We start from the raw sequence: 144,179 nt of genomic DNA, 5'->3' as shown, positions 1-144,179 counted from the left end.
AGTGGCCCCCGCTTGCCACAACTGGGAGAAAGCCCTCGCATTCTTAGAAAGGTATAACCTTCCAAGACTGAACCAGGAAGAAACAGAAAATATGGACAGACCAATCACAAGTAATGAAATTGAAACTGTGATTAAAAATCTTCCAACAAACAAAAGTCCAGGACCAGATGGCTTCACAGGTGAATTCTGTCAAACATTTAGAGAAGAGCTAACACCTATCCTTCTCAAACTCTTCCAAAAAATTGCAGAGGAAGGAACACTCCCAAACTCATTCTATGAGCCCACCATCACCCTGATACCAAAACCAGACAAAGACACTACAAAAAAAGGAAATTACAGACCAATATCACTGATGAATATAGATGCAAAAATTCTCAACAAAATACTAGCAAACAGAATCCAACAACACATTAAAAGGATCATACACCACGATCAAGTGGGATTTATCCCAGGGATGCAAGGATTCTTCAATGTATGCAAATCAATCAATGTGATACACCATATTAACAAATTGAAGAAGAAAAACCATATGATCATCTCAATAGATGCAGAAAAAGCTTTTGACAAAATTCAACAACCATTTTTGACAAAAACTCTCCAGAAAGTGGGCATAGAGGGAAACTACCTCAACATAATAAAGGCCATATATGACAAACCCACAGCAAACATCATTCTCAATGGTGAAAAACTGAAAGCATTTCCTCTAAGATCAGGAACGAGACAAGGATGTCCACTGTCAGCACTATTATTCAACATAGTTCTGGAAGTCCTAGCCACGGCAATCAGAGAAGAAAAAGAAATAAAAGGAATACAAATTGGAAAAGAAGAAGTAAAACTGTCACTGCTTGCGGATGACATGATATTATACATAGAGAATCCTAAAGATGCCACCAGAAAACTGCTAGAGCTAATTAATGAATATGGTAAAGTTGCAGGATACAAAATTAATGCACAGAAATCTCTTGCATTCCTATACACTAATGATGAAAAATCTGAAAGAGAAATTATGGAAACACTCCCATTTACCATTGCAACAAAAAGAATAAAAATACCTAGGAATAAACCTACCTAGGGAGACAAAAGACCTGTATGCAGAAAACTATAAGACACTTAATGAAAGAAATTAAAGATGATACCAACAGATGGAGAGATATACCATGTTCTTGGATTGGAAGAATCAACATTGTGAAAATGACTCTACTACCCAAAGCAATCTACTGATTCAATGCAATCCCTATCAAATTACCAATGGCATTTTTTACGGAACTAGAACAAATCATCTTAAAATTTGTATGGAGACACAAAAGACCCCGAATAGCCAAATCAGTCTTGAGGGAAAAAAACGGAGCTGGAGGAATCAGACTCCCTGACTTCAGACTATACTACAAAGCTACAGTAATCAAGACAATATGGTACTGGCACAAAAACAGAAACATAGATCAATGGAACAAGATAGAAAGCCCAGAGATAAACCCACGCACCTATGGTCAACTAATCTATGACAAAGGAGGCAAAGATATACAATGGAGAAAAGACAGTCTCTTCAATAAGTGGTGCTGGGAAAACTGGACAGCTACATGTAAAAGAATGAAATTAGAACACTCCCTAACACCATACACAAAAATAAACTCAAAATGGATGAAAGACCTAAATGTAAGACCGGACACTATAAAACTCTTAGAGGAAAATATAGGAAGAACACTCTTTGACATAAATCACAGCAAGCTCTTTTTTGATCCACCTCCTAGAGTAATGGAAGTAAAAACAAAAATAAACAAATGGGACCTAATGAAACTTCAAAGCTTTTGCACAGCAAAGGAAACCATAAACAAGATGAAAAGACAACCCTCAGAATGGGAGAAAATATTTGCAAACGAATCAACGGACAAAGGATTAATCTCCAAAATATATAAACAGCTCATTCAGCTCAATATTAAAGAAACAAACAACCCAATCCAAAAATGGGCAGAAGACCTAAATAGACATTTCTCCAAAGAAGACATACAGGCGGCCACGAAGCACATGAAAAGATGCTCAACATCACTAATTATTAGAGAAATGCAAATCAAAACTACAATGAGGTATCACCTCACACCAGTTAGAATGGGCATCATCAGAAAATCTACAAACAACAAATGCTGGAGAGGGTGTGGAGAAAAGGGAACCCTCTTGCACTGTTGGTGGGAATGTAAATTGATACAGCCACTATGGAGAACAATATGGAGGTTCCTTAAAAAACTAAAAATAGAATTACCATATGACCCAGCAATCCCACTGCTGGGCATATACCCAGAGAAAACCATAATTCAAAAAGACACATGCACCCGAATGTTCATTGCAGCACTATTTACAATAGCCAGGTCATGGAAGCAACCTAAAGGCCCATCAACAGACGAATGGATAAAGAAGAAGTGGTACATATATACAATGGAATATTACCCAGCCATAAAAAGGAACGAAATTGAGTCATTTGTTGAGACGTGGATGGTTCTAGAGACTGTCATACAGAGTGAAGTAAGTCAGAAAGAGAAAAACAAATGTCGTATATTAACGCATGTATGTGGAACCTAGAAAAATGGTACAGATGAGCTGGTTTGCAGGGCAGAAGTTGAGACACAGATGTAGAGAACGGACATATGGACACCAAGGGGGGAAAACTGCGGTGGGGTGGGGATGGTGGTGTGCTGAATTGGGCGATTGGGATTGACATGTATACACTGATGTGTATAAAATTGATGCCTAATAAGAACCTGCAGTATAAAAAAACAAACAAACAAAACAACTAATACTAAACTTTCATTGGGTTATTTGTATAGAAATATGTTAATATAAATGTTTCAGACATTACATGAAATTTCTAAAAAAAAAAAAAAGAATGCATTTGGGAGTGTTCCTTCCCTTGCAATTTTTTGGAAGAGTTTGAGAAGAATCAGTGTTAGCTCTTCTCTAAATGTTTGATAGAATTATCCTGTGAAGCCATCTGGTTCTGGACTTTTGTTTGTTGGAAGAGTTTTAATTACAGTTTCAATTTCATTACTTGTGATAGGTCTGTTTATATTTTCTAATTCTTCCTGGTTCAGTCTTGGAAAATTGTACCTTTCCAAGAATTTGTCCGTTTCTTCGTGGTTGTCCATTTTATTGGCATATAGTTTATAGTAGTGTCTTATAATCCTTTGTATTTCTGTGGTGTCAGTTGTGATTTCTCCTTTTTCATTTCTGATTTTATTGATTTGCGTCCTCCCCTTTTTTCTTGATGAGTCTGGCTAAGGGTTTATCAATTTTGTTTATCTTCTCAAAGTACCAGCTTTTAGTTTTATTGACTTGCTATCGTTTCCTTCATTTCTTTTTCATTTATTTCTGATCTGATCTTTATGATTTCTTTCCTTCTGCTAACTTTGGGGTATTTTTTTTCTTCTTTCTCTAATTGCTTTAGGTCTAGGGTTAGATTGTTTATTTGAGTTTTTTCTTGTTTCTTGAGTTGAGATTGAATTGCTATAAACTTCCCTCTTAGAACTGCTTTTGTGTTCCATAGGTTTTGGGTCATCATGTTTTCATTGTCATTTGTTTCTGTGTATTTTTTTATTTCTTCTTTGATTTCCTCAGTGATCTCTTGTTTATTTAGTATCTCACTGTTTAGCCTCCATGTATTTGTGGTTTTTACAGTTTTTTTCCTGTAATTGATTTCTAGTCTCATAGCGTTGTGGTCAGAAAAGATGCTTGATGATTTCAATTTTCTTAAATTTATCGAGGCTTGATTTGTGACCCAAGAGGTGATCTATCCTGGAGAATGTTCTGTGTCTACTTGAGAAGAAAGTGTATTCTGCAACTTTCGGGTGGAATGTTCTATAAATATCAATTAAATCTATCTGGTCTATTGTGTCATCTAAAGCTTGTGTTTCCTTATTTATTTTCTGTTTGGATGATCTGTCCATTGGTGTAAGTAGGGTGTTAAAGTCCCCTACTATTATTGTGTTACTGTCAATTTCCCCTTTCATGGTTGTTAACATTGGCCTTATGTCTTGAGGTGGGTTTATGCACCCTATGTTAGGTGCCTAAACATTTATAATTGTTATGTCTTCTTCTTGGATTGATCCCTTGATCATTATGTAGTGTCCTTCCTTATCTCTTGTAACAGTCTTTATTTTAAAGTCTATTTTATCTGATATGCATATTGCTACTCCAGCTTTCTTGTGATTTCCATTTGCATGGAATATCTTTTTCCATCCCTTCACTTTCAGTCTGTATGTGTCCCTAGGTCTGAAGTGGGTCTCTTGTAGACAGGCATATATATGGGTCTTGTTTTTGTATCCATTTAGCCAGTCTGTGTCTTTTGGTTGGGGCATTTAATCCATTTATGTTCAAGGTTATTATCGATATGTATGTTCCTATTACCATTTTCTTAATTGTTTTGGGTTTGTTTTTGTGGGTCTTTTTCTTCTCTTGTGTTTCCTGCCTAGAGAAGTTTCTTTAGCATTTGTTGTAAAGCTGGTTTGGTGGTTTTGAATTCTCTTAGCTTTGGCTTGTCTGAAAAGCTTTTGATTTCTCCATCGAATCTGAATGAGATCCTTGCTGGGTAGAGTAATCTTGGTTGTAGGTTTTTCTCTTTCATCACTTAAAGTATATCCTGCCACTCCCTTATGGCCTACAGAGTTTCTGCTGAAAAGTCAGCTGATAACCTTATGGGATTTCTTTGTATGTTATTTTTTGTTTTTCTCTTGCTGCTTTTAATATTTTTTCTTTGAATTTAATTTTTGTTAGTTTGATAAATATGTGGTTTGATGTGTTTCTCTTGGGGTTTATCTTGGATGGGACTCTCTGTGCTTCTTGGACTTGGGTGACTCTTTCCTTTCCCATGTTAGGGAAGTTTTCCACTATAATCTCTTCAAATATTTCCTCAGACCCGTTCTTTTTCTCTTCTTCTTCTGGGACCCCTATAATTTGAATGTTGATGCGTTTAGTGTTGTCCCAGCAGTCTCTGAGATTGTCTTCAATTCTTTTCTTTCTTTTTTCTTTATTCTGCTCCTTGGCAGGTATTTCCACCCTTCTGTCTTCCAGCTCACTTATTCGTTCCTGTGCCTCAGTTATATTCTGTTACTGGTTCCTTCTAGTGTATTTTTCATTTCAGTTATTGTGTTGTTCATCTGTGTTTGTTTGTTCTTTAGTTCTTCTAGATCTTTCTTAAACATTTCTTGTATTTTCTCAATCTGTGCCTCCATTCTATTTCTGAGATTCTGGATCATCTTTATTATCATTACTCTGAATTCTTTTTCAGGTAGATTGCCTATTTCCTCTTCTTTTATTTGGTCTTATAGGTTTTTACCTTGCTCCTTCATCTGTGACATATTTTTTTGCTGTCTCATTTTTTTTTTTTTTTTTGATGAGTGGGATTGTGTTCCTGTCTTACTGGTTGTTTGGCCTGAGGCTTCCAACACTGGAGTTTATAGGCTGTTGGGTAGAGCTCGGTCTTGGTGCTGAGATGAGGACCTCTGGGAGACCTCACTCTGATGAATATTCCCTGGAGTCTGAGGTTCTCTGTTAGTCCAGTGGTTCAGACTCGGAGCTCCCACCGCAGGATCTTCAGCCAGATCCCCAGCTCGTGAACCAAGATCCCACAAGCCACCCAGAGCAGCCAAAAAAAAAAGGGGGGAGAATAACAACAAAGTAAAAAATAAAATTATACTAAGAAATTAACAGATATGTTAGGAAGAACGTAAAAATAAAAATAGAGATGAAACAACAACTGGAAGGCAAAACGGAACCACAGTAGTAAAAAAGAGGAGGAGAAAAGAAGAAAAGGTGGAAAAGGCCTTGGCTATGGAGGGTGGGGCCTAAGCAGGGGTGGAGTGTGGGCAGTGGGTGGGCCCTATGCTTAGGACCCACAGGACTGGAAAAGGCCCTTGTTGGGGGTGGGGCTTAGGCTCAATGGAACAGAAGGGGCCCAGGCATGCTTCTCGCCTCTGGTCTCAGAGCACTGGGGACCCCACCTGGGAGCTCAGTAGGTTTCCCGGGCTCGAGTGGGTGGAGCCAACGTCCTATGCTCCTCTCCTGCTCCTCTGGTCCTGGAGGCCCCCTCCTGCCCGCCTCTCCTGATCTCCTCCTGGTCTCCCTCCTATGCCCCCAGGACCCATGCAGCCTGGAGTGGGCCTCTGAGGGCATAGGACCTGGCCCAAGAGTCAGGCAGACTTCTCTGGACGATTGGGCAGGGGATGCGCTGGGCGTGCTCCCCCTGATCCAAGCCTCCAAGGGTGAACCCCTTCCCCCTCTCAGCCACCCTTCGAGGGCACTGGTCCTGTCTGGCCTCCACTTCTCCTACCTCCTCAGTCCCCCCACGTCCTACCAGTTCGCTTGGGGGTTCCTCGTATCACCTTGGGCTTCGAGGCCCCCCACCAGCATCCTGCCGGTGCCCAAGTTGTGGGGAGACACAAACTCCTCGTCTTCCCACACCACCCTACACTGTATTTTTAAATTCTCCGACTCTCTGGATGGCATTCCTCCTCCTTCCTCAGCCTTCCCATGCTCCTTTTCCTTTCTTGTGGAAAGTTTTTATTTTTAAATGGCTTGGACTCCCTCCCCACTCTAGCTTTTAAGGTCCAGAGCCAAGAATTTGGATCTCTTGCTATGGAGAATGAATCCTAGATGTGTGGCTCTTCTTGCCTTCGTGAGATGGATCCTGAGTGAAGCTCTGGAAAAAGCTCATTTCCAGGAACTTGGCAAGCAGTTTCTGATGCAGCAGAGGCCAGAGGGGCTAAGGAAAGAGAAAGAACCATTGAGAAGTGTTGTTTTGTTTGGGACATGGAGAGAGATGCCGAGAAATGTGTGTATGTATATGTGTGTGTGTGTGTGTGTGTGGAGGGCGAGTGGATAGGAAGGAAATGAAAGCAGAGAGCACAGACTTTTGCTTCTCCCTTTTGGTCAAGGAATGGACAGAGAGAAACAAAGCGGGCAGCAGATTTGAGAAAGGGTCAGTTTCCAAAGAACATTTTCTCTCACATAATTCTGTTTATCGTGTGGCTCGGAAAATGAGCCTTAAAAATGAACCAGTGAGCGCCTCACTGCTTCGCACTGTGCTGGGTTTGAGAGGATGAGTGACAAAGACTCATGCTTGCTCTCACAGAGCTAGTAGTCTGATCTAGGAGACAAGACTTCCTCCTCTGCCTCCTGAAACATGGGATGTGGCAGGACAACTCCAGCCAGGGTGTCCAAGCCAGAATGTTTTCATGTTGTCAGCGGCTGAGTGGCGCCGCAAGGGCATGGTGCTCCAGGTTCCTAACTGTCGGTTGATCCACCATAGCTGCAGCGTTGGTGTAAACACATTCAAGTCAGTCTATATATATATATGGTCGTAAAATTAATTTCCGTCCATGTTTACTAAACGATTACCCTTAGTTTTGTAAACCATAGAGATCCCAATTCTCAGATTCTTATATCAGAAGAACAGGAATGTTTTTGAATGCTTGTAATCTGTATTTTGATTGACAATCATACAGTGGATTTTGAAAGGCTTTATTTAGACTATGTGTGTACTTAATATACGTTAATTAATAAAACTGAATAGTTTTTAATGTGTTAAAAATATATAGAGAGACTATCAATGTATACATATGTATCTGTTTACATATAATCATTTTATGTGTATATATGTATATATGTGTATGCATATATAGATATACATATACTTTTTTTTCTTTAATTTAGCAAAGATACTTTAGACCTTCTCTTTCAAGGACCATTCACATTTTCTGCCGTGCTCCTGATGCCTTTTCATTAAAGCTTTTCCTTTTACCTGTTTGCATAATCAATCTGCGAATCATTCTGGATGTCTTCCCAGGCAGAAACAAACTGCAACACAGGCTGATGTTAACCCTTAGCCCGGAGCAAAGGCTTCATCTCTCAGGGGTACACCATTGATGCCCTGCACACAGGACACACCGTCCACATCCCCTCAGTCACCAGTTCATGTAGGGAAAAAAAGTTGGAGTTGCTTATGAAGTTAGTTCTTGATACTAGCTTTCATTTTTGTGTTATTTCGTTTATAAAATTCTTATCAGAAGGTTTTAGAAAAAAAGTGAGAAATGGAATTCCTGACTGGATGACTATGACAGAGGGAACAGGAGACACTCTAAGTGCCAACAGGTTCCTTTCTATTTCTATTCCCACTAAATGTCTTCTGTCTGATACGTTCTTTCTGCTGGAAGCCACAGCAGCAACCCCAGGCCCTGTGTCTTGGTAGCTACCGTTCAGTGTCAGTTTTGCTTCTGGAGGCTTCTGAGGTCTCCTGCTGCTTGTTTCACAGGAAAGGTGGCTTTGGCTTTTGTTGCCTCAGTAAATGTTTGGTTTGAGTCATGAGGCTTTGACAGTGGCTGCCTTTTGTTGCAGATCTTTCCCCTGCTTGTGTGTTAAGTGACACGCACCTACCCATGGCCAGGCTGGCTTCCCCTTGATGTCTGTGTGTAGCGATGGAATCGGTCTTCCCTCCAGGGCTGGACTCAGATTCTGAAGTGGGTCCTGATAGCCTGTGTCTTCACATGGTCTTCCCTCTGTGCATGTCTGTATCCTCATCTCTTTTTTTCTCAGAAGGAGAAATTATGGTTATATTGGATCAGGGTTCACCCTAATGACTTCATTTTAACTTAATCACCTCTTTAAAGACCCTGTGTCCAAATACAGTCACATTCTGAGGTACTGGGAATTAGGACTTCAACAAATGGATTGGCGGGGAGGTACAATTCAAACTACGATGCTAAGATTTCATGCAAAATGTCTGGGATTTATTGTTTCCCTCCTTAGAGGTGCCTGGCACTGAGTGTCAGGAGGTACCTTGGAGGTAGATGGGAAACGGCTCACTTCAAGCCTGGTATAAACCAATCTGATCGTTGAAAGGGATTGAGAGATCCCTGAACCCTTCCTACCAAGACCACTCTGCCTTATACCCCAGAAGGGATCACAAAGGCGGAGTCATCCCAAAGCACACGTGTTTTCTAGCTGAGTGTTTGTCCCTAAACCCCAGTGGGGAATTCCAGTGCTGGGGTGCTGGGCTAGATGAGCCGTGTAGAGCAGAGCAGAGCAGGGAGGAGCTGGACCGGCCCATGTGAGGAAGTATTGGTGGGTGTTTTTAATGATCACTTATTACATAGCAGATACTGTGCTGGTGATTTACATTCTTTAAAAAATTTTTTTTTTATTTTTAAAGATTTAGAAAACCTACCATCCAGTATTTTGTTAACACCCAAAATGTAGAAAGGATATAATTGTAGAGTAAACAACAGTCCTTGGCATGGAAATAATTTAGCTTTACAAGCAATACGCTCTCCTTGATTTTCTCATTTTGCCATGAACCAGGGATATCATTACAGAGAGTTATCATTTGAGCTCAGCTTTGAAGGTGAAAATGGGAAGAGGTTTGTTGTGGGACTGTAAAAAATTCCACAGAAAGGTCAGGAGTGTTATAGAAAGAACATAATCTTTGGAGGTAGACACAGATGGTTTGGAATCCTGGCTCCAATGTATACTGTGTATGACCTCAAGAAATAAATACAAACTCATAGTGTGAGAGCTTTCTGACTTCCACATCTGGGTAATGAGGTTATTAATTTGCCTTAGTGGTTGTGAGAACAGAATTAGGTAGCCCTTATTAATATTAGAAGAATGTGGATCTCTCCCAAATTCTGTGAAACAGCCTTGGAATTAAATTAGAAGTTTCCCTTCTTTGACTAAAGTAGCCACATTTACACAAATAATTGTCATTAAAATGCTGCCAGTCTTAGGAAGCTGTGCTCATCATTATATCATTAGAGTGCAGTTTATGTAGCTTTCTGCATCCCCAGTATGCATTCCAGCAGTTAAAATCAAGCAGCAGCTGCCTATCTGTGGATGTCATACCATAGATGTGGATCTATTGATAGTCCTTTGAGATTAAATCCCATGGCAGAGATTGGTCTCATTTCACAATGGTTAGAAACAAGCCTTCATCTTATTGTTAATTAGCTGAGATGAACTGACATCATAAGTAGGAAAAGAGACTTACTGCAAACTGAAGAAATCTTTTCCTTTCATAATTTATTCTTTTCCATTTATTCTGCCCCTACCCCCTAATAAGAAACATACCACATTTTCAGAAGGGTTTGTTTTGTTTTGTTGTCTTGGAAGGGAAGAGACTTTGAACATGTTTTTGCACTGGAGCTGAGAGAGGGAGGGTAGCAGATGGAGTGAGACCTTGGCAGAGGAGGAAGTCTATGGAGTTTGGAGACAAATGGCAGGATCCCTACTCCTGCTATGTCACTGTCATTTTCCCATCCGTTCCCTAAAGGGAAAATGTTGGTCTTCAAGGTACAATGAAACCACACATGAATCATGGATTTTCCTAGCCAGAGTCTCATTGATCCAGGTCCTCATTCCGGCTCTGCTGGGAGCAAGCCTGGTCACATTAGAGAAATTCATTGCCTATTTGAGCCTTGGTGTCTTCACATCTTATTAGGAAATACAGGGCACACTAAGCCCCTAAAAGTGCAAATGGTAAATACTCATAAATAATAGCTCTCCTTACTATCAGTGCACTGATGTTGTGTGCTATAAACTTCCTTTCATCAGATGCAAATGCAAAATTAATATGCTGAACAATTCATCCAAATTGCTATATATATATATATCTATATATATATATCTATATATCTATGACAGTAACATATTGCATGTGGATTTGTACTTCACCGGCAGTCTCAATGGGTGTTGGGAACTTGAATATTTACACAGAGTCAGCATAACCTAAGGTTGAGGAGCCTCATTGCTCCGGTTTCAACCCCACATCACTATTTATCAGCTTGGGTCTTGGGAAAGTTACTTGACCTCTCTGTGCCTCAGTTTCTTCTTCAAAAGAATGGAAATGATGAAATAGTACCTCTCTCAAAGGGCTGGTAATGAGGATTAAATGCATAAATATTTGTAAAGTGTTTAGAATGGAGTCAGACATAGGACAAGCACTATAATATAGGTACCTGTTAAAATTAAAAAGCCCAAGTAGTTTTGGCTGTTTTTTCACGTGATGTGATCTGTACCGTCATACACATTTTCCAGGACCTGCTAATTGGAATCACATTTTAAACTTAAATAATTGGTGCCTTCGGTTCAAAACCTGAGTAGAATTACAATCTAGTATCTATTTCTACGAAGTCTTCAGTGAAAGGGATTCCTTAGGTAAACACTTGGAGGTACTAATGGGTCTACTGGGGTGCTCAGGACTCTCTTTGAAATTTTGATGACTCTCAGACATGCAGATCAGGAAATCGGCTTTGAAGTTTTGGTTGGCTCACCCAGATATGCAAATCCAGAACTAGCTTTGACCAAGAAATCTGAGGCTTAAGCCCGTTCTTGACTGAGGAGAGGACTAGAATTTGCAGCAGCGAGAATGTAAGTTACTGACCTGGGAAAACTCGCTCATTGTATAATGAATGGTTCCACGTGGCCCCAGGCAGCTCTGTGTAAAGCCTTTAAGCAGCCTTTCCACCCTATTGGTGCATGCCGAGGGCCGTAGCATTGGAGTCCGGGCTGATACCCCTTTGGTACCTGCTCTGCCCCCTGTGCTTGGATTGGACACTTGCTAGGACAGCCCCAAATTGCTATTAACAGTCTCTGCAACAGCCAATGACCCTGCTTCTGGGACTAAAGATTCTCCTGGGTAGAGAGCTGCAATTCCAGCATTTCATAAGACTGATTTAGTTGCACAGCTGCTGAGGGTCTACAGTGAAAAACAAATACCCCGTGGCACACATGAAGGGCACCAGCCAAGCAGCCTGCAGGGCCAGTGAGTTGGGTGACCCCTAGGGTCCTAAGGCCATCAGATTAATGGATGCCCAGCAATTCCTAAACTAGTGACAAGATATTAGTTGGGCCAGAGCTTTCTTCTAAGTAATAGTATGGAATCCCAATTGAAAACAGCGCTTGTGTGTTTAATTCCATGCTTTGAAGTAGGAAAAATTTCAATTCCAGAAACTATGAAATCATATGTGTACGATGTAAGTAAAAAAAAAAATCCCAGACATAACCTTAACCTTTTGTTCTCCAGCACCCCTCTCTGCAAATATGCCTGTACATGTGCACCCCATATACAGTCTTAATTGAGAACCATTGGGTCTTGGTGTTTTTCGTTTTCCCTTTGCCAACTATATATTCACTTGATGGTCTTACGTCAGGTAGCAGACTTTAAGGGTTTAACACAGAAACTTATTTTTCTCCTGCTAGTTGAGAAGAGGCCACATTATTCCATTTTAGCAGAGGAATACCTTTGTCCACTGGTGATGACTCCAGAACACTGATGTTGTGTAGAGTCCTGGGGGCAACAGAAAATTCAGAGCACATTTCTTATGCTTTTTTCCTGGAGGAGAAAACCCCTAATTATTCCTAAAGGCATTACACATAGTGCCCTGTCCAATCTGTTGGTAAATATAGGCAGGTCTTCTTTACCTTCACATGGCCGTAGCTGCTTTGTAAATTATTCACAGCGAATGTGTACACGATTTTGGAGTCAGACCTACCTTCCTTGGCCTAGTTCCCGGCTCCATCGTGTGTCTGCTCCTCTTCCTGACCCCCCTTCCCAGCTTCCTCACCTGTAAAGCTGGCAAGACCAGAGTTCCTGCCTCGGAGGGCTCTCGTGAGGATTAAATACGGCAAAAACCGCATGGTCGTGTCAATAGATGCAGAAGACGCATTTGACAAATTTCAACCATCACGTATAAAGCATCAAGAATAGCGTCAGGCACAAAGTAAGCTCTATTAAATGTTCATAATTATTACGAATAATGTAGGCAGTAAGCTGACTCATCTATCATTAAAATGTCTTCTCTGGGAGATGGAAATGCTAAGAAATTACTGGCAAGTCTGAGTGCAAAGGGTGGGAGTCAGCCCTAGTTTTAGGTGTCTGTGCCCTGGTTTTTTCTCTAAGCTCAGAATGTGAAAGAGCTCTGGCGTTGGGCGGTTGTTACTGAGACGAATCCCAGCTTTCTCCTTGATCACATCTAACACCAAAAACCCTGTTTCAGGCGATCTGGGTGTCCACAGTGGGGAAGAACTCCAGCTCACCACCACTATCACCCACGTGGATGGACCCACCGAGATCTACAAGTTGACCCGCAAGGAGGCCCAGGAGTAGGAGGCTGCAGCACCCGGCTGGGACTGTCCCCCACGCCCCAGCCCCTCTAACTAGAGTGGGGAGCGTGCCAGAGAGCTCCACGTGCAAATGAATGCTCTGTCTCTTAGCTGTGGTTTACTTGGACCAGCAGTGTGGATGTTTGTCAGCTTGCCTTCTGATGGTAACTCTTGGAGGAAGATTCCTGCAGCCACTAATGCATTGTGTATGATAACAAACCCTCTGGTATGACACATGTTCTGTGATCATTGTTAATTAGTGACATAGTAACAGCTGTAGCAGGTGGTTAGTAAACCTCATGTGTTGGGGGTGCACTCCTTGGGGGATGGTTTGGGCCAGATGGGGTCTATATGGAGTGGAATATTTGATTCTTTTTTTTCCTGTTTTAGATTCTAGGATAGAGTTTAACATTCTTTGCTGTCCGAGATGGGCTGGTGTCATAGTCTTCTTTCTCCTAGTCCATGACCACTTTTTTTTTCCCCTATTTATATCACCAAGTAGCCTATCGAGTTAATATTTAAGTTGTCAATAGATATGTGCCCTTATTTTTTATGGCATAATATAAAATAACTGAATTTCATGAGAAGGTCTGTTACACCAGGGGCATTTCAGCTTTGAAACCAAATCTGTATATTCAATACTAACCAGTCTGTTGGATGTGGGTTTTAAAAAATGTTTGCTAAACTACCCAAGTAGGATTTATCGTATTAAATGGCCTCTGGGTCTGAAAAGCTTTTTTAACCTCTTGCTTAAAATGTGTTTTCTTTTGATAAGATGCTTCAAACAGCCTCCGAAAGTGTAGATCCGATCATTTAAATAAACCTGTATGTATATGCATATATGTATATGCACACCTCGCCCTCATGCTCAGCCAGAACACGTGCCTGCAGATTCTTTTCCGTGTTGCGTCTATGGGGTAGGGGGGAAACAGCTCTATGAAAAATTAAAATATTTTGCCATCAAATCAAAGTGTTTGGGGGTGTTATATATTTCTGGAAATAGGGTAACGTTTTCTTCACTGGATGGTTAACCTACCTAGGCTGGCATGTGTGACAGAAAGGGTGGGGGGGCAAAATGTACATGATTTAGAAGTAAATTATGACCCTCCTACCTATGCCCACTTCCCCAGATAGCCTGTTTCATTGTATTTTAACTCTGCCATTGGAGAGACAACATGGTGCAGCAGAGAGAAAGAATACTGGATCTGAGATTAGAAGGCAGAGTTTCCTAGCAGAGGCCCAACATTTATTACATAGCATGACCTTGTTGAAGCCACCTGACCTGGCTGTTCCCTCACCTACAAACTGGCATTCATAAACTTTAACTGCTTCACGGGGTGGCAGTGCAAATTAAGTCAGTTAATGTGTATGGAAATGCATTTTAAACTCTGAAGCTGTGTAACTATGTTCTTTCTGGATTTTAAAGACAATTTTGTGAGTGTCCTGTTTTTCAGACATTGATGCCTGGAGGTTTGGGGCACAATCCATTTAATTCGCCTACTCGGCACTCCTTCTCCATCCTTTCTTTTCCCTGATTTTGGCTAAATCCATGGAAAACAGTGATGGGAGGAAATACTATGGCTTTGGCTTTTCTCTCAGGCCTTTTCCTGTCCTGGTAAACATTTGATGATGTTTAATCCAATGCACTCAACATCCACTTCTGATCGACCACTGTGATGCCAGGAATTAAATGTAGCCCATGCCTCACAGTCTGGAAGGGAAGATGAACTTAAAACACGACAAGTAATCTCCTGCCCCAGAGGATGGAGGGAGAGTTTCTTCTAAGGAGATGGGGAAAAGGCCTGAGATAGGCCTTAAAGAAGAAGAAGTAAGATTTTATGAGGGCTGAAGGACAAAGGGAACAACAGTAAAAACTCATAGAGGAAGTGAAGAACAGAGAATGTTTGGACAAGGCTGGTCATCAGGCCTGACTGGCACATAAAAGGAGTGGATATAGCAGAAGATGGGCCCCATGCATCTGTGAGCCAGAATGAGAAGGGTCCTTAATGCTGTGGGAAGAGCTATCAGACTGAGCCTAGAGTTTTAGGCAGAAAAGTGATATGATCAGAGTTACTGCCGGAGCAACAGAAAGGCTGGACAAGCCCAGCAAAAAAGATCACAAAGCCTGGAACCAGGGCAACAGTAGAGGACGTGGAGAAGAGGGGATTAATTTTGGAGATAAAACCAGCAAGGTCTGAGCATTCTGAATGTGGACCTCATGAAAAGCAAGAGCAGAGTCAAAGTTCAAGCCCTCCTAGGTGAGGGAACGTTAGGGCCCTTGACAGAATTAGGGATTTTTGGAGAGGAAGTATCAGTGAATCTATTACCTAAGGGTCTGTAAGTACTAGAAGCCAAGTCTAGCAAGCTTAACTAAAAGAGGGACTTTAGTAGAACTTTCCGAGAGCACCCAGCACCAGGAATTCATGGACCTTTCCCCTAAAACAATACCATTGACTAGTCCAAGTCTTTGTCTCTCTCGTTTCAAAACTAGGGGAGGGTGCGTGAGCGGCTCAGTCTCAGGCAGATGTCTGCCCCTGTGCAGATCACCTGTGATCAGGAAGCCAAGTCAAGTGGCTGCGAGCAGCGTACCCTGTGGATTGACATCAGTTTCTAAAGAATGGAGAATCCATTTTGAGCTGGGCACACAATCAGAAAAGATGAATTACAGTGGGCCAGATGAGGAGTTTGGAGTTTTGGGTTTTAAAAGCCATCTTCTGGAGGAATTGACAAGCTAGCAGTTGGAAATAAGAGAAGAAGCGGACCAGTCAGGGCAGGAGACTTTGCAGCCATCATCATTGAGAATGAAGTTCAGCTTGGCAGAACAGCAAAGCGTCAGATAGCTGTGAGTGATGAACCGGGCACAGCCCATTCAAGAGGTGAGAGGAAGAAACTGAGGTAGATGACTCACAGGAACGCAAGGTGTCAAAGAAGCCAAAGAAAGAACCAGACCCAAGGGAAAAAAGTTCAATACCCTGAGAGATTCAACAGCATTTAAAGATTGAATAAGGCCTGTTGGATTTGGTGGTTTGGACATGTGGGACCTCATGGCAAGGGCAGACATTAGAGTTCTCATGATGGGAAGGAAAGAGGTAGGACGGTGGTCCAGGAGGAACCAGAGTCTGGGGAGAGAATGGGACTGAGCTTGTAAACTCTGAGAGGTGAGAGTCAGCCATGAAGTCAAGACAATGATGAAGTAACATAAGCCCCAAGGAAGGTCAGAGACTTGGGATAAAGGACACAAGCTGATGAGTTAGCTTTGAAAGAGTGAAAGGTCACTTCTATCCAGAGACAGGAGAGAAATAACCGATGGATGTTAGAGGAGAAACTTTAGGTCAAAAGGAGAGAAGTTGCAGCCTGTCCCTCTGTGTGTTCTGTTTTCTCCACGAACATGAAATGAGCCTGGAGTTCTGCTGAAGAAGTTCTCGGTTTCAACAACGCAGGTTGAACACAATTGTTTTCAATCAGTTGGAAACTTCAAGAAACCCTTCAAGAGGTGAGAAAAAGCCTTTATTAAGGACTATCAACCTAGAGCAAAAGTTAATTATTGGCCATGTATGCATTTTACAAATTATGTTAAATTTTTAAAGTAGTTTTGAAGAATATTATGGAGAAGAAGTATAAAATTCCCCAACTATCTGCCTTTAAAAAATAAGAGAATTTACGATTATATTCATCAAACAAGTAAGGTACAATTGCTATTTCCCGTAGAAAACAATCAGTTTTCTGTTGGTTAAGCCGTTGGGTTCACGAGGTGTTAGTCCTACATTTTCCCCTTAGGGGAAGAAGACGTCCATAAAAATGAAATAAGTGGTTTCTCTCACGACCTCTCGGTAGTTCTAATCATTTCTCAGAACTGAGATGATGTCTCAATTCTGATATCTAAGAGCTGGTGAAGCCTTTGGAAGTCAGACCCCTCGGGGTTCCGGCAGGTACCTTGAGAAGCTCTACAGAAGTGTCAGAAGGGAGGTTGGTCTTGGGTCTCATCCCCATCTTGGCAGTTCTAGAAACTCTATTTTGTCAACTCTTTCAAACTGATCCAGCTTTGAGAGGCTGCCTGGTCACATCGGGGAGTCTCAATGGATGACAATTCCCATGCAGTCTCACAGTGAAGCGTTCGACACGCCTTGTGTCTCCATCATCAAGGACGTATTCTTCCTTGCTATTGTTGGGTAGCCATGGAGGCTAAAAGAGGAAATGGGAGGGTTTTGGTGCACAGGGGATAAAAGCACAGAGAAATGAGAGCCCTTGAAAGAAATAACATCTCAACCATGATGAAGCCTGAGGGATCATCCCTGGACCTCCAAAGAAAATACACACAGCTCCCTGAAGAGTGCTTAGCGCAGTGCGGGAGTCCAGCTGGGGAGCATTGGTGGGTGAGCCGGTGAACGCACCTCAGCCCACCCCATTCTCTCTGACTGCTGGGGATGCCCTTCTTCCCTTGATTCAGTCAGACCCTGCTCCTTTCACTGCCATTCAGCATCAGGATACGTTAGTGCAGTTGATTAGGCTTAATGTGGGGGTGTAGCCTGACTTCCATGAGCCTATGCCTCACTCCCTGTATTTCGAGGTCCTCTCGTACTTTTGTGCTACGGGAACCATTCTGACTTCAGCTGCTTGCTCTCTCCTGTCACATTTTGCTACAGGGATGACTTGGTTTCTGAGACAGTGTCAGTGGTGCGTTTCTTTTCTCCTGACATCAGAGGGCTCTTCCGGGCACTCCTTGAACCACCCCAGTGTCCAGAGCTTCCTGTCTCTATGATCATGTACTTAGCTCCAGTGGTTAAGACCCTTCAGTATTGAGAGCAGGCCCCCTTTGCGACTTTGGCCTTTTTGTTCTGACTGCAGTTCCTCCCACAGGTCCTGTCCCACCCAGGACTGCTCTCCTCCAGGCTCACGTCTTGATTCCTCAGTTCCTCCTCCAGGTGTGGTTTCTGGACCCTTGCCTCATGACTGTTCGCCTATTAACTGCCTTCTAGTTCCTCATTGTTCTAGAATTTGATACTCAGACTGCAGCATTGCTCCAGCTGGCACAGATTAGTGTGAAAATAATACTTCTACTAGGGCTCGACATCCTAAGAAAATGGCACTAGATTTGAAAAATTATCCACTTCTTACCTTTTTGCTTCTCATGAACATGTAACCACTAAAACACTTAAGAGTTTAAAAAATTAATACAGGCATACCTTGTTTTATTGCACTTTGCAGATACTGCAATTTTTACAAATTGAAGTTTTATGGCGACCCTCTGTTGTCAGATGGTGGTTAGCATTTTTTAGCAATAAAGTATTTTTTAATTGAGGTATGTCCATTGTTTTTTAGACATGATGCTACTGCACACTGAATAGACTATAGTATGGTGTAAACATAACTTTTATGTGCATTGGGAAACCAAAAACTCCATGTGACTCCTTTTATTGTGGTATTCACTTTATCACAGTGGTCTGGAGCCAAACCCTCAGTATCTCCAAGGTATGCCTGTATCGCCAATACCCGCCTTTGTATTCAGCAATATTTTTCGACTAAATTGTAGGACTTTACAAGTGTATCTGTGAATTTCACTTTTTCCCACACACAGATTCAATAGGTAAAGCACATCTTTAACTTTTAAATAAGCACAGTTTGAAATGTAAATAAAAGTAGTTAAGACCTAAGTGCAAAATGGGTTGGTTTCAACTGCTGGGGAATTTCCTCCCTCAGCCTGGATCTCTCCTTTGTCCAGCTCTCTCTACACACACACACACACACACACACACACACACACACCATTACTGTTAAACTCCTTTTTTCATGTGCATGTGTTTTGTAATATGGAACTTTATAATTTACATATTTTTCCTTTAATATCTCCTCTTCATAGTCACATAGTGACTACATAATAAAGGAGTGAGGTTCAGAGAAGTGAAATGACAAAGTTGGAACTACGAAGAGATCTTCAGTCTCTGAACCTGCCTCTTCGTGGCATATTTGCAGCAGAAGAGTCAAGAATTTTGTTTTGAGCTGCAACTCTCATTAGAGCAGAATGACCTTATTGGGAGATGTTATTCCAGCCTAAAAAAATATCTGCTTCCTCTCCACTTCCATCGATGGCAAGTGTCTGCCCTCTTCCGGCCAAAGGGAGGATGACAGCTACCACTGAGCAAATTCTTAGAACAAAAGTCAGACCTTGGAATGGGGGAATATGCAGCTGCTCCATGATAATGATTGCTTTTTAGTGAGTTCTTGTCATAGCTTTGCATATGACTTTGCTCTGGGACCCTTAGGGCAGTTGCCTACACCCCATCCCCCTTGAACTAGGTGATCTCTGAAGTCCTCACCAGCCCTGATTCTAAGAACGGTAAAGGAGGCTATGTGTTAATGACATCTTACAGCAACGCAGGGCACTTGATCCAGATCCGCTGTGGGCAGATGCGCTGGCATCGCAGCCTGGGGGGGTGCTAGTGTAAATAGATCCCCTGCATTTATTGATTCGGAGGCCCCTCCGATCCTTCTCACTGTTCTTCTGAGCTCCTCTGAAGCTCTGAGCTCCCTCAGGTGGCTGCTCTACCCAGCAACTCTTTCCAGGGGGATGAGTCAAGGTCAGGATGGTCTTCACTCCCATGATGAACTCTTCTCAGTTCAGGGACACTGAGAGACTGAAAGTGAGCCAAAGACAGGAGCGGCCAATACATGAGATCTTTCCATAGCACGTGCTTGGCGGACGTTCCTCATATGCTGACCGGATGGAAACTGCACGGCCAGCACGAAAAGGCCAGAAACCGGTCAAGACTCACTGCGAACTGAGAATCCGTTTTAAAGAGACTCTTCCTTTGTTTGTGAAATGCTTCACAAAGGGAGCTGTTCCTAGGAATGGGCAGGAGTGTTAAATCACGTTTGTGTGGCTTAGCCTGGTCCCCCGAAAGGCAACTGCTGAGACAAGGATTCGTGTGCAGGTTCGTAAGGCGGTCCGAGGAGACACTGAGAGGGAGCGCGGAACTTAACGCTGAGAAAAGGGAAAGCTGGGAACGGTCACCACTGCGCTGCTCACTCAGGCTTCTTCGGGCTTCGGGTTTCCGGCTCCCTAGAAGGGTGAGCGGCAGCCCCGCTGAGCAAGGAGGCGGGGCCTAGCCAGCACCCGCCCCCTGTTGGTGCAGGGTCACCCCTGAGCTGTTAGCTACCTGGAACCAGAGTCAGCTTGAATAACATGGGTGCTACGGTGTGTTCTTACCTGATTCCCCAAAGCAAAACAGGCCCTTGGAAAGATACATGAGTCAAGAAAAAAAGGCAAACTTTTCATTGATCACATCAAGTATTAGACATAAATACTTAAAATGTCAGTGTTCTTACACAAGTTTTTATATGCATGTATGCATGTGTGTATATATATGCATAGATCATATTTCCTATGTTTATATATGCGTGCATATATCATATATGTGTGTATATATCAAATATATGTGTATATATATAACATATGTATTTTATATATATTACAATGGTATTATATACAAAAGATTTCTGGAGAATTTCTCCAGAAATTCTCTAGAAAACAGTATTATGTAACCTGCCTTCTTCACAATACACTATATCTAGAAACTCCATATCATTATATCATCTACAACATGATTTTAATGACTTTTATTATTGTAGTCTCTAATAAGGATGTGTCATTTGTTTATTAAGCCCCTATTTTGGACATTTAAATGATTTGCAAAATTTGACTATTATATGCTGAAATGAACATCCTTGGATATAAATCTTGTTGTAGATCTCTGATGGTTGCCTTAGGATCAGTTCCTAAGAGTAGAATTACTGGGGCAAAAGTTCAATCATTCATTCATTAGGTGTATGTTGAGCACCCTAGTTATGGGCTAGTGCTGTTCTAAGTACTTGGGACAGACAAGTAAGCAGCGTCCCTGTCACCAAGGTGCATATTGACCTGGTAGGGGGAAGCGGTGAGGGAGAATAGGTAATAAATAAACACAGTGATGGTGATAAAGACTATGGAAAAAAGCGTTCATGATGGACAACTGTAAGCTTACCATGGCCCCCAGAAATGTGCCACCAGCAGAATAGGGGCCTGTGGCTTCACATCTTCACTGACACTATGCAGTTTTGACATTTGCCACTTTAAGATGCAAAAAAAGTTGCATTTTACATATATTTCATGACCAGTGAGAATTGAACATGTTCTATATTCCTGTGAGTTTATATTTTTAGGTTGTCAGTTCAGATTCTTCATCCGTTTTCCTCCGATATTCTGGTTTAGGATATTCATCCTTTGTCTCTCATACATGTAGCCAAGCTTTTCCCAATTGTTACTTGCTTTTGATTTTGTTTTTGATGTTTCTTGGGGGCATGGAGCTTTTTAATTGTATATAATCAATTCTGTAAATCTTTTCCTTTATATTTTCTACCTTTGCTGTAATGCTGAAGGAAATCTCTCTAATCTGAGATAATAGAACAGGTCAACCATATTTTTTTTCTAGTTTTCTCAATTTTCTTTTTAAGTTTTCTTTCTTTAATTCATTAATTCGTATGGAATTTGTTTTTCAGTAGGAATCTCAAATACTTTTTTCTAAAGTTTTTTTGGATAATGATTGGGAAAGGCACTATCTTAAGCAAACTGGGGAGGCTGTAGCAGTGGGCCACCCGTGAGCTGAGACTCTGGGACAGACTTGAGGCTGAAGTGTGGGAACCGTTCCAGCCGCCAGGCACGCTAGAAGCTGCCTGTGAGAAGTAGAGCTCTCTGTGCTCCGCTACCCAGGTGCCACCCAGGTCCTCACCTTGACTTTGCCGGTGTGGGCCCTGTCACTGGGGAAGATGGACTTGCACTGGGTCATGGAGGAAACTTGAGAGCTGTGGGCAGGGGCCGAGTTTGTTGAGGGACAAGTAGGCAGTGGTTGCTGACTGCCCCCTGTGCCTGGACCTCCCGGGGGGGTGCCCTGGGAAGCAGTCAGCTCCTCCATTGCAGAGCTCGGGAATAGCATCTGGGGTCAGAAGCTGATGACCACGTTGATTGGATCAATAAATGGGGACCGCCTGAGTCTTCTCTGTGGGTAGAAGGGGAGGTGAGGGATGACCTGGTGGGATGGACAGAGCAGAATGCCCTGGTTTATACTCTAACTTTGCAACTAATTGCTGTGTGTCTTTGGCCAAGTTACAGTACCTCTCTGGGTCTAGTTTTTAATCTATCAGATGTTCTTTCTATTATACTATATCTAGCAACACTAATTGATTGGGAAGAATATCCACTCTAGACTTAATGGTTTGGAGTACAAGGTGCAGTAGTTCAGATAGAATTTGGGAATGTGTACAGTATACTAGCTTGATGCATTGGAGTGAGTGTGTGTGTGTGTGACAGAGAGAGAGAGAGAGAGACATAATTAGAGAAAGAGAAGGGAGGAGGGAAAGAAGGGAGGGAGAGAGGGAAGGAGGAAGGACAGGAAGAAAGAAGTTGAAAATAAGTTGACCCTGTGAGAATATCGAGCCAAGGTTTGTCATGAGTTGGAATTTCTGCCAATCATCTAACTGCATAAAGGTAAGTGGGAGGGGTGGGGCCACTCATACAGGTGCAACAGCATCCTTTCAACCCACCAGCTGGCTCAGGAGGGGGCAGTCCTGTTAACCTTCAAAATGAACATTTAAAAACCCCCTTGTCCAGAATGACTGTCAGTCATGGCTACTTGCTGCCCTCTGCTGGTCAAAATAAATAATGTCTGCGTTACAAAAGAGTTTTAACTGATTGTAATAATGATATTTATTTATTTATTTATTTATTTATTTATTATAAATTTATTTATTTATTTATTTTTGGCTGCGTTGGGTCCTCGTTGCTGCACGTGGGCTTCCTCTAGTTGTGGCGAGCGGGGGCTACTCTTCGTTGCGGTGCGCAGGCTTCTTATTGCGGTGGCTTCTCTTGTTGCGCAGCACGGGCTCTAGGCACGCGGGCTTCAGTAGTTGTGGCACACAGGCTCAGTAGTTGTGGCTCACGGGCTCTAGAGCGCAGGCTCCGTAGTTGTGGCGCATGGGCTTAGTTGCTCCGCGGCATGTGGGATCTTCCCGGACCAGGGCTCGAACCCGTGTCTCCTGCATTGGCAGGCGGATTCTCAACCACTGCGCCACCAGGGAAGCCCAATAATGATATTTATTTACCCCCAAAGTATATACGGAGCACCTATGAAGTGCCAGGCACTGTTCCAAAGCAGACCAGTAACTAAAACAGACAAATATCCCTACCTTCATGGGATTTAATTCAATAACAACAATGATAATATCTAACATTTATAGATCCCATGCTACGCATGTGCCAGGTAGCATTTTAATTCCTTGATATTTATCAGTTCATTTCCATCCTCAAGTCAGTCCTAAGAGGTAGGTATGACTATTTCCATCGTTTTAAAGCTGAAGAAACTGGTGCACGTCGAGGTTAAACGATTTCCCTGAGGTCAGACAGCTGGGAAATAACTGAGCCAGGTTTAATTCATTCTGCTTCTAGAGCCTGTTCTTAACCCCTCCATTCACTGCCTTTACTGGCATTTCTGGCAGATACGCTTCTCCTCCTGTCCCAAATACTGTGCAGGCGTCGGCCTTACAAGGTGGAAAGGCAAACACCCACCTGCTCCTTTGGCTCAGCCACTCATCCATCTCAGCCCCTGTGTGGCCTCGGGCCAGTCCCTTAGCCCATGCAGCTGTGGGCAGATTAACACATGGCAAGGGCATGCTCACAGCAGGGTCCTGCCAAGTGTTCTCCCTGTCTTCCTCCATCCCCTAAGCGGACCCTCAGATGGGAGGGTCAGGGAAGCCACTGGAGGGGTGGAATCTCTAACCTGCTGCTCCAGGCTTCTGTCTTGAGGTCCCAGTGAGTCCTTCTCCAGTTCAGCACTAAGGGCAGGAGGCAACCTGGAAGTTAGTGATGAAACTCAGAGTTCTTTCCTGCTTGGCCTAGATTTCTGGGGCAAAGGGACAGCATACAGCAAGAGGGCTTCAGGTCAGCTCCAGGGGAGAGCTGGCACCTACTGACCTGGGAGGTGGAGCTCCCCCAGTCTCCAGGGAGAGCTGCACTAAAATGCCAGCGGCTGCTGCCAGGAGGGAAAGGGTCCAGAGCAGTGGGGCACAGGAGGAGCGAGGAAGTCCTCAAATTTTGCAAACCCTAGATTTCTACTTGTTAATTTTTTTGTAATGTGTGCCCAACCTCATATAAAATGTCTCTTTTATAGGGAGAGAACATATTTTTTAATTTTATTTTTAAAAAATCTCTTCAGAAATTTGATGTTTTTAAAAGGCAAATTTAAGAAGTATTCTGTTATTGTATACCCCAGAATCCCCTCTTGTAACCAATGTCTAAATAACAACATTATGAGAGCTACTCTTTAGGAAGCACTGAAGATGTGCCAGCACCTCACAGCAGCCCCATGACATAGGTACTTTATTCACGTCACTTACAGATGAGCAAGCTAAAACTCAGAGAGGTTAAGTCATTTGTTCTGGGTCACACAGCCAACTCTCAAGGCTGTGCCTGGATGACTCCATTACCACCACCCTATACTATGTCCCAAAGTGAGGAAAACACCATAAACTGAGCGACTGACTTCTAGGTCCCAGGGACTTCTAAGTGTCACCCCAAGAAGCAAAGATGATTTATCCGTGGGTTTTGTCTGAACACACAATAGGGGTTTTATCCTCATCTCTGGGGTTCTCTCGTGTGATTTGGAAGCAGCAGATCTGCATGTCCGTGGGAGAGGGGTGATTGAGCCAGCTCTCATGTGATCCGGATCTGCCAGCCTGGAGCAACCACAAGCCCAAGGGAGCCCCGGAGAGGACCTCGTGAGAAGCAGTCAGTGAATCGAAACAGGAGGTGCCGGGGACTGTCACACACACTCGGTGAGAAACTTTCAGCAGCTTCATGTGGGGACGGGGAGGAGGGGTATCATTATTCTGAACACTAAAGAGAAGGGACTAAGGCCCAGGGGAAGAGGCGTGCCAGAGGCCCCGCAGCAGCTGGGGGCCAGAGCGGGTAGAGCCCAGGCCTTACAGAAGCAAGCTGAGTCCCACCTTCTGTCCTGCTTTCCAGGTCTGCCCCAGCAGCACTGGCACCACCTGGGGCATGATAGGAACGCAGAATCCCAGCCCTGGCCCACTACTGAGGCTGCTCCGGTCTGCACCTGCCCACTTAGGGCTACCTCACACCTGAAGTGACACCCCCAAACTGCAGACAGGAGAGACATTCTCCCAAAGGGGATTCGACTTTCTTGGTTTACACTATTTCAGTAGGAAGGAGACCATAGCGTGGTAACTGGAAGTTTTGCTGAGGCACAAATTTGAGTCATGGCCACTGCCAGGCTGGTGCTCTGGGCAAGGCTCTCAGCTCTTGGGGGCTGGCTAGGAGGATAGAGGGGACCCAGGGACCACTTCATTCTCTGGCTGGTTTGGTCCTGTCACCTAGATCTCAGAAGTTGCATTCAGAGTAAAAGGGGTTGAAGTGAGGAACCAGCTCTGCGCCTCAGTTTCCTAGTGTGTAAAATGATTCACACTGTGTATCTCATTGCGTTGTAAGGAAACGTGAGTTAGGACAGTGCTTGACGTGCCAGAAACTCTCCATAAATGTTAGCTGTTATCATCATCGTCATCGCCACGGATTCTTGACACCTGTGAGTATATGTAGCCCAGACCCTTTTCCAGTTCCCTAAATGACAAATAAGGAATGCTTATATTGGCTTCTGGGTTTCTCCAAATGACATGTTCCATCTAGAATGCAGTGTTTCCTATGTACATCCTCACAATGCATGTTAACCAGCAATTTAAATTATCTCGAAGGCTTATCTCTCATGCAGTGGTGGTATTCATTGAGATGCCGTGTTTTTATTACCCCATGAGCTTTGCCGTGGACTCAGTCATAAGCAGAGACCAACCCAGCCGCGTGAAGGAGCAGTCCTCGGGCCGCCCCCCACCTCCACCCTCCCAAAAGCTCCCCAGAGCTGAGACTTTTGCCCAGAGCCCCAGCAGTAGGCATGATTCAAATCTGTGCCTCAGCAGAGCTGCCAGTTATCGTGCTATGGGCTCATTCCATCTGGAATTGTTTAAACTAAGTAAGTTGAAACTGTGACTGTCAGAGAGCCATCACGGTTTTTCCCAAGGTAGGTTTCACAGGACACTAGTTCCGTCGAATGTTTACAGGTGCTGAATCATTGTTGGGCTGTCAAGTGAGTTTGAGGAACATTGGCATTTTAAACAAGTTCCTTTTCTGAGGACATCGGCACCTTTCGCATGCCAGCTTTCTGAGTCTGTGAGGGAGGGACGGGTAGGCTCTTCCTCGAACTTATTTGACCAGCTACTCTTTTTTGTGTGGGGCATGTTCTATCGCAGTGCTTTCCAAACCTTCACCTGCACATGGTTCACCTGGGAGCTTAGTCAGGTGCAGTTTCCGACTCAGAAGATCTCGGGAGGAGCCTGAGATCCTGCATTTCTACCAGGCTCCCAGGTCGCGGGGATGCTGCTGGTCCACAGACCACACTTTGAACAGTGGGGTTTGAGAAGATATTTCTGAAAGGTGTGTGCTGTGTTCCCTACCCCAGGGGCTGCTGTGACCTCCCCGTCACAGCCTTAACACCTGCTCAAGGGCTCGGATCCTGTGAAAAGTGAGCTGGGCCCTGAGCTGGAGTGGAAGCTCGTGAGAGCAGAGAGTTCCATCTGTTTTGTTCCCAGCTGTATGTGCAGAACCTAGAGATGTACCTGGATCGCAGAGGGGCTCAGTCATACCTGCGGAATGATGGTGTTACTAGGGAAACTCAGCAAAGATGCCCGTTTCCAGGGATTTTCTGAAACATGCTGTGCTGAGTTGTGGTGGATTTGAGTTTTTAAGTGGTCTGAGATTGCTGCAAACTCACCAAAGAGTTTGAAAACCATCCAAAGCATCTCTTTCTTAAGCTCATACATCTGACTGGGCCAACATCTAGGTGAGTCCTCCACCTGTGATGCACAGTTGCTTTTCTTGTTATGGGAGCTTCAGCCCATGTGGCCTCCAAGAACTCATGAAGAGTGAGTGCTTCCCGCTCTGGCATTCAGGGCTGTGAGCTACAGGCGGGCCAGTATCTCCAGAACGAAGCACCTTCTGTGAGATGGGACCAAAGTAGCCCAGGCCGAATTCATGGGCAACTTATTAAACCAGGTTCACGGATTTGGCCTCAATCTTGTTCTGATGTTCTCATTACGGGTCCAGGCAGGGAGCCGAATTCCTTGCTCTTCAATGGTTTGTTTGTTTGTTTGTTTGTTTTGATCTGAGAGAATAGGAGAAGCTATTTCTTACCATGGTAACTGCTCAGTGAGATTCTTATTTATTTAATTTATTTTTTTATTGAAGTATAGTTGACTTATTATATTAGTTTCAGGTGTACCACAGAGTGATTCAGTATTTTTATAGATTATACTCCATTTTTAGTTATTATAAAATATTGGCTATATTCCCTGTGCTGTACAATATATCCTTGTAGCTTATTTTAGACATAGTAGTTTGTGCCTCTTAAACCCCTACTCTCATCTCACCCCTCCTTCCATCCCTTTTCCTACTGGTAACCACTGTGAGTCTGTTTCTGTTTTGTTATATTTGTTCATTTGTTTTATTTTTTTTTTTTTGGATTCTACATGGAATTGAAAATATACAGTACTGTCTTTCTCTGTCTGACTTATTTCACTAAGCATAATACCCTCCAGCAAGTTTCTTAAGTTGCGGAGCATAAGTCTCCTCAAAACTTCCTACCTTTGAAAAACTTATGATCTTTTTTAGGGAGCTAGGCTCTCAGTACATGAACTGTGCAGTCAGTGACCAATGGGAAGGGAAGTACAGTGGGTGCTTTTCAGTGGTTTCTGAGCTGGGGCAATTCGGGACGGCTTCTCAGAGAAGCGAAAATGAGCTGAGTCTTCAAGTGGGTGGATAACAGGGCAGGATAAAGGAAGAGTGTGAGAGTGTGAAGATGAAATTTCACAAGCATTTTTTGGAAGACAGTGACTAGAGTAGCCTGCCTAGAAGAAAGTCTGATGTGTTGTGGATAGAAAAGCAAATTGGAAGCAGAGTGTAGAAGGCCTTGAATGTCAGGCCATGGGGGCTGGACACCTGGACCCATCTCTTTAGAACTGGAGTCCAGTTCAGGCAGCCACGAAGCAGTCACAGAAAGGCAGGCTCCTCCTGAATGAAGCCAAGTCTGGGTCACCAGACTGATAGGGAGCAAGAGGGTTTGACCACTAGGTACAGTGGTACGGCATGTGCACTGCACAAGAGCACCTGGGCAAGGGAGCAGGTTCTCACTCATCAAGCTATGCACCCTGGCATGGGGCTGCCTTCTTCTAGAGGGGCCCTCCATCCAGTGTTCATAAAGTCACTCCTATAAGCTGGCAGTGGTCTGATCCTCTAAAGCCACAGCCATGGGTGTTTTCTCCTCACGGCAAGGCATTTTCTCAGAGCAGCCAGTCGTGTACGTTCCCAGGGTGTCCCAGGGAGGGCGCTGCTCAGCTTTGCACAGGACGACAGAGCCCAGAACACAGAGCTGTTCTGAGAATGCAGCTAGAACTGGAGCAAGCCAGTTTTCTGCTCCTGGGCAGACAGACCAGCGAGCAAGTGGTCTGTAATTGTCCCCTTCAACCGAATTTAACCAAATCTTACTGCGAGGACGACTTACTGCTCCCAAGCAGGAAAGGAGTGAGGACAGAGCATCTGCAGCCCTAAAGATTCTGAAGTTAGGACCAGCAGCCCTCTGTCCTGAGGGGTCTGGGCGGAGACTTGCTTGCTTCCCAGAGGCCAGCAGTTACCAGCTGGGCAGGAGTGAACATCACATATGCAGACGAAACAGAGAGACACAGAGGGCTCTGAAGATGGGAGAGCCGGTATGTCTCACCAGGGCCACTGCTGGCCTTTTGGTTCCCAAGTCCCTGTGACAACCAGGAACTTTCCCCTGCACGATTCAAAGGCTCTCTAAGGAGGGTTGAATCACCCCCAAATGAGAACTGAGCTAGCATCATGTGGATAGAGGCAAGGGTCCCAGCCTCAGTCAAAGGCTGCTGCATGGGCAACGCCACTACCTCCCACCAGGTCCTTGGCTGGCCTCCTCAGAAGAGTGAGTTTACTCACTGGGACACAACCCCCAGCAAGGAGGGGGTTCCCCCAGTTATTTTCAGGGAGGTGAACCCAATGGCAAATCACCACTTAGATAGAGAAGGTCATGTGTGGCTTTGGTTGTTTACTGTTCCTTTGCCTTATTTTCACGTTTTATCACATTCTTTTTTTTTTTTAATTTTAATTTTTATTTATTTTTGGCTGCGTTGGGTCTTCGCTGCTGCGCGCAGGCTTTCTCTAGTTGTGGCGAGCAGGGGCTACTCTTCGTTGCGGTGCGTGGGCTTCTCGTTGTGGTGGCTTCTCTTGTTACGGAGCACAGGCTCTAGGGTGCGCAGGCTCAGTAGTTGTGGCGCACGGGCTTAGTTGCTCCACGGCATGTGGGATCTTCCCAGACCAGGGCTCAAACCCGTGTCCCCTGCACTGGCAGGCAGATTCTTAACCACTGCACCACCAAGGAAGTCCCTATCACATTCTTATGAATGTTTAAACGATGTATTGTTTCATCTTGCTCGTTTTGGAATGTTAGAAAAAGATCATATCCTAGGTGAGCTACATTTTTTTAAAATTCAAAGCTATGTTTGTGAGATTCTTTTGAGTTGATGCAAATAGCTGTAGTTCATTCATTTTCACATTCTCGTTACAGGTCTCCCAGTGCACGTGTGCAAGAGTCTCTCCAGGTATGTATTTAGGAATGGAATTGATAGGTCATAGAGTTAGCAAATTTTCAACTTCACTATGCAGTACCAAATCATTTTGCAAAATGATTGTGGATTTCATACATAGTTATTTCATATTTATATATGATTATTTTAATATTTAAAGTCCTTGAAGATCTAAATCTGGTGTACTTTGTTTCTGCTGCCTCTGGCCCAAAGTGGTTTGACTTCTTATGTTTTGGTTTCTTAAATTTTATTAAGAGCTTATATTTTGTTGATCTTAATCTGTGGAAATCCTAGAAACCCTAAACGAGGAAGCTTTTCTCCATAGCAGAATTGTATTGGCATTTGCTGAGAGTCAGAGAGTCAGTGTTACCCAGCTTATACTTTAGCCCCCCTATAGAATCCCAGACTTAATCTCTTCACCTTGTTACTTAGCTTTGATTTTTGGTTTTAATATCAGCATTTGCCAGCAGGGCAACACTACCTTTCTCCCATACTTATCACTTATCACTGTGAGTTCAGACCTTTGGGAAAGGGTGAGTGTGGGTGTGGAAGAGTCATACATCCCTTCTCGCAAGCCTGGGAATGAAATAAAAGGTATGTTTTATCAGGTTGTGTTCATTTCATAGCAGTGGAGACTCCATAGCATGTAGTTCTCCATAGTGCCAGAAATGCTTTTTAACACTTCACTGTTGGATTCTATTAACAGGGAATTTTGGTGTAGATGGTCAGGATAGAAACTATCTGGTCTTCACAATCATCTCTACCTCCCAAACACCTTTAGGCAATACCATTTGTTTCCTTTGTATTTCTTTGGCCTTTCTCTGAATCTGCAGCATCTTTGGTGTGCGAATTTTTCCCATGATAAGAAAATCTCTTCAATTTTTTTCAGCTCTTTGGTTTCTGTTTTACCCTCTCCAGAGAATAAATCTATAAGCCTGCACTGTTCAGTATGATAGCCACTAGCTCCATGTGGCTATTTAAATTTAAATTAATCAAAATTAAATGAAATTAAAAATTCAGTTCTCAGTGAAAAATCTCAAAAGAGAAAGGTGTTCCAAGTGACTCCGTTCAGCATGTTGATGGATTTCTTTGAGGCCAGCTCACCACTCTTTGGTGTAGCTGCTCACCTCATTCTAATCAACCCCAGTAGAGAAGGGAGTTGGGGGCTGGGGGTAGATCACAGAACACAAAGCAGGGCAGGAGAGGTGAGTGTACTGCCTTAGAGGGAGCAGGGAGACAGTGGTGGGCATTTCTAATATCCTCCATGACTTCATTTGGTTCTCAAGAAAATCCTGGTACATTATGACCCCTGTTTAAGCCCCCTTTTAAAAGATGAAGAAACTGAGAATCTGAGAAGTGAGTTGACCAAAGATGCAGAGCTATGAAGTGTAAAGCTACACACACACACACACACACACACACACACACACGATTTATAGAATAATCCTTTTCCCACTTTCCTACCGAACGTCTTTGTGTGTTCCTCTGACTTTCAGTGTATAGTACTAAAAGGCTTCCCGTAGATGTAGCCTCAGAATCCAGTCCTGCCTTCCCACCCCTGCTTCCTAAGTCAGACTCCTTGCTCTAAGACTGAGGTTACCCACACCCTCCACATTCTAATAAGTATAATTTTCCAGTTTTACATGGTAGCTAGTTTCTTAGTAATTCTTGAGCAGAATTCAGAGAGAAAACTAGGATCCTTTCTTGTCTGGGATTTGGACTTTCTGGAGAGCCCAGGGCCCCTTTGACAGTGAAGTCTGCCATCGTTTCATAGCTTGAAATTTGCAAAGTTGCCACTCATGACCATTTATTTCTTCCTGGAATCTTTCTCTCCAATGAGGCAGACCTTGGTTATGGCTTTGTGGCACATAAGACTAGATTTTCCATAAAAGTGACTGAACTGAATGTGTCCATTTGTATAGACCCGGGAACTCTTCGTTAAAACAATTAAGTAGCACAAAAACAAGCAATACTAAACAATGTGAAAGGGCTACACAAAATATAAACATTCAGGTTGGAAGTCTTTTTCCAAAATCCTAAACTATTACCACTCACATGGATAATATATATATATATATATATATATATAATCAGATAAACTAATTATGATGCTTCAGTAGATCAGAGAAGGAGCAGGACTCCTCAGCCCCTGCCTTTCCTCCAACTTTTCTGTCAAGGAATTGGAAAGAGAGACTAGACATTGATAAAGGGTGGATTAGATATTTAGTTTCATTAAACATACTGGTCTGGATAAGTTAGAGCTGAGGAGAACGGGACCATGCCAGTGAGATCAATTATCCACAGGCAGTGACCTCCTGGGACCTTAAAGACCAGGAGAGGGGCCAAAGAGCCAGAGACAGGAGGCTGCCACCCCTACAATCCTGAATTTTCCAATGCTGAAGGTGAGCTCATAAACTTGACAACAGAAGCAGACAAGGAGCTAGGAGCCCTGGACATCCATGGTCCCAGTGGAGCTTCATTTGGGGGCCATGTAATGTTGCACCAGCAAAGGAGAAGCAGTCTGGGGGTTCTCACTGATTGCAGACTCCAACATGAATCACCACTGGGATGTAGCAACCATGAGCTAATGTGACCTTCAGCCGCATCCACGGAACTATGGTGTTTCCAAAAGAGAGCACAGTGACTCCCCACACCCGCCCCCAGACTTAGCGACATCTGAACCACCGAGTCATCCTCTGTTGATGCTGATATTGTATAAAGAAGAGTTTCATATGACATTTACGCTGGGCAACAGGGTCTGTGCTTTGATTTTGGTTTTTTATCGCAATGAAATAAACATCCCGGGGCCCTAGAGACAGTGGCTCTTCTCTTTGATCTTAATCAAGCGTTGTATCAAGGAACATTCTGTTTTTTCCCCACTGCTGCTCCCTTCCATCTGAAGGTAGGCGTCCCCAACTGAATGGATGGGCCTGGGCCCCAGAGCCAGTGTGGCTTGTTGATGATGAGCATATAGGACAGAGGAAGGATATGTCTCAGCTTATAAACAAGCCTCTGGGAACTTAGCCAATCGACTGCATCAATCAGGGAAAGTGCCACCCACCCCGCATCCCATTTTTTGACACACTAGAAGGCAGATTTCCTAACAATCAGGGCTGTTTAAAAGTGAAATCGGCTGTCTTGGGAAAGAGTGAATTCCTCATCATTGGAAATGTGCAAGAGCAGAGTGTGGGTGACCCTTTGAAAATGAACGTGGATCGAGAAAAGGCTTGGCAGAGATGATGCTGGGCCCTCCTCCAAACTAACACCATGATCTTACATTTAGACCACCCTGCTTTTTGCTGGTGATAAAATTTTCCAAGTAGCTTGATCCTCCCCGTTTGGAGTTAGCAGTCCCCTCTGAATTACAGTGTTAGGATTCTGAATCCATTTTAAAATAAAAAGTCTTTGCAGACGTTCCTTTACCTCTCTCCATCACTATCGGTGTAACCCTCAGTCCCTCTGCTATGACCACCTGAATTCATAAGAAGGGAGAGACTGCCCTCTTGGATTTTCTGGATTTCCGGGTCCAGTAGAAGGACACCATGGTGTTCCCTCTGGCCTCCTCTCTAATCCCCATAGCCTTTTTGGCAAAGCGATGGAAAAAACACTTCATAAGGAGTGTGAACAGATTGCCGTGGGAGCCAACCTGTGATCATTCTCTCCTCACCTGCTTCCCAGCCAGCTCAGTCCAAATGCCTTTGAAGCGAGAGCATGAATTTCTCTAATTTAGGGCAATTATAGGATTTACAAATTAAACATATTCCCAGTGGTTTCCCTGGCAACCATCTCTGAATCACACAATGAGATAAAACTATTGTTCTATTTAATAGAGTCCACTGTTAAGAGAAGTCCAGCTATAATTCACAACGTGTACCCACCTGGTGTGGGCAGAAACAACACTGGGCGAGGGGGCAGGAGACCTATATGCAGGCTCCAGTCCACGGGGGTCAGGTCCAGAACAGGAAGACATCCCGAGACCCTGGTGACAGCGCCCCAGCAAAGCAGAGGGGTCTGAGCAGGGCGAGGAGAACGAAGACTCAGGTGCTTCTGAGTGAGTGGAAATGAGCACAGAACAGTTTGAGGCGAGGAGTCTATGTGAACGATGATGAGGTGTAGTAGGGTCCGGTGCAGAGCAGGCTTATGCAGTGGCGCAGGGCTCAGGCGGTGCTTAATGCAGCAGGGCCAGGCCAGGCAACCCAGCAGTCTTGGGCAACATACTTCATTACGCTGCTAGCCTCGGTGGGGTCTGGGAGGGCCAGCCAGCAGGAGGGCATTCAGTTCGCAGCTTCTTACCTGTACGATAGAGACTTGAGCCATATCCCTTTCAAGCCCCCTTCTAGCTCTTCTGGGTAGTAGGACTTATCTGGTACTGGAACAATTTAAAAAAATAGTCATACTTATAGTCAGATAGAGATGAAAATAGCAGCTTTATTGGTGGTCATGTTGGAGCACTTCAACTGGACCTACAACCAAATGACCTTCAAAGTGGCACAACCCTGACCGAGTCTGGACCTGCACGTGGGCAGAATTGGGGCTACGGCTCAGACACACGAGAGCGTGCAGCTTGCCTCAAACCCATGAATTCTGGAGAAAGACGTGTCCCCCTTGACTGTGGACTGGGATCCAACTGTTCTTCCTAAAGGGAAGCAGAACCAGTGAAAAAACTCTCCATCCAGCGCACAGCCAGCCTAACAAGGAGAGCCCACGTTTCAGGACGCTTCTCCAATCTCACCAGAAAGAGAAGTCTTTCCCTCCCCTGGGAAGAAATGAAGGAGAGGGAGAAAGATGGGTGTGAGCTAGCTCTCCAGTACCCCAAAGAGGGCAGAGATTCCTGTTTTGCGGACTGGCAAGAATGCCGGAGGGGAGAAAAGGATTCCCTAACACAGGGCCAGAGGGTGTTGAGTGAAATACTAGAGGCACGTAGCTGGCTCCTGGTGGACGCACTTCGCCTCTTCTTGCTTCCCAGACAAAAGACGTCTGGCCACCTGCACCCTTGTGTGTGCACGGAGAGCCTGCAGCTCCCAGCAGCTGCCACCCATACACGGACAAGTCAAAGTCCCTTTGAAAATTAAAATCTGCAATAAGACACGTCATTTCCGTCCAATGACAGGTTTGAGTAGAGTGGCGCTATTGAGTTATTGAATTTTTAAGGGTATAACATTTTTTTTTTTAGTTTTCCAGTATTTCTCACTATGACTGAACTGTAGAGTTTCATAACGTTCCTTGGCAAAGAAGGAGAGCGTGTCAGCATGCATTTTGCAAAGTCCCTTGTTGCCAGTCTTTCTGAACTGTCACCAGTGGGAGATTCATCCCCAATTCACTGCCTTTCTAGATCTCTTGTACGATTTTTCAAAGTTCCTCATTTAGGAACAAGCACTTTAGTAATGGCAAACGCTGACGTGTGTTGTATTCTGGGCAATGAACAAATGTTCGTCTAAGGGTCAGAGGGGGAAGAGAACATGCTCAGGAACTCACTGCAGTGAGTGATCGAGTTGGGTTCCAGCCCACATCTGTGCTGCCTTGCATTGCTTCTCATGGGCCTAGAGTGACTGGGCTTTCAGGTGCTTTCTTTCCAGACACCGCCCCGCCCCCCATTCCCCTCCACGAGATAACTGGGTTCATGGAGGAGGAAAACACCGAAATAAAATCTTTCTGGGGTGGAATAACATGTGGCCTCCTTTCTTCGGAGCGTGAAGGAAAAATCTCTCTCTTCCGGTAGGTTGCTGATGCCTGATAATATTTATCGGCTCCTGACCCTGTGCCGGGCATGGTGCTGGGCAATTTACGTTATTTCATTTAATCTTCACAGCAATCCCATGAGCAGTGATTATCATCCTCACGTTACAGATGAGGAAAAGGAGGCTTGGAGACCCTTAGGTAACTTTCTGTGCAGTCTCGCTGGAAAGTGGTGGAACTTTGCCAGCTTAGACAATTTCATTTTAAATTCTTGCCAAAACCTTTACCCTCTACCTATCCATTCCTCCTCCTCCCCAAAGTTGGAGATTTATTCAAAGGAAATCCACTTTGAATGTGCATGTGCCTTGAGTGTTTGAGTTTATGGGTCACTCACACTTGATTTGTTTCATTCTTTGCTCTCTGTACTTAGGGACAAATGGGAGTCTGGAGACTAAGAGGACAGTTGGGGGAAGGTGGGATTTTGGAACCTGCAGACAGGCTGGGTGCAGAGGTCACAAGCCCATTCTCTGCATCCTCTCCCTGGGCCAGCTCCAGCCATGGAGTGTTGGGAAGAGCAGCAGACTGGAGCCGGTGACCTGGCTCTTCCAGTACCTTAGCTACATGAGTTCGGCCACAAATTTCCACTCTCTGCTAACAGTTTCCTGCACTGTAGCACAAGCAGGTTGGGATTGATGAATGTTGAGTTTCCCCTGAGCATCCGAGCTAAGTAATTCAATCTCACATCACTCAGTGAGAGAAGCTGCTAGGAAAAGCTGTGTTTTCTCTGAGCAACTGTTTTAGCTTGTTTGTTTGGCAAATGCTTGTATAACATGTACAAGTAACTACTGTGTACTGTTTTAGGTACTTTATGAATATCAACTTATCTCATCCTCCCAATAGTCCATGTGGTAGGTATTCCAGGTATTATTATTATCCTGTTGATGGGCAAGGGGACTGAAGCACACAGAGATTTACTCGAGGTCCCAAAACTAGTAAGCATGGAGCCAAGTTGAATCGAAGCAGTCCAGCTCCAGAGTCCACATTCTTACCTTGTTTTTATCTCCTGGACAGTGGAATTGTGTAACTGATCCAGTGCCCCTCTTTAACTTGACACCCCAGGCTACCTCTTACGTTTAGCAAATGTACAAGCCCTGGGAGTGTGTGCTTTAGGCTCTAGGTTCACCCCCAGCTTCATTCTGCCTGCCTGTTTTCCTCTCATTCTTCACCCCACCAGATTTTTCCCCCCTGTTTATGAGTATACCTCTTTGCCACTCACCAAAACATCCTTTTGGGAAGATGGTAAGAAATTTTAAGAATAATAATAAAGATAAATGTAAAGATGATTCAGTGATGCAAGTTTGGAATCCTTCTAAGGGGCTTGCTGTATCCTCCAGTGTCTGTGTGGTGCTTTCACAGAGTTTGGGAGAGAGAGTTGGGGTGAGGAGGCAGCTCTACTTCAGGGGAACAAGGTTCAGGTTCTCAGCAAGGGTGACAGTACTTCCTGGCGGGGGCAGGGGTTGTCGGAAAATTTATTGTGGGAAGGGATTGATTATTGCAATAATTGGGGGGGGTGCTATTGGGATAAACTGGGTGAGGGACAAATCCACTAAAGTCCTACAGTGAGGGAGACAGCCCCACACAAATGACAAATGCCCCATTGGAAATATATGTAGGTAAAAATCTCTATGGTTACCAGAGCCTAACACCTAACTCCATTTTGCATATGTTTAAAAGGATATTTTACATGGTTTTGACATATACTGAATTTTCCAGGGATGCAACTCCCGTGTAAATCAAGAGAAGATTGAACTTTGTTTCGGAACTTTACAAAGAATTGTTCACCACTTGGAAATATTCCATCATCAACAACAGCACTTCTGGTATCTGAGTCAACAATGCAATATACTATATCAGTTTACACTTGTAGCTGTCACATTCATATTGATACTACTTATATATATACACATACAAATATGCTCATTTAGCATTTATCTCAAAATGTTCAATATAAAGAAAAAGTGTCAACAATAAACATTATCTGAGTATTGTCTTACTTCTCATACATCCAAATTTTCTCATTATAACTAGGAGCAAGCATCTGCCAACTTCAACATGTCTCTAGTGTAATCATGCCTAAACATCTCCAGGTTGAAATACACACTCCTTTTATTATAAATTACTTTTCATTTATTGATTTTCTATTCAAGAGGATATTGTATTATTTTCTAAAAATTTAGACTATTTGTGAATTTCTTTTCAAGATATCAAAGGGGGGAGTTACAAATGTATATTTACAATGATGGTGTTGTGTCTGATAGGTTTGGGAACCATTGACTAAGGCCTCAAATATACAGCCTCCCGGCATGCACAAGGGTCTTCTTCAACTGTGTGCTTCCCAGCTTAATGTGACAGTAAGTAGTATTTGGTCATTGTGTCTTCATGTGTTTCTGTTTCACTCAAATTTATTCATTCATTCCTCAAGTAATTTATTGAATGCTACCAGCTGATAGACACTGTGCTATGTGCTAGAAGGGCAGTTTGCTTAAACTCAACAGATGCTACAAAATTAACAAGAGAATAATATAAATAATTTTTGCCAATCAACTTGAAATTTTACATGACATGGATAAATTCCTTAAAAGTCATTACTTACTGAAACTGACCCAAGAAGATATAGAATATATGAATTAGTCCTATAAATATTTTTTAAAATTTAATTCCAAGTTTCTTTTCCAGAAAGAAAAGTTGGGCTTCACTGGTGAATTGTACCAAACATTTAAGAAAGAATAGTTCTAATTTCACAAAAACTATCTCAGAGGATAAAGAGGAAAAGCTTCCAATTTGTTTTATGGGTCCTATAACCTTGAAACCATAACCTTGATATCAAAAATCATAGGCCAATATTATTCATGACCTTAGGTGCGAATACCCTAAAGAAAATATTAGCAAACTCAATCCAGCAATTCATCAAAATCAAGTTGGATATTTTCTAGGAATGCAAGACTAGTTTAACATTGGAATAAAACAGGCAGTGTAATTCACCATATTAACATTAAGAAAGCTATAAATCTTTTGGACATTTCAATAGATGAAGAAATATTTAATTAAATTCAACATCTATTCATGAGAAAGAAACTTCTTAAAAATTAGAAATAGGAAAGAATTTCCTTAGTTTCATAAGGGGTTGCTAAAAAAAACACAACATCATACTAAATGGTGCAATGCTGAAAGCTTTCTCTCTGCGACTAGGGATAAGACAAGTATGCCCAGCATCACCACTTCCATGCAGCATTTTACAGAAAATCCTAGCAAGTACAACAAGAACAGAAAATAAACAAAAGATATAATGAATATAACGTAAGAAATAAAACTATTATTGTTTAAAAAAATTATTATTGTTTACAAGTAGTGTTGTATGCAGAAAAAATTCATTTACAATTAAATTGTCAGAAATAATAAGTGAGTTTAGCAAAGTTTGTGGATACAAGGTCAAGGTACAAAATCAATTAAAGCAGCAAAAATTAGAAAATACAAATTTTAAGCAGATACCATTTATAGTAGCAACAAAACACCAAATACCTATGAATAAATCTTACAAAATACGTGCAAGATTTCTGCACAAAAATAACACAATATTGAGAGAAATTAATGAAGACCTATATAAGTAGAGAAATATCTCATGTTTATGGATTGGAAAACCCTGTAAGACATAAACTCCATGGTTTATAATCCTGATAAAAATCACAGGGTGCTCAGCTTGGTGCTCTGTGATGACCTAGATGGGTGGGATGGGGGGAGGGAGGTACAAGAAGGAGGGAATATACGTATACATATAGCTGATTCACTTCACTGTACAGCAGAAACTAACACAGCATTGTACAGGAATTATACTCCAATTAAAAAAAAGAAAAAAACTTATGAGCTGCTTCTAAAATATATATGGAAATAAAAAGGGATACTATGAAAGAGTAAGGTCAAAGAACTTACACACTAGATATCAATACTTATTATAATGCTATAGTAATTAAGACCGTGTGGTATTTGTGTAAAGGTAGACAAACAGACTAAGAAAAAAGTCCTCAAACAGGTCCACACATATTTGGACATTTGATCATACAAGTTGGGGAAAGGACAGTTCAGTCAATGTTTTGTCTATTGGGTAACTGTATGGAAAAAAGAAAAGAAACTTGATTATTATGTCACAGCATACATAAAAATCAATTCTCAATTGATGGTAGCTCTAAATGTGAAATTTCTTTAAGATAAAATAAGAAAATATCTTCATGATGTGAAGATAGAGAAAAGTATTTATTAAATGACACACATACTCACCAACAATAAAGGAAATATTGATAAATTGGACTACATTAAATTAAGAACTTTTGTTTATCAGATGACATCACTAAAAGAGTGAAAAAGTAAGCCACATAGTAGGAGAAGATACTTGTGACACATAATTGACAAAGGACTTATGTCCAAAATATGTGAAAAACTTTTTATAAATCAGTAAGTAATACAGATAATTCAATATATCTTCTTTACAAAAGAGGATATCCAAATAGCTGATATATCTACAAAAGGTGCTCAACCTTATTAGTAATCAAGGAAATACAAACTGAAACACACCTACCCTGTGACAAGCAACTCCACTACTAGGCATATACCCAACAGAAGTGCAAGCATATGTGTACCAAGACATTTACGAGAATGTTCATTGCAGCATTATTTGAAACAGTCCCAAACTGGAAGCAACCCAAAAGCCCATTCATAATAGAAATTGTGGTGTACTCATTCAGTGAAATACTCTTCAGCAATTATGATGAAAAAAATCATGGAAACATAAAACATGAGCAAATCTCATGAACATTATTTTTAGAGCAGAAATCCAACACAAAAGAATATATACTTTATGACTCCACTTATATAAAGTCAAAAACAAGCAAAACTTAACTATAGCTTTGGAAGTCTGTGTAGTAACTGAATAGGGAGAAAGTAGTTTTGGAAAGGGGACCTGACCTTGGCTTTTGGAAGTGCTAAAAATGTCCTATTGGTTATGATGATGGATTATATCAAGTTGTATGCTTACGATTTGTACATTCTTATTTAGTGAGGTACATTTCAATAATTAAAAAAAAAAATTCAGCAATGCCCTAATCAGACTAATCTTACAGAATTATTTATTTATACTATCAGTTACAATAATATAATAGTTGATGTGACAATTTATAAGTGACATTGATGAAACAAAAGTGAGAAATTATCTATGGTTAATAACTGCTAATAAAAAATAAAGCTGAACTCATGGAAGGAAAGCTACACACACAACGTAACCTGAAGATTTTGAAGAAGGAAGTTCAACAAAGATCAAACACCTTAGAAGAAGGCTTCTTGCCTGACTCAAGACTTTGGGCCCTGCTGGCATTCAAGCACACTCTGTCCTGGCCTATGAGGCTCTTGCTGGTTCATACCCAACTTACAGCTCCTCTGGTCCCAGTGAGTCTTTTGTCTTAATCTTGGACCAGATGAGGACAGAACTCTTTGAGCACTGACTGGTTCATAGAACTGAAATGTTTCCAACAACACAAAGCTGCAAATTGCTATGATTCATCTTGAGTGCATGCAGCCCTCGGAGGGCTTTATTGTAAGAGGAACACACTTGCCAAAACCCTTCTGTATGGCCACAACCTCCCTCGTCTACACGTGGGATGCTGAGATTTGGGTTTTAAATTTTAATCGGAGAGCACGGATTGGTATCTGGGCTGTTTTCCTCTGTGAGGTTTGGTCTTTGCTGTTGCCATTGTTGTTATAAGAGAAAGGGAAGGAGGGAGTGAGAAATCTCATATTCTCTTGCCTGGATTTCAAGACCCTTATAATGGTTCCCCAAGCTACCTTTTCAAACATATCTCCCACTGATCCCCTGGGTGGTGCCTATATTAACCAAACAAAAGTCACTACTGCAAAATACTGTGTGCTTCTTGCTTTTAAGCATTGTTCCATACTTGCCTCACTCATTTCTACTTAGATGAATCAATTCTGCCTTCAAGGCTGAATTCAATGCAGCTTCCACCAGAAGGGTTCACTGACCATTCCCAGCCCCTGCGCGTGCTCTTTCCTGCTCACTCTAATGGCTATTTAACTGACCCTATTTTCCATACCTTAAATCAGATTGCATAGTCTGCAGGGGACTTGTCAACCATTTATGGGTATGAACAGCGATCTATGAGATGTTTGAAGCTGGGAATAATAGAATTTCACATCAATAAATTTTTTCCTGCTGTTAAAGTGTGTATCATGTACCAGGCACTATATGAACCACTTCCTCTACATTATTTCATCGAATCCTCATGATAATCCTAGTTGGTAGATATTATTATGCCCAAGGTTATTCTAGAGACAATAAACTGCAGAGCCAGAACTCAAACCCAGAACTGACTCGTCAGGATATGCTCCCCACTCTGCCACAGAGCTGTTCACAGATGTGGAGAGGGCAGGGGTGCAGGGTGTAGGAGGCTGAGGCAGCGTTATGGAGAGAAGCTGGGAGAGATGAGGCTGGGCCTGACCATGTTTGGTCCATGTCAAATCAGTGCATGCTAATCTGGAGCTCTGTCCAACAAGCAGCAGGAAGACAGTGCACGTGAGCACGAAGGCTTCAGCGAGCTGCCTGGAAATGCAGATCCGGTAGATCCTCACTAGTTTCAGAGCTGGTGTAGTACAGCGGCTGCAAGCACAGACTCTAGAGCCGGACTGCATGGATTTGAATCCTGGCTCCGTCACTTATTAGATGTACGACTTTAGGTAAGTTACTCGCCCTCTCTGAAGTCACTTGTCCACTCTGCGCCTGTTTTTTTATCTGCAAAATGGAGATGATAGTACTTATCTTGTAGTGCTGTTGTGAGGATGAAATGAGTTAATATGTGGGAAGCTTTCTGCAGGGTGCCAGGCACACAGTAGGTCCTGTGGGAGAGCGGGCTCTTCCTCTTCTTCTCTGTTTGGGCCCCTGTAAATGAGAGTTGGATCAGATCGTCCACAGTACGGCCACCGTAACATCCGTTTCTGCTCTCCTCTTAGATTTCATGAGTTCTAGGAAAGTCTAAATTCTGCTTCTAATTTGCTGCATCATGCTGGCAAACCATTTAAATGGAGAAGCAGCTAAATGACCCTGAATAGGTTACTTGGTGTCTCCAGCCATCACTCCTGCTTAACTATTCTAGGACCCCAAACAGAATAGTGCACACCTCCTAGCTGAAAGTGTTTCTGGGTCCCCCAGATCTGTGGAGTGTTAGAAGCGGGACTGTTTTCCTCTTTCAGCACCCATCTGCCACCTCCCAACTCATGGGCAAGTTGCCCTTGAAGGTAAGGTCCAGGTGAGGCATTTCTGAGGTTAGCTCTGTGAGGGGGGAAAGCCGAGAAGACCACCTCCACAGGCGTGTGGGCAGCAGGGAGGGCTTTAGGCCCTCATAACTCTGCCGCCTTCTGCACCCCATTCTTGGATGAAGACAATTGGCATTTTCAACATCTGATATAAAGTACTGTATGTATGCAGTTCAGGCTTCACTCCAGCCCAAGGACTGCCCCTCAGCCCCTTAAATCAGGGGCTCAGGAGCCACTGACGCCTGCAGGCTTCCTGTGAAGGTTCACCAGTGCACACCGCAATCCCTTGCACAGTGACTCAGGCAACAGTTTTATCAAATATTTTGCCATAGCAAAACAGGACTCCCCAGCCTGCCCATCTCCAATACCTGTTTCTTCACACAGTCAGTGTCACATGCTTTAGTCTTCTGTTACGGCAGCACGCACTTCAAAGTACCAATTTCTAATTTGGTTAGGGTAGTCTAAGCAATGCTGTGATTGCAGACAGGCCCAAGCATGTCATGTCAAACTGCTCAACAAGAAAGCAGTTTACTTCTCACTTGTCTCAAGGTCTAGCAGGTTGGATCATTCTTTTTGAAGCAGTGATTCAGGAAACACAGCTCCGTCTACCCGGTGGTTCTACCATCTACAATGCATGGCTCTCAGAGTTGGGAACTTGGGAGTTCACTCCATTCCAGTATGATGGGGAAGGAAAAAGAGAAAGAGAGAGAGTGAGATGGGCCTGGAAGTGTCATCCCTGACTTTCATCCGTAACCTTCTGTCCACCTGGAACTCAGTCACGTGGTGCCAGCTAATAGAATGGAGGCCGGGAATGGAGTCCAGCTGTGTGCCTAGGAAGAAGAGATGGCTTTGGTAAGCATCCTGCCGGTCTCTGCTACTGTTAACTACAGTATTGGTCCAAATCTTGTCTATTCTGCCTCTAAAAGTTTTCCACTTTTCTCTATTTACAGTATCACATTTTTAAATTTCTATCCTAAATCTTATAACTCCTTTTTTTTTTTAAATTTTTTCCACCTACTATTTTTTTTTTAACATCTTTATTGGAGTATAATTGCTTTACAGTGGTGTGTTAGTTTCTGCTTTATAACCAAGTGAATAAGTTATACATATACATATGTCCTCATATCTCTTCCCTCTTGCGTCTCCCTCCCTCCCACCCTCCCTATCCCACCCCTCTAGGTGGTCACAAAGCACAGAGCTGATCTCCCTGTGCTATGCGGCTGCTTCCCACTAGCTATCTATTTTACATTTGGTAGTGTATATATGTCCATGACACTCTCTCACCCTGTCACATCGCACCCCTCCCCCTCCCCATATCCTCAAGTCCATTCTCTAGTAGGTCTGTGTCTTTATTCCCATCTTGCCACTAGGTTCTTCATGGCCTTTTTTTTTTTCCCCTTAGATTCCATATATATGTGTTAGCATACTGTATTTGTTTTTCTCTTTCTGACTTACTTCACTCTGTATGACAGCCTCTAGGTCCATCCACCTCACTACAAATAACTCAATATCGTTTCTTTTTATGGCTGAGTAATATTCCACTGTATATATGTGTGACATCTTCTTTATCCATTCATCTGTTGATGGACACTTAGGTTGCTTCCATGTCCTGGCTATTGTAAATAGAGCTGCAATGAACATTTTGGTACATGACTCTTTTTGAATTATGGTTTTCTCGGGTATATGCCCAGTAGTGGGATTGCTGGGTCGTATGGTAGTTCTATTTGTAGTTTTTTAAGGAACCTCCATACTGTTCTCCATAGTGGCTGTATCAATTTACATTCCCACCAAGAGTGCAAGAGGGTTCTCTTTTCTCCACACCTTCTCCAGCATTTATTGTTTATAGATTTTTTGATGATGGCCATTCTGACCAGTGTAAGATGATATCTCATTGTAGTTTTGATTTGCATTTCTCTAATAATTAGTGATGTTGAGCATTCTTTCATGTGTTTGTTGGCAATCTGTATATCTTCTTTGGAGAAATGACTATTTAGGTCTTCTGCCCATTTTTCGATTGGGTTGTCTGTTTTTTGATATTGAGCTGCACGAGCTGCTTGTAAATTTTGGAGATTAATCCTTTGTCAGTTGCTTCATTTGCAAATATTTTCTCCCATTCTGAGGGTTGTCTTTTGGTCTTGTTTATGGTTTCCTTTGCTGTGCAAAAGCTTTTAAATTTCATTAGGTCCCGTTTGTTTATTTTTGTTTTTATTTCCATTTCTCTAGGAGCTGGGTCAAAAAGGATCTTGCTGTGATTTATGTCATAGAGTGTTCTGCCTATGTTTTCCTTTAAAAGTTTGATAGTGTCTGGCCTTTCATTTAGGTCTAATCCATTTTTTTTTTTTAACAAATTTTTTTTTAACTTATTTATTATTTATTTATTATTTATTTTTGGCTGTGTTGGGTCTTCGTTTCTGTGCGAGGGCTTTCTCTAGTTGTGGCAAGCGGGGGCCACTCTTCATCGCGGTGCGTGGGCCTCTCACTATCGCGGCCTCTCCTGTTGTGGAGCACAGGCTCCAGACACGCAGGCTCAGTAGTTGTGGCTCACGGGCCTAGTTGCTCCGCGGCATGTGGGATCTTCCCAGACCAGGGCTCGAACCCGTGTCCCCTGCATTGGCAGGCAGACTCTCAACCACTGCGCCACCAGGGAAGCCCAGGTCTAATCCATTTTGAGTTTATTTTTGTGTATGGTGTTAGGGAGTGTTCTAATTTCATTCTTTTACATGTAGCTGTCCAGTTTTTCCCAGCACCACTTATTGAAGAGGCTGTCTTTTCTCCACTGTATATGCTTGCCTCCTTTATCAAAGATAAGGTGACCATATGTGTGTGGGTTTATTTCTGGGCTTTCCATCCTGTTCCATTGATCTATATTTCTGTTTTTGTGCCAGTACCATACTGTCTTGATTACTGTAGCTTTGTAGTATAGTCTGAAGTCAGGGAGCCTGATTCCTCCAGCTCCGTTTTTCTTTCTCAAGATTGCTTTGGCTATTTGGGATCTTTTGTGTTTCCATACAAATTGTGAAATTTTTCGTTCTAGTTCTGTGAAAAATGCCAGTGGTAGTTTGATAGGGATTGCATTGAATCTGTAGATTGCTTTGGGTAGTAGAGTCATTTTCACAATGTTGATTCTTCCAATCCAAGAACATGGTATATCTCTCCATCTACTTGTATCATCTTTAATTTCTTTCATCAGTGTCTTATAATTTTCTGCATACAGGTCTTTTGTCTCCTTAAGTAGGTTTATTCCTAGGTATTTTATTCTTTTTGTTGCAATGGTAAATGGGAGTGTTTTCTTAATTTCACTTTCAGATTTTTCATCACTAGTGTATAGGAATGCAAGAGATTTCTGTGCATTAATTTTGTATCCTGCAACTTTACCAAATTCATTGATTAGCTCTAGTAGTTTTCTGGTAGCATCTTTAGGATTCTCTATGTATAGTATCATGTCATCTGCAAACAGTGACAGCTTCACTTCTTCTTTTCCGATTTGGATTCCTTTTATTTCTTTTTCTTCTCTGATTGCTGTGGCTAATACTTCCAAAACTATGTTGAATAATAGTGGTGAGAGTGGGCAACCTTGTCTTGTTCCTGATCTTAGTGGAAATGGTTTCAGTTTTTCACCATTGAGGACGATGTTGGCTGTGGGTTTGTCATATATGGCCTTTATTATGTTGAGGAAAGTTCCCTCTATGCCTACTTTCTGGAGGGTTTTTATCATAAATGGGTGTTGAATTTTGTCAAAAGCTTTCTCTGCATCTATTGAGATGATCATATGGTTTTTCTCCTTCAATTTGTTAATATGGTGTATCACATTGATTGATTTGCGTATATTGAAGAATCCTTGCATTCCTGGGATAAACCCAACTTGATCATGGTGTATGATCCTTTTAATGTGCTGTTGGATTCTCTTTGCTAGTATTTTCTTGAGGATTTTTGCATCTATGTTCATCAGTGATATTGGCCTGTAGTTTTCTTTCTTTGTGACATCTTTGTCTCATTTTGGTATCAGGGTGATGGTGGCCTCGTAGAATGAGTTTGGGAGTGTTCCTCTCTCTGCTATATTTTGGAAGAGTTTGAGAAGGGTAGGTGTTAGCACTTCTCTAAATGTTTGATAGAATTCGCCTGTGAAGCCATTTGTCCTGGGCTTTTGTTTGTTGGAAGATTTTTAATTACAGTTTCAATTTCAGTGCTTGTGATTGGTCTGTTCATATTTTCTATTTCTTCCTGGTTCAGTCTCGGAAGGTTGTGCATTTCTAAGAATTTGTCCATTTCTTCCAGGTTGTCCATTTTATTGGCATAGAGTTGCTTGTAGTAATCTCTCATGATCCTTTGTATTTCTGCAGTGTCAGTTGTTACTTCTCCTTTTTCATTTCTAAATCTATTGATTTGAGTCTTCTCCCTTTTTTTCTTGATGAGTCTGGTTAATGGTTTTTCTATTTGTTTATGTTCTCAAAGAACCAGCTTTTAGTTTTATTGATCTTTGCTATCATTTCCTTCATTTCTTTTTCATTTATTTCTGATCTGATCTTTATGATTTCTTTCCTTCTGCTAACTTTGTGGATTTTTTGTTCTTCTTTCTCTAATTGCTTTAGGTGTAAGGTTAGGTTGTTTATTTGAGAGGTTTCTTGTTTCTTAATGTAGGATTGTATTGCTATAAACTTCCCTCTTAGAACTGCTTTTGCTGCATCCCATAAGTTTTGGGTCATCGTGTTTTCATTGTCATTTGTTTCTAGGTATTTTTTGATTTCCTCTTTGATATCTTCAGTGATCTCTTGGTTATTAAGTAGCGTATTGTTTAGCCTCCATGTGTTTGTATTTTTTACAGAATTTTTCCTGTAATTGATATCTAGTCTCATAGCATTGTGGTCAGAAAGGATACTTGATATGATTTCAATTTTCTTAAATTTACCAAGCCTTGATTTTTGACCCAAGATATGATCTATCCTGCAGAATGTTCCATGAGCACTTGAGAAGAATGTGTATTCTGTTGTTTTTGGATGGAATGTCCTATAAATATCAATTAAGTCCATCTTGTTTAATGTATCATTTAAAGCTTGTATTTCCTTATTTCTTTTCGTTGTGGATGATCTGTCCATTGGTGAAAGTGGGGTGTTAAAGTCCCCTACTATGATTGTGTTACTGTCAATTTCCCCTTTTATGGTTGTTAGTATTTGCCTTACGTATTGAGGTGCTCCTATGTTGGGTGCATAAATATTTACAATTCTTATATCTTCTTCTTGGATCGATCCCTTGATCATTATGTAGTGTCCTTCTTTGTCTCTTGTAATAGTCTTTATTTTACAGTCTATTTTGTCTGATATGAGAATTGCTACTCCAGCTTTCTTTTGATTTCCATTTGCATGGAATATCTTTTTCCATCCCTTCACTTTCATTCTGTATGTGTCCCTAGGTCTGAAGTGGATCTCTTGTAGACAGCATATATATGGGTCTTGTTTTTGTATCCATTCAGCCAGTCTATGTCTTTTGGTGGGAGCATTTAATCCATTTACATTTAAGGTAATTATCGATATGTATGTTCCTATTCCCATTTTCTTAATTGTTTTGGGTTTATTATTGTAGGTGTTTTCCTTCTCTTGTGTTTCCTGCCTAGAGAAGTTCCTTTAGCATTTGTTGTAAAGCTGGTTTGGTGGTGCTGAATTCTCTTAGCTTTTGCTTGTCTGTAAAGCTTTTAATTTCTCCATCAAATCTGAATGAGATCTTTGCTGGGTAGAGTAATCTTGGTTGTAGGTTTTTCTCTTTCATCACTTTAAATATGTCCTGCCACTCCCTTCTGGCTTGCAGAGTTTCTGCTGAAAGATCAGCTGTTAACCTGATGGGGATTCCCTTATGTGTTACTTGTTGTTTTTCCCTTGCTGCTTTTAATATTTATTCTTTGTATTTAATTTTTGATAGTTTGATTAATATGTGTCTTGGCGTGTTTCTCCTTGGATTTATCCTGTATGGGACTCTCTGTGCTTCCTGGACTTGATTAACTATTTCCTTTCCCATATTAGGGAAGTTTTCAACTATAATCTCTTCAAATATTTTCTCAGTCCCTTTCTTTTTCTCTTCTTCTTCTGGGACCCCTATAATTCAAATGTTGGTGCGTTTAATGTTGTCCCAGAAGTCTCTGAGAGTCTCCTCAATTCTTTTCATTCGTTTTTTTCTTTATTCAGCTCTGCAGTAGTTATTTCCACTATTTTATCTTCCAGGTCACTTATCCGTTCTTCTGCCTCAGTTATTCTGGTATTGATACCTTCTAGAGAATTTTTAATTTCATTTATTGTGTTGTTCATCTCTGTTTGTTTGCTCTTTAGTTCTTCTAGGTCCTTGTTAAACGTTTCTTGTATTTTCTCCATTCTATTTCCAAGATTTTGGATCATCTTTACTATCATTATTCTGAATTCTTTTTCAGGTAGACTGCCTATTTCCTCTTCATTTGTTAGGTCTGGTGGGTTTTTGCCTTGCCCCTTCATCTGCTGTGTGTTTCTCTGTCTTCTCATTTTGCTTAACTTACTGTGTTTGGGGTCTCCTTTTTGCAGGCTACAGGTTTGTAGTTTCTGTTGTTTTTGGTATCTGTCCCCAGTGGCTAAGATTGGTTCAGTGGGCTGTGTAGGCTTCCTGGTGGAAGGGACTAGTGCCTGTGTTCTGGTGGATGAGGCTGGATCTTGTCTTTCTGGTGGGCAGGTCCACGTCTGGTGGTGTGTTTTGGGGTGTCTGTGGCCTTATTATGATTTTAGGCAGCCTCTGTGCTAATGGGTGGGGTTGTGTTCTTGTCTTGCTAGTTGTTTGGCGTAGGGTGTCCTGCACTGTAGCTTGCTGGTCCTTGAGTGGAGCTGGGTCTTGAGCTGGAGATCTGTGGGAGATTTTCTCCATTTGAAATTACGTGGAGCTGGGAGGTCTCCTGTGGACCAGTGTCCTGAACTTGGCTCTCCCACCTCAAAGGCACAGTCCTGATGCCTGGCTGGAGCACCAAGACCCTTTCATCCACATGGCTTAGAATAAAAGGGAGGAAAAAAAGAAAGAAAGAAAGAAGAAGATAAAATAAAATAAAATAAAGTTATTAAAATAAAAAATAATTATTAAGAACAATTTTTTAAAAAGTAATAAAAAAAAACCCCAAAAAACAGACAGAACCCTAGGACAAATGATAAAAGCAAAGCTATACAGACAAAATCACACACAGAAGCATACACATACACACTCACAAAAAGAGAAAAAGGGAAAAAAAAATATATATCTTTGCTCCCAAAGTCCACCTCCTCAATTTGGGATGATTTGTTGTCTTTTCAGGTATTCCACAGATGCAGGGTACATCAAGTTGATTGTGGACTTTAATCCACTGTTCCTGAGGCTGCTGGGAAAAATTTCCCTTTCTCTTCTTTGTTCGCACAGCTCCCGGGGTTCAGCTTTGGATGTGGCCCCGCCTCTGCGTGTAGGTTGCCTGAGGGCATCTGTTCTTCGCTCACACAGGACGGGGTTAAAGGAGCAGCTGATTCAGGGGCTCTGGCTCACTCAGGCTGGAGGGAGGAAGGGGTACGGATGCGGGGTGAGCCTGCAGCGGCAGAGGCCGGCGTGACATTGCACCAGCCTGAGGCGCGCCGTGCGTTCTCCCGGGGAAGTTGTCACTGGATCACGGGACCCTGGCAGTGGCGAGCTGCACAGGCTCCCAGGAGGGGCGGTGTGGAGAGTGACCTGTGCTCGCACACAGGCTTCTTGGTGGCTGCAACAGCAGCCTTAGCGTCTCATGCCTGTCTCTGGGGTCCGCACTGATAGCCGCGGCTCGCGCCCGTCGCTGGAGCTCATTTAGGTGGCGCTCTGAATCCCCTCTCCTCGCGCACCAGGAAACAAAGAGGCAAGAGAAAGTCTCTTGCCTCTTAGGCAGGTCCAGACTTTTTCCCGAACTCCCTCCCGGCCAGCTGTGGTGCACTAACTCCTTCAGGCTGTGTGCACGCAGTCCTCTCCCTGGGATCCGACCTCTGAAACCTCAGCTCCCAGCCCCCGCCCGCCCCGGCGGGGGAGCAGACAAGCCTCTCGGGCTGGTGAGTGCTGGTCGGCGCCGATCCTCTGTGCGGGAATCTCTCTGCTTTGCCCTCCGCACCCCTGTGGCTGTGCTCTTCTCCGTGGCTCTGAAGCTTCCCCCCTCCGCCACCCGCAGTCTCCGCCCACGAAGGGCCTTCCTTGTGTGTGGAAACCTTTCCTCCTTCACAGCTCCCTCCCACTGGTGCAGGTCCCGTCCCTATTCTTTTGTCTCTGTTATTTCTTTTTTCTTTTGCCCTACCCAGGTACGTGAGGAGTTTCTTGCCTTTTGGGAAGTCTGAGGTCTTCTGCCAGCGTTCAGTAGGTGTTCTGTAGGAGTTGTTCCACATGTAGATGTATTTCTGATGTATTTGTGGGGAGGAAGGTGATCTCCACGTCTTACTCTTCCGCCATCTTGAAGCTCCTCTCCTTTTAAAAAAAAAAATTAATTAGTTTATTTATTTTTGTCTGCATTGGGTCTTTGCTGCTGTGCATGGGCTTTCTCTAGTTGCGGCGAGCGGGGGCTACTCTTCGTTGCAGTACGTGGGCTTCTCATTGTGATGGCTTCTCTTGTTGTGGAGCATGGGCTCTAGGTGTGCAGGTTTCAGTAGTTGTGACATGTGGGCTCAGTAGTTGTGGCTCACGGGCTTAGTTGCTCCATGGCATGCGGGATCTTCCCGGACCAGGGCTTGAACCCGTGTCCCCTGCATTGGCAGGTGGATTCTTAACCACTGCGCCACCAGGGAAGCCCTTATAACTCCTGTTTTTCTCTAAGTTTTTATCTTTCCAATTTCCTTTAGACAGTTGCCAGTTACTTTTCTAAAACTCAGACATGATCATATTACTCTCCTTACCCCAAAATCTCAATGTCCCCCACACCTATTCTCATAGAATAAAGTGCAAACTCTTTAGCCTAGTATAAAAGTTCTGCTCATCCTGTGTGCTCACATATTAGAGCTCTCCATTTCCTGTGCCTTGTCCTTTCCTTTTCTGTGTTAGTGCATGTGATGTTCCTTCAGCCTCCTCTATCTCTTAAAATCATACTCACATGTCCTACCCTTCATGAAACTGTCCTCAAGTTGCCTGGTTGAAATTGTTCTTTTTTCCAATATTCTCATAGTCCTTTGTTAATCTCTGCATTTGATTCCTACGTTATTTCTATGATATGTTACAGTATTCTCACATTATGTTGCCAGGGGCAAATGTACATTAGCAAAGAGCAGAACCAATTGGAAAGTTACACATATTCACATCTCCATATTGTGCAGGAAAACAAAAGTAACATTCTTGTGAGTCTTGTCAATTTAAAGCTTTATCAAATCAGATTCTTCGTGCAATCTTCATGTGTCAGAAGGAAACAGCTCTCCCACAGCTGGTACAGTGGAAGGGAAACCTCTTCTCGCTCTTTTCTAAGAATCCTTTTGCTAATTGTAAAGACTTCATTTTTAAGACCAGCCTCTGGAATTTCATTAATTAGTCTTAACATTTAAAAGCAGGCTTGTAGGGCTTCCCTGGTGGCGCAGTGGTTGAGAATCTGCCTGCCAATGCAGGAGACACGGGTTCGGGCCCTGGTCTGGGAAGATCCCACATGCCACGGAGCAACTAAGCCCGTGAGCCACTATTACTGATAAATAAATTAAAAAAAAAAAAAAAAAAAAAAAGCAGGCTTGTAAATATAGGATGGAAAGGAAGAAAAAGAATAACTTTACAGTGAATAAACCTGACAAACACCACCTCAACCAGGTGATCAAGGATAATATCAACAGTGATGAGTCATGTTGATGGTGTATCCCTTGATGTGGTATGATGGGAATGATACTGTACCTTTGTGGTCCTCCTCCCAAAACATTACCCCAGTCTAATTATGAGAAAAACATCAGACAAGCCCCACTTGGGAGACTTTCTTCAAAATATCTGACCAATAATCCTCAAAACTATCAAGGTCATCAAAAACAGGGTAAGTCTGAGAAACTCACAACCAAGAGGAAACTAAGGCGATAACTAAATATAATGTGGTAAACTGGCTGGGATCCTGAGACACAGAAAGGACATTAGGAAAGAAAATGAGGCTATCTTAATAAAAAATGAACTTGAGTTAATAATCATGTATCAATATCAGTTCATTTATTGAGACAAATGTACCATACAAATGTAAGATGTTAATAATAGGGGAAACTGGCTGTGGGGTATATGGGAACTCTCTTTACTATCTTTGCGATAATTCTGTGAATCTAAAACTGTTATAATATTTTAAAATCCTTTTAAAAATTCAGTCTTGCCAAATTCAATTTAACTGGCAGAAATATGATTTTGTTTGAAAACAGTGAAACAAGGAGTATATACCATTGTGTTCCACAAAAAAAATAACATTCAGAGTCCTGCTGAAATAACATAATGGGGTGAAAACTTATTTCTCTTTATTGACTTGTACAAAGAATGCTTTTGTTTAGGCAATGAGTATTTTACAGTGGAAATACTGTGCATGTGGAAAAAATCAAGGGGAATACGCTGAAAAACTAAACTTTTTTACTTAAAAGGGGCATAAAATGTGCTTCTTGTCTTTAATGGGGATAATTATTTTCATTCTTTAATAATTAGTCCTCTCTTTGTAGGCAGCTCTTTCCTGCTACTTTAATAGAACTTAGTGGCTCAGAGAGAACTGGGAGCAGGGGCAAGGGAGGTGTTGGGAAGAAAGGTCTTTGCTCTGTCTGGCAGGTACTGCTCAGAACATTGGGGAAGTTGAAAATGAAGCCATTCATTCAGAAATATTTGTTTGCCTACTATAAACCAGGAAGTGTGAGAGTTTCTAAAATGAGTCATTTACAGATGCTGCCCTCAAGCACCTTATCATTGTTCAGGGTTGTAATATACACGTGCACACACGATTTATATAGGAGATAAAATTATATATATCCTTATATAAATCAAGTATGTATAAGAAATGTAAATATGTAATATATATATGTGTATGTATATATATATATGTCCTGTATAGCTTACTGTCTTTCCTTGCCTCCCATATGCAGCTATTCTAATGTGTTAATATGTATCTTGTATGTGTGTGTTCCTGCAAAATGTATAATATTGTTTTGTGGGCATATATCTTTAATTTATATAATTATGTAATTATGTAATCCCACTTTCTTACTTTTTTACAGTGAGCACTATGTTTTTAACACCCATCCTTGTTGTTATGTGAATACATAATCTTTTACCTGTAATACTCCAAGAAAGAAGGAAAGACCTCCTCTACCAGTCCCATTGTGGTGTCTGACACTCTCTTCCCACCAACCCCCTCCTCAAGGAGCCTTCATTTGGTTGGTGCATGCCCTTGGGTCTAGGGTATAGGTATTCACTTACATAGACCTGATTGTCTAGGAAAGTTTCCAAAGGATTCTGGCTCGTTTCGTTAAGAAGACTGCTTTGTGACCACCTGAAGGAGTGGGATAGGGAGGGTGGGAGGGAGATGCTAGAGGGAGGGGATATGGGGATATATGTATACGTATAGCTGATTCACTTTGTTATACAGTAGAAACTAACACAACAATGTAAAGCAATTATACTCCAATAAAGATGTTAAAAAATAAAAAAAGAAAGTAAAAAAAAAAAAAGAAGACTATGCTGGCAGCTTATTCAAAGCTGTAATGAGTGAAACTCTACAAATCCTCTCTGCCTCCTGAGGCTATGTCATTTCTGATTCCTTTTTTAACCTTGACCCCAGAAAACTGTGTTAACCTTGACCCCAGAAAACTATGTTAACCCCAGAAAACTATGTTAACTCTCTAAAATCCCCATAGTATTTCTGAGTATTAATTGTGTTTCAGGATGCGTACCTGTGGGAGAATGGAAGGTGAGGGTCTGGGAGACAGGGACTAAGATCTTGTCCTGGCTGTGTCTGATTTGCTGAGACACCTTGAGCAGGTCCTTACGTCCTTCTGTGGTTAGAATAGGTGCTGAAGTCACTCTTCCTGGGTTTGAATCCCAGTTCTGCAACTTTCTAGCTGTGTAAACTTGGGCAGATTACTCACCTAGGAAATGAGGTAATTAAACCACAGATGATTTCTAGGAGGGATTCCAATTCAACTACTATTTCATCCATAGATGCTTTCTTGGCTCTGTGCCCTTTTGGCATCATTCTTTTGTCCGTCTTTTCCCCAATAGCCTCTTCTCCCTTCAAGGTTCTCTCCAGACAACATGTTCTCTAAAGCTTTTCCTCAGATTTCAGTTTTAAATAAAGACTAGAAGAGCATTAGATATGGAATAAATAAAAGTAAAATAAAAATTTTTTTTATTAATTGATCTAATAGATAACTTCAAAGTGATAATAGTAACAATGCATTAGGTGATTATAGCATATGGATGAGTGAAATGAATGAAATAAATTTATAACGGATGAGAGGGATTAATTGGGAATATTATAGGTCACCTGCCTTTCATCTGAAGTGTTATTTGAAAGTGGACTTAAATTTGTTATAAATGTATATTATAAATTGATATGCTAAGAGGAAAGAAAATGGAATTATATAAAATGCTCAGTTAAAACCAGAGAAGGCAGAAAAAGAGGGAAAAAATAAACAAAGAACAAGTACAATGAATATAAAACAGCTACAAACACGGTAGATATTAAACCAAATATACCAATAATCACATTAAATATGAATTTTCTAAATATACCAATTAAAATACAGAGACTGTTAGAGTAGATAAAGAAGAAGATCCAACTCTCTCTCTCTATATATATATATATTTACAAGAAATCCATTTAAAATATAAAGACACAGATAGGTTAAAAGTAAAGGGATGAAAAAAAAAAAAAGTAAAGGGATGGAGAAAGATATTCTATAGTAACACTAATCAAGAGAAAGCTGAAATAACTATATTAATTTCAGACAAATTAGACTGCAGAACAAGGGAAATCATCAGGGATAAAGAGGGTCATTACATAATGATAAAGGAGTCAATTCTCCAAGAAAACATAGCAATCCTTAATGTGTATGTACCTAACAACAGAACATCAAAACACACGACACAAAAACTAATAGAACAGCAAGGAGAAATAGACAAATCCATTATTATGGATTTGGAGACTTGAATACCCCTTCAGTAATTAATAGATCCAGCAGGCAAAAACTGAGTAATAACACAGTTGAACTGACACAGCACCATTAATCAACTAGACTTAATTGACATTTATAAAATACTTTATCCAACAATAGCAGAATACACAGATACCATGCCATGTTGATCACTATAGCTTTACAGTAAGTCTTGAAGTTGGGTAATTGCAGTCCTTCAACTTTGTTTATCTTCTTCAGTATTGTGTTGGCTATTTAGTTTTGTTTTTTGTTTGTTTGGTTTTTTTGCCTTTCCATATAATCTTTAGTTTGTTTGATATCCAAAAAATTGCTGCTCAGATTTTAATTTGGATCATATTGCATCTATAAATCAAGTTGGGCAGAACTGACAACTTAACAATATTGAGTCTTCTAATCCACGAACACAGAATATCTCTTCATTTATTTAGATCTTTTTTGACTTTTTTCATTAGAGTTTTTTATTTCTATGCATATAGATCTTATATATATTTAGATAGATTTATACCTAAGTATTTCAAGGTTTTTGATGCTAATGTAAATGGTACTGTGTTAATAATTTCAAATTCCAGTGTTCATTGTTGGTATGAAGGAAAGCAGTTGAATTTGTACATTTACCTTGTATCTTGTGACCTTGCTGTAGTCATTTACCCATTTCAGGTGGGTTTTTTATTTTGTCAATTCTTTGGGATTTTGTACATAGACAATCATGTAACCCTCAAACAAAGACAGTTTTATTTCTTCCTTTCCAACCTGTACACCTTTTATTTTTTTAAATATTTAGCCCTATTGTCCCCATAAGTGGGAATAGCTAACATTTACTGAGTGATTACTATGTCCAGACACTGTCCCAAGCATTTTGTATTTATTTACTCATGAAATACTCATTATTTACTCACAAGAACTCTATAGAGTAGGATACTACTATTATCCCAATGTTACAGATGAGGAGACTGAGGATAGAGAAGTTAAGAAAATTGCCTAAAATACTGAAATATCCCAAGAATGTCGACACTTTGGTATTAAAATGTTCTCTCTTGAATCTGGGAGAAGCACAGAAATCCATTGCAAACCATGGTTTCCAGTTCTTGTTTCAGGAAATATAATCATGATATCTGTCTAACCACTGATAATCATATTAAATATGAATTGTCTAAATATACCAATTAAAATACAGAGACAGAGTAGATAAAGAAGATCCAACCATATATATATATATATATATATATATATATATATATATATATATATATGTATTTACAAGAAATCCATTTTAAATATAGTGGATTTATATCCATCTTTCCCTGGAGTTCTATTCAATAGTTCCAACTGAGTACTAGAAATAGTCTCCTGTGTGTCCCATAGGCATCTCTAATTCAACATATTCAAAATCATACTCAAAATTTTCTCCTCCAGTTTTGCTTTTCCTCTTGTGTTTCTTTTTTCTTGTTGTTATCTCTTCTTCCTTTTTACCTTTTGACCCCCCTTCACTCATTCTGTTAGATTAGAGATGGGATGATGGATCAAGCAAGGTGCTAAAGAAGTAATTTCAAGCGTTCTTCTGTATCAGAATCACCTGAGGGCCTTGTTAAAATGCAGACCCCCAGGTATCACCCATAGATTCTCATTCTGTAGATGTGGGTTGTGTATTTTTTTTTAATTGAAAAAATTTGACATGTAGCATCTTGTAAGTTGGGTTGAGTATTTTTAACAAGCATCCCAGTTGATGCCAATTCAGGTGATCCTAGGACCACAGGTTGAAAAGCACTCCAGGGCTCAGATGAAGACATCAGCCTTGGATGGAGAAAAGAGAAAATGCTGCAGGGTATGTGTGGGCTAGGGGCTGCTGGAGTTTTATCTGATGTCCTCCTTTCTTTATGAGGTAGGAGCTAATGTCTCTATGAACAAGGAGCTGTTTATAGCATCAGGGTGCTAGGAGAAAGCAGTCAGGCTGGGAATAGAAGTCATAGGAATGGGAGAAGATCCTTGCAGGGATAAAGGAAGAGAGTCTGAAGCAACACTGATCTTGGAAATCAAAACTGTAAAGAAGATACTATTTTCTGGTGAAGGATGGGGAACACAACTGCCATTAGTTGTCTACAGAGCTTAAAAGAGGGGAAGAACTCAGAAAGAAATGGAAAGAAAACAGATTCCCCAAATTATGATTGTGAGGGTCCTAAACATCACCACCTGTCTCTGCTAGAGAGGCAGCATGGTGTGAAATACACAAGTCCGAGAGGTAGCCAGAATTCCTAGCCTCTACCATGCAGTTAATCTCTCTATGCCTTGTCTCCTCATTTGTAAAATGGAGACAGTATTAGTTCCACTTCATGGACTCATAATATAAGTTCCAAATGAATAAACACATGTAATATATTAGGCTCATAGCAAAGACTCAAATGGATGTTAGCTTATTCACATTCCACAAGCAATACCCTGCTTGAATTTTACACACATAAGTCAATCTTACTTCAAACAGGGGTACTTTTGACCCCTTTTTACAGATGAAGAAACTGAATATAAAAGGAAAACAAGTTATTTGTCTAAGTCCAAAAAAGCGGTATGTGAGCAAACAGGAACTGGAGACCAGGTCTCCAAACTCCAGCTGCATTTTGAGTGTCTACTTGTTGCCAGGTATTGAGGAAGGTGCTTTTAACATGTCAGCACTTGCCATGTATTTCTTTATTATCAGTTGAGGATATTAAGGATAGAATTAAAGGCCAAATTATAAACAGGTGTTGGAACCACAGCTGGAGAGAAGCCAGCTGGCTCCAGAGCTGGGAACTCCTACAGTGACTTCTACCCCTCTTGATGGAAGCTACATTACCCCACACCATCCTGGTCACCTCTGAGAGCTACATGCCGGTGCTTACTAACATCTGTGAGGGAATCAGAGATAAATGAATCTCAGTTCCATCTGAGAAAAGCTCATAGCTTTGTGGAGTATAAAACAAGTATATACAAAGCTATAATACAAGGTGAAAAAGTGCGTGGGAACTCAGAGGGAGGGATTCCCTCCAGCTGGATGTGCCATTTGGAGGTGAACCTAGAAGGAGGGCAGGATTGGGGCATGTGGATGAGGGAATGGGGTTGGAGGATGAACTGAATGGAGAAGCAGACACAGGAACTCCCAGGAATATCCAGTTATTAAGCCAGTGTGTGCAGACTTGTGGAAGGTAAGATTTGAAAGGGAATCTGGGATCTGTTTGCAGGGAGCTGGAAATCTGAAGATAAATAGTTTGAACTTTAATTCTGTAGGCAACAGGGAGCCACAAGAGATGTGTTGTTTTTGGCTTTTTTGCAAATGCCTCTTTTTTTTTTGTATATTTGTAATTTAATGATTTGTAATAAAATCACACTAATGTAAAGTTAAGTTTTCTTTTAGGTAAGTTACTAAATTCAGCTGGACTTCAGGTTTTTTTTGTTTTTTTTTTTCACACACACACACTGTATTTTATTTTTACAAGAGATAAATAGACTGACACCAAGCATTGTACATGGATGACCACAACAAAAGCAACAATGATTGCAATTACCAAACACGAAACACACTCATACTATGTCGTAATATTGACATTCAGTCCAGTAATCCTCCACTGTAACAAATGCCTCTTAAAATTAATGATTTTACTTTGAGATAACTGAAGACTGACATGCAATTGTAAGCAATAATACAGAGAGAGCCTGAGTAACTTAGTCTCCCTCGATGGTAATATCTTGCAAAACTGTAATCAATATCACAACCAGGATGTTAACATTGATACAATCCACTGCTCTTATTCAGATTTCCCGTTTTACTTGTACTCATCTGTGTATGCATTTAATGCTATGGAATTTTATCAAATGTATAGGTTTGCATATCTACAACAGTCAAGATACAGTACAGTTCCATCACCATGAGAATCTCTCCTGTTGCCCTTTTACAAGCATACCCACCTTCCTTCCATACCCCTTCCCTCATCTCTAAGCCCTATTACTAGCACCGTTTCTGTAATTTTATTTCAAGAATGTTTCATAAATGGAATCATAGTGTATACAACCTTTGGTGACTGGTTTTTTTTTCACTCACCATAATTCTCTTGAGATTCATTCAAATTGTAGCCTGTATCAATAATTCTCTCTCTCTTGCTCTCTTTTGTTTTTTTTTTGGAGTAGTATTCCATGATATGGATGTACCATAGTTTAACCATTCACCTGCTAAAGGATGGCTGGGTTGTTTTCAGTATTTTACTACTATGATTTAAGCTGCTGTAAATATTTGTGTACAAAATTCACACATAAAGTTGTGTGCATTTTGTGTGAACATAAGTTCATTTCTCTGGGATAAATACCCAAGAGCTCTGGGTATGTATGTTTAGTAGTAGTAGGTATGTACGCTGGGTTGTATGTTTAGTTGCATCATTAATTTTATAACAAATGAATATATATATATAACTAATGTATATATATCATATATATTCTTTTTCAAATTCTCTTCTATTATAGGTTATTACAAGATATTGAATATAGATCCCTGTGCTATACAGTATGTCCTTGTTGTTTATCTACTTTATATGTAGTAGTGTGTACCTGTTAATTCAAAATTCCCAATTTATCCCTCCCTCCCCTTTCCCCTTTGGAAGCCATAAGTTTGTTTTCTATGTCTGTGAGTCTATTTCTGTTTTGTAAATAAATACATCTGTATCATTTTTTTTAAGATTCCATGTATAAGCGATATCATATGATATTTGTCTTTCTCTGTCTGACTTATTTCACTTAGTATGATAATCTCCAGGTCCATCCAGGTTGCTGCAAATGGCATTATTTCATTCTTTTTAATGGCTGAATAATATTCCACTGTCTCATTGTGCTTTTAATTTGCATTCCTCTAGTGGCTTATGATGTTAAACTTTTCATATGGTTATTTGTTCTTTGTATGTCTTCTTCAGTGAAATGTCTATTCATGTCTTTTGCCCATTTTCTAATTGGACTTTGTATTATTGAGTTTTGAGAGTTCTATATTTCTGGCATACTAGTCGTTTGCCAGAAATGTGGCCTGCAAATATAGCTCCCAGTGTATTCCTTCTCTTTCCATTAGTTTTACAAGGTCTTTCACAGAATAAAGGTTTTTAATTTTCCTTTTATTCATCAAATTTTCCTTTTATGGACTGTGCTAATGGCATCAAGTCTAAGAACTCTTTCCTTAGACTTAAATCCTGAAGATATTCTTTTCAAAAACACAATTTTGTATTTTTACATGTTATGTTTAAGTCCATTATCCATTTTAAGATAATTTTTATATAAGGTGTGAGATTTAAGTTGACTTTTTTGTTTGCTTGTTTGGTCTTGTCTATGGATATCCAATTGCTCTAGCACCATTTGTTGAAAGGACAACAACAATCCTTCCTGCATTGAATTGCTTTTGCACCTTTATCGAAAATCAGTTGGTTGTATTTGTGTAGGCCTACTCCTGGGTTCTCTGTTCTGTTCCATTGATCTATATGTCTATCCCTCCACCAATATGACACTTCCATGATTATTGTAGCTATATTGTAAGCCTTAATATCAAGAAGAGTGATTCTTTTCACTTTATTCCTCTTTCTCAAGAGTGTTTTAGCTATTCTAGATACTATGCCTTTTCATATAAATTTTAGGATAAACTTGTTTATGCCTACAAAATCCTTGCTGGGATTTTGACAAGAATTTCATTAAACCTATAGATCAGTTTGGAGAGAATTGACATCTTTACTAAGTTGTCTCCTAATCCATGAACACACTGTGTCTCTCCATCTATTTAGGTCTTCTTTGATTTCTTTTATTAGCATTTTATAATTTTCAGCATTCAGACTATTTATGTGTTTTGTAAATTATACACAAAGTATTAACTTTTCTATAGAGTGATTGTAAATAATACTGTGTTTTTTTTTATTCTGCTTTCCATATATTCTGTCTTACTATATAAAATCATGCTTCTATTTTCAACCTACCTATGTCATTGAATGTGAAGTGAATTTCTTCTTACTTCAAACACCATACAGTTGGCTTGTGTTTCTTTTGTTTGTTTGTTTGTTTTATCCACCCTGCCAATCTGCCTTTTTTAAAAATTTTTATTTATTTATTTATTTATTTATGGCTGTGTTGGGTCTTCGTTTCTGTGCGAGGGCTTTCTCCAGTTGCGGCAAGCGGGGGCCACTCCTCATCGCGGCGCGTGGGCCTCCCACCATCGCGGCCTCTCTCGTTGCGGAGCACAGGCTCCAGACGCGCAGGCTCAGTAATTGTGGCTCACGGGCCCAGCCGCTCTGCGGCACGTGGGATCCTCCCAGACCAGGGCCCGAACCCGTGTCCCCCGCATCGGCAGGCAGACTCTCAACCACTGCGCCACCAGGGAAGCCCCCAATCTGCCTTTTTAATTGGTGTATTTACACCATTTACATTTAAGGTGATTCTTGATATATATGAACTTAAGTATGCAATTTTATTATTTGTTTCCTGGTTTTCCTCTGTTTCTCTTTTATCACCTTCCTGTGGGTTACTGTAATGTTTTATAGTATTCTATTTTGATTTATTTTTAGTGTGTTTGAGTATATCTCTTTGTATAGAAAGTTATTGCTTTGGGTATTATAATATGCACATATGACATCATAATCTATTACCATTTGAGTGAAGTATGAAAACCTTACTTCTATTCAGGTCCCTTTGCCTTCCCCAATTTTTAATATCATTGCCTTGAGTATCAGGTGTTATAATTTTTGTTTTGATCATCATGATTGTAAAACCTTATGAGAAGAAGGATTGTCTATCATATTTACCCCTACTTTTTCTTTTACCTATCTTGATATTCTACTTTCCTTTATGAAGTTCCAAATTATCTTTTCCTTTCTGTTTATAAAACTTCCTTTAGCCACTCTTTAAGGGTAGGTTTGTTAGCAACCAATTCTCTTAGTGTTTCTTCATCTGAACATGTCTTTTTTCATGAAGGACCATTTTGTTGAATATAGAATTTGCAGTTGACAGTTCTTTTCTTTCAGCACTTGAAAAATGTCATGCCATTTCCTTTGGCATCTGTGGTTTCAGATGAGATATCTGCCATCGTCTGAAATAATGTTCCTCTGACAGGTAATACATTGTTTATTTCTAGCTGCTTTCAAGAATTTTTCTTTGTGTTCAGTTTTCAGAATTCAATTATGTGTCTTGGCATGGATTTCCTTGGAATTATCCTGGTGGGGTTTGCTCAGCTTCTTGGAACTGTAAGTTTGTGTCTTTCACCAAATTTGGGAGATTTTCAGCCATAATTTCTTCCCATACTCATTTAGATTTCTTTTCCTCTCCTTCTGGGACTCTGATGATACAAATGTTGGGATTTTGGTTACTGTACCACAGGTCCTTGAGACTCTGTTCATTTTTTTCCCCAGTCTATTTTCTCTCTATTGTTTATATTGAGTAAATTTTATTTCTTTATCCTCCCTCAAGTTCACTGATTCATCCAATGTCATCTCCATGATACTATCAAGACCATTCAGAAAATTTTAAAAATTTCTATTATTGTATTTTTCAGTTCCATAATTTCCATTTAGATCCTTTTTATACATTTTATTTCTTTGCTGAACGTTTTTTTAAATTTTATTTTATATTGGAGTATAGTTGATTAACAATGTTGTGATAGTTTCAGGTTTACAGCAAAGTGACTCAATTATACATATACATGTATCTATTCTTTTTCAAATTCTTTTCCCATTTAGGTTATTACAGAGTATTGAGCAGAGTCCCTATGCTATACAGTAGGTCCTTATTGGTTATCTATTTTATTTTTTATTTTTAAAAATATTTATTTATTTATTTGTTTTAGGCTGTGTTGGGTCTCAATTGCTGCATGCGGGCTTTCTCTAGTTGCAGAAAGCGGGGGCTACTCTTTGTTGTGGTGTGCGGGCTTCTCATTGCAGTGGCTTCTCTTGTTGTGGAGTGCAGGCACTAGGTGCATGGGCTTCAGTAGTTGTGGCATGCAGGCTCAGTAGTTGTGGCTCATGGGCTCTAGAGTGCAGGCTCAGTAGTTGTGGCACACAGGCTTAGTTGTTCCACGTAAGTGGGATCTTCCCGGACCAGGGATCGAACCCGTGTCCCCTGCGTTGGCAGACGGATTCTTAACCACTGTGCCACCAGGGAAGTCCCTGGTTGTCTGTTTTAAATATAGCAGTGTGTACATGTCAATCCCAAACTCCCAGTCTATCCCTCCCCACCCCCACCCTTCCCCTCGGTAACCATAAGTTCATTCTCTAAGTCTGTGAGTCTGTTTCTGTTTTGTAAATAAGTTCATTTAGTATCATTTTTTTTAAGATTCCACATATAAGCGATATCATATGTTATTTGTCTTTCTCTGTCTGACTTACTTCACTTAGTATGATAATCTCCAGGTACATCCACGTTGCTGCAAATGGCATTCTTTCTTTCTTTTTAATGGCTGAGTAATATTCCATTGTATATATGTAGCATATCTTCCTTATCCATTCATCTGTTGATGGACATTTAGGTTACTTCCATGTCTTGGCTACTGTAAACAGTGCTGCAATGAACACTGGAGTGCATGTATCCTTTCAAACTATGTTTTTCTCCAGATATAAGCCCAGGAGTGGCATTGCTGGATCATACGCTAGCTCTATTTTTAGTTTCTTAAGGAACCTCCGTACTGTTCTCCACAGTGGCTGTACCAATTTACATTCCCACCAACAGTGTAGGAGGGTGCCCTTTTCTCCACACCCTCTCCAGCATTTACTGTTTGTAGACTTTTTGATGATGGCCAATCTGACTGGTGTGAGGTGATATCTCATTGTAGTTTTGATCTGCATTTCTCTAATAATTAGCGATGTTGAGCATCTTTTCATGTGCCCCTTGGCCATCTGTAAGTCTTCTTTGGAGAAACGTCTATTTAGGTCTTTGCTGAATGTTTTTATTTTTTTATTTGTTTCAAGAAAATTTGTAGGTGCCTGTTGAAGTATTCTTATGATGGCTGCTTTAAAGTCTTTGTCAGATAATTCCAACATCTGTTTCATCTCAGTGTTAGTTTCAATTAATTGTCTTTTCTCCCTGATATATCTCCAAACTGTGGATCCTAACTAGCCAATATTTGCTCCAGAACTCTGGTCTGGCCCATTCCTTTTTTTTTTTATTTTTTATTTTATTGGAGTACAGTTTGTTTACAATGTAGTGTTAGTTTCTGCTGTATGGCAAAGTGCATCAGTTATACATGTAGCAAGGGGGAAGAGGGGGTGGGATGTATTGGAAGATTGAGATTGACATATATCCACTACTATATATAAAATAGATAACTAATGAGAACCTACTGTAAAGCACAGGGAACTCTACTCAATGGCCCATTCCTTTGACACTTCTGGCCCACCACAGTGCTGGTTTCCTGGGCTAGGGCTCTTAAGGTGAGATATTTTATACTGGCTTTTGAGGTGCAAGACTCAGTTTGGATGTAGAAGCTATGGTTTCAAATTTTCATCATTCCTTGTGAGTTCTATTTATAATCTCTTAATTTCATCTCTCTGGCATGTGAAGGCTTTAGCTTTGGAATATATATTTCCACACCCCCTAGCTTTTTTCCTTCTTCTTCTTCCTCCTCCTCTCCTCCTCCTCCTCCACCTCCACCTTCTGCTTCTCATCTTCTTTTTGGGTGTTTCTTTGTTTTAAATGTCTTGCCTCCAGAGGCACCTTCATTCATCTTCCATATCAGTGTTTTCAGGAGCCTCTTTTCTTTTGCTTTTTTATGTTTAAAACATGTATTTTTAGTTTTTTGTGTGTTTTTTTACTGTAAAAAACAAATGTGCATTATAAAAATTGGAAAAATCTAAAAAGCAGTGGAGAAAAAGACACCCATACCCCACAAGGAACAGTTGTTTTCAAACAGAAGACGAGGCTGAGGGAGAGAAGAGTAAGCTTGGTCAGGAGTCGGGGCATGACGTGGCCTCTGAGGTTCAGTTTCCTCATCACCAAAACGAAGGGCTTGGCTAGATGGTCCTCAGGCCACTTCCAATGTTATGAATGTCTTAGTGATGGGACATGACTGTCTTCAAATGGCTGAAAGGATATAAAGTTATCCAAGGGAGCAGATTGATCAATGCAGTTCCAGACTCCAGAAGATGAAACTAGAATCAGTGGGTGGAGTGACAGGTAAACTAAGAAAACTTCACTAATAATTAGAACTACCCCCCAATATAGAGGACAACTTGTCAAGCACCAAGTAGCCTGCTCTGGGGTAAACCGATGCCTGTCAGTTTCAGTTTCTGGGGCCTCTTTTCTAGTTTTTCTCATTTCTAAAGACTTTTTAGTTGCCCTAATTTCAACAGACAGAGTGATTCTTGTGGTTTAGGAGGAATGTGCAAAGATTTCATTAATGCTTAGAATTCTCACCCTACTTCCTCCCTGACCCAAGTTCTTCTATCAATTTATTTACCCCCAAACCTGCTATGTTTTCCAGACTGAAATCTGCTCTTCTTTGGATTAACTAAAAAGATCATTGCCACTTCCAAAAAAGTCACTCTTAAAATGCTCAAAGACTACAGGATTATGTGTATACAGACTTCTGTATTACTATGTGAAGGTCAATAGCTGTCATTTATGTTACCTATTGCATTCTATATGCCTTCTAATTAGTCTTCAGGCAGTAGCTCCTTGAATCCTCCCCACAATTCTTTCTCACAGGTATCAGTTCCCCATCTAAGGAAAGTAATTTCTCCAGGACCCCACAGCTCAAAGGCATATTAAGATGTACTCAAAAGAAGGAAAAGGGAAAAAAACCCACAAACATTCTAAACCTAGTTTTCTGCCTCTAAAACGTGTGCTCTTGATCTCTACCTAACACGCATGAGCTTTTGGGTAAGAAAGAAAAGCTATAAACATGTTTTCACTAGTGAGTAAAATATAGTGTATCAGCTTAAAGACACAGAATGATAATACCAGAAAAAAAACAAGACTTGGAGTGAAGAGAACTAGGTTTGGGCCTAGGTTCATCATTTATGAGCCCTGTAGCCTTGAACAAGTAACTTTACCTGCTGCATTAGTTTTCTTTTGCTGTGTAACAAACTACCACAAATTTTGTGGCTTAAAACGACTCCCAACCGCAGAACCCACAGTTCTGTAAGTCGGAAGTCTGGATGGGCTCAACTGGATTCTCTGCTTAATTAAGCCTAAAATCAAAGTGTTGGCGGTCTGATCTTATGCGCAGTTTGTAGAGAAGAATCTGCTTTCAAGTTCATTTAGGTTGTTGGGAAAATCCGGTTGCTAGCGCTGCGGTCCATGTTTTCTTATTGGCTGTCAGCCAGGGGTCGCTCTCTGCTCCTAGAAGGCTGCCCACATTCCAGTCTCGATTCTCTTATGAGGTTTTTGTGATGATGACTAAATGAGACGTACTGTACACATAGTGATGATGGATGTGATAGCTGCTTAATGTCGCTGGGTGCAGAGGATACCCCTCAACCCTTAAACACAGCACATGTCTATACAACAGGAAATCCTACCAGGGGGCAGGTTCCGAAGTCTCGTGTAACAGAAGAGACTTCTGTTGGTCTTCCCCTACAAAGACAGAAACTGGGTTTTGCGCTGGACAAATGTTTACTAAGTGAAGTGGATGAGATGCGGTGAAGTGTCTGGCACCAGTAGTGGGAAGAATTCTAACTGGCCATTCCGCAGTGAAAAGAAGGTGGCGAGGCTTGGGAAAGGCTAACCCCGCAGGGGGCAAAAGCACAGAAGTGGTGAGGAATGCAGTAGGTGAGAAATGCCTGCATCGCCAGCGCTGTAAGCAGAGCCCCCTCAATGGGCGGGCGCCTGTGAACGCAGGACCGCCTCCCACCCCCGCCCCCGCCCGGGCTGTGGGTACCCGTGTGGGGGACGCCGGGGGGACTGCGTGGGGGGCGCGTCTGGGCTCGGTCAGCCCCTCATAGCCCAATCCCCCCTCCGTGAGCCATGCAAGTGGAGTCTCCCAGCCTGCGCCCCCTGGCTCTGGCTAACCAGCCTCAGTCCCCCCGTTGGAGCATTTCGCCCCGAGCCTCCGAGCGCGCTGGTTGCCAGCTGCAGCTCGGAGCTTGGTTACGCAATTACTTGCCGCGGCTGCGACCGCGGCCAAAGCCCACCCCGGCAAGGAGTGAATTTGCCGCGAGGTTCCCGCCTCGGAAAGAGGTAAAAGCTATCTTCCGCCTTTTTTTTCGGGCACATGAACGCGCGGTGTAGCGGGCGAACCAGCCTGGGTTATCGTGGGGTGGAAACCGGTGGGTGCGTTGTCAGGGAAGCGGGTACCTGGGGACAGTTGCTGCAGGTAAGGGGTCTCTGTTAGCGCCACGAATCCTGGACTCTGTGGGCTCCCTGGGCGCCCCTCGCTGCCCCCGTGACCACACCCTGGATCGCGATGTCTGCAGCAACCTAACCTTGCCCGCAGTGATCGATCCATGTCAGAGACGCGCACAGTTTTTCATACCGAAGGAGGGAAGACAACAAGGGCTTATTTGGGGAAAATATGTTTGGTAACATCGCTCAGACGTGCGTGTTTTAAGGGTTGGCAAGCTGTCCATTATTGCGGCATTCTCTAGAGTGGAGTAGTGTGGCGTGAAAAATAAAAATGAAATAAAAATGGGTGGGTAGCCACCGCGAAAGTAACAGTAAGGTATCATTGGAAGAGGTGCGGGGCGAGCCTGCCCTCCTCCCCGCCAGCATTGCCTTCCGTAGGTGCGTGGGGTGGGTGGCGGGCTCGCCGCAGAGGAGGGAGGAGGGAAGGGGGAGGAGGGTGGGGTTAGGGAGCGAGATGAGGCAGACACCCCTCCCACCTCCCCCGCCCCCAGTCCCCAGGGAGCGGCGGGCCAGGCAGGCGCTGCGACAAGACACCATTCTGGGTTAGACTCCCATCGCTCACTCTTCCTCTCTTTCTCTCTTCCTGCCTAGGCTTCCCTCACTGCTGGCCGAGTGCCAGAGAAGGTGTGCACGCATCTCCCCGCCAATACCCAACCATGGGCAACTCCTGCTTTGGCCTCAAGGAACGGCTGATGAAGCGGCTGCGGCCTCTGCCTACCGTGATCGTCATCCGTACCTGCCTGCCCCAGAGGAGGAGCAGGGATTTCCGCGTGGTGGTGCTCGGCTCGGCCGGCGTGGGCAAGAGCGCGCTGGTGCAGAGGTGGGTGCGCGGCAACTTCCGTGAGGCGTATCTGCCGACCATCGAAGATACCTACCGCCAGGCGCTGGGCTGTAGCCACAAGGCGGGCGCGCTGCACATCACCGACACCACCGGCGGCCGCCGCTACCGGGGCCTGCAGCGCCTCGCCATTGCCAGGGGTCACGCCTTCATCCTGGTCTACTCCGTCACCAAGAAGCAAACCCTGGAGGAGCTGAAGCCCCTCTATGAGCTGATCCGTCAACTCAAAGGCAACAACCCGCAAAAGTGCCCCATCATCCTGGTGGGCAACAAGTGCGATGAGAGCCACCGGGAGGTGAGTGAGAAGGAAGGTGCCGCCTACGCGTCGGAGTGGAATTGCGCCTTCTTGGAGACCTCCGCCAAGATGAATATCAATGTGCAGGAGCTGTTCCAGATGCTGATCAACTTCGAGAAGAAGCCTGCCGCCGCCGCCGCCGCCGCCGCCGCCGGCGCCCAGCCTCCCCAGAAGAAATCCCAGATCCCCAAGACCGCCGAGAAGCTGCTGGGCAAGTGCATCATCATGTGAACCCTGAGCCTTAAGGAGCCCGACCCTCTTCTCCTTCAGTGTGCTGAAAACATGGACCGACCCCATTGTGCTCTGTCACCTGTACATGACTGACTTTTGTGCTGTGGTTTGGGTTGTAACAATTAAATGTCAATAAATGTCCCTTGTGAGTTAGTAACTTTTCTTTTCCCCAGGCAAGAGAACTCGAATTGTTGAAATATGGACATTGGAGGAGGAGAGGAAAAAGGAACAGGATGCATTTTAAAGGATGGGACTTGGACGGACTTTAGAGATTAATGTTTAAGAAAGAGAATGGAAATAGCAAAATGAATTGAAAGATGTCACTGCCCTTCTTGTAATCCTATTATTGTGTATTATTCTTAAACATTTCAAGTCCTGTAAATGTCTGATCATATCTTCCCATTGTGTATTTAATTGTTAAGAGAGATGTTTTTGCAACAAAATCTCTGACAGATGACTGTGAGACAGAGATACTAAACATGATAAATAAATGAATGTTCTACAGTTGAGCATTGAGTGTGGGAGCAGAGAAAATTGTGATAGTGGAACTTGCTTACTAAATGTATGCCAATTGTTTCCTAAGTCATTTAAAAATGTTTGAGTATTCTACACTGCAGTTTAAAAAAATTGTAACAGTTCCGTGACTTAATAAAGCTTTTCCTGCATGCAATCAGCTGTAATAATTTCTTTTTCACTGAACAGCAACAAAAATCACCCATTGCATTATCCATTACCCATTGCCAGTCACATCTGGAGAAGATTTCATTAGAAATAAGAATTTTTCACACTGATGCCCCTGCCCTCTTGAAATTAGCCAGTGGGGGGGGGAGTGGGGGTGCTGGTTCATGGGTCCCTGCAATGCAGAGCTGGTCTGTATCCATCACCGTTCCTGGACTGACATCCAGAACTCCAGGCATCTTTGAAGAGGTTGCTTGTTCATTCTGCTGCTGTCTTGGAGGTAGGTGGGGTGGTGAAAAGCAAACCTCAGCCTTTGGCTGCCTCAAAAGTCTTTCCTCAACAAGTATTGGATACAGGGAATGGGGAGTGGGATGGAAGGTAAGGGAAGAAACAGGTGGGATTTGAAATCTGAGAAACTTCTCCTTAAGAGAGTTTTTTTAAAGACTCATTTTATATTTGAATATTTAATTTTTTGAGTGAGGGAATCCATATCTATACATGTTCTTGTTTTCAAGTTTTTGGGTTTTTTTCAGTTAAGGGGAAGGGAGGAGGCTTTTAGTCTGGTGGGGTTTTTTCCCCATAAAATATCCCTTATTGGATAAGTATTTATTGAACAACTTAAATGTGTTTTTTTAAAATGGCTTCTTATAACTTGATTTTTAGGGGAGAAGTACATCATTGAGAAGGAATCATAAACATCTATCTCATAGTAGTAGAGTCAGAGTTTTGAGCTCAGAAAATTCATTCAGTGGATTCTTTTAAATAGTTATTTAAAATTTTTCCTATTTACTTTCAAAGCAGTTATTCTCAACCACTAGAAAATACCTAAGTAGTTCTTCCATATTGCTTTTTAATGTAGTCTATTTTTAAAAAATATTTCTTAGCTAACATCCCAAATGGAGTAATTCCATTTCTAAAAGAAAACACTCTATCTTGGCTATTTTCCAGGTGAATTTTCCTTGAAAAAATATATGCATTCGTTGTTGTTCTTTGTAGATGAGCAAAGGGATTACTAAGTGGCAAATACTACCCTTTAGAAAGGGGAAGGAGTAGATTTAATGTTGCAAGTAATGCTTAGTAAAAAATATTTTAAATTATAGCAAATATATGTACAGTCTATCTACATGCCAATGTTTCTAGATTACATTAGAGCAAATATTTATATAATCTTTCTACATTATATTATTTAATCCTCACAACACTTCAATGAAGTAGATACTGTTATGCCCATTTTGCAGACAGATAAATGTTACAAAACCAGTAAGTGACAGAGCCAACATTTAAAGCCAGGTGTTCTGCTCCAGAGTCGGTGCTCTTGACCACCATGATGTACTTCCTTTCTAAGATGACTAGTCCAAGGACAAGTGCATTGACTTTTCTGTTCTCTATTTGTGCTATACAGATGTGGAAAAGGAAGCTTTCTCAGAGCCTCCCTAGAATCCAGAAGGTAGGCAAAGAAGCAAATTGACAATTACAAAATGCTCAGGGTGGTTTAGAAACAGGGAAGAGAGCATTTTATGCGAGGTGTTAGAAAACTTTTCCCTGAAGGGATTACGTGGTTGGAATCTTTTATGCCTAGAGACTTAGTAGGGCTCTCCCAAAAATAATTACAAGCAAGAAAGAAGCTTTACATTATTACTGCTTGGAGCAGGGAAGATATAAGCCATTCTAACCATTCTTCGAGCTAATAGTGTTATTCAAAGGAGCTGGAACCTATAGCTTCTATTCTTGCACTATACAGTACAGTAGCCTCTAGCCTTACGTAACTTCTGCACTTGAAATATGGCTAGACCAAAGTGAGGTGTATGGTAAATATATCACACATTATTACAAAAAGAACGAAGGTAGAGTATCTCATAATTTTTAATATTTATTACATGTTGAGATAATATTTTAGATATAGTGGGTTAAATGAAACATACTAATTTGGTATTTCTTTTTACTTTTTTAAATGTGGCTACTGGAAATTTTTAAATTGTATTTGTGGCTGATCTTTGGCTCATATTATATTCCTGTCGGGCAGTGCTGATACGTAGTAAGAGTGGCTAGCAGAACTCATTTCTAATTTGAATTTTATTACATACACTTGCTAGGATCAACAATCAAGTGCCGAAAAACGTTAGCATGTAGTTAAAATAATATATGTTGTCAGATGTCTATGTAACTTCATGAAATTCAAGATTAACAGAAATGTAACAAAATCCACTGCGAGGTATGTCTGCATATAAATGAATGTGAATAGTACATCTATAAGCTACATCTATAAACCTGGACCCACAGGCCCAGAACTTGGAAAAATAAATATGTAAGAGAGTGAATTCAGGGAGTTGGTGAGGATTAAAATAAATGAAAACTGACAATATGCCCACTGCACTGATATGATGTTTTTTCAGGCTACTGATGCTGAAAAACCTGCCATCCGTTTGATGTCGCGAAGTGAAAAAGTGGAGGAAAGAAACCTGGTATGGACATAAATACAATTTTATAAACTGAGATTCAAAAAATGTAACTATTTGACACCAGTATTGCGGGTCTATGTGGGTGCATTCATAGATGTTCATCTGTTTTGTCCTTCAGGGTAATGGACGTGGCCTAGAAAAGATCTCAGAAACTTAGCATAGCATTAGAATCCCCCATGTCTGCCTCCAAATTTCCTTTCCAGTCTCCTCTGTGAGCACATCACACCATGTACCCTTTCCCCAAACAGCCTAGACAGTTTTCTGTTCCCTCAAACATCCTATGTAGTCATTCCTTTGTTGTTTCTTCACACAAAGAAGAAACATTTTCTTTCATTTTCTGCCTATCAAAATTTTATTCACCCTTTAAAACCCAGCCCAAATACCAAATACCAGTCCCATTGAAGCCTTCCTTATTTTTCAATACTAATTATTCACAAATGTTATTAAGGGTCAGCAATATCCTGGCCCAGTGCTAAGCCCTGGGGTTCAGAGTCTCCGCCTTCAAGAAGCTCATAATCTAACAAGGGAGACGGGAAAAAATGCACAGCAGAGTGTGACAGGTGTTATAAGACGAGTCCATTCTCCAGCCTGCTATTATATTGATCTTTCAAAAATGCAAATTGATTACACTGCTGCTGTTCTTAAGAGCCACCATTTGCCAGATATGCTGACAAATGTCCACAAAACTATGCAAAGATGTGTTACAGCATTGTTCATTCTACCTCTCCCACTTGCTGTGTGTCTGTGGGGCAAGTCCTCTGGGCATCGTTTTCCTCAGATGTGAAATGGATGATAATAATAGTTTCTATCCGGGACGGTTGTATTAAATGAGTTAATACATATAAAGTACTTAGAATAGTGCCTGGCACATTCCAAGCAATCCATAAATATTAGCTATCGTTATTATCAACAGAAGACTGGAAATTACCTACCTGACTATCAGTATGGGCCTAGCTACATTAAAATAATGAGGTGATATGGGCCAACACGCCATATCTCCAAGTCTCATTTTAAATTTGCTCCCATTTGAGGGTTAGAGTGTGTGTGTATGTGGTTGTATATGCATAATAGAAAACTCTTCTAGAAGGATATTCAAGTAAATGTTAATAGGCATCGCCTCTGAGGAAGGCACTGGCTGTTTAATGGGGAGGGAAGACCCACTTTTCATTTTATAACCTTTAATACAGTTTGAATTATATTGCCATGTGCAATGTTGTTTTTCTAATTATTGAAAAATCCAGATAATTTCCTTATGAGTCTCAGCAGGAAAGGAAAGAGTGGGAACTAGAATCCAAATTTTCTAACACCAACTCCCAGTGCTTTTTAAATTATATTCAATATTAGTAACCCCAGTGAGGAACCACATAGTCTAATTGAAAGAAAAAAAAAAAAAACTATGTGTATTGTGCACATAGCATATGGCATTTAACAGACAAGGAACAGATGAAGCTCAGAACGGTTAAATAATTAACCTAAGGTCACACACTGGGATCACTGGAGCTGGGATTCTTCCCCAGATCCTCCTGACATCACCAAGATGAACCCAGAATCAAAAAATGTGGGTTCAATACTGTCTTTCCTTCCTTATTATTTTATTTTTTATTTTTTGCTGCTCACAGCCTTGTGAGTTGTGCAAAGGGAATAAACTAAAACCTGTGAAAGCATCGTACACAAATGCCGGGCACATAGTAAGTGCTCCACTGCTCGGTTGAATTGGATTGTTGTTTCTTTCCCTCTTTACTTCTGGATATTTATTCCATGACTAATGCAAATGTTGTTCTACCCAACATCCACTGCCTCAGAGATTATGTTCACCTGATATTTGTAGGAGACGCACATCATCTAAAAAATTCCATTTCTAAAAGCTCTATACTCAGGCGTGGGAGGTAACCGGCCCTCCACGTTAATGCATGTCCTCCTGTTTACTCCTTTGGCTCTGAAAGCTCATGTGGACTCTTTGTGAAGGCAGTCATTAATCCAGAGTGGGAGAGAAAGAGAGGGATTCAGAGAAAAATTACTCGTAATTGCAGAGCTCTATTAGTGTGTTTTTCTCTGCAACCTGGAGCTGAACATTGTGAAATGTATTTGTTCCCAGTGTAATTTAAATGTGAATTAAGCAGTGCTATCAGGCCAGGCTGTTTGAGGACAAGGCAGTTTATCACATGTTTGGAATTATTGCTTGAAAATGCCCACCTGAGTGAAAAATGCCTCCTATCCTGCTGGTAGAAGGACTCCTTAAGATACTAACTATGATATCAGCTCTGCTATTCTTAACTAGCTGGCAGCCTTTGGAAACTTCTGCGGAATGCAGTTCTTTTCATCTTGGAAATGAGAGGATCTCATACTCAAGGTCCACAGCGGGCAAGTAGGGAGTCTAGTTGATGGTATGCGGGAAGATTATGCCCATCTATAGGGAGCTACCTCTACTCAGTTCTATTGGGAGATGTGGACCCAGTGTTACAAATTTTTTCCGATCTTTTGGGGAATCTCACAATTTTTAAACAATGACAATTAATTAGAAATTGTTGGCACAAAAACAGACACATAGATCAATGGAACAAATCTATAGAGAGCCCAGAAATAAACTCATGCACTATGGTCAATTAATCTATGACAAAGGAGGCAAGAATATACAAGGGAGAAAAGGCTGTCTCTTTAATAAGTGGTGCTGGGAAAACTGGACAGCTACATGTAAAAGAATGAAATTAGAACATTTTTTCATACTATATAAAAAATAAACTCAAAATTGATTAAAGACCTAAATGTAAGACCAGAAACCATAAAACTCCTAGAAGAAAAGATAGGCTGAACACTCTTTAATATAAATCACAGCAATATTTTTTTGGCTCTGTCTCCTTAGGTAAAGGAAACAAAAGCAAAAACAAACAAATGAGAACTAATTAAACTTAAAGTTCTTGCACAGCAAAGCAAACCATCAATAAAACAAAAAGACCACCTACTGAATGGAAGAAAGTACTTGCAAATGATATGTCCAATAAGGGGTTAATATCCAAAATATGTAAACAGCTCATACACCTCAATATCAAAAAAAAATCCAAGTAAAAATGGGCAGAAGAACTGAATAAGACATTTTTCCAAAGAAGGCATGCAGATAGCCAACAGGCACATGAAAAGATGCTCAGTATCACTAATCATCAGAGAAATGCAAGTCCAAAGCATAATGAGATATCACCTCACTTCTGTCAGAATGGCTATCGTGAAAAAAGAAAAAATCTGCAAATAACAAATGTTGGAGTGGATGTGGAGAAAAGGGGACCCTAATACACTGTTGGTAGGAATGTAAATTGGTGCAGCCACTATGAAGAACAGTATGGAGGTTCCTCAAAGTACTAAAAATAGAACTACCATATGATCCAGCAATTCTATTCCTGGGTATATATCTGAAGAAAATGAAAACACTAATTGGAAAAGATATATGCACCCCAATATTAATAGCATTATTATTTACAATAGCCAAGGTATGGAAGCAACCTAAGTGTCCATCAACAGATGAATGGATAAAGAAGAGGTGATATATATACATATAAACATAATGGAATATTACTCAGATATAAAAAGAATGAAAATTTGGGGAGTTCCCTGGCAGTCCAGTGGTTAGGACTCAGCACTTTCACTGCCATGGCCCGGGTTCAGTCCCTCGTCAGGAAACTAAGATCCCGCAAGCTGCTTGGCATGGCCAAAAAAAGAAAAGAAATTTTGCCATTTGCAGGAACATGGATGGGCTTGGAGGGCATTATGCTAAGTGAAATAAGTAAGACAGAGAACGACATATACTGTATGATATCACTTATATATGGAATCTAAAAAATCAACAAATTAGTGAATATAACAAAAAAAAGAAGCAGACTCACAGATACAGAGAACAAATTAGTGATTGCCAGCAGGGAGAGGGAAGGGGGAAGGGGCAGTATAGGGGTAGGAGGTTAAGAGGTACAAACTATTAGGTATAAAATAAGGTACAAGGATATATTGTACAACATGGGGAATATTGCCAATATTTTGTAATAACTATAAATGGAGTATAACCTTTAAAAACTGTGAATCATAATATTGTATACCTGTAATTTATATACTACTGTACATCAACTCTACTTCAATGAAATTTAAATAAATAAATAAAAGTGTTAACATATTCATATTCTGGATGACCAGTTTATTATCAAATACTAGTTGAGGTGCTAGAATTTTTGCTTCTGTTTATGACTGTACTAGTGACATGTGTTCCCTCTTTAATTATCTCAAACTCATGAGAAAACACCTTATATAAAAGATTGTATTCTCACCCTCACTTGGTTATATAGCGTTCACCACCTCCATTCCCACCAAGAATTTCTGAGAGCCCCTTGAGTTACAATTATATACAAATTGTTCAACTAACTGCAGTCCCACTTGGCATCTACCATGTTCTTCCAGAGCTACTCAGTCTCCCAATAGCAAGGTCCAAAGCCAAGTTCACGTGATGCTGTTCCCAATGCTCGAAAATGTCAGGATTTCATGCAGAAGTTGGGATAATTGCCTTGTCTCAGATACTGTGTACTTTGTCACCTGGTCCCCAGAGTAGCATGACCTATTCCTAGAATCTTCCCAAACCTCTTATAGAAACAGAATCTTCATCTCTAATCCTAAACCGTAGCTCAACATCAAACTTTTTCCTCTTTCCTTGCAGCCCACTCACCCACATCCCTTCTTCGCCTAACTCAGTTTAACCCTCACTGCCTCAGTTAAACCTTCTCTGATTGTCCAGACTGGGTTATTTCCCCATTGTAAGTTCCCATCACACCTTGTCTTTCCCCTTTGCATTGTTACTTGTTTAATGGTTTTGCAAGCAGATAGAGGATAAGACTATGAGCATGAGGCCATGAGTGGCTTTTGCTCACTGGTGTACCTCTAAAGTCTAGCACAATGCCTGGAACTTAATAGGTGCTGAATAAATACATATTAATGGAGGAAGTCACATTTTATAAAGGAAATTGAGGCTTAGAGAGGTTAAGTATCTTCCCAAGGCACAGAGCTAGTAAGGGGCAGAACCAGGATTCAAGCCTAGATTTGCCCGATTCCAAAAGCCCTGATCTCCTAACCACCATAACCAAGAGCATAGCCTCATGTTCTATTCCCAAGTTCACTCTCCCAAGGGAGAGCACAAGTCAAACAAATCTGAAGGTAGGATTTTGTTCTTAAGTCAGAGTCATCAACCAACTTTTCTGTGCAGATCGAAAACAAGAGCTAAATATATGCTTTGAAGTGCAATTACCCCATTGTTGCCGGGAAACTTGTCATTCTGAGATTGGCTTCATCAGGTATGAAGTAGAGAAGCTTCTGGGATGTCAGATCCTAGTAACAGACCGAAAGATTTCCTGGCAGAATAAGAAATAAAATTCTCAAGTAGACTTCTTACCTCCCCAGAACACATTGGGGAGGATGGTGTCACCACAATGTCTTGGAACTGATAACATGATGACAGGCCAGGAGCTTGAGGAGGCCATGGCAGGTGCCACGGATGAAAAGGAAGCAAGTTCAAGACCCAAGCAGGTACAAGTGAGCCACCCAATGGGGCCCCTAATCCAAAGGGAGATATTTGAAAAAATATTAAGTTATTAATAACAACCAACTTTTATTGAGCTCTCCATCCATCTATCTAACCATCCATCCATTTATCCAATCATCAAACTTCATCCATCCATCCATCCCATCCATCTCCATCCATCCCTATCCATCCATCCATCAATCCCCACCCATCAAATATTTACCTGGGGCCTATTAGGTACTGGGGACTTTTTTAGATGCTGAGGATATAGAGATGAATGCAGCAGACTGAGCCCTTGCCCAGATAGAACATACATTCTAGTGGGGTGGAGAGTAGAGGGAGGAGACAATGAACAGATACATAAATATTATATAATATAACCTCAGTGATAAATGTTATGAAGAAAAATAACACAGGATGAGGATTTCAAGAATGTCAGAGGAGTTTTTTAGATAACATGGCCAGGACACTTTGTTAAGCATGGGACAAAAAACATGATTGCACGTGCTTCTCCTCTGCAGTACATACCAGTTTTCCTACAGAGGAGGAAACTGGACAGTAGTAAATTAACTTGTGTCCAAGAGTTAGAGTCAAACTCAAGCCCCTCTGATGCCAAAGCCTACAGTCTTGCCACTGATGTTTTTCAATCCCAGGGATTTGGGCTGGTCAAAGTTGAGTCAGATAAATGCTGGTTTGTTGCTATTATTTTTTCTCTAGCACAAATATCTGTGAAGTTTGCATGATGTATGAGACGCTGCACCAAACTCTGGGAAATAGACTGTCCATGCTCTAAAGGAGCACGCAGTCTGGTAGGAATGTGGACAACTGGGCAGGCACTTAGAATACAGCAGAGAGAACACTAGGTCTGCTGAAAGGGCTGGTGCAAGTGCTGGGATGGGAGCTCTAGTGAAGGCTGGAGCCCCTCAGCCTGACCCCCCAACCCGAGGCCCTCCGTGCTCAGCCCTGCCTTCCTTGGATCTCACTTCCTTTCACTCACCTCTTGCTCAGGTGTGCCACCCAGCCTGCCCCCCTTGCTGTTCCTCAAGCCCACCCCGCTTGCTCTTGCCTCAGACCTTTCACCACTCACTGCACCTGCACTGCTTTCCATTTCCTACCCTATTTTCTTCAAAGAGTTATTGCTATCCTCACATATAGTGTATAATTTCTGCTTCTGTGTTATTTTATTTCACTTTATTTTTGGCCGCGCCATGCAGCATGCAGGATCTCAGTTCCCTGACCAGGGATCGAACCCATGCCCCCTGCAGTGGAAGCGCCAAGTCCTAACCACTGGACCACCAGAGTAGTCCGTCTGCTTCTGCGTTTATGCACAGTCTCCTCCACTTAAACATCAGTAGCAGAGATTTTGTTTTATTCAGTGTGATCTTCCAGGCACCTTGAAACAGTGTCTGGCACAACACAGGCCCTTCAGCATTCAATGTGTGGGTTGAATACTTGAAAAAAAGGAAGATTGTACAAATGACTCTCTCTGGGCTTGGTGATAGCTGGGGGGCTTGGTAAAAATGCAAAAGCCTGGTCCCACCCTGGGGAATTAGTAATTGTGGAGTAGAGCCTGAGCATCTGAAATTGTCAAACGCTGAACAGTTAATTCTAAGGTACCAGAGCCAATCGTTAAATATTCAGGAATTTTGTGAGCTGGTTGCTAAATACGGCCATTGTGAAAAATTAGATTATATAAAGCCACAATTAAATAAATTATGTTTAATCATATTTAAAACAAATATACTCAAACTCAAAATACCCCAAATTCAACATCATCATTCCTAATTATTTTACTACAGGTTACTATTATCTGTGCTCTTGGGTTTTTTACGTTGACTATATTTGTATGGTGGGAATACTCTATGACATGAGCTACTGCATAGCCCTTCCCAACCCTGGGTTCAGTGATGTCACGTTGGTAGCTGGAAATTGGCTACCATAGGAGTATTTACAGCCTGGAAATTGCCAAACGCTACAGATCAGGGCTTGGTCCCTCTGGAGAACCAGCTGTTGAAGATTTACCACCCTCAAGTACAAGAACGACTGACAGAGTGGAAAGAGAGTGGATTCAAATCAACCGTGCCACTCACTCGCTGTGTGACCCGAGTGGATTCTAAACCTCTCTGAGCCTAACTTTCCTTAGCTCTAGACTGGAACTGATTATATTTTCCCCCTCCCTGAGCTTTCTTTTCCCTGCCCCAGCCTAACTCAGAGGAAGAGAAAATGCAGGTAAAGCAATGATTACTATGCTTGGCATATAAGAAGCCTTCAGTAAAAGTTAGCCCTGGAGCTGCTCTGGGGAGCTGAAAGGAGTCTTTCCCTGAGGTATGGCTCTCAAGCTGAGGACTAAAATGTGCAGAAGTATTGGAAGGCCAAGGGGGCGCAGGGGAAAGTTATGTGACTGGGGAAGGTATCCCTGCCAAAGAGAGTCATTAAAAGAAACCTGAAGGAGAAGGAGAGAGAGAGCATGACACTTTGGAATACTCTGTGTGGTTCCACTGGGCTAGCGCAGTAGTTCTCAAACTTTCTGGTGTTGGGACTCCTTTACAGTGTTAAAAACTATTCGGGACCCTCAAAAGATTTTTCTTATGTGGGCCATACCTATGGATATTTACTGTAAAACACTGAGTTAAAACTAAAAATTTTTAAATGTGTTTATTAACTTAAAATAATAATAATAAGCCAATTAGGTACTAACATCAATAACCTATCTTTTATGAATATTAAATGCATTTTCCAAAACAAAAAATTTAGTGATGAATTGGGAGATTGGGATTGACATATATACACTAATATGTATACAATGGATAACTAATAAGAACATGCTGTATAAAAAAGTAAACTAAAATTCAAAAATTCGAAAAAAAAAGAAGTAGATGCCTTATATGTGAAAAGGTCAGTAGAAATAAAGTATTTTGATAAGAAAAAAAATTTAGCGAGAAGCTGACATAATGACATTTTTACAAATCTCTTGTTGGGCTTGATAGAAGACAGCTGGCTCCTTGTACCTGCTTTTGCATTCAGTCTGTTGGAGTATGGCCTATTATGTAGTGTTGGGAAAACGTCACTGAATACTCATGAGAGAATGAAAGTGAATAAAGCAAATATTGTCTTAGCATTATTATGAAAATAGCTTTGACCTCAGACCCCTTGAAAGGGCCTTGGGGACCCCATGGGTCCTCAAATCTTATTTTGAGAACCTCTTGTGTCATGTACAAAGTCCAAAGTATGCAGTAGAGGAACTGATGGATTGGAGATAAAGCTTGGGAGAAAAGCAGGGGCCAGATGGCATCTGATGGAGTTCATGGAGAGCCACGGAGGGCTTAAAAGCCGGAGAGTGACAAGGTCACTTTTATTTTGGAAAGATCATGGGCTCTAATGAGGAAACTAGATTAGAAAGGCTGAGAGGGGATGGCGTGAGGGCCCAGCCAGGAGGTTGTTGCCATAAAGCAGATGAGACATGAAAGTGGACTGAACTGAAGTCATGGCAGTAAATCTGGAGAACAAGGGCAGCATGGTAGAGTTGCAACAATTTTGTGATGAGTTATGTGTGAGGGGAGAAGAAGGTAGGGAGGGTGTCCCCCAGGTTTCTGCCTTGGGCAGCTGAGTGGGTGGTGGGGAGGAAGAGTGGATTTGGTGCAGGAAATAATTAACTCCATTTTGCACATGCAAAGTAGAGTTTTCTAGTAGACAGATGACAGGTGGGTCAGAGGATAGGAGAGGTATCTGGGCAGAAAAGAGGTGGCCTGGGGAAAGTAGCCAAGGCTTAGAGGGACAAATTGATTTGACTGTGGTCATACAGCTTCTAAGTACCTTTAAAATTTTTCAGCAGGATACTGCATGAAAATGTTATCGCAGGACCTAGTACACGATGGTGGTTATGCAAATAAATTGGTTATATTTTGCCTTCATTTGTTTATTTTTCTCTAACTTGGAAATGAATTGTGTAGGTGGTCCCCGTGCAGTCCACTCACAGTTCCTGACGTTCATTTGCGACAGTACAATGTGTGGGCTTAAAGCGAAAGTCTTAATGCAATTTTCTTCAGCTGTGGCCAGGAAAATTAGTAAGATTGGAAAATATTAGGTAGCTATTCTGCAACTTGCCATGGAAAAATCTGAGTAGTGTAGAAACCTGGGAGTAGAGTATAAGGCAATTACCCCACCTCAATGCTTTAGGAGCGGAAGAAACACGGTGCCGAGTTAAACAGCTACTGCATAGGCTCTGCCTGTGTTGGCATTGATACTGACCACATGAATGATGTGGATACGATTTATAGTCACAGGGTGCCCAGAGGGTGAGGGGTATGGTCAGTAAAGGCTCACATAACTGTCATTCAGTCATACATTCACTCAACAAATATTCATTGAGTATCCAATAGGAGTCAAAAACAAGATGGCAGGTCCTGTGGGAGTTACAAAGTGGAATGAAATTAGGATCCTACTTTTAAGGAATTTACAGCCTCTAACACGAATAAGGAACATTTCTTAGCTCTTACATTATGCTCGGCACTGCTCTAAGCCTTTGACATGTATTAGGTCTTTTGATCTTCACAACAAATGTATAGGGCACATGTTATTACTACAGTTCTCGTTATTCAAACGGGAAAGCTGAAGCAAGCCGGAATTAAGGCACTTGCCTAAATCCCTAGAACATGTGCTCCCGTTGGGGGGGGGGGATAAGTTAAAGTCTCTGAGAGTGAAACCAAGGGTAATCATCACTTAGATCCATTAAACCTGTAACCTGTCTTCACTGAGCAAACTCACTTTAATTGTTGCTACAAAAAAACTTGCATGTCCTCCAAGTGTCACGTAGCCTAAACAATAAAGAAGTTTGCCCAAGTTGTTTTCAGGAACTTGGAGTCAGCTGTGTCCAATTTAAGCTCAAGCCAATTAAGACTGTTAGGACCACCAACCCTCCAACTTGGGCTTGCACGGGTGTTTGCTCGTGGCCTTTTGACGTCATAGGGCCCAAAACTCCACCTTCAGAACGTGCTAATGCCTCCATTTCATGAACGTGCATCCTATGAAGAAGGTTGTAGCTTAGTTACGCCTGCGCAGAAGGATGATTACGTCACCTTTTTATCTCCAATCACCTTTCCCCACGCTCTGCACCCCTCAGCTTTATCCCATAAATACCCCCTGCCTCGCATTTTTAGGGGAGGTTGGTTTGAGAGTTGTTGTGTTGTTTGGCTGTCTCGTGAATAAACCCTTCCTCTGCTGCAAACCTCAGCGTCTCAGCGTTTGACTTGCTGCACGTCGGGGAAATGAGAAACGAACCTGGTTCAATAAGAAGAGGATGTTTGCAAGTGCACTGGGTCTTCCACAGTGGAGTGTGCCAAGGAGCAGAAACTTGCAGGTGGGCGCATACGAGACTGGTCCGGGGCAGAGGCAATATATGGAGCGTAATGGGAGGTGAGGGGGGGAGGCATGGAGCCAACCTGGCACAGAGGTGGCGCTTCATAAACATCTGTTGGATGAGGATTTGAGGGAGGAAAAGTGCTAGTAAAAGTACACAGATCGTATACTGTTACAAGATTGCCGAAGACCTGGAAGGCCAAGTTTAGGAGCTATTGTGTATATATACACACACACAATATATATATATTTGCAGTGAAGAGCCAGAGAATCTTTAAAGCAAGGGATTATGTAATAAAAAGAATGGTTTAGAAAAAGTGACATGGCAGAAGGTATAGCAGAAGAGTTGAAGGAGAGGGAGAATGAAGGCAGGGGAATATAGAATTAGGACCCCAGTGATTCCCAGTGATTCTTTGATCCTCTTCTTTGAAAGAAGACATAGGGTTAGCTTGTTTCTGCCGTTGATATTCCTTATAACTCCCTTTCACATTTAAAGTAACACGTGCTCACTATAGGAAATTTAGAACATACAGAAAAGTGTAAAGATGAAAAACACCCATGAGACTAGTATTCCAAGGTAATTACCATTAACATATTTATTTAATTCCAGGGATTTTTCTAGGCATATATCCTCTAGGTAGATTGAGAGATGATGGATGGATGGATAAATAGATAGAATTGATTGACAAAATTGGAATTGTATTGCTTGTCGTTTTGAATCCCGGGGTTCCCTTCCCCCACCCCACCTCCATGGTCAAATTGCAAATGTTTTTCCCCTTCTATTAAACATTTCTTTAAACAACCATGTATTTGGTTGATTGAAATATGGCATAATTTAAGTAATTTGCTATTGTTGGATATTTTCTTTGATTCCTATTTTGCTTTTGTACTTGCAAATAGTACTGCAGGGAACAACCTTGTATGTTAACCTTACCCCTTGTCTCTGAATATTTCCTCAGGTTTAATTCCTACGAGTGAAATTACTGGGTTAAGGGGTCTGAGCATTTTTAAGGTTCTTGATCTGTATTTCTAAATTGCTTTTTGGAAAGACTGCAACAATTTGCATATCCACCAGCCCTGGGCAAATGTTCTGTCAGTGGATTGTATATTCTGCATCAGCTTTTAAAATATCTGGCCCTGAATTGTGTCAATTATGCCAGACCACAGTTTTAAATTGGATTTCAAATATTTTGACTTGGATCATGTGTCAGATCAGGAGAGTTCTTTCTTGAAGCCAGGTTTGTGCAGTGGCCGGGGCATTTGACAAGGAACTGTTTATGTCATGGGAGTAGAAATGAAATTGACGTCATTGGGCTCATTGCCTGACAGAAAGGAATGCAACTTGGATAAAGCTCTTTAAAGAAATGGGAGGATTGGCTTTTCAGACACCTTACTTTTTTTTTTTTTTTTTCCTCCAATGGATTTTTTTTTTAAAAACATCTTTATTGAAGTATAATTGCTTCACAATGGTGTGTTAGTTTCTGCTTTACAACAAAGTGAATCAGCTACAGATATACACACGTTCCCATATCTCCTCCCTCCCGCATCTCCCTCCCTCCCACCCTCCCCATCCCACCCCTCTAGGTGGTCACAAAGCACCGAGCTGATCTCCCTGTGCTATGCGGCTGCTTCCCACTAGCTACCTATTTTACATTTGGTAGTGTATATATGTCCATGACACTCTCTTACCCTGTCACATCTCACCCCTCCCCCTCCCCATATCCTCAAGTCCATTCTTTAGTAGGTCTGTGTCTTTATTCCCATCTTGCCACTAGGTTCTTCATGGCCTTTTTTTTTTTTTTTCCTTAGATTCCATATATATGTGTTAGCATACTGTATTTGTTTTTCTCTTTCTGACTTACTTCACTCTGTATGACAGACTCTAACTCCATCCACCTCATTACAAATACCTCCATTTCATTTCTTTTTATGGCTGAGTAATATTCCATTGTATATATGTGCCACATCTTCTTTATCCATTCATCCGATGATGGACACTTAGGTTGCTTCCATGTCCTGGCTATTGTAAATAGAGCTGCAATGAACATTTTGGTACATGACTCTTTTTGAATTATGGTTTTCTCAGGGTATATGCCCAGTAGTGGGATTGCTGGGTCGTATGGTAGTTCTATTTGTAGTTTTTTAAGGAACCTCCATACTGTTCTCCATAGTGGCTGTATCAACTTACATTCCCACCAACAGTGCAAGAGTGTTCCCTTTTCTCCACACCCTCTCCAGCATTTATTGTTTGTAGATTTTTTGATGATGGCCAGATTAAAGACCTAAGTGTAAGGCCAGACACTATAAAACTCTTAGAGGAAAACATAGGCAGAACACTCTATGACATAAATCACAGCAAAATCCTTTTTGACCCAGCTCCTAGAGAAATGGAAATAAGAACACAAATAAACAAATGGGACCTAATGAAACAGACACCTTACTTTTAAGTCAGCTTTAACGTAGGCAGTCCTGATGATTTAGGGCCTGATTACTGTGAATTTTTAGCCCTGTTCTGTCTCCTTCTGATGAGATGGGATTTGACCATTTCACTTTTCATTAACACCTCCACCAGAGGACTGAATGAAGGAGTAAAAGGAAAAGAAAATCAAAGATGCCCAAGCTTTTTTTTTTTTGATTGATGGGAGAATAAACTTAGAATGTAAGTGAACACTCTAATAATCCCTGCTCTTTGACCCTCAAATCACAGAAAATTGAGAAGTTGTCTTAGAAATGATTGGGAAGAATTTTTTTTCAATCATAATGATGCCGGATATTTCTAGCTCTGTATATTACATGTCTAATCTTCTTTAAACCTCTAACATACAGAAGGCCTCGTATTTCTCCAAGGGACTCCCAGGGTTTTGTCATATTTCATCCCACTCATCCTCATAGCATGCCCCAGTTTGTTTATCTGTATGATGAGAAAGAGGGGATTAATTAGGTTATTGTCAACGTTAACCCCAATGATTCTTTGATCCTAACATCTTAATCCAGGATGAATGCCCTATTGGGGAAGATTGGGGGAGCAGAGAACCCTCGTGTTTTGACATTTCCTATAGGCAAACTATAGTTCCTTCCCATAACAGCTACACTATGCTAAGTGCTCTATAAATATTATCACATCTGGTCCAAATGACGACAGGTACTATTAAGGGTGCCAGGGTCTACAGATGGGGGAATTGAGGCACAGAGGCTGTAAGTAATTCAGCGCAGGTGTCACACAGTAAGTTGCAGAGGTGTGTTTCAAACCAAGCTGGCCTGGCCCCGAAGTGAGTGCTCTCAACCACTGTACTATGCTGTCTCCACAATAGAGCCTTCCTCAGTTAGCCTCCAGATGGTCCAAACCCTGCTGACTCTGCTTCCCATGATTGGCCCAGTAAAGAGGTCTGTATGTCTCACTGGCCTCAAACTGATGAAGGGAACACAAGCATACCTCACTGTGCTGGCATGCAGCATAAATCCTGTGTTGTTTATAATAACTTTATTCATTTATTGGCATTTGCTAGCTGTGTGACCGAGGCAAGTTTACTCTCTCTGTGCCTCAGTTTACCTATCTGTCAAATGGATGTGATAGTATCCATTTCAGGGGATTGTTGTGAAAATCAAATGAGTTAATACATGTGAAGTACTCAGAATAGTATCTGGCACAGTGAAACTGCTCTTTAAGTGTTGTTAATATCAATACATTACATTATAAACTACCAGGCACTGTGCAAAGCATTGGAGAAACAAGGTTAAATAAGACAGGTGGGTTCCTCCCCTCAGGTCTAGTGGAGGAATTTTTTGAACAAATACAAATTATAAAAGTTAGGAGTGTTACCGATGAGAACTATACATTGCTCTAGGAGCAACCAATAAAAGGCTCAAACCAGGACTGGAGATCAGGGAAGTCTTCTGTATGAAGGTAACTGAGTGTAGCAGACACTGAAATCTTCATTTCTCCCCAGGGGTATTTCTCCTTACTTTCTGTATCGTCACTTCTGTTTTCTTCACCCCCACCATCTAGTCCATGAACAAGATCTACAGGCTCTTATTCTAAAATAAACCCCAATTTTATTGAATTCCACCAATACTACCCTTGTCTGAACCACTGACATGTCCACCTTGCCTCCTGCAGGGTTCTCCAAAGGTTCTCCTTCCATGCCTTCTCTCTGTCATCTCTACTACTCATTCTCCATAGCATCCAGGGTAATCTTTTAAAAATGTAAACATAATTTAAAATGCCCCAGTGACTTCCATTTATACTTAAAATCTGAGCCCTGTACCCATAATGCCCTAGATGATCTGCCCCACCTACCTCTATGACCTATGGTATACTTTTCAATCTCCATCACTGGCCCTAGGAACAAGCCTTCCCCCCTGCCTCTTGACTTTATAAAGTTTGTCCTGCCTCAGGACCTTTGCACTTGCTGCTGCCTCTCTCGTGTATCCTTCTTATCCGTGTCACAGCTCAGGTCACTAAGAGGTGAACCAATCAGTGTATACAGAGAACCTGGAGTTCCTCCATCCCTTTATTGTCTTTTAGCAACCATCAAAATCAGCCTGTTCATTCATTGTTTGCTTGTTTACTCTGTCTCCCCAGTGCTAGAATATGATTCATGGGACCCAGGGCTCTGCCTTTCTATTCACTACTGTCCCCATCATCTAAAACAGGGCCTGGCACACAGTAGGTACTCAAATACAGTAAGTCCCCTACATAAGAACGAGTTCCATTCTAAGAGAGTGCTTATAAGCCCAATTTGTTCATAAGTCCAACAAAGTTAGCCTAGGTACCCAACTAACACAATCAGCTATATAGTACTGTACTGTAATAAGCTAATAATACTTTTCACACAAACAATACATTAAAAATGTTTTATTTTTTGTGTTTGTTTTTTATCTTACAGTACAGTAAGTACAGTAGTACAGTACAACAGCTGGCATACAGGGGCTGGCATCAAGTGAACAGGCAAGAAGAGTTACTGACTGGAGGAGGGAGAGGGGGTGGGAGATGGTAGAGCTGAAGGATCGTCAGCAATAGGAGACGGAGGGCAAGCTGCAAGTTCACTCATGCCTGACGCTGTTGGGACGCGAGTTCGTATCTTTGAAAGTTTGCATATTGAAGGTTCGTATGTAAGGGTGTATTTGTGATTTGAATGACTGAAGTTCATTTAATATCAATCCTAAAAGAAGGATGAGAGTTAACCAAGTGAAGATGTGGAGCAAGAATTTTCCAGGCAGGGGGACAGTATGTTCAAAGGCCTAGAACTTTGGGAAGAGTGTGGTATCTTTAAGGGAACTGAAAAGAAGGCCAATGCAGCTGAGTACCAAGAACAGAGGTGGGCATGGTACAAGCCGAAGGTGGCAGGTGAGTAGGGCCAGAGCATCCTGGGACCTGCTAAAGACTGTGGACTTTTGTAAGGGCAGTAGGAGGCTGTTTTAAGGCTTAAGCCACAGACTCAGGTTAGTGTTTCTAAAAGAACTCTGTAGCCGACGCGTGGGCTTAGGGTAGATACGTGACACCAGGTCGTAGCTCCCTTTCCCTTGCCTCAATCTTAACAAAACCCTGTAGGGTAGACAAGAAAAAGTGTGGTGACTTCCAAACTATAGATGTATAAAAGCAAAGATTCTGAGAGCATAAACCAGTGGCTGGTGGTCAGTGTGACTTAATTCCAGCCTTTCCTGTCTTCAAGCAGCCATGAACAAGGGACACGGGAGGTGCTTATGGGGAGCACCCAGATGAACGCCCTTGGCGTCTCTCCTCTTCCCTGTGCTAAGGAGGGAGGGTATCGGGCACAACGTACATTAGAACCTGTGCTTGTAATAAATCTTCTGCTTCCTTGTGAAAAGACCATCATGAATCTTGTCTCTTAAAGAGCTTCTCTGCTCTGTGAATTTCAACAACCTTCTTTAGTGTAGACACTCGGACTCTTGTTCATGTTTGAAACTCAAATCTTGGATGAGTAGATGTATTACACCACTGAGCTGCAAGAGCAGGTAGGCCATCCATCCATCTGCCTCCATTTAGGTCAGTCTTTTTCACCTGTAACCGATGAGTCCTCTGCCCTGGTTTGCTTCCACATCACACTTCACCCCCCCCCCACCCCCCGAAGATGAGAGCCCAGAAGTGACCGCTGCAGTGGGAGGAGGGGGGCAACAGCTACTGATCAAGTGCCAGGCTTCGGACGAGGTGTGGTACATGCCTGATCTCCCGTAATCTATCTGCAGCAGTCCCTGCCGTGTTTTGCTGATTGAGAGATCTAAATCACATGTTTCAGGTAAAACGTACCAACACATTGGAATTAAAGTCAATGTTCTCTATTCTGACTGCCCCCCACGCTGGATCCACCCCCATCATCCCTCACATTGTCAGAACTACCTCCCCGGTGACTCAGCCTCGGATTTTTCTCCCAGCTATCTCATGCTCCATTACCAGCAGTCATCTGATTGAAGCACAAATCTGGTTAGGGTTCTGCCCGGCTCAGAAACATTCCCTGGCTCCCCACTGCCCACAGCTTACTATCTAATAAGGAACAAAACCAATCATGCTAGAAGAACAATAATAGAAGAGGACTGTTAGTGCAACGGGAGGGGGATGATTCAGACGCTTTTGCTGCGGGAGCAGTGGCGGGGGGGGGGCAGGGAGACCCCACAGAAGGCGGCTGAGCTGGGTTTGGTGATGGATAGAGGGGTCTCCCTGAAACGAAGGCAGCAACATGAGCAAAGGCACTGAAAGGCGAAAGCCACGGCTCTGGCTGCCCCTGGGACACATAACCGGTTGTTATTGCACCATGGAATCTTTCTCTCTGAGCTCTAAGGAGCAGCATAGCAACAAGCAATGATTTGTTACAGCTAGGCTGTCAGGCAGTTTATCTGATGTTAGCGCCCACGTGAACTGCATGATGATTTATGAAACTCAATTTCTCCACCAATACGGGCAAACAGATTTAGCTGTGCAGTTAGGAAGAGCCTGGGGAAAGGCAGCCTCTAGGGAGAGACCGAGGCTACCCTCCCCCCATGGCCCCAGCTCCACCTCCATGGAACACTGGAGCACTGATTGGGGTCAAGGCCCTGGGACATAAAGCCACAGGGCTGGGGCAGAGCTTCCAGGGTGATAAGGAAAACGATTAAAAAACAAAATAAGAAACAATGCTGGAATCCAAATGCCATGGTGTCTCTGACTTTTCCCTTTTTGCCTTCTAGATTTGGCTTTGGAATTCTCTTCTCCTGTGGGGCTAAGGAAGGGGTATCGGTGCCCTGGGAAGGTCAAGTAGATGCCACAAGGGCACCAACAGAGGGGCTCAGGGAAAAGGGAGGCTTCCTCTGTCTCTGAAGCAGTTCCTAGCCTAGACTTAAAGCTAAAGGGGCAAAGAGTCCTGAACATTTTCCCAGCTCTGTTCATTGGGACCAAGGGTTCCACAGAGGGACTAGGTCTAAATCATGGCTAATAATAGAGAGGGTCCGTTTCCCCAGGCTTGTTCTCTGTGTGTTGCTTTCATGAAACTTGGCAGCCTAAGGTCAATGGTAGTTGTCTAGCCTTGTGATTGGTTTGTCGGGGACTCTGGCAGGAACCCACAGTAGGATCTAGAAACAAGGGTGGGGACAGAGCTCCAATTGCCTTCAGCCAAAAGCAGAATTGCCACTGATAAATGCACACTAACCCATCCTAGGCCACCTGCCCCTTTGGCACTGCTTCTGCACACCCTTCCATGTTCTCTCTAGGCCTGTGTATGTATTTAGCCAGTCCATAAGAGTCAATTGATCTATAGACTTAGTGCAATTTCTATAAAAAACACTAGCATGGTTTGGTAGACATAGAGAAGCTTATTCCAGAATTTATATGGAAAAGGAAATGTGCTAGAATGGCCAAAATAATTTTTTAAAAGAGGAATAAAGTAGGAATAAAGAATAAAGACTTTTCAATGTTAAGGCTTAATACATAGTTACAGTACTCAAGGCAGTATGGTATTGGCAGAGAGAGGCACACAGATCAAGGGGGCAGAACAGAGAGCACAGAAACTGACCTGTAACATAACGCCCAACTGATTTTTGACAAAGGTGCACAAGCAATTCAAGAATAGCCTTTTCAACAAATGGTGCTGGAGAGATAGGATGTTGTAAATGAATAGTGTCCGTCCCACTCTCCCACAAATTCATATGTTGAAGCTCTAACCCCAAGGTGACTATATTTGGAAGATAGGGCTTTTAGGAGGTATTTAAGGTTAAATGAGATCATAAGGATAGGGTCCTAATCCATATTAGAAGAGGAAGAGGGAGAGGTCTAGGGTCTCTTCCTCTCTTCCCGCTCCTTCCTCTATGTGAGAACACAGCAAGAAAGGAGCTCTCCGCAAGCCAGGGAGAGAGGGCCTTCACCAAGAACCCAATCCTGATCTCATGCTTCCAGCCTCCAGAACCGTGAGAAAAGAAACTTCTGTTGTTGAAGCCTCCCAGTCTATGATATTTTGTTATGGCAACCTGAGCTGATTAACATACATCTACAGGCAAAAAAACAACCTAAACCCCACACCTCATGCAAAAATTAATGCAAAATGAATAATGGACTTGAATGGAAAATACAAAACTACAAAACATTCAGGAAGAAACATAGGAGAAAATCTTTGGAACCTAGGACCAGGTGAAGAGTTCTTAGACTTCACAGTAAATGCATGATCTATAACAGGAACAATTAAAATATTTTCATCACCATGAAAATGAAAATTAATTTTTGCTTTGTGAACAACTCTATTAAAAAGATGAAGAGACAGATATACAGGCTGGAAGAAAGTAATTGTAAATCACCTATTGGACAAAGTATTCCTATGAAGAATATATAAGAAACTCTGAAAACTCAACATGTAAAAAATTCCAATTAGAAAATGGGCAAAAGACACGAACAGACATTTATCAAAGAAGATCTACAGATGGCAAATAATCACATGAAAAGATGTTCTGCGTCATTAGCCATCGGGGAAATACAAATTGAAGCCATAATGAGATATCACACACTCCTACCAAAATTGCTAAATTTAAAAAGGTGATAACACCAAATGCTGGGGGAAGATGTGGAGAAACTGGCGTACGTTGATGGTGGGAATTTTAAATGGCACAACCACTCTGGAAAAAAGTTTGGCAGTTTTTTAAAATGTTAAACATAAATTTACCATATGACCCAGCAATTCCACTTCCAGGTATATATCCAAGAAAAATGAAACATACACACAGACTTGCACGTGAATGTTCATAGCAGCTTTATTCATAGTAGCCAAAATGAGGAAACAATCCTGATGCCCATCAAATAGTGAAGGAATAAGCAAGATGCCTGTTGGTGAATGGATAATCAAACTGTGTACATACATACAATGAAAATGAAGTACTGATACATGCTGCACCATGGATGAACCTCAGAAACATCATGCTGCTTGTCCCTGCTGCTTGCCTCTTGGAACACCCTTGATGTGCTCAGCTGAGTGTCCCACGGGCCCAGAGTGTTTATTGTTTAAAAAAAAAGCAAAGTATTCAAAGCCATTCCAAGCCCCTTGGAGACTGCAGCCATGAATAAGGAAATAGGACCACAGTTCTATGTGGGGTTTTGTTTGTTTGGTTTTTTTGGTCACAGCACACAGCATGTGGGATTCTAGTTCCCCGATCAGGGATCGAATCCTGTGCCCCCTGCATTTGAAGCGCAGAGTCTTAACCACTGGACCACCAGGGACGTCCCTGTGTGTGTGTGTGTGTGTGTTTTCTTTTTTTTTTTTTTTACAGTAGGTCCTTGTTGGTTATCTATTATGAATATAGCAGTGTGTACATGTCAATCCCAAACTCTCAATCTATCCCCCCACCCTTCCCCCCTGGTACCCATAAGTTTGTTCTAAGACTGAGTCTGTTTCTGTTTTGTAAATAAGTTCATTTGTATCACTTTTTTTTTTTAGATTCCACATATAAGCGATATCGTATGATATTTGTCTTTCTCTGTCTCACTTCACTTAGTATGATAATCTCCATGTCCATCCATGTGGCTGCAAATGGCATTATTTCACTTTTTAATGGCTGAGTAACATTCTATTGTATATATGTACTACATCTTCTTTATCCATTCATCTGTCAATGGACATTTAGGTTGCTTCTATGCACCCCAGTGTTCATTGCGGCACAGTTTCCAGAGTTCTGTTTTGTTGGTCTTCAGAACCGAAGCCATGGTTCGAGGGACAGCTGGGGGATATTTGTATTGCACTGCTAGAGGTGAAATTCATGTACAGACAGAAGAAACAGAATTATTTATCAAGAATGTTTTAACTTTCATCCTTGATCAAGGTAGAGATAAAGCAATGCAAATTAGGCTATGTGACAATGTAATTCCCACGACACTTAGGGCATCTTCTGGGAAACCAGTCTCTGAGTTCTAGGGGCAGTACAGTTGCAAAGCTTAAACGTAAGGGAATTGAAGAAGGGCACCCCCAGCAGTGGCACCTGTGACTTAATTTGATTCAACAGGGGGATCCTTGGCCAGCCCAGACAGACAAGATTGATGGCTCCCCACTGAACATTCTAAGTTGATGGAGCGATTCATCTGGTTAATTCTGATAAGGAAGGGGATTCTGGCACGTTAGCTAGTTCCGTGACCCTGAGCAGCCAGTGTGTCCCAGCTTCTTACAGGGACAAGTGATGGTCAGCCACCTCACACTGACCATTATCAACTCTGTGATGCCTTTGGATGGCCAGGGATGCCCCAACTATACTGACCAGCTCTGGGTGCACCTAACATATGTCAGAGGTGTGGGTAATGCATTGAACTCAGTTCCCAATCCATAACTGCAATTATTCCTCCTGAAGGAGGAGTCCCCAGTAAGTGCAGGTCATAAACTTTCATTGAGTCCCTGCCCTTCATACATTCAGTCAGTCCCTCTTACTGACCGTATGGTGTTAAAGCACTGGGGATCAGCCCCTCTGCAATGGCCATGGCCCTGGTGGAGCGCTGAGAACATGGTCGAATTTGACTTTGTAAAAGAAGTAAAGTCATAACAAGGCTTCTATAAATGAACATGGGGAAGGATCAAGATCTGTTGTTTCTTTCTCCGCACTATGCAGAAGGATCTGATGCAGTGTGGCGAGCTGATCACAATCAAGAATCAAGTTGTGCTGAGGTGTCACCTGTGGCTTGCCCTTCCAGCTCCCTCGGGGAGTCCCAGGAGTGACCTGCGCCAAAGTTTTAGTTGGACAGACTGACTGACTTCCAAGGGAACATAAGAAGCCAGATACAGAAGACCACATATTGTGGAATTCCATTTATATATCACGTTCTGAAAAGGCAAATCTGTAAGAGACAGAAAGTAGACTATTGTTTGTTTAGGGCTGAGAATGGGAGCCAGGAGTGAGAGTGGGCAGGAGGGATCCTTTAGAGGTTATGAAAGTGTTCTAAAATTTCATCATGTTTATGGTTGTACAACTCAGTAAATTCACTAAAAATTACTGAATTTACATGAGTGAATTTTATGTAGGTTACACCTCAAGAAAGCTAATAATTTTTTTAAATTGACTTTTAGTTTGAAAGTTTAATTACAGAAAAGCTACTAAGAAACGAATAGCATATTTAGTGTGCAGATATAGCTTTAAGGTAATTTTCAGGTAATAGAAGTTGGAGAGACCCTTTGTTCTATGCCCTAGAACTATGGAATAGTTCTATGCTCAGTTCTATTCCAGCACTGAGATTCCTTGATGCTAATATGCTGAGTTGAAATCAAAATTTATCATGGAGAACCACAAATACAGTGGGTCTGCTGTTATCTCATGACATATTGTATATTTAGGTTTTCAGACCTCCCTTTCCTAGAGCTGTCATTATTAAAGAAATTATGGCTTTTTGGAGAAATCACTCCATACTAGAATTTCCATCTTAAATTTAAAAATCATTTCAGTATCAGAAATCAAAGTGGTCCATCTTGTACGCATGTTTTGATCTCACGAGAAAAATTTCACCCAGTGCAAAATCATAATTGTAGTTTTACAATTTTACCCTGTTCTCTGGCAATCTTAAATTCATTCCCAGGCTTGAAAAGTGGGGGAAGTCGTCATTTATTGCAAAGAAGTTCAGCTATACTTAGAGAACAAATAAGCCAAACTAGAGAGTTCTAGTGAGAGATCAACATGTGGGTTGCCATTATTTGTTTGCTAAAAATATGTTTACTATAGTAGAACATATTTTCAGACTGCCAAGATGTGGAATCCTCAACTCATTCTTTTAACTCTCCATCTGTTCAGTGCTCTGCCACTTTTATTTTTATAGCATGAGGATAACTTAGTCTCAATAGAATAAGAGACTAAAATTACAACAATGTGTGTGTGTGTATATGTATATATACACATATGTAAAGTATTCTATATACGTTCTAAAAATATATATCATTCTGTGCAACAGCTTTAGAGGTTTTTTGAAAAAAATATATATTTTTTAATCCTAAAGAGGATACTCTGCCTTCAATGATCATGGGTGATATTATATAAAAATGTTTGAAAACCATTTCTAACTAAAAAGCAAGTTGACATACAGGGCCATTTGGGTGAAGAAAAGGAGGCTTGGGTTCTGGTCCCTCACATGGGCCAGTCACTTGCATCTTTAGGCCCCTTTTTCTCGTCTTTGAAGTACTGTAAGAGACTTAAGGAAGATAATCTCTAAAGTGCCTCTAGACCTAAAATCTGTGATTCAGAGACTTTTTTTAAAAACGGATTTGTTCAAGGGACAATTGAACAACAGTTTTATATATGACACTTTGTAGCGTTGTGGAAATACAATGGGCTTTGGAGTCAGAATTCTTCCTCTGCCACTTTCAAATTTGTTACCTTGGTCAAATTATTTCATCATTCTGAGCCCTAATTTCACTGCCATTAAGCATGAGGTTAATTATGTACACTTAATAGGGGTGCAGTATGGTTTAAGGAACACTAACTGATAGAAAAGATAAATCCCCAATTCTCAGTGGTTATGATTTTAGATACAGAGAGTGACATGGACTTGAAAACCAGCTCTGTCTTTTGCTAGCTAAGTGACCTTGAAATGTGCCCCTTTCCTTTTCTGTAAAATGGGGATGGCGATAGTGACTACCTCATACACATGTTGTAAGGATTATGAGATAATGTGTATAGATTACCTGGCACATACTCAAGACAGGAGATCCATTATTATTTTACTATTTCATGGTATATACTGGCCCATATACACCCCATTTATCATCTTAGGCTCCTCTAAGATCACAGTTGAAGCAGAAAACTGTACCATGGTTTCTTTGTACAGAGAGACTATCAATCATGTTCAGCATACTGACCTTCTCTTGGAAGAAAAGCAGATTAATGTGTTTTAGGGAATATTGCATCAGCAGAGATTAAGCAGTGTGGTTCTTCTGCTAAGTCTGGTAACCCATATATTCCAGGATATCCTTATGGCCTGAGTTTTCTGAGCCTGTGGTTTTACTGTGATCACCCAAGAAGTCATTGGTGGGGATTAAGAAAGCCGAAGCATTTTCTCCCATGAGGTACATGGTCATACAAATTGATCACAAGAATCTGGCCACACAGTGAGCAGGAACAGGAATGACTTCCTGGGAGGCCCTCTCCTTCCTAGCATAGGAGCCCCAGCCCTACCCACCCCACTTCTAGGTGGCTTAGAAGCTTCCCTCTTAATTTTTGTCACAAATATAAGATATCATTTCCAGGTAGAGAAATCTTCTGGCTGCCATCCTACCACACACCAAAAGATTTGTAGGCTTGAGGGGGAGTGGGGGAGGGATGGATTGGGAGCTTTGGATTAGCAGATGCAAACTATTATATATAGAATGGATAAACAACAAGGTCCTAGTGTATAACACAGGGAACTATATTCAATATCCTATAATAAACCATAATGGAAAAGAATGTGAAAATATATGTATGTATAAGTGAATCACTTTGTTGTACAGCAGAAACTAACAACATTGTAAATCAACTACACTTCAATAAAATACATTTTTAGAAAAGATTTGTAGGTTCAAGTTTATGGTAAACAATTTGGCTTCAACGACATGATCATATTAGTGTTAACTCTTGGGTAGGGTCTAATCGTGTAGAATGACTTCAAAGTTCCTCAGTTTGCTCATCAGCAAAATAATTGTAATAATATATGTCATAGCAACTCTATCATAGAATGCGGAAGCCCCCCTCCCAAGGTCAGCTTCAGATGTCAAATCCCTTAAGAGTATGATCGGAGAAAGAAAGAGGTATGACTCACACAGATAGGAAAGCCCCAAGGTGAGGAGCAAGGGGGATGGGTCTGGTGGAAAAGATCCAGAAGTGAGAGTGTAGAGAGCACATGAGCATTTTTTTAAATTAATTTTTGTTGGAGTATAGTTGCTTTACAGTGTTGAGTTAGCTCCTACTGCCCAGCAAAATGAATCAGCCATACTTATATATATATCCCCTCCCTTTTGGATTTCCTTCCCATTTAGGACACCACAGTGCATTAAGTAGAGCGCATGAGCATTTTATAGAGAGGAAAGTCCTGCCAATGGGAGGAGAGCCCACTCACTGCCATGAAGTTTGAAAGAGGCAGTAAGAGCACACATAAGCTTTAGGGACGGGAGTGGAACAGTGTGAACCTTACTGGACAGGAGTTGACAGACACAGACAGGAGATGAGACTTAGAGTTTACTGGCACTAAATCAAATGTCAATTGGGGGACCAAGTTTCTTTCCTATGTTCTTTGTAATTCATCGGAGATATTTGGATTAATACAGCAGCCTCCTAGTTTTCCTGTAAATAAACGTGTACTCAGCAGAGACTAAATTTACAAAGCCAACACAAAATATTAAGGCCAGCAATTGTTATGATAGCTCCTTGAAAGATAGTGGGGAGTCAGCAAAAGGAGATAGCCAGGAGAAGAAATCAGTGGAGTACAGGGAATCTCTTCGAGTATTTTAGTAATAATATTGACTATTTTGGTTTGCTGTTTTATTTGTTGAACTCTTCTGTAGCTCTTTCCAGTGTTATTGACCCACGTGAAATAGGAGCGTCCCTTCAAGGCACACTCTCCTTGAGATGCCAGTAGGTAGTCTAATGCCAATCTATTACCAACTACCATAGCAACCAGAGAGCTTTGTCCCTCATTAATGGCATCTAGGGCTGGGGCTGTTTGATATATGTGGTCTTCCAGGAGTTGTGGCATTTGTGTGTCCTCTCTGAGTTGTGACTGTGTTACAAAATTGAAAATACCTAAATTTATGCCTGTTGCACCAAAGATTGGGATGAGGTCCAATATAATAGCTAAAAGGTGACCCCTTTGAGGGAAGGCTCCATGAGAGAAGTGAATTCTCTAGTTGGAAATAGAGTGACCTGGGTAGGACACAGGCCAAGTCACCTAGCTGGGAAGGGGTGGGGTGGAAGAGTAGAGTATAGGACCCCGTGGAGGAGGAATAGTGCCACAGGAGAACTAGTAGCCCAGGGGTCTTACCGGGTGGAGATTCTGGTGGGCAAATTTGTATCAAAGCAGACATGTGAGAACCAAATAATCCCAACAGGGGGTTGTGGAGACACAGCCGTATGTAATCCTGATTGGTCAAGGAGGCAGAAAGGTAAGGACTCCATGGAGGGAAGGTTAATACAGAAGCACCTGATGAGGCTGAGGGAGTCCTGAGCTGGAGGGTGACTGGAGAGGATGACAGGCAGCTAAGATGAATATTGCAGGTCTATAAAAGGGCAGGAATTAGTTGTATAGTGGTTGTCTAGGCTCGGGTGCCTGAAAGCAGGCCTCACATTGATGGAGGTTTAGCTCCAGGTGACATGCTCTGATACTGTTACCTAGATATTGTCCATCAGGTCCAGGAAAGTAGGGAGTGGAGCTGATGACAAGGGAATAGTGAAGAGTGAAATGAAGGTTGTTGGATGAGAGGAAATCAGAGCTGTTATGTGGTTGTAGGGGTCATGGTGGGAAATGATGTGCGGGCGGTCATAGGAGTAGTTATTGTAGCCAGGTCTCAACTGTTAAGCATGGTAGGGAGTAGAGTTTTAGGCTTTTGTGTAGGGATAGTGGAGATTGGGATCCCAATTCAGGTGTTAAGTATCTCAGGGGAGAGATACATTGTAGGGCACCAGTGCAGTAGGTCAGCTAATTTGCAGGGTGCTAGCTTCCACCAAGAAGCAACTCCATAAAGAGGGAAAAGAGTGCGTCAAGCAAAATCTAAATAATCTAGTGTGAGTTTCTTGTTGCAGTGGGTTAGGGCAAAGGTAGGTCCCTGTATAGTGCCATTCATCAGGGCTTGGGTATGTCTAGGCAGGGCAGGGCCTGGCAGTAATCATTAGCTTCTTGCAGGGTGTCCTTACATTGTACAGGAGAGGATATGGAGTTGTAGAGACTTACATAATTTGGGTGGATGTGATCTATATTAAACAGTCCATAATAGGCCTGGTGAGGTGGCCGTCAGGTTGGGAACAGGATTAATCTAGGTAGGACTGCATTGCATAGATTGAAATTTGAGGAGCCAGTCAGAAAGCAAGAAAGGAAAGGAAGTTGGGAAGTTATAGGGGATACAGGTGTGTGGAAGAGCCATGGTTAGATTTGGGACAAGAGAGAGGATCAGGGAGCAGAATCTTTATTTGGCAGGTTTCAGCATGAAATTGTGTTAGCAGGATACCTTGGAGTACCAGTGTTGAGCCTGGGATTATTGGTTGTGCCGAGGTCACCATCTAGGATGCATTGTCTGCTGGGCTGAGGTGGTCGTTCCCCAGGTGATTGTACTGTTGACTGGGATTGATTGTGGATAGTAGCTGTAAGAACCCTAGTGTGGCTGGTGTGGAGGCTCCTGGTGTGGGTCCTGGACTAGCCCCAAAGTCTTGAGGCAAAGTTTTACGCTTGAGAAATTATTACAAATATGACTGAGGATCAGTATTCCTTTCCCTCTAGGAGTTATGGAGTAACTTGTTATTGGGAAGCTGTGGACTGATTGACTGCCCCAAACAAGTAGGGGTGACAGCAAGGGCAGAAAGGAGCCTAAGGCATTTGGCACTGAGCTGGAGTAATAGAATCCCAGTCCCAGGATCCTGAATATCAAGTCTGTTTGAGCCTATTGACTAAACCAAAAAACAAGACCATTAATTACTACACAGGAATCCTTAAAAATGTGAACAATGGGCTTATATTTATTGAGGGCATCCTCCAGTATCCAAGGTAATTATAATCAGATCTGTGAGTTGGGCCAACAGTTGGACCCCATCCTATAACAGGAATGTCCCAGTAAGGGGATGGGAAATGGCAGCTATCATGTTGGCTCTATTACGTGTGATGGTGGTGCTGCCATTCATGAATTAATGGACTCCCTTTTTGCTGAACTCAGTTTATCCTAGAGGGCCCCCAAGTTGTCAACAGGGCTGGAAGAGGGGTGCCCTCTCCTAGATCTATGGACTGTGGCAAGGGAAGCCACATCCTCTTGTAGTTTGGGTATGTCTGAGGGCCTGTCCTACAAGTGCCATTTCTATTGTGAAAAGGAGGCTATGATGGGCTGTACTAAGCTTGTGGGATGTCATTTCCATGGCCCCAGGTAGAATGAGCAGTTGATTCCAAAGGATCACAGAGTCAAGGACCATGGTAGCTCTGGACCAAGAAGGACCCAATAGGCCACTAAGAGTTGTATTTCAAGAGGAATATCTTTTGGCTGTTGAGGGGACCTATTTGCTCCAGAAGTCCATAGGGAGTCGTGTGACATCATGTGTGGTCCAGAGACTGTAGAAATAGAATAGAATTTGTGGTTTGGTTTATTTCCTCCTTCCTATCCTACATCTTCAAATCCAGCAACATAGTACTGTTTTTGTCATCTTTTTCTGACCCTATCTTCTGACTCCCTCTTCCACTTTTAAGGACCTCTGTGATTATATTGGGCCCACTTGAGTAATTAAAGTTAATCTCCCTATTTTAAAGACAGCTGAATTGCTACCTTGATTACATCTGCAAACAATAATTCCCTTTTATCATATAACCTAATACATTCACAGGTTCTTGGGATTAGGACATGGACATCCTTGGGGGACCATTATTCCACATATCACAGATGACATTTTGGGTAGCCTCAAGGTCCTATTGTTGGAGTGGCCCCATTTGAATTGAACTAATTTTCTAGTGAGCATAAATAGGTTTTAATAAAATTTGTAAATGGGAAATATGTTGTTACCAGAGGCCAATTATGTCAAATAGGTGTTGGGCCTCAGAGTAGTGGAGTGGAGAGCACCAAAAATCGTTTGCAAATATGCAATTTCGCAATATGAATTGACCTTCTGCAGACCAAGTTATACCCCGAAATTTGAGGTGGTGGACCCCTGGATCTTTTTTTTTAAAGATTTATTTATTATTTACTTATTTATTTTATTTATTTTTGGCTGCGCCGGGTCTTAGTTGCGGGATCTTTCGTTGCGGCGCACGGGCTCTTCATTGTGGTGCGCGGGCTTCTATATAGCTGTGGTGTGCGGGTTTTCTCTTCTCTAGTTGTGGCACATAGGCTCCAGAGCGCGTGGGCTCTGTAGTTTGCAGCACGCAGGCTTTGTTGCCCCGCGGCGTGTGGGATCTTAGTTCCCTGACCAGGGATTGAACCCGTGTTCCCTCCATTGTAAGGCAGATTCTTTACCACTGGACCACCAGGGATGTCCCCCCTGGACATTTTTAGGTGCAATGATCCAGTTGTAGTTAAAGTCTAGACAACAGTTCTAATTTCTTTTGTAATAACTTCATGAATTTCTTCCCTCTGTAGAACTTGTCAGTGTAATTCCATAGCAGAGTGCCTGAGGACAAAGTAAACCTTAAAGATTCTGTCTGCATAAATTATGAGCAATGGTGGTCTATTAACATATCCCATAGGTAAACTAGTGAATGTATATTGGGACGCCTCAAAAGTAACTATAAATTGTGGCTGTGGTGTTGGAGAAATGGGGACAAAATAAAACATTATCTAGATCAACAGCTACGAAGAACTTTCCTGTGACAGAGTGAATGGAATCAGTAATTTTAATAATATTTAGCAAAGTGTGCTTAATTAGGGGGTACCATCACGTAGATGGCAATAGTTGACTGCGAGCACCATTCGTTTTTTTCAAGTATAGTTGATTTACAATATTGTATTAGTTTCAGGTATACAGCATAGTGATTCAGTTATATGTATACATATTTTTCCAGATTATTTTCCATTACAAGTTATTACAAGATATTGAAAATAGCTCCCTGTGCTATATAGTAAATCCTTGTTGCTTATCTATTTTATGCATCATAGCTCATATCTGTTAATCTCATACTCCTGATTTATTCCTCCCCTCTTCCCTTTTCCCTTTGGTAACCATAAGTTTGTTTTCTATGTCTGTGAGTCTCTTTCAGTTTTGTATATAGATTCATTTGTATTATTTTTAATATTCCACATATAAGTGATAGCACATAATATTTATCTTTCTGTCTGACTTACTTCAGTAGGTATAATATTCTCTAAGTCCATCCATGTTGCTGTAAATGGCACTATTTCATTCTTTTTTTATGGCTGAGTAATATTCCAGTCTATATGTGTGTGTGTGTGTGTGTGTGTGTATACATACATGTATATACATACATATACATACATACATATCTTCTTCAGCCAATCTTCTGTTAATGGGCACTTGGATTGTTTCCATGTCCTGGCTACTGTAAATAGTGCTGCTGTTAACATTGGGGTGCGTGTATATTTTCAAATTAGAGTTTTCATCTTTTCCAGACATACCCAGGAGGGGATTACTGGATCATATGGTAGCTCTATTTTTAGTTTTTTAAGGAACCTCCACACTGTTTTCCACAGTGGCTGCACCAATTTACATTCCCACCAACACTGTAGGAAGGGTCCCTTTTCTCCACACTCACTCCAGCGTTTATTATTTGTAGACATTTTGATGGTGGCCATTCTGACTGGTGTGAGGTGATACCTCATTGTGGTTTTGATTTGCATTTCTCTAATAATTAGCGATGTTGAGCATCTTTCATGTGCCTGTTGGCCATTTGTATGTCTTCTTTGGAGAAATGTCTATTAAGGTCTTCTGCCCATTTTTTGATTGGGTCGTTTTTTTCGATATTGAGTTGTGTGAGCTGTTTAGGTATTTTGGATATTAACCCCCTGTCGGTTGCATTGTTTGCAAATATTTTCTCCCATTCTGTAGGTTGTCTTTTCATTTTGTTGATGGTTTCCTTTGCTGTGCAAAGCTTATAAGTTTCATTAAATCTCATTTGTCTATTTTTGCTTTTATTTCTTTTGCCTTGGGAGACTGACCTAAGAAAATATTACTACGATTTATGTCAGAGAATGTTTTGCCTATGTTCTCTTCTAGGAGATTTATAGTGTCATGTATTATATTTAAGTTGTTAAGCCATTTTGACTTCTTTTTTCTGGAAGGAGTTTTTTTTTTTTTATTGCTGTATAGTTGATTTACAATGTTGTGTTAGTTTCAGGTGTACAGCAAAGTGATTCAGTTATATATATATATGTATATATTTTCAGATTCTTTTCCATTATAAGTTATTACAAGATATTGAATATAGTTCCCTGTGCTATATAGTAGGTCGTTGCTGCTTATCTATTTCATAAATAGTAGTGTGTATCTATTAATCCCAAACTTCTAATTTATCCCTCCCCGCCCCTTCCCCCTTGGTAACCATAAGTTTGTTTTCTATGTCTGTGAGTCTATTTCTTGTTTGTAAATAAGTTAATTTGTATCATTTTTTAGATTCCACATATAAGTGATATCATATGATATTTGTCTTTCTCTGACTTAACTTCACTTAGTATGATAATCTCTAAGTCCATCCATGTTGCTGCAAATGGCATTATTTCATTCTTTTTTATGGCTGAGTAATATTGCATTATATATATATATATAAATAACATCTTTTTTTTAAACATCTTTATTGGAGTATAATTGCTTTACAATGGTATGTTAGTTTCTGCTTTATAACAAAGTGAATCAGCTATACATATACATATATCCCCATATCTCCTCCCTCTTGCGTCTCCTCTCACCCTCCCTATCCCACCCCTCTAGGTGGTCACAAAGCACCGAGCTGATCTCCCTATGCTATGGAGCTGCTTCCCACTAGCTATCTATTTTACATTTGGTAATATATATAAGTCCATGCCACTCTCTCACTTCATCTCAGTTTACCCTTCCCCCTTCCCAAAAATCACATCTTCTTAAGCCAATCATCTGTCGATGGACATTTAGGTTGCTTCCATGTCTTGACTATTGTAAATAGTGCTGCTGTGAACAGTAGGGTGCATGTATCTTTTTGAATTACAGTTTTCGTGTTCCAGATACATGCTTGGGAGAGGGATTGCTGAATCATGTGGTAGCTCTATTTTTAGTTTTTTAAGGAACCTCCATACTGTTCTCCATAGTGGCTGCACCAGTATACATTCCCACCAACAGTGTAGGTGGGTTCCCTTTTCTCCACACCATCTTTAGCATTTATTATTTGTAGACTTTTTGATGATGGCCATTCTGACTGATGTGAGGTGATACCTCCTTGTGGTTTTGATTTGCATTTCTCTAATAATTAGCGATGTTGAACATCTTTTCATGTGCCTCTTGGCCATTTGTATGTCTTCTTTGAAAAGTGTATGTTTAGGTCTTCTGCCCATTTTTTGATTGGGTTGTTTGTTTGGGTTTTTTTTGTTATTGAGTTGTATGAGCTGTTCATATATTTTGGAAATTAATCCCTTGTCAGTCACATCATTTGCAAATATTAGGGAGTTTTTAAAATTTCAGATTCTATTTCACTTCTAGTGATGGGCTGTCCAAATTATCTGTTTCTTCTTGACTCAGTTTTGGCAGGCTGTGTTTCTAGAAACTTGTCCATTTCTTCTACATTGTCCAATTTATTAGCATAAAACTGTTTATAGTATTCTCTTATGATTTTTTGTGTTTCTGTGGTGTCAGTTGTTATTTCTCTTCTTTCATTTCTTACTTTGTTTATTTGGGTCCTTTTTCTTTTCCTCTTGGTGAGCCCAGCTAGAGGTTTGTAGATTTTGTTTACCTTTTCAAAACACCAGCTCTTGGTTTTATTGATCTTTTCTAGTCTTTTTTTTAATCTCTATTTTATTTCCTCTCTGATATTTATTATTTCCTCCCTTCTGCTGACTTTGGGTTTTGTTTGTTCTTCTTTTTCTAATTCTTTTAGGTGATAGGTTAGGTTGTTCATTTGAGATTGTTTTTGTTTCTTGTGGAAGGCCTGTATCACTGTGAACTTCGCTCTTAGAACTGCTTTTGCTGCATCCCATAGATTTTGTAAGGTTGTGTTTTTTATTTTCATTTGTCTCAAGGTATTTTCTGATTTCTTCTTTGATTTCATTGTTGACCCATTGTTTTTTTAGTAGCACGTTGTTGAGTCTCCATGTGTTCATTCTTTTCCTGTTTTTCTTTCTGTGGTTGATTTCTAGTTTCATACCATTGTGGTCAGAAAAGATGCTTGAAATAATTTCTATCCTCTTAAACTTGTTGAGGCTTGGTTTATGACCTAGTATGTGGTCTATCCTACAGAGTGTTCCATGCACACTTGAAAAGAATGTGTATTCTCAGTTTTGTTTTTTGTTTTTTGGATGTAGTGTTCTATAGATATCAGTTAAGTCCAACCGGTTTATTGTGTCATTTAGGACCTCTGTTGCCTCATTGATTTTTCTATTGGGATGATCTCAGTGGGGTGCTAAAGTCTCCTGCTATTATTATATTCCTGTCAATTTCTCCCTTTATGTCTGTTAGTATTTGTTTTATATATTTAGGTGTTCCTGTATTGGATGCATATATGTTAACAAGTGTGATATCCTTTTCTTATACTTATCCCTTTATCATTATATAATGTCCATCTTTGTCTGTCTTTATGAGCTTGGTTTTAAAGTCTATTTTGTCTGATATGAGTATTGCTATCCTCACTTTCTTGTCAGTCCCATCTGCATGAAATACATTTTTTCATTCCCTTACTTTTAGTCTGTGTGTATCTTTTGCCCTGAAGCGAGTCTCTTTTAGGTGGCATGTTGTAGGTTCTTGTTTTTTTTATCCTATCTGCCACTCTGTATCTTTTGATTGGAGCATTTAGTCCATTGACATTTAAAGTAATTATTGATATGTTTGTATCAATACTTACTGCCATATTAAACCTTGTTTTCTAGTTGTTTTCATAGTTCTTCTTTGTTCATTTCTTCTACTTTTTGTTTTTTCTTTTGTGGTTTTCCTTTTGTGGCTACCAGGATTTCAAGTATGTTGACCCATAACTATACCTACTTGCTTTAAGTGGATAGTCATACAAGTTCAAACACATTCTAAAAGATCTACATTTTCATACTTCCCTCCCCTACATCTTGTGATTTTTGATGCTCTAGTTACATCTTCATGCATATCATTTTGCTATTAATTGTAGTTTTAATTGCTTTTACAAAATTTTTTTGTCTTTTAATCTATGTACTGGCTTATTTAAGTGATCTTGAATCCTCTTATATATTTGCCTTTCCTATTGCGATTTTCCCTTTCCTATAGATTCTTGCTTCTTTTCTATTTAGAGAAGATCTTTCAGTATTTCTTTTAGGGTAGGTTTAATGTTGCTGAACTCTTTTAGTTTTTGCTTGTCTGAGAAATTCTTTATTTCTCCTATTCTAAATGATCTAGTAGATTACTTTAAGTTGTAGGTTTTTTCCTTTAAGGATGTTGGATATATCATGCCAACCATTCATTTTTATTTGGCTTACAGACAGGCCAAATAGAGCTAGTAAAGGGAGAAATGGTGAGAATAAGGACTCCTTCTGCAACCAAATTATGAACAATGGGTCTTAATTCCTTCATATGTTATTTAAGGTAATATTGTAAGGTGTTTACAATTTTAATAGAGTGTGGTAGATCCACTGGGGTCCACTTAGTATGGTCAATTGTAAGGGCAATGGATTTGGGCCTAAACCAATGTGAAGCTCTTTTAGTTAGAGAATCTATACCTATGGTAGGATTGGGTGATTTCATTGGGGTAACCACTTTGCAGAGTTTTCAAGTTTAATGGTGCCTGTGGTAAAGGTGAGAGATATTTGAACTCCATGGACTCAATGTCCAGTGACACTGCTGATACTTAAGGATTTCCCCTTTTTAAAATTTGAAGGGTTAACGAGCAGTAAGGTGACCTGGGGTCCAGTATCAAAGAGGGCTATAAAAATTGAAAATTACGTGGAGACCAATATAACTCCAGTGAAGTATATGGGATGTGTCCACAGGGGATGGTCATGGTATCCAAGAACTGTGAGGTCCCTAATGGGGTAAAGGGCTTCCATTGATGGAGGGGAGAGAAGGCCTTGAGTGAAGCAATGGTTGGCATGGTATCTGGAAGAGCAGTAGCAATATTGGAAATGGCATTAGGAACAAATAATGATGTAATGACTTGTTGGAGTAAGGCTTGCCCCTGGTGGACTTTCCCCAAATCAGATGATTAGAGAATCCTAAATCCCTCAGTCTCCTGTACCAAACATTTGGAATGGGGTCTTAATGGGGGCTTGTTTGAGAGACCCCTATTTTATTTTTATTATCATTGTAATAATTATAAATTTTACTGAGGCTACTCTTTGCTTGTGTTGGGTACACTTTGTTATCCAGGAGAGATTTATGTTCAGTTAATAGTTCTAATATGTCTAGAGCCTGGTGGCCTGGCCTATTTAGTGCAATAATGAGGCAAAATAAATGCAAGAAGGTCCTTGTAAGAACAGTTGGAGGATGTCTAAGTGTAAAGGAACCTGTTCAGGAATGGCTAGAGCATCTCTTCCTTCAGGGTATTTGGAATAGTAATAGACCTGTAGTAAGACCAAGTAGGACAATGCCTATTTTCCAAAATAATTGGCAACTCTCCTCTGAAACAGTCTGATTACTGACAATACGTGTATTAAGAACAGTGGCAGTTGGATGGGCTATCCTCCATGTCATCAACACCCATTGGAGGAGGGGGGAGGTCAGGGTTATGTCTGCCTGCCAGGCATGGGAAGGTTTGAGCTGGCTACTTGAGGAACTAGGTCAGGGATCTCAATATATTTAATTTAAGGATCTTGAGAAACACTGGACATCTGTTTAATTTTGAGGTGGTTGAGTTCTAAGTCTGTATTAAAAAGAGATAATCAATAGACTGGCAGTTGTAAGATAAATAAGTACTAGGAATGTAATGTACAACATAATGACTACAGTTAACACTGCTGTATGGTATACAGGAAAGTTGTTAAAAGAGTAAATCTTAAAAGTTCTCATCATAAGGGAAAATATTTTTTCTTTCTTTTTTGTATCTGTATGAGATGATGGATAGTAACTAAATTGTTGTGCTAATCATTTCACAGTATATGTAAGTCAAATCATTTTGCTGTACACCTTAAACTTATACAGTACTTGCTGTATGTCAATTACTTCTCAAAACTAGAAAAAATGAGACACAAGAAACCATTAAAAAAGAAAGTGATATTCCAAAGCAAGGTAGTCGTATTATTGTATAGCTTACATATTCAATCCAAAACTCATTCATTGAACACCAATTACCAAATTATAATTACAAATACCAGTTTGTCCTGGCAGCTGTGAATGGTGAATGAATGATACAAAGGAAAAGTTCCAGAAAATCGGAAAGGTGGTTGCTAAAGGATACTAGGATAAATAAGGCACGGAAGACAGACATGCCTGTAAGGTTAGGAGGAGAGGAGGGGGGGAGAAGAGGAAAAAGGAGAGAGATTAATTCCATAAGATTGCCACGAGCAAAAGAATAATGATTACAAAAGGGAGCAAGTGAGTCATGCTGCTTCTTACAGGAGCAGAGAAGGAGCTAAAGATGGGAGGGAGTGGGTGCTCTTAACCTTTCCCGTTGTACTTAACAGCTTCCTCTAATGCCTCTTGTTGAGTTTGTCATTTTTTTCACATTAACATTTAGTCCTTTTTAAAATTCTTGAGATAATCACAGTAATTATTCTGAGGCTACAATCCGCATAATTAATATATCACGACTGGCTCTATGAATTTTAAAGCAGAATCAAGGTTAAAACTTGAAGTTATACTTTCTTATTCTTTCAAGCTGGAGGTAAATATCTCCCATCTCTGAACTCCCACAACATTTATCTGTTATGCTTTGTATTCTGGCATTTGTGTGAAGTTGAATCACCTCTAATAGACTGAATTCCTTGAGCAGGAGGACCATATCTCTCTCATCTTTCATCCCCACTGCCTGACACAATGCCTAGCACATTGCTGGTGTCATTAAGTGCTGTGTTGTTGAATAACGATGGAAGGATGAATTACTATTAGATAAATCAGTCTAGTCCTTGGCTATTTGCCCTGGACATACTTTAATGAATGGGAATGTCTACCCGGAAGAAACCATTAACCTGGAGATATCAAGGAAGAATATTCAACTACATTTTGGAAGCAGGCAATTTCTGACTTTCTACGAAAAACAAAAAATAATTTTAGTCACGAGTACTGGCAACTCACCCTGCCAAGAATTCACAGAAGTTTGCAGATTGCTCAGACATTTTTTAAGACCATTCCACAGGCTTTTTGGAAAGTTCATCAGTGTGACTGGGGTATCTATGAAGAGGGGAAGAGGCAAAAGTTACACAAGGCAGACTCCTGTCTTAAGAGAATTTAAGCATTGTTGGAAAAATGAGCCTTACACATTTTGAACAATAAGAGTAAACTTTAAGTCAGGAGCCAAATTGAGAGGCCAAGAAGAAAGAGAGTCAAAATGGAAGGCCTGAGATTGGACTCGGTAGGCATTAGTGAAAAAAGAATAAAAATCTCTGTCACAAGACCCTGAAGTCCCAGTTATGTGGTTGAATGATGTGTGTAACTTGGGTCTAAGCCTCACTTTTCTCATTTGCACAAAGGGGTTAATACTAACACATACCCTGCTTATTTGCAAGGCTAATTCGTAAATCGAACAAGGTCCTCTATGTAAATGCATTTTGTAGGTGGGAGAATGCTGAACAAGTGATGGTTAATATGGATAAACCTTGAAGGATGGGTTTTTCCTTTAAGGTTGGCAAAAAGAAAGGGTAGTGTGTCCCATAGAGATGAATAGCATGAGCTATGAAGTATGTAGGTAAAAAGTTACATGGGAGAGTGAAAATCCTGGCCTAATTGGAGCAAATTATACAGTGAAGACTAAAAAAGTATTGTTGCTCTTTATCTGAAATTCAAATGTAATTGTGCATCCTATACTGTCATTTGATAAATCTGGCAACCCTACCCAGGCTCCCCCATTTCTGCTGCCAAAGTCCAGCTCACGTGTAAAGGGTCAAATGCCATTTTCTTCCACTGGGTTTTTTATTTCTGCCAGTTAGGAGATCTTTCTCTTCAGCAAGATGGGGTGGTGGGGGGGGGAGGTTAAGGAGAGAGCTGTATCCTTTAGTGTTTAAGACCTTAGACTCTGAAGTCAGATGTCCAGGATTTATAGTTCATCTCTCCTGTTGACCATTTGTGTGATCAAAGATTTTTGAAAATTTCTCTGCTCCCCAATTTCCTCTTCTATATAAGAAAAATACTTAATTCCGTGGGATTGTTTTGAGGATTCAATAAACTCTATAGTGCTTGGTATGCTGCGTAGTCTAATCCATCCATTACATTTTTGAGTACACACTGTATGGAAGGAACCCAATATACGGAAATGAAAACACATGGGCTCGGCCCTCAAAGAATTTATAATCTAGGAGTTCATAGAAGTTGACACAATTAAAATAAAACCAAGTTCATCCAGTTTCACGTCTTTCCTGGCATCTTCTATTAATGACTAAAAATCTTGTATTTCCTTCCAACTACTCTCCCATAATTCATATGCTACAATCTCCTGCACCACCTGCAAAGCCTACAGACACGTCAACCTCAACAAGTCCAAAGTGGAACCCTAGGCCTTTTGTCCTTTTGTGCTCCCCACCTTCGTGAACTACACCACCCAGTCACACAAACCACGTAGTCTTTTCCTCTTCCCAGTTCCCCCATGCAATTGGGAAGCAATTTGTATCTAGTCTAGGTTTTGCTGTTGTTGTTTTGTATAATCTGTGGTAGGCAGAATTCTAAGACGGTCCCAAGATTTCCTGCCATGTACGCATCATGCATAATCCCTGGGGCTGTGAATATGATGAATTTTACTCTTGCCATTAGTAATGGCAATGGTTAGTAATATGGCACAGTTGACTAAGAAGATCAGGTTGGGGCTTCCCTGGTGGCGCAGTGGTTGAGAGTTTGCCTGCTGGTGCAGGGGACATGGGTTCGAGCCCTGGTCTGGGAGGATCCCACATGCCGCGGAGCAACTAGGCCCGTGAGCCACGATTACTGAGCCTGCGTGTCTGGAGCCTGTGCTCCGCAACAAGAGAGGCCGCGACAGTGAGAGGCCTGCGCACTGCGATGAAGAGTGGCCCCCGCTTGCCGCAGCTGGAGAAAGCCCTCGCACAGAAACGAAGACCCAACACAGCCAAAAATAAATAAATAACTAAAATCAATTAAGGAGAGCAGGTTGTCTGCGTGTACCCAATCCAAACACATAAGTCATTTGAAAACAGAATTTATTCAGGATGGTCATAGAAAGGGAAGTCAGAGACGCAATCTGGATGACTTAAAGAAAACAAACATCTGTGTTGTGAGCTGCAGATGGAGAAGGATGTTCTCGGGGAGCTAACAGTAGCTACCATCGGACAGCTAGCGGGAAAACTAGAACCTCAGTCGTACAAATGAAAGGAAATAAATTCTGCCAACAACCTGAATGAGGATGGAGATGGACCCTGAGGCGCAGGTGAGAACTGCAGCCCTGGCTGACATGTGATTTCAGCTTCGTGTGACCCTGTCCAGTGAACACGCCCACATCACTCCCAGACTTCTGACCGGCAGAATTGTGAGCTAGTAAAACGGTGCTTTTTTTTTCCAGCTGCTAAGGTTGTGCTATTTTGTTCCACAGCAATAGAAAACAAAGTCACCATCTCACCGACGCACCACTTCTTCACCTTCCTATGGCTACTTTGACTTAGTTCTCCCCTGGACCACCGCAGCTGTCTCCTGACTGGTCTCCTTGCATCCACTCTCAAAGCCTCTCACATCATCCAGGTTGCACACAGTTGATAGAATGAACGTACTAAAGTGTAAATCTGCCCACACGACCCCACTGCTTTAAACCTTCCCACAGCCCTCACCACAGGGTAAATTCCAACCTATTTTTTAACATGGTTTAAAGTACCTTTCATATTTTTCCTGTGCCTACCACCTCTGTGACCTGCATCTTGCCCCTTCACACCAACATTTTTGGCCCGCAGCCCCTCCAGGCTGTGTCAAGCCTCTGTACCTCTGTTCTTGCTCTTCCCTCTGTGGGCATATTCTTCCACCTTCTGCTTTCAATATGGAACCAGGCTGAGCGATTCTATGCCTCTCTTGGGTATCCTTGCAGAATTAAATGCGTTCTCCCGTATCCCCGCAATATCTAATTAAGATTACTATCACAGTACCTAAATAATCCATTGCATGAATGTTTGTTTCTATATCACCCTCCTGGAAAGGAAGTAGATGCCTGAGCTATACACAGGTCCAATTCTAATGTCTGGAACACTGAGTGCTGAAAAAATATGTGATTGATAAATATTCATTTGGTGAATAAACAACAGTTATTGTGCTGCTATGGTGTTCCCTGTTCCTTCTTTCAGATTCTTTTCTTACAAGGCAGTAGTTACATTTAGGTGCCTACTCAGGACCAAATTGAATATCTGGGGTAAAAAGAGCTGCTAATGAGAGGCCAACATTAAATTAGATTTTTCCTGTTGCCTGAGAACAGCTGCTGGCTCTGTTACTGTGTCCAGTATTATTTCACGATGTTCATGCCCTCAAGGGTTAACTACTGAGTTTAAAGATTATATGGGCAACATGTTTCTCTGGCTCCTTTGCTTGGTCCTTGCCTTTTAATGTTTCTTTCTACTGACTAAGGATAGCCAAGACCAAAAAGGAGATAAACTCTATTAGTTAATTTTATTACTCATCAGTAGTCCCCCAGAATGTTGACACAGTAAGAAATTTTAGAATAATTTGGTCTAAAGTCATCATTTTACAGGTGAGAAAATGTGACTCTAAAAAGATGATGTCTCTTGCAGGCCCTCACCTGAGACCTGAGCCAGGCCCAGGTTGATAGATTCTATTCATAATAATAGTAACTTAAATATATTTTTAAAAACACTATAATTAAAATTATAATTGGAATGATAAACAGGAAAAAATATCTACAATAAATCACCAACGAATTCAATAAGTAGAAGAAGACTATGTAATAGAAAAAGAGGAGAACGTTAGTAGGTACCATATTTCACTGATTCTAGGATGCACGTTTTCTATATTTTAACACCTCTGAAGTCAGAGTAGCTATTTCAAATGATAACAAGAAGTATTTGTGATATAGTTTAGCAGCAGAGGGTATATTTGAAAATTTTCTTGGTGGTACATAAAATAAAGTTATGTTTTACAATCAGTAGTGTCTCAGGGTTAATGAAATGCCATACTTTACAGCAGAATAAATGTACATTGTCAATAAACATAAAAATATAACACACTAATAATATGCAATTCAGTTTGCAGAGAAATGCAAATTGAAATTATATACTTAATTTTGGCCTGTCAGATTGAGAAATATAATTTTCTTATGATAACACCAGTGTTAGCTATAGTGCCAGAAAATGGTTCATCTTTTATACTGTTAGCAAAGGAGCAGATTAGTATAAACTTTTTGAAGAAATAGGCAAAATGTATCAAAAGTCTTTAAAATATCCTATCTCTTTCACAGGGAAATACTCATCTAAGAAACTAAACAGAAAAAGGCATCTTTTAATATTTTGGCCACCCAGCATCCTTTCCCCTTTCTTTGTTTGTTGTTGTTGTCTTTAGTATGTTAAATTCCTTTATGAAGCCACTCTTTTTCCATTATCATTTCATACAACTTGGGTTGAGCTGGTATCTCTCTAGCTCCAGGGCTAAGCCATTCAATGCTTTCCACCCATCCAGCCACAGTCACAGATTCAAGGGTGGACTCACGACTCAGTATGGTCCTTATGAGCCTAGGATTTTTATCCAGTTCTGAGAAAGAAACTTTCCCCCTTTTCGCTGGACTGGAATACAGGAAGAATTGGCTTGGGGCTGTTTTGTCACCATGTGAAGCCTGAGAGTAAGTCTAGTATGGAAGAAGCAAGTTAGAGAAGTGGAAAGGCACCGGGTCCTGCTAGAAATGATTCAGTACCCGGATCAAGCAGCACCAGCTCTAGCCTTGGATTTTACAGTTATACGAGCTGATACTTTTATTTATTAAATTATCTAACTGTCCATTTATTATCTATTTTGCTTAAATTAGCTCAGGTTGGATTTTTTTTTTTGTCAGTTGCAGTCAAAACAGTCTTAATTGATACATTTGCTGAGAATATAATTAAGGATATATAAGAAGATTTTGATCTAAGTAGAGACATTTCAGAATTATTTATCATAGTGAAAAATTGAAAATAACTAAAATATCCAACAGCAGAAGAGGAGTTAATGTCTAACATGTTCACAGAGGTACTACGTGCCAGGCACTGTTCCAGGAGCTCTATGTATATAGTAACTCATCCAATCCTCCCAAGAACCCTATGGCATAGGTACTAGTATTATCTCTATTTTGCAGATGAAGAAAGTGAGACATAGGGAGGTGAACTAACTAGCTCACAGTCACCCACTTATAGTAGTAGAGGTGAATATGAATGTAGGCTGAATAACTCCAGAAACTATGCTTTTAACCATTAGGTTTACCAGTTCTCAAATCAATTGTAATCTATCCATATAATGAAATATATATCAAACTGTTGAAAACATATTTACCGATATCAAATATATTCATAATATATAGTAAAGGAAAAAATTAGGTTATGAAAGAGCATGTAGATTTCCAGTTTCCAATTCAGCATAAAATGAACTTAGAAATTGCCACTCCAACCCAACAAGTAAAAAGCTAAACAGACTGAAAACTGCACTCTTCTTGGATCCATCAGAGATGTGAAGTCACAGGGCAAACCGCTGCCCCCCAAACTGGAGAAATAGGCAGATACAGAGAATCATAATTTACTGGAGCAGAAACTTTGTGGAAAAATCCTCTGTGGGAACCAGTGCCGGGGTAGGGAAACTGAAACTGTAATTGATGAATCACTGCAGGTTCAGTGTAGACAAGCCTGAGAGAACCCCCAGGGAAACCCAGTCATAGGAGGTCCCCAAACTTTTGTGAGTTTTACCTCCAGGATCTCAACCAGGTTTTCACATTGAAGACTGGAGAAAAATCCCTTTGTGCTTCCAGCAGGGGGAGGGGAAAAGGAACCATTTTGAAATATGTCAAAGAATTCTGTTCTTAATAAGGCTTGCCCTCAAGAGAAACCATTTTACCAGAGCCTAAACTATTCAGTTTTTTTTCAAAGCCAAACCGACCTGGGGGAAAGGAAATACCCAACTCCAGCCCGCTCTAGCCATCCTGTCTCACCTAAAGTATGGGGCAAGGGGCACTGAGAAGCAAATGCTAAGCTCACAATCTAGAGGCACAGTCTCACTAAAAGACTGAGACCTCAGCATAGGATTATACAACACTTCCCCTCCAACCACACGTTTCCATCACATTACTAAAGGTCTATTACAGCAGTTCCTTTTACCCAATGTATCATGGCCAGCTATCAAGAAAAAAATTACCAGGCACACTAAAAGTCAGAAAACACAGTTTGAAGAGACAAAGCAAACATTAGAACCAGGTTCAGATATGGCAGGGATGTTGGAGTTATCAGACTGGGAATTTAAAACAACTATGATTTACATGGTAAGGTGTCTAATGGATAAAATAGACAGCATGTAAGAATAGGTGGATAATGTAAGCAGAGAGATGAAAATTTTAAGAATCAAAAAGAGCAAGTATGAATATATCATGTATATGTGCATTTTCTTTTTTCTTCAGAAAACGTGTTTCTTATGTAATAGTATGTAAGTAGTTGTAAAAAATTATTCCTCTTTACTTTTTTTTGAAAATTAGGTTGTTGGTAATTGAGGCTGTAATAATCTTAGATAAAATAAGTAAAAAAAAATGTCAAATATCAGCAATTTCATATGGTTCGATGTTATAGCTAACCTTCTTTGCCCAGCGGAGACAAAGCATGGCCATCAGCTTCTTTCATCAGGAGACAGCTTCCTCATTCCTCAGCCTTCATTGCTTGTCTACTCTCTCACTTTATCTCCTGCTTCCGAGGATAATTTAAAACAACCACACATTCACAAAACCCGTTTAAAAGTGTCATGTTGATTGCTTATGTGCTTTATATTCCCATCTCAACTTGCCCTGCTGTTAAAATTTAGTCTGCACATTTCCCACTGCATTGTGCCTCATAAATCCAGAGGTAAAACAGTAGGCTAAATACCATCTGTTCCAGGAATTAACACACACACACACACACACCCCTAAAACTGTGTTACTGATTCAAGAATTATAACACAAAGATGATTTCAATGCAGCAAAATAGAGTCATAAAACTTTCACATAGCCTTAAACATTTTTTTTAACATCTATATTGGAGTATAATTGCTTTACAATGGTGTGTTAGTTTCTGCTTTATAACAAAGTGAATCAGCTATACATATACATATATCCCCATGTCTCCTCCCTCTTGCGTCTCCCTCCCACCCTCCTTATCCCACCCCTCTAGGTGGTCACAAAGCACCGAGCTGATCTCCCGGTGTTATGTGGCTGCTTCCCACCAAATGTAAAATAGCCTTAAACATTTAATACATGTGTCCTCCAACCCTACAATATTAGAGAAGATGGAATTCCATCCAAGAGTCCCACAAATTCATCAGCCGAGAGAACTCCCAATGAAGTGAGTAAGCGCCCATGAATGCCAATGGTAGATAAAAGCAGAAGAAAAAGAAGAGGAAAGAAAAGGGTCATATCTTGGGACAGTTACCAGCATATCCATTAGGAGTGCTGCTATTAACAGAATACCCAACTAACATTAGTTGAAACAAATATAGGGGTTTTTTTTTTTTCATATGGCAATAAATGTGTTCAGCTAGTTGATTGCTAGTATTGGTTCAGCAGCTCAATAATAACATCAGCACGGTTCTTCTCATCCTTTTACTCAGCTGTGCATATCCTGTTGGCTTTTGGTCCTCACACTGGTCACATCATGGATACAACATGGCAGTTGTAGCTTCTCACGCAAAATGTCTGGCACGTTGTAGGTTCTCACAAATGCTGGTGTCTTTTTCTGCCCAATTTCTAGTCCTTCGTGTAGGGCCTGCAAGAGTAAGAAAAGATTTGCCTTCTCTTTGCTCACTCAGCAGGCATACTTCCCCAAAAGGAGGGTTTGACTGACGTCTCTCAGTATGGAGTGCCCTTGTTGGGCAGATATCCTGCTAGGACCCTCGGAGGCAGAGGATTCCTTGCTACATGGTCACATACAGATCTGGCCCAATCAGCCATGGTTGAGATATCAGCGCTGGGTTCACTGTAAGGGCATTGCCTTGGCCATAGGAGTCCATATAGAGGAGAGCTGGGCCCACTGGGCTTCTTTCCCTATGAGGTAGCTGCGTACCCGGTGGGCTCCTGACAGCTGAGTTTTCAGAGGTTCTTCCTGAGAATCCTGCCTCATAGAATGAGGCACTTTCTTGGGGAAAGCATTCACGAGAAAAAAAAGGAATGATGATCTACGGGAAGCTACTACTATTTAGCGCTAAAAGCAGATGTTAAGTTGTCTGTTCTTCTGTTCATTCAACAGGTATTTTTTGAACACTCACTGTGTGCCACGCACTATTTTAGGTGTTTGGGATATAGCAGTGGATTTAACAGACTAAATCCTCATCCTCTGTATGCAAAACACACATATACAGACACAGAGCAGTGCTTTCTCTGCCCTCCTCTGTGTTCCAGGAATCTGCTTCCTTACAGACCTCACAACCCGGGCTGCCTGGCTTTCTAGCTTTTGGTAAGGGTTTGGCCAATGGAAGGTATAGCAGGAAATTGGAAGTTGAGAGGTGAGAGAAGTCAAGATATTTCTTCCGCTCACTCCCAGGACTTTGGTCCATGGATTCTAGGAAATGACTTCATCCTTCTGGACCATGAGCTCCTACTAGGTAATCGCTCCTCCATGGCCCCAGCTCTCACTGGAATCTATAATGCTTTTCTCTCTTCTTGTTCCTACAGCTCTATGTGTGGTAACATCTTCCTACCATTGCTGGTCTGCGGATACTTCAGTATTCTTTTCTGGTTAACTCTTCTCATTCTGTAAGTATTCCCTTAATTAAAGTCCCTTGAACCACTGCAGTTGCATTCTGCTTTCTGCTAGGATCCAGATTCAAAGCTGGCTACATAACTTGTGAAGCCCAATGCAAAATAAGAATGGTGGGCCCTTATTCAAAAAGCAGGAAAAAAAAATGTTAAAGGTAAATTTTAAAACTTTTTCCTTTAAAAATATTTTATTGTTTATAAAATGTAACTGCAGTAATATTGATATATGAGTAATAACATATATATTGAAAAAAGTATTTCTAGTGTCATAAATTTATATAATACAATAAATAACATTAATATAATGGTTTGATCATAAGATTTCTTCTGGATCACTTTTTCTGCAAATTAATTTATTAGATCATCAAAATGTAATACTTTTAGCAACTTCATTTCAATAAATAAAATTAAAGAAACATCAATCACTCTCGACAAATGCAAGATTGCAAATAATGGTTGAAAAAGTTTAATTTTGAGAATGGTCTTCCTGCTGATGCACCTATTAATAAACTGTTAAGAGTATTTCATAGGCTGTGACAAATAGGGATAAATTTCTGGCAAATTATTTTAAAATTTAAATTGTATTGCATTTAGAGCTGATGATTTTTGTGGGATAATTTTTCTGAAAAGATTTAACTTCATACAAATGAGTTTCAGGTAAGTCTACATTTAATTTTAAATACAAATTTATACAATAGTATTTTAATGTTTCCTTTGACTTTCTTTAGTTCATGGATATTGCTTAAGGAAATGAAAGTGACTTCATGATTTGTATATAATTCTAAATGCCTGTTTCTGCATTCTATCACTGTTTCTTCAGTTAGAAACATTCATTTAAAAATTATCGTCCTTGTTAATAATTAGTTCATCTGAAATTTCGTTTGAAAATGGTGTCCTTTTCTATTGAAAGCAACGTCTTTACATTTAATTTCTATTTCTAAGTTTGTGAATATTTACTTTGTAATACTGCAGCAGCTTTTAAAAATCAGGGATTCCAAACTGTGAAGAATTGTAATGACTCCCTGATATGCTTTATTGCAATTTCAATGTATGTGCTTTTGTTTTGTAATTATTTGCTGACAAAGTTTACTGTCTGAGCACAAGCAATTTTTGTCCAGCACTTAGAATGGAAAGTTAATATTTGTGCAAAGCCTTAAGAACAAGCTCCCGGGATGGATGGGCAAGCCCGCCTCCCACCAGGGGTTCTGGAGTTGCTCCCTCCTACATCCATGGCTATTGCTGCTTTTGCTGCTGTTGTCGCTGTGACTGTTGGTGATCTGAGCCTCATCCTGGCCCTAGACCCAAGGCCGCAAAGCACACTGGACAGCCCCGCGGTGTGTGCATGCACATCAAACGGCCAGACCGACTGTGCATGTGGGCGTGGCTGCTGGATCACAGCTGTGTGTGTGCATGCTATTGTCCAGAGTATCTCCTCTGCTCATCCTCTCCTCTGTGCATACCCCACTGTAACTTTAGACTGTATGTACTGCACACAAGTTCAAAGGTAAAATTGTGAAGAATTTCAAGGCAGCAGCAGCAGGGACATAAACCAAGCACCGTGTCCCTATGGGCATGCAGCCCTGTTCAACTGCATAGGTCCAATGCTCCTAAGTCAGCCCTGGTCTAACATGTACAGTTCATGAAATTTATCTTCAGTAGAAGACACTGAAAATGAACAGATAAACAAGGAAATACATGCTAAGATACCTGGTGGTGATAGTGAAGTATTACAGAAAACAAAGCAGAGCAAAGGAGATAGTGTCAGGGGATGGGGTGTATCTATACTCTGTCTAGGGTGGTCAGGTCAGGTCTCTCTGATGAGGTGATATTTGAGGAGAGACAAGAATGAACCGAGAGAGTGAATCTCGGTAATGACTGGGGGCAGAGCATCCCCAGCAGAAGGAGAAGCAGGCGCCCAATCCCTGATATGGGAACATGCTTGGAGAGTTCAAGCAAAACCAAGAGGGACAGTGTGCCAGGAGGGCAGCAAGCAAGGAGGAGAGTAGTAGAAAGTGAGGTCAGGAGAGGTCAAGGGGGCCTGATTGGACTCTGGATTTGTTGTAAGTGTGTGGGAAGCACTGGAGAAGCGTTGAGAGCTGGAAGAGACAAGATCAGGTGGTGGGCGGAGGGTAGCAGTGCTGGAATTCTTCCCTTCAGCCTCACTGGTGCCACTCTCCTCCTCTCTCTTGACCTCGTTCGTTGCCTTGGTCATAGTAGTCGTCTCCCAGGTCTTCAAAGACGTCTTTCCTCCCTGGAGCCCTCATTCATGCTGTGCTTTCTGCCTGGATGCTGTCTGACCATGCTTCTCATGGTGGAGTCCCCTCAACTTTCTGGTCTCCACTTAAACTTCACTTACTCTAGGAGCTGACATCCTGTGCCATGTATCTCCCCCACGATTCTACCTCAGCTCTTTTTAAGTTTCCTTCATGGCATTGATTGATATCCACATTATCTGTTTGTTTACTTACTGGACTACACTTTGCATTTTAAAAAATGTGTTTACTTATTTTTGGTCTAGCTCCCCAACCAAAATGTAGAATCTGTCAGGGCCAGGACTATGTCTTCTCTTTTTTTTTAATTTTTGTACAATTTTGAAAGGTTACTTTCCATTTACAGCTATTACAAAATATTGGCTATGTTCCCTGTGTTGTACAATACATCCTTGATCCTATCTTACACCCAATAGTTTGTACCTTCCACTTCCCCACCCCTATATTGCCCCCCCGCCCACTCTTAACCACTGGTTTGTTCTCTGTGTCTGTGAGTCTGCTTCTTTTTTTGTTATATTCACTAGTTTGTTGTATTTTTTAGAGCCCACATATATGTGATATCATGCAATATTTGTCTTTCTCTGTCTGACTTATTTCACTTAGCATAATGCCCTCCAAGTCCATCCATGTTGCTGCAAATGACAAAATTTTGTTCTTTTTATGGCTGAGTAGTATTCTGTGTGTGTATATATAAGTACATATATATACACACACACACACACACACATATATACACAACATCTTCTTTATCCATGTATCTGTTGATGGACACTTAGGTTGTTTCCATATCTTGGCAATTGTAAATAATGTACTCTGAATGTTGGAGTGCATGTATCTTTTCGAATTAGGACTATTTCTTGTTCCCCACTCCTGGGAATCAGCCTTCTCACAGCTCCTGGTATATAGCAGTGATGAATAACCATTTGCCGAATAAAGGAACCTCTCCTCTGTACATACCACCACCACAACTATCCTGTGGCTTGGCAATTCTGCACCTTCCCCTGAAATTATAGAATTTCATTCCCACACTTGTCATCTAGTAAGTATGTACTTATCCTTCAAGTCTTAGATGCAGCCGTACCTTCACTATGGGAAGGCTTGTGTGTTATGTACACGTACACATATATATACATGTTTCACTAAATCTATCTATTGTTTCTTTGATGTGTTTCCAGCACCCTTTGTCCCTACCTGTCAAAGGACCCACCACATTGTATCACATTATATTATAATTATCTCTTTACATCTCTGCCCTCAAGGGGCTTATAGCATTAAGGGGAGACAGAGGGCAAATCCAGCTCAGTTTGGCAATCCCTGCTTCTAGCACTGCCCTGGCACATGGAGGTGATCCATATATGTTTGGGAAAGGAGTAGATGCATCTTAAAAGCTTCCTTATACGCAGGCTGCTTCAGTGATCAGATCAAACGTTACTCAGACTCTGCAGTTAAATTAACATGCTGTATTTTACATAGTTTTATGATTTTTCAAAGAAATTTTAATGCAGTAATACAGACTCTCATGCTTTTAGAGTCACCTTCCAATTTGATATCCCATCCATGCTACCCCCAGTTTTGAAAGCGTATGGTCTATTGACAAAGCCTCGGGCCCAAAGAGAGAGTGCTAAACCACGAAGTCACCATGGTGGCTCTGAGACGTCGTTATTAACCAGCATGTACTGCTGGACAGAACACACCTGGAGTGAGACAAGGAGAAACCAGAGGTGGAATGAGCCTCCACTCCGTGTCGGCTCTGAAGCTAGACGGCCTAGTGCTTTTTCCATTACAGGTGCGCACAGTGAGCCCGTCTCTCATTGGCTAGGTGATAATTATCCTTAGACTGGCAGCCAAAACGTAAGGCTGACTCTGCCCTAGCCTGGCAGATGCACCTGCTGTCGCAGGGTGGGCTTATTAGATTCATTAGAGATTAGGCTGCTGCCCAGAGTGGTCAGTTCAGAGCAGGGCTCACGACTCACTTTAACCCCTCACACTCTGATTCTCCTGTCACAGCACAGTACTTGGTGATCCTCTGATAAAACCCTCTCTCTGCCTCCTCTCACTTTAAAAAAAAAAAATATATATATATATATATATATATTATATATATGTTCCATGCAAACCACTTTATAGGCATCATCTCACTTAAACCTCAGGGCAGCTCAGGGAGACAGGCATTGCTATCCCCATCTTACAGACCAGGACCCTGGGCCTTCACTGTGTTAAATAGCTTGCATAAGGAAGGGACTTACCAAGGATTTAAGCTCTTATCTGTTGATATACATTTGATGATATATGTATCAAACTGCTCAGGAGTGACTGAGAGTTAAAATTTGTGTCTGAATGTGTATTATCTGAATATATATATATGCTGGCTTGACTTTATAACTTAAATATTTTAAGTGTGAAATTAAAAACAGAATTACAGACACGAAGAATTATGGGTTTAGAAGGGACTTTAATGATTATCTAGTTCATCGCCCTCACCCTCATCAGACAGAGAGGATAAAATGGTCACAGAATAGAATAGCCCAGCATCCCCCACTTTAGCCTGTTCAGCCCTGGTTGGGAATGTCCCCAGTGTAGTACTGCACTACTAGAAACCCCTTTTCCAATTCTCCACTGTGATTATGGCCTGAGTCCTACCTGGTCGTAGTTTTTCTGTTTGTTCCGTTTCTCATTAAGCACCTCAGGCCTGGTAGGAAGACAATTTCCTTTCTCTTAGTCTCCACTGCCTCCACCCCAACACAGATGTGCTGACAGGATTCTGCCAGACCAGATTCTGAGCCTAACCTTCACATCTGCAGGCTCCTTCCAGGTGAAAAACTGATGTGCCACCAGAGAAGCTTGCAATGGACGCTTGTTTGATGCCCCAGGGAGGCAAAGGCCAGCAGCATTCTGGAAGTCCCATAGAAAACTAGGCCCATAAAAAGAAACGAAATTGAGTTATTTGTAGTGAGGTGGATGGACCTAGAGTCTGTCATACAGAGCGAAGTAAGTCAGAAAGAGATAAACAAATACCTTATGCTAACACAAATATATGGAATCTAAAAAAAAAAAAAAAGGTTCTGAAGAACCTAGGGACAGGACAGGAATAAAGACGCAGACATAGAGAATGGACTTGAGGACACGGGGAGGGGGAAGGGGAAGCTGGGACGAAGTGAGAGAGTGGCATGGACATATATACACTACCAAACGTAAAATAGATAGCTAGTGGGAAGCAGCCGCATAGCACAGGGAGATCAGCTCGGTGCTTTGTGTCCACCTAGAGGGGTGGGATAGGGAGGGGATATGGGCATATATGTATATGTATAGCTGATTCACTTTGTTATACAGCAGAAACTAACACACCATTGTAAAGCAATTATACTCCAATAAAGATGTTTAAAAAAAAAAAGAAAAGTAAAGAAAACTAGGCCCTTAAAAGCCCCGAAAAGCTAAGACAAACCCTTTTCATTGTTCAAGACATATGAAAGGAGTTTGATGTACAACCGCTCAGGACAAAAGTAAGCTGCTTGCTCAAGTAAAATATATTTTACGAGATCACCAGGATCACCTCTTTGGCAGGCGGCCTGGATGCTGAGCTTCAAATTCTGTGCCACCGGGCTGACATGCAGGCCCTAAGCCTGGAGGCCCGCTCCTGACCCCAAAGGGAGAGGCCTGTGCATAACCGTGAGCCCCGGCTCGGTCTCCTCTCCCGGAGCACAGTAGGGAGGAATCCTGGGGGAGAAAGCTCATGCCAAAACAGATGCCAGAACCCATTCCAGGAGTCTGTTTTCCATCAAGCAGAGAAGACAAAACATGCTTACTAGCTTACGAGCAAAACGATTGCCGACTCCTTAAGCATCTCAAATTCCACCTCCTCAGATTCCTAAACCCCTGAAACAACACATGTCTGCCTCCTCCACACGCCCCTCTAGAACATTTTTTAAACATATGAGCCTATATGGCTTTGTGGCTCTTTTTTCATGTGTCTTTTATGACACAGTGTGAGTTAGTGATCAACCAGGTTCAGATACAAATTTTAACTCTCAGTCGCTCCTGGGTGGTTTGATACATATATAAGCAGGCATATATCAACAGATAAGAGCTTGAATCCTGGCTAAGCCCCTTCTTCGTGCAAGTCAGTTAACCCAGTGGAGGCCCAGGGTCCTGATCGGTAAGATGGAGATTGCAATGCCTGTCTCCTGAGCTGTCCTGAGGTTTAAGTGAGATGACGCCTATAAAGTGGTCTGCATGGTATTTGATACTCAGTGAGGTACTCAGTAAATGTTTTGTTTCCACACCAGCCCCTCTCTTTATACAGGCGTGTAATCCATATATAGAAACTCTTGCAGCCAGAAGCATTTCAGAATTGAGAATTTTCGTATTCATAATGCCCCCATCAGGTCTGAGGCAGCACATTATAAATTGAACATATTAATATTCTCCAGTGATATATCTGAATACATGGCATACATTTAAATAATTGGAAAAAAGTCTATAAATGGCTTCAGATCAGTCTCAACAGGTTTGCTATCAAACAAGCATTGCAAACTTCCAAAAAAATTTCTATTTTTGAAGTTCTTTGGACTTTGGAACTGTGACTAAGGGACTGTGGACCTGCGTAATGATTATTGTTAAAGACATAACATCCCCAGCAGGTATTAAAAACAGGGTTAGCTTTTGTTTTGCTTCATGCCTGACTCAGAGCAGAAATTCAATAACCCTTTCTGAGTGACTAAGCAAATGAAGGAACGGATGTGTACTCCTTAAGAAACATGAGAGTGGCCCTTTCCCTCCATCACTCCCAGATAGAATTAGCTTTGTTCTTCCTCTGTGTTTCATCCCCGGCACACGTCCATTTGACTAGACACTGCAGGCGGGTGGGGGGTGGAGTACAACATCAGAGTAGATCGAAGCTCAAAGGCAGGTGTGCCTCTGGCTTTTTCCTCCTTATGCTTATGAAATTTATTCTTAGAAAGAAATATGGTTGGATATTGTCTAAAAGATTTGACTTGAATAATTGTTCTGGCACCGGACAAGAAATCAGCAACTTTTAATTATGGTAGAAATGATCGTAAAGATATAGTTTAAAATTGCCTCATACCCCAAGGAACTGAAATGTTTGTGGTTCAAGTTTACCATAGTGCACTATTCTCCTATATATGATACCAGCTAAGCACGAGCTGTGATAGGAGTGACACAATGCATGTTTAACATAACATCGAGCACCTTTAAATGCTGGTAAGGTGCAGGACAAGTCAGAGAAGTGGAAAGGTTGGGAGAGTGTTAGGATGATCCCTGAAGGTGGTCCCTGAGGAGGCCGGATCCTGAGCACAACATGAGGGATGGATTGACCTTAATTGGGAAGAAAGATGTATTTTCCAAAAATTTGAGAATGAAAGAGGCTAGGATAGGTGGGAATATGGATCAGTTTATAGGCAGGGGTTCCAAAGGATGAGGACATGTCAACCTAATGCTTGTATTTTCTTGGTTAAATAGGGTCCAGGGTTCTCTACTGAGTGTCCAGAGTAAGAGACAGAGCAGAGGAACTTGAGCAGAGTGAAATTAGAGAGGGTCATGTGGGAAGTGGGACAGAAAACTCGCTCCAGAAACACAAAGGGATGACTTGCTGTTGAGGGGTCTGTGGACCAAGGTGCCATGACTGTAATTAGCAATTCCACAAGCTCTGTGGACTTCTCCAGCAGTGTCTAGCACCTTGGGTCCAAGAGCATATAAAGCATACAGTTGATTGATTCAAGGGCTGGTGGCGGGGGGTGGGGGGGGGGGGTTGCCCTGTGAATACAATGGAAGTATCATAGGAGATGGGACTTGAGGCTATCTTCAGGGGAGTGTTAAAGTCATCAAGCCTGGGACTTCCCTGCTGGTCCAGTGGTTAAGAATCCGCCTTCCAATGCAGGGGATGCAGGTTCGATCCCTGTTCGGGGAACTAAGATCCCACATGCTGCGGGGCAACTAAGCCTGCACCACAACTACTGAGCCCACGTGCTCTGGAGTCCACGCACCACAACTACTGAGCCCGATCACCCTAGAGCCTGTGCGCCACAACTAGAGAGGAGCCCATGTGCCACAATGAAAGATCCCACATGCTGCAACTAAGACCCAATGCAGCCAAAAAAAAAAAAAAGTTGTCAAGCATGTACTCTGAAGGACCTGAAGATATGGGAAGAGGTTTGATCTTTCTCCCCAGGTCTGCTCTTCCATAAGGTGGTATTGTGCAGTGGTTAAGAGCACAGACTCTGGAATTGGACATTATGCATTCAAAATCCACTTACTACTGGCTGGGAGATCTTGGGCAAGTTATTTGACCTTTTTGTACCTCCGCATTTCTACTGATAAAAAGGGGATGTTAATACTACTTGCCTCACTGGGTTGTTGTGAAGATTGAATGAGTTTATATACTTAGGGTGAAATTGGTATAAAATAAGATCTATTTAAGTATTACCTATTATTTTTCCTCTAGAAGTCTCCATTTCAGTAAACTGCACCTACACTGACCCAGAAGGTCATTATAGCAACTTGTCGAGGAAACATTCTCTCCTAGATCCTCCAGAAAAGAATGCAGCCTGCCTACACCCAGATTTCAACCCAGTGGCACCCGTTTCAAATTTCTGAAATACACAACTGTAAAATAGTAAACCTGTGTAGCTTTAAGCCACCAAGTTTGTGGTAATTTGTTATAGCAGCAATAAGAAATTAATACAACCCCTTTTTTGCTATAGAACCTTAGCGTTAGTTACTTAAATTCTCTGAACAACAGTTTTGCAATATGTAATAATAATAATAATAATATGTAACCCTTGGCTATTGTGAGGAATAAGTGAAGGAATAGAAATAAGTTATTAGAGCAATGTCTGGTGTTATGGACAGAATTACGCCCCTCCCCCCAATTCATATGTTGACGTGAATAAATCTCTACCTCAGAATGTGACTGTATTTGGAAATAGAGTCTTTAAAGAGGTGATTCAGATTAAACAAGTTCATATGGGTGGGACCCTAATCCAATATGGCTGGTGTATATAAAAAGGAGGAGAGACACCAGGGTACACACACACACAGAGGAAAGGCCATGTGAGGAAACAGCTAGAAGGCGGCCACCTGCACGGCAAGGAGAGAGTCCTCGGGAGAAACTGAACTTGCTAATGCCTCCATTTTGGACTCCCAGCCTCCAGAACTGTGAGAAAATTTCTGTTGCTTAAGCCCCACAGGCTGTGGTATTTCATTATGGCAGCCCTAACAGACTTATACCTGTGGCCCTACTAGGTAGTCAAAAATGTTGATTCTTACTATTACTTGTTCTTTATTAATAAATTTGGATACTAGGACTATTTTGTGGAATTGCATTTAGGACTAAGACGATATAAGAAACCCGAGTTCTACTTTTGGCTCTGAATCTGTGGCAGCGTCAGCTTGTCAGGACATACAAGTCCTACGTGCTCTCCATCTTTTTGCGTTGATGTTTCCTCTCTTCTGGTTGACGATGGTAGATTGAACACATGTGGCTTTCCCTGGATCCCTCAGCCGCATTCAAAAGATAATAAGGGGATTTTCTTTTAAAGGTATAAAGAAAACAGGAGAGGAGAAAAAGCAACAAAAAACTTGGAAGCTGGAAAACAAAAGGATCGAGGAAAACTGAATGAGCAGATGACCTCAGACATTGAACCCTAACCTGTCCACGGGAGAGTGCAGAAGCAAGCCGACAGGCACGCAGAGCTGCAGAGTGACTTGAGAATCAGCAACATCAGGGATCCATGAAAGTGTGTGTGTGTGCTGTGGTTGTGTGTGTGTGTGCTGTGGTGGTGTGTGTGTGTGCTGTGGTGGTGTGTGTGTGTGCTGTGGCGGTGTGTGTGTGACGGGGCAGGGGGGTTAGGAGTTGAGGGGTGTGCGTAGTGGCTAAAAACCAGAAGACCGGTTGAAAGTCTGTTTAACACAGTTAAACCCTTAGACCCCCTCTCTTACTTCTCTAAGCTGATAGCTGCCCCTGCCCTAGAAGTAGAAGACAGAAATTGACTTTCTGGCAAGAGTGAGCCAAAGGGATTCTGGATTGGGGGACATCTAGATGGTGGGCAAGTATAAGGTACTGAAAATGGGGGATTTTAATGAAAATCCACATATTGAATTCCAAGACCCCCTTACCACCTTCCCCCTTAGGTTCTGAGAAGGCTGGCCGTCAGGCTTGTAGTCTCCAGGCTAGAGATTAGAAGAACCTTCTTTAAGTAACCTGCCCACACCACGAGAGAAGAGATGGAGGTACTGCCATTTTTTATTCTGACCCGCCTGCCATGAATTCTATCCATCCACCAGCTCTGCTCATGCACCTTCCAGTCTCCATATCGCTTTCTTAGTATCCTGCTCTTAAAAATGTGCTGACAGCTCAGAGTTGGCTGAAGACACTTGAAGAAAACCTCTAACCTGAATATTGGAGACTCAAACTCACAAACACCAATAAAAAGGGAATTTGTAGGAAAGAGAAACAATGTAGGGACAAGGAACTTAAAAGAGAAAAATAGCTATCATTAATATCCTCATACAGAGGGGAGACTCTATTGTAGCCACAACACAAGAACAGCTTTTTATTATTACAAGGAATAGTCATGACACAGAGCTTTTGGAAATCTAAAAATATGGTAGCAAAAGAGAAAAGCTCAGAAGAAGAGCTTGCAGATACCAAACCAAAAAAAAAAAAAAGTGTGCAAGAAGAGTGAATACCTTATTGTTCAACTATGAATAAAATTCACCTGGTCATTTTGATGCCACCGGATATTATGATATAAATATTTTAAGAGGATGGGGGAAGCGAAGTTTATGGGGGATGTGTGTGTATATGTGTTTGTATGTGTTTTTTAGGAGGGATAAGAGAACTGAATCCTTGTCTTCCATAGCAAGAAGTGAAGACATAATGCCTAAAATGGAGAAGTAGTCATGGAAGCATGTTATTAAGAAATGCATAGATAAATAAGCAAAGAAACTGCTAGAAGGGTTCACAGCAGTCGTCTCTGGGTAGTGGGAACGATTGTTGGAGTGTGATGAGTATGGCAGGCTGGCTGATTTACCTTTAATAAGCCTTGTAAAAATAATTAACTTTGGAAACCGTCTACATATTTTTTTAATTTGAAATTAAATTTTAAAAAGACTAAATAGACATAGCGGTTGGCACAGTGTCTGGCACATAGTAGATATTCTATATAACATCATCTGTTTTCTAATTTTATTATTTTATGATTCATTCTTGTTATTTTGATTCTTCGAATGTTATTTATAATATTCCAGGGAGCATTCTTTTTTTTTTTCAAAACTTTATTTTGTATAGCAACAGAGACACTTATCAGGAAGTTTTTAAGGCATGTTTTCCAGTGAGAATGGAGTAGGCATCCTGCCTTCTTTGTGACCAGCCCGCCCATCCCACTGCTGATGAAATCAAGTTCAGGATGTATTCAACTCCCTTTGCTTAGCCAGGGTCTGGAGAGATGGGTCCAGGAGGGGATGGAGGAAGTCCAGCGGTCTTATTCATATGGACCCAATGCACCAGCTGGAGCTTCTAGAAATTGATGGAGGAGAAGCAGAGGACAAGGATCTTAGCAGCTCAGCCTTTGGTCAGGTAGGGAGTTGGCAATTCTGATGTTTTATGCACATACACTTAATTTGCTTCCCTGGTCTTTTTAAGTGGCAGCTCATTAACACCTCAAGACTGATGGCTCACGTTTTACATTCTGATTGAATGTACATTCGCATAATGGAATGTGTGCTGTGACTGCTTCCCTGGAAAAGCTGCCCTATTTATTCAGCCACCCTGGAGAAAGGAGAGAGATTTTTCTTGCAGAGGCAAGAAATAGCCACAAGCTGCTATTAAACACCTTGGAGTTATAACTTTTCAAATGTTGTTCGTTTATGCTACCTTATAACATTATATGTTACATTAATATGTAACATTATACAGTGGTGGAAGGACAGATATTATTGTTATTCTCACTTTGCAGATGAGAAAACTGAAGTACAGAGATGATTTGCCTATAGTCACACAGCTCAATAAGGACGAGTCACCAAATCCCATCTTGATTTCAAATCCTGAGTCCTCTCTACTGTACCAGATAATTCTTTTTTTTTTTTTTTTGCTTATTTCCATGTGGATCAAACCCAGAGATCTGAGCCAGCACAGAGGAATATAAAGATAGTATGACATGTTAAGACCCCATAAAAGAAGACATTAAGGATAAGGTAGAGGTTTGGCCAATGGCCTGAGCCAATCAAAAAATGCCCTGGAGAGTTGGCTCTTGGGCAGGCTAGCAGCAAGAGCTGAGAGAAGGCTTCTAGTCCAGTGAGATGCCCTGGTACTAGGTGTGGAATTGCAGAGGTGAGGGCTGCAGGAATAGTCACAGGCGGCAGAGTTCCTGTCATCACAGAGCACAAATCGGGGACGGCTGGGCAGAGGAAAAACTATAGGTTTCATCTCTCTTGATAGCATTCATCAAATGGTGGAAGCTGATAAGGATTCTGAGCTGGAGGCCAGGCTCAACAGGAAGAGTGCCATGGTCAATTTGCAGTGTCACCAAGGGCTCGGGAGGGTTTTGAAAGCTGTTGCTAAGTGTTTGTCATCCCTGAGCAGGAGTCTCTGTCAGACGCTCCCTCCAGAATGATAGGGTTGTCCTTTGAGCCATGTCACCAGGAAGGGCACAACGGTCCCATCCATCAGAGAGTCAACAGGTGGCTACTGCACAACCATCACAGTGGCACTCAGTCTTGGCTAGCCACCGGATTCAGTAATGGCACTTTACTCAAATATACACATTTGGGCCTCACCCCTATTATTCTCATTCCTTGGACCTGGAGTGAAGCCCAGAGGCAATATTTTTTAAAACTCCAAAGTAATTTTGATGCCCATTTAAGACAGAGAAAAATATATAGCCAATTTTGTGTAGGGCATTATCATACCTGTTGGGGTGTGTGTGTGTGGGGGGGGGTGTTTTATAACCTTTTTTCACCCCATCAATGAGGGAGGGAATCTTGGCCTAGGGTTTGGAGGGTATCCAAACATACAACACCGGAAGCTGAGATCTACAGGAGTTTATTAGACAAGTAAACTCACAGCCCAGAGAAGGAGGACACTGTAGCCCTGCAGGACCACACGGAGAGTGCAGAATGCCCCCGGGGGAGCAGAGTGAACCAGCAGGGACTGTGGGGGGCAAGTTTTGTAACAAACAAGAAAAGGGTGAGGTGACTGCTGGTTCCTGTGGGAGGGTGTGATTGGACTGTTCGAATAATCCTGTGGGCTGTCAGGAAGCTGCGACCCGTCAGGTTGAGGACTGGGTGGGGTGCAGCTGACTCCGCTGATAAGAGATAGGCCTGGTGAAAGCAGTGGAACTCACAGTTAGGCCTTTGGGGTGCTACCGGGCTCGAAGATTTCAAGGCAGCACATGAAGTTTTAGACTTTGCAATACTGTCGCAGGGGTGGGGGGAGATGAGATGATAAAAGTGAGCATGACAGGAATGGTCCCCAGGAGTCTAGAGGAAAACAAAGAAGGGTACACAGACCATTGCCTGTAGTGATAAATGCTAAGATATGAGAGTCGGGGACTGTTGAGGCAGGTAAGTAGGGCAGCTAGGATAATGGTTTAGTTTTTGTTTTAACAAAACAAAACCCTCCTCCTAACCCTTACATTCAACCAGAAATGTGAGGGTTAAGAGAAGTTGTTAGTATCCAGATCTTCCTGACCCCAAAGCTCAAGCCCCTCTCTCCACTGTAGGACTGGCTTCTCCTTCTAGATGTGTCACACTTATTAGCACAATGCTTTGCACGTGGTAGAGACGCAACAAAAAAATTTTTTTGTATGAATACATTCCTTAGAGCAAGTTTAAAGATATGTGGTAAGGCTCAATCAAAGATAAGTAATATTCATGTTTGTCAAGTTGAGGAAATGAAGGCTTTTTTATTTTAAACTGGGCACCTCTTGTGTATTTGCAGTCATTCTGCCGGGCATTGGGGATACAAAGAATAGACGTGGTCTTTGGATCATTGAGGTTATATTCCACTGGGGATACACACACACACACACACACACACACACACACACACACCCCACAAAAAACAATGCCAAATGGTGACAAGTGCTCCTCTAAAGGAAATGAACAAGGCACAGAAAGAGAAAAAGTAGGGGAGAAGTGACCTACCATGGATAGGTGGTGGGAGTTGGGCTAGGTCTTGCTGGGTACCATTTATAACCTGAAACTGAAAGTGTAAGAAAGAACCCTGTATGTGAAGTAGACAGACCTCTTTTGTAGGTTGAATAACTATTATGTGTAAGCATTCTGAGGCGACAGAAGCTTAGATTGTCTGGGAAAATGAAAGGCAACTCATATCAGGATTGCAGAGAGCAAAGGGAAGAAAGATAAGAAGTAGCAGCAAAGGTTAGCAAGATACATTGACCATGATAAGGAGTTTGGCTTATTTTCTGAATGCAATGGAAAGGTTGAAAGGTTTTTAAGCAGAGGAGTACCATAATCTAATTTACATTCTAAGAAGATCACTCTGGCTGATACTGTGATAGATTATAGGCACAGGGAATAAAAAAGTAGCAAGCAACCATTGAGTTGGTTATGAGTTATGGTAAGAGAGAATGGTTGATGGTCCCTTCCAGGTGACGATGGAGGTGGAAGAACTTGGATAACCTTGAGATATAATGTATTTCAATGGTAGAATCAATAGGAATTGCTAGTGGATTGGATGGAAATGTGAATAAGGAATCCAAAATGGCACCTAGGTTTCTGGCTTGAGCGGAAAGGTTGATGGTGATGCCATTTTCTACATGTAGAAGACTGTGGAAGAATGAGGTTTGATAGGTAGTCATCAAGGGCTCTTAGACCATCTAAAAATTAGTAACTTGCTTGAGACCACAGAGCTAGAGAGTGACAGAACCTGAATTAGAATCGATCCTGTGATTCCATTATACTTGTAAATAAATCATTACAAATTGCCATGGTTTAATCTTGGCAAAGAGGGAAATAAATTCATTATGATTTATAGGCAATTACATTAAGCTGCAATTAAGCCTTTGCTCTTTCAAAAATAAATGTAAAAAAAATAAGAACAAAAATAGGGAGAAGATTGCTAGAACAGTTTATCAATGTGCACTTATTGACCAATGTTTATGCGTATGGCGTTGCTAGGTAATGCCAATATTTTCAAGACATAGCTCCTGCCTTCAAAAAGCTCATAGTGTAATTCAGCAGTTTCCAAATTATTATATACCAAGAGACATCTGTGAGTGTTATATGAGAATATGGTTCCATGGGCAATCAGTTAAAGAGAGAGCCTTTTATCAACTAACATATTTTGTGAGAACTGAGAGGAAAGAAATATGGTTATAGCACTTTCTAAGCTTATTTGACCTAATAATCTTTATTTGGCAGATCTTTGTCTTGTAACATTATAACATACTTGTGCTTCATAGAACAGAGTTTGGGACAACTTTATCCAGTTGGAAATATGGGAACCTGAGGCTTCCATATGTGAAGCTATCTCTTGAACAGATCACAAGCTCTGTAAGCATAAATTTATACCACAGTAAAGGACTCTTTATATCAGTAATAACAACAACAAAAACAGTAGCTAACATTCACTCAGTTATCATTCTACAAATATCAGTTGAGCCTCAGTCATGTGCCAGGCACTGTGCCAAGAACTAGGGACATAAGTGGCAAGAAGCCAGACAAGGCTAGTATCCTTCCAGGGAACCTAGAGTCCAGTGAAAAGATGATGTTAAAACTCAGTCTGGATGAGTGCAGCTAGCAGCGGCTGTGAGCAGGCAGGCACCAGCCCTCCCCAGCCCTCTCCCCCATTCTTCTCTATATCCATGTCAGCTGCTGAGCTCTTCTGAAGGGCTGCTCGTGGTTGACTTGGATGAAGGCAGAGGCCTTTCCCACAACTGCCACAGGGGAGCATGGAGCCAGGGGATCAGGACCCTGTCATGTAGCTTGGGGCCCTTTGACACTTTTCTTTCTTTGCTTAGTTAAGACTTAAGGAGAATTAAAGACGTCTGGATCAAGATGGCAGAGTAGGATGATACTGAGCTCACCTCCTCCCATGGGCACACCGAAATTACAACTAATTACAGAGCAACTATCTCTGAGAATGACCCAAAGACTAGCAGAAAAGACTTTCCACAACTAAAGATATAAAGAAGGAGCCACAACAAAATGAGTAGAAGGGGCAGAGATGCAATCTAGTCTGGATGCACACCCCTTGCTTGGAGACCCACAAGCCTGAGAAAAATCATAGCCATGGAAGTCCTCCCTGTGGAGTGAGGAGTCTGATCCCCACATGGGTCTCCCCAGCCTGGGGGTCCTGCACCAGGAAGATGAGCCTTCAAAATGTCTGGCTTTGAAAACCAGTGGGGCTTCTGTTTAGGAGAGCCAGATGGCTGTAGGAAACCAAGACTCTGCTCTTAAAGGGCATGAGCAAAAAACTCAGTCACCCCAATCCCAGCACAGAGACAGCAGTTTGAAAATGCTGGGATCAGACCCACCTGCTGATCTTGGAGATCCTCCTGGAGAAGCAGGAGGCAGCTGGGACTCCCTGTGGGGATTGAGACACTGATGGCAGAAATTTCTGTGATCTTGTTCTACCGTGCTGACACTGTCACTAATGAAAGTCACTTAGTAATCCTCCCTCTAGCCTATTAGCACCCAGGCCTGCCCCACCCACAAGCATACCCACAGTAGCCAACCCTGCCACAATACAAAGGCACACCTAACCCACAAAGGGAACACCCCTGAAGCTTCTAGCTCTGGGAGCCAGAGGGGACCATGCTGCTGGGCACCATAAAACATCTACATAAGATCACTTCTCCAAGATCAGGATGTATAATGGACCTACCTTATACAAAGAAGTAAACACAGAGAATTAGGCAAAATGAGGAGACAGAGGAATATGTTCCAAATGAAAGAACAAGACAAAACCTTGGAAAAAGAACTAAATGAAGTGGACATAAGCAATCTACTGAATAAAGAGTTCAAGGTAATGATCATAAAGATGCTCACAGAACTCAGGTAAAGAATGGAAGAACAAGTAAGAACTTTAACAAAGATTTAGAAAAATATTAAAAAAACAATTAGAGCTAAAAGAATATAATAACTGAAATAAAAAATACCCTAGAGGGAATCAATGGTAGATTCGATGATGTAGAAGAATGGATCAGCAAACTGTAAGATGGTGTAGTGGAAATCACTGAAGATGAACAGAAAAAAGAACAAAGAATAAAAAGAAATGAAGACAGTTTTAAGAGACTTCTGGGACAACATGAAGCATACTAACATTCACATTTTAGGGGTCACAGAAAGAGAATAGAGAGACAAAGGGGCAAAACTTATTTGAAGAAATAATAGGTGAAAAACTTTCCTAACCTGGGAAAGGAAACAGACATCCTACTCCAGGAAGCATAGAGAGTACCAAACTAGATGAACCCAAAGAGAGCCACACCAAGGCACCTTATAATTAAAATGGCAAAAATTAAAGATAAAGAGAGAATCTTAAAAACAGCAGGAGGAAAACTAGTTACATACAAAGGAACTCCCACAAAACTATCAGCTGACTTTTCAGTGAAAACATTGCAGGCCGAAAGAAAGTAGGACAATATATTCAAAGTGAAAGGAAAAAAACTACAATCAAGAATACTCTACCTGGCAAGGTTATTATTCATAACTGAAGGGGAGATAGAGAGTTTTATGGAAAAGCAAAATCTAAAGGAGTTCATCACCACTAAACAGTCCTTATAAGAAATGTTAAAGGGACTTCTCTAAGCAGAAAAGGAAGGGTCACAACCAGAATTAAGAAAATATGAAAGAAAAATATATCATTGTAAAGGCAAATATATAGTAAAGGGAGTGGATCAACCCCTTTAAAGCTAGTATGAAGCTTAAGAAACAATAGTGGTAAAATCATCTATATCTACAATAAGTACTTTAAGGGATATGCAAATTTTTTAAATGTAAAATATGACATCAAAAATATAAAAAGTAAAAATATAAAAAGTATAAAAAGGAAGTAGTAAAAACATGGGGCTTTTAGAATGTGTTCAAATTCGGAGATCATCAACTTAAAATAACTTTTACACAGGTCATTATATGAATTCCATGGTAACCACAAGCCACAAACCTATAATGGATACACAAAAAATAAAGTAAGCCAACCATAACACTAAAGATAAGCATTAAATCATAAGAGAAAAGAGAAAGAAGCATAGAGCTACAAAACAACCAGAAAACAATTAACAAAATGGCAATAAGTACATACCTATCAATAATTACTTTAAGTGGACTAAATGCTCCAATCAAAAGATAGAGGATGGCTGAATGGATATTAAAAAAAACGAGGCACATATATATGCCCTCTAAAAAAGACTCAGTTCAGATCTAAAGACACTCACAGACTGAAAATGAAGGGATGGAAAAAGATATGCCATGCAAGTGGAATAAAAAGAGCTGGAGTAGCAATACTTACATCAGACAAAATAGACTTTAAAACAAAGACTGTAACAAGAGGAAAGAAGGACACTACATAATGATAAAGGGATCAATCTAACAAGAGAACATAACAGTTATAAATATGTGCCCAACATAGAAACTCCTCAGTACATAAAGAAACTATTAACAGACATAAAGGGAGAAATAGTAACAATAATAATAGCGGACATTAATACCCTACTTACATCAATGGATAGATCAACCAGACAAAAAATCAGTAAGGAAACATTATCCTTAACATTTAGACCAGATAGACTTAATAGATATCTAAGGACATTCCATCCCAAGATAGCAGGATACACATTCTTTTCAAGTACATATGGAACATTCTCCAGGATAGATCACATGCTAGGCCACGAAACAAGTCTTAATAAATTTAAGAAGACTAAAATCATAGCAGGCATCTTTTCTGACCACAATGGTATGAGACTAGAAATCAATTGCAAGAAGAAAAATGGAAAAAACACAAACACGTGGAGGCTAAACAATATGGTACTAAACACCAAGTGGGTCATTGAAGAAATCAAAGAAGAAATTTTTTAAAAATACTTTGAGACAAATAAAAATGGAAACACAATGTACCAAAAATCTATGGGACACAGCAAAAGCAGTTCTAAGAGGGAAGTTTATAGTGATACAGGCCTATCTCAAGAAACAAGAAAAATCTCAAATAAATAATCTAACATTACTCCTAAAAGAACAAAGTCCAAGGTTAGTAGAAGGAAGGAAATAATAAAGATCAAAGTGAAAATAAATGAAATAGAGACAAAAAAATCAGAAAAGATCAATGAAACTAAAAGTTAGTTCTTTGAAAAGATAAATGAAATTAATAAACCTTTAGCCAGACTCACCAAGAAAAAACGAGGACCCAAATAAGTAAAATCAGAAATGAAAGAGGAAAAGTTACAACCAACGTACAGAAGTCAAAGGATCATAAGAGATTACTATGAACAATTATATACCAAAAATTGGACAACCTAGAAGAAATGAATAAATTCCTAGAAATATACAATCTTCCAAAAGTGAGGCAGGAAGAAATAGAAAATATGAACAGACCTATTACTAGTAGTGAAATTGAATCATTAATCAAAAATACTCCCAAAAAACTAAAGTCTAGAAGCAGATGGTTTCAATGGTGAACTCTACCACACATTTAAAGAAGAGTTAATACCTATCCCCCTGAAACTACCCCAATAAATTTTATAGTTCTATACATCCAGGATTACCCTGATACCAAAACCAGACAAAAACACTAGAAAAAAAGAAAATTACAGGCCAGTATCCCTGACAAACATAGATGCAAAAATCCTCAACAAAATACCAACAGACTGAATTCAACAATACATACAAAGGGTCATACACCATGATCAAGAAAGATTTATCTCAGGGATGCAAGGATGATTCAATATCCACAAATCAATTAACATGATACACCACACTAACAAGATGAGAGATAAAAATTACATGATCATAAAATCCAACATCCATTTTTGATAAAATGCTCAACAAAGTGGGTATAGAGGGAACATACCTTAACATAATAAAGGCTATATATGACAAATCCACAACTAACATTATGCTTGATGATGAAAAGCTGAAAGCTTTTCCTCTAAAATCAGGAAGAAGACAAGGATGGCCACTCTTGTCACTGTTATTCAACATAGTATTGGAAGTCCTAGCCACAGCCATCAGAGAAGAAAAAGAAATAAAAGGCATCTAAATTGGAAAGTAAAAAGTAAAACTAATTGCAGATGACATGGTATCATGTGTAGAAAACCCTAAAGACTTCACTGAAAAAACAATGATTAGAACTAATAAGTGAATTCAATAAAGTTGACAGATACAAAATTACTATAAAAATCTGTTGCCTTTCTATACATTAATAATGAACTATCAGAGAAATTAAGAAAATAATCCCATTTACAATTGCATCAAAAAGAATAAAATACCTAGGAGTAAATCTAGCCAAGGAGGTGAAAGACCTGTACTCTGAAAATTATTAATATGTTGATAAAAGAAATAGAAGACAACACAAACAAATGGAAAGATATACTGTGTTTATGGATTGGAAGAATTAATGTTGTTAAAAATGTTGACACAACCCAAAACAATCTGATTCAATGCAATCCCTATCAAAACACCAATGGCATTTTTCACAGACCCAGAACAAATGATCTCAAAATTTGTATGGACTCGCAAAAGACCCCAATAGACAAAACTATCTTGAGAAAGAACAAAGCTGGAGGTATCATACGCCCTGATTTCAAACTATACTACAAAGATATAATAATTAAAATAGTACGGCACTGGCACAAAAATAGACACGTTGATCAATGGAACAGAATATAGAGTCCAGAAATAAACCCATGCTTCTATGATCAATTAATCTATGACAAAGGAGGCAAGAATATAAGTGGGGCAAAGACAGCCTTTTCAATAAATGGTATTGGGAAAACTGGACAGCTACATGCAAAAAAAAAAAAAAAATGAAGCTGGTCCACTTTCTTACACCATATTCAAAAATAAACTCCAAATGGATTAAATACTTAAATGTAGACCTAAAACCATAAAAACTCCTAGAAGCAAACATAGGCAGTAAACTCTTTGACATCAGTCTTAGCAATATCTTTTTGGATTTGTCTGCTCAAGCAAGGGCACCCAAAGCAAAAATAAGCAAATGGGACCACATCAAACTAAAAACCTTTTGCACAGTGAAGGAAACTATCAACAAAATGAAAAGATAACCTACTAAATGGGATATTTACAAATGATATATCCAGTAAGGGGTTAATATCCAAAATACATGAAGAACTCATACAACTCAATATAAAAAAACAAGCAATCTGATTAAAAAATGGGCAGGGGACCTAAGTAAACATTTTTCCAAAGAAGACATACAGATGGCCAACAGATACATGAAAAAAATGCTCAGTTATCAGGGAAATGAAAATCAAAACCATAATATCACTTCACACCTGTCAGAATGGCTATTATCGAAACACAGTAAGTAACAAGTGTTGGTGAGGTTGTGGAGGAAAAGGAGCCCTTGTACACTGTTAGTAGGAATTTAAATTGTTGCAGCTACTATTAAAACAATATGAAGAAAATATTTGCAAATGAAGCAACTGACAAAGGATTAATCTCCAAAATATACAAGCAGCTTATGCAGCTCAATATCAAAAAAACAAACAACCCAATCCAAAAATGGGCAGAAGACCTAAATAGACATTTCCCCAAAGAAGATATACAGATTACCAATAAACACATGAAAGGATGCTCAACATCACTAATCATTAGAGAAATGCAAATCAAAACTACAATGAGGTATCATCTCACATCGGTCAGGATAGCCATCATCAAAAAATCTACAAACAATAAATGCTGGAGAGGGTGTGGAGAAAAGGGAACCCTCTTGCACTGTTGGTGGGAATGTAAATTGATACAGCCACTATGGAGAACAGTATGGAGGTTCCTTAAAAAACTACAAATAGAATTACCATATGACCCAGCAATCCCATTACTGGGCATATACCCTAAGAAAACCATAATTCAAAAAGAGTCATGTACCACAGTGTTCATTACAACACTATTTACAATAGCCAGGACATAGAAGCAACCTAAGTGTCCATTGACGGATAAATGGATAAAGAAGATGTGACACATATATGCAATGGAATATTACTCAGTCATAAAAGGAAACGAAATTGAGTTATTTGTAGTGAGGTGGATGGACCTAGAGACTGTCATACAGAGTGAAGTAAGTCAGAAAGAGAAAAACAAATACCATATGCTAACACATATATATGGAATCTAAAAAAAAAAGTTCTGAAGAACCTAGGGGCAGAACAGGAATAAAGATGCAGACGTAGAGAATGGACTTGAGGATATGGGGAGGGGGAAGGGTAAGCTGGGACGAAGTGAGAGAGTGGCATGGACATATATACACTACCAAATGTAAACTAGATAGCTATTGGGAAGCAGCTGCATAGCACAGGGAGATCAGCTCGGTGCTTTGTGACCACCTAGAGGGGTGGGATAGGGAGGGTGGGAGGGAGACGCAAGAGGGAGGGGATAAGGGGATATATGTATACGTATAGCTGATTCACTTTGTTATAAAGCAGAAACTAACAAAGCATTGTAAAGCAATTATACTTCAATAAAGAGGTTAAAAAAAAGTTATTTCTACCATATAATAATCTAATAAATCAAGAAGTCAAGATTAAAAAAAAAACAATATGGAGTTTCCTTGAAAAATTAGAACTACCACACAGTCCAGCAATTCCACTCCTGAGTATCTAACCAAAGAAAATCCAAACATTAATTCATAATGATATATGCACCCCTATGTTCATTACAGCATTATTAACAATAGCCAATAGCCAAAATATGGAAGCAACCTAAGTGTCCATCAATAGATGAGTGGATAAAGAAAATAAATATTCCATTCCACACAGTGGAATAATAGCTTGCCATTTGCAATGAAATCTTGCCATTTGCAATAACATGCATGAATCTAGAGGGTGTTATACTAAGTGAAGTATGCCAGACAAATACCATGCTATTTCACTTATATGTGGAATCAAAAAAAGCAAATTAACAATCACAACAAAACAGAAACAGACTTATAGGTACAAAGAACAAACTGGTGACCAAGGTGAGGGCCATGGGAAAATGTGTGAAACAGATGAAGGGGATTAAGAGGTACAAACCTCCAGTTATATAATTCAAGCATACCCCATTTTATTTTACTTCATTTTATTGCACTTTGTAGATATTATGTTTTTACAAATTGAAGGTATGTGGCAACCCTGCATTGTTAGTTGATGTTTAGCATGTTTTAGCTATAAAGTATTTTTAAATTAAGGTATGTAGATTGTTTTTTTAGATGTAATGCTATTGTACACTTAATAGATTAAGGCATAGTGTAAACATAATTTTTATATGCACTGGGAAAACCAAAAAATTTGTGTGACTTGTTTTATTGCAATATTTTCTTTATTATAGTGGTCTGTAGTCATAACCTGCAATACCTTTGAGTATGCCTGTAAATAAGTCAAGGGTATATAATGTACCTCATTGGGAATATGGTCAACAATATTGTAATAACTTTGGATGGTGACAGATGGCTTATGAAGATCATTTCATAATGTATATAATTGAATTGTACACTATGTTGTACACCTGAAACCAATATTATATGTCAGCTATACTTCAATAAAACTAATTAATTAATTAATTAAAGAGGATTGAGCCACAGGAGCCAGGAATGCCCCATCACCACACATCTAATAAGCAACTTTCTGGTTTAGCACCTATGACAAATCTAAAGCTAGAACCACCAATTCTTCTGAACCTTGAATATTTCGTGTTTTAAAGATTTACACTCTTAGCAGCTTTCAAATATACAATATAGTGATATTAACTATAGTCACCATTTTGTACATTACATCCCCAGGACTAATTTACTTTATATCTGAAAGTTTGTACCTTTTGACAGTCTTCACCCATTTTACCCACCCCAGACTCCCTGCCCCGGGCAACCACTAGTCTGTTCTCTGTATCTATGAGTTTGGTTTTGTTCTGTTTTTGTTTCTTTATATTCCACATAAAAGTGAGATCATACAGTACTTGTCTTTCTCTGTCTGACTTATTTCACTTAGCATAATGCCTTCAAGGTCCACCCATGTTGTCACAAACGGCAGGATTTCCTTCTTTTTTTTTATGGCTGGACAATATTATATATCTGTGTCTCATATTTTCTTTATCCATTCATCCATCACTGGACACTTAAGTCATTGTCATGTGTTGGCTATTATAAATAATGCTGCAGTGAACATGGGGGAATATATATTTTTTACGTTAGTGTTTTTCTTTCCTTCAGATATATACCCAGAATCAAATTTGCTGGACCATGCAGTAGTTTTATTTTTAATTTTTTGAGGAACCTTCATACTATTTTCCACAGTGGCTGCACCAATTTACATTCCCACCAACAGTGCACAAGGGTTTCCTTTTCTCCACATCCTCGCCAACACTTGTTATTTCTTATCTTTTTTGTAATAGCCATTCTGCAGGTATGTGGTGATATCTCATTGTGGCTTTGATTTCCATATCCTTTATAACTAGTGATGCCGAACACTGAACCTTGAATTTGACCAGAATGTTTAGAACCCAAGGAAGTTGAGGAACCACTCAAAGATGTTCAATCCTTGCAGGTACTAAGGAGTTGTTCTCTTAAGGAACAGTGGGCAGATCCACTAGGAAGGCAGTGACTCTGGGCTTGGGGCTTACCCCCATCAGGTCCTTCTCCCTCTTGTTTCCCTCCATTCAACCAGTTTCTACTTTATAGATGAAG

General features: G+C 41.0%; 2 protein-coding genes across 8 annotated transcripts in view; both read left to right on the top strand.

The window, feature by feature from the left end:
• Positions 1-13,880, top strand: part of WLS (Wnt ligand secretion mediator) — a 111,813-nt gene extending 97,933 nt beyond the window's left edge. Inside the window, exons 12-13 of the mRNA XM_036858494.1 lie at positions 9,340-9,398; positions 13,032-13,880. Coding sequence (XP_036714389.1) covers positions 9,340-9,398; positions 13,032-13,141 — 169 coding nt within the window. The 3' untranslated portion in view covers positions 13,142-13,880. The remainder of the gene's footprint in view (positions 1-9,339; positions 9,399-13,031) is intronic.
• An 11,820-nt stretch (positions 13,881-25,700) lies between these two features.
• On the top strand, positions 25,701-70,385 carry DIRAS3 (DIRAS family GTPase 3). Of its 7 annotated transcripts, none has more exons than XM_036859958.1 (6): positions 25,701-25,763; positions 29,862-29,895; positions 37,875-37,967; positions 42,175-42,351; positions 43,477-43,779; positions 68,943-70,370. In XM_036859958.1, the coding sequence occupies exon 6, from the start codon at positions 69,008-69,010 to the stop codon at positions 69,713-69,715; it is 708 nt and encodes a 235-aa protein (XP_036715853.1). In that variant the 5' UTR covers positions 25,701-25,763; positions 29,862-29,895; positions 37,875-37,967; positions 42,175-42,351; positions 43,477-43,779; positions 68,943-69,007; the 3' UTR covers positions 69,716-70,370. The 7 variants fall into 7 exon arrangements, with proteins under 7 accessions (XP_036715853.1, XP_036715860.1, XP_036715879.1 ...); XM_036859965.1 differs by having other exon boundaries at positions 42,172-42,351; XM_036859976.1 differs by lacking the exons at positions 25,701-25,763; positions 29,862-29,895 and adding an exon at positions 30,442-30,474.
• Positions 70,386-144,179: the final 73,794 nt, after the last annotated feature.

The sequence above is a fragment of the Balaenoptera musculus genome, chromosome 1 (assembly GCF_009873245.2).
Source record: "Balaenoptera musculus isolate JJ_BM4_2016_0621 chromosome 1, mBalMus1.pri.v3, whole genome shotgun sequence".
Lineage (NCBI taxonomy): Eukaryota > Metazoa > Chordata > Mammalia > Artiodactyla > Balaenopteridae > Balaenoptera > Balaenoptera musculus.
Note: the sequence above shows the minus strand (reverse complement) of the source record. Positions and strands in the feature narration are given on the sequence as shown.

What these genes read in the sequence shown, in the direction of transcription:
- DIRAS3 (XM_036859953.1), top strand. Translation starts at nt 69,008, where the DNA reads ATGGGCAACTCCTGCTTTGGCCTCAAGGAACGGCTGATGAAGCGGCTG.